Consider the following 144,179-nt stretch of genomic DNA (forward strand, 5'->3'; position numbering starts at 1 on the left):
TACGTTGCCGTTTCTTCGAAAATTATGTTTCATGATAATTTTCCTTTTTTATATTTTGCTTGAGCAACATTTGCTTAATGGACTGTGAGACTGTGACATTGAGCTTTTCATAATTATTTCCATTCTAGGACTCGGCGCAAAAAGTACAAAGATTCTAGAGCCGTTTCAACAAAGGTCAAACAGGTAATTAAGTAATTATATAATAATAAGATGAGTTGTGATAGCATTTGCTAGTGACCATTTAGCTCAAGACTACAACTCCATTCTAAGCCCATGGCCTACCGGTAGCAGAGGATCTAGCAGATAACACACACACACATATATATATTCTTTCAGATACTCTTGGTGCGGAGATTTGAACTATCAATCATTTATTTTGGAAAATTAAAAGGTACCACTACATTATAACTTTTAATAATCATTTATAAATAAATCGCTAGGAAAATACATAATATACTACCATCCCAACATCACTCTTTTGGCGGTTGATCATAAGTAGTCGATCCAATAGATCAAGATTGAAGAATACACCATATCATCCGGTGGATTGAAATCATATTTGTGAAGTTGCCTGTGAAGCCTTTGTCTTATTGGTGCAACATCAAGGCAAGGAAGATACCCCATACTGTGAAATTTGTGGTCTTCCTATTTGTTGTGTTCTCAGTTGATTGGATTATATACGGCTGTGTATGGTTGCTTCCAAAAGGAATGCTAGTGGATAAATTATTGCAAGTTTAGGTGTCCTCTCACTTTTGCAGCTAGGTTCAATTATCAACCATTCACTTTAAAATGAATGTGAGTGAAAATTGACATTTTCATAATCTCATTAATATTCAATACATCATGATGACATCAACCCTTGTAAAATTAATCCGATGTATTTGACTGTTGGACCCCTTATCATTACTACTTTAAAATACTTCTATCGTACTACGTGTGGTATATTATCACAAACTAATGTTTAGCAAAATACATTATGGAAGATTTGCAAATTTTGAAGTAGGGTAGTCCTATATATATATATATATATTTCTATGGTAAGAATTTTAGGGGCTAGTGGAGAGGAGAGGTGCGAAGGTTAGAAATAGGGATCTCAAAGACAACGAGGAGCAACTGTACCGTTTAGGCTACATTTGCAAAGTAAGGCAGTCCTATCTTACTTGACTCCCCTAAGTCCCCTTCATAGCCTGTATTTAGTTTGTAGAGTAGATTTAGTAAACAACTTTGTAGGCATTGAAATTAGCTTAGATTAAATGAAGGCTTGCGATAGTAGCCTCTCCAAGCCATCCCTCTAGTCAAGCCCGGACTCAGTTCAGGACCAATGGGGGCATCCCATTTTTTTTAAGTTTACATTATGACTTATAGTTTTAATTAAAATTTTAAAAATGCCCCCACTCAATTTTTTACACACCTTCAGGACCAATGGGGGCATCCCATTTTTTTTAAGTTTACATTATGACTTATAGTTTTAATTAAAATTTAAAAAATGCCCCCAATCAATTTTTTACACCTGCCCCCCTCCTTTCACATTTTTACCTCACTGATTTCTCCATTAAATTTTTTCTAATTTATATTATTACCTAAAATTTTAGTTAAAATTTAAAAAATGCCCCCACTCAATTTTTAAAATGGCCCACTTCACAAATTTTTTTTTCAAATTTATCCACAATTTTTTTTTTTTTTTATTCTTCCACAATTATTCCCATAAAAAAAATTCCTGGATCCGTCACTCCTCTAGTTCATTGTCAATGTGTCATTGGGGCTAAGGTTTACAAATATGATTTGCCAAAAACTAGTGTCAACAAGCATTTTCAAATCCAACCCTAGGAAGTGGGTGACAGTTATAAGAATTGCCTTATACACTCAACATTATTGTAGGACCCCCAAAACCATTGTCCAGAATGTGGATTCTATAGTCATAGTTAGGGATGGCAACGAGGCGGAGTTGGGGTGGAGTTGGCTAAACTCTACTCCACCCCGTTAAAAAATCCGTCATACCAACTCCGCTCCAACTCCGGGACGGGTTTATAATTGGTATACCATCCCCGCCCTTACTCCGGTAGACAAAATACCAACTCCGCCCCGCGTACTCAGTTTAATTGCGATAAAGTTGAAACTGTTGAATTAATTCTTGGACTTGGGATAGAATACTAAGGTCTTGAATCCTTGATTGATTCTTGATTGATTCTTAAAATTTTAGTAAGTAGTGATTCTAGCGAATATTTAATCAAAATATATTAATGGACACTTAACTTAAATATATATATATATATATATATAATCGGGGTCGGGGCAGGGGTCGGGTGGGGGCATCACTAAATCCGCCCCCACCCCAAACCTGCTTCGGGTTTTCAATTTTTTTACCATATCCGCCCCAAATCAATTTATGGAACTACCAAATCCACCCCATTAGGAGCGGAGTGGGGCGGAAACCCAACGGGTTGAAGGAAATTGCCATCCCTAGTCATAGTTGTCTATTTACTTTGTTTTAGGCTCTCTCTCTCTTCCTTCTTCTTCTTCTTCTTCTTCTTTTTTTTTTTTTTTTTTTTTTTTTTTTTTTTTTTTTGTAGTTCTCAAAAATTCCTTTTTTGGAGAGGGATATGAAATTGGAAGATGATAGAAATTTAAAAACTATTCTTAGCAAGTTTTCCCCTTTCCTCCTTCATTTCCTTCCTACCAAATCATGAATTTTTTTCCTTCACTCCTCCCAATCTTCCCTCCTACTAGGGTAGGAGAGAATATATATATATATATATATATATATATATATATATATATATGTTTTCAAAAAAGACAGAGATAAGAGAGGAAATACAGTTTTAACCACTTAAATAAATAATTCCAAAATTATCCGTGAACTATGTGTGTGTGTGTGAGAGAGAGAGAGAGACACACACACAGAGATATATATAGAGAGAGAGAGGGGAGGGGGGCTTCTCTTGCTCCTAGTCAATCAAACAGTTTTTCCAACACTAATAAGATATCTTTAGACAAAGAAGGTAAATAAAGAAAAAGGTGTTTGGTTCCCTAGGATTCACGCCAAGTCCCTATCTCAACAAAATTCACAGCAACACATCGAAATGAGCCACTACTACTCTATAAATTCTGATTCCTTCATATATATATATATATATATATATATATATATGTATGTATAGCAGAATCAAGATGGGCAACAAAAGCAAGAGAGGTAGGCCATCTGAGAGAGACCACATCAAAAGAAACGCTGATAAGAAGAGTATCACCTGTTGTCTCTTTGTGTTTCACCCCATTCCTATAGGGCTCCACCACTATTCTTTCTTTTTGACCAAAAACTTTCATTTTCTTGTTTTCCCATTCATTTTTTCCCCCCTCAAATGACAACATACCTTTTGTGTGTGTGTGTGTGTGTGTGTATATATATATATATATATATAGATAGTCATTGTAGTCCTCATATTGTTCATACCAATATGGTATATACATTAATTAAGCAATCATTCACACCTATCAACTACCAGTAAGCAAAAATAGAAGACCAAATTACACATTTTATGAATGTATATGACAAGGGACGAGTTTATATACAATTAATGTGAAAGAACAAGAAAATTGTTTTAATTAGGAAGTTGGACCGCTCTGTTTTTTTATTTATTTATTTATTTTTTTTTGAAGTGTGAATAACAGAGCTCAAAATACATGCTTATCAATCTAGTCAACCACTCTGAATAATGAGTTGGCAGAATTGACTAAAACGTAGAATACATTAAATACACAAATGGATACTCAGATCCTCTATTGTAATGATTCTAGTGTTATAATTTGTCAATGCATTATTCTATTTTTCTACGCATTTATTTTTACTTTTCAACATAAGATTTGGACTATTTGACAGAAGTAATAGCGATAAATTTAACCATAATGAACAGTTTACTTTGAATTTACAAAATAGGGATTTGTTTAATATATTATTAATAATTGAATGAATTAAAGTTAATTCTATATTTGACGGCACACGTATTTATAATAAAATAAAACCTAATACTAGAAAGAAATTAAAAAAATAAAAGAAACTTAATAGTAAAAGGAAAATAATACTAAAAATAAGTTTTTTAAAAAAATTTCTCTAAAAATTCTGAAAACATAGAATAAGAAACCTAGTAAATAAAATATACTAAATCTAAAATTTGAGAGCAATCCAACTTCATTTAGGCCTCGAACAAAAATTTAGAAATAATTAACCAGCTTCCTAACAGATAAGAAAACACCAATTCAGAGCTCTAAAAGAAGGTTTTCAGCAGAAAATTAGCATGATCCACAAACTGAAACTAATAAATTTTTCTCAATGAATTGTTTTCATAAAAAAAAATAATATTAATTTGTCAAAAATAAACTTGCCGAATTGTTCAAAATTCTATCATACATCACTCTTGCTGACGATGTCGATCAATATCACACTGGTTAATGGTCATTTTTACTTATACCATACTTACCAATACATTCATTAATATGAGTAAGATCTCAGTAAACAATGACTGCGTGAACATAACGCTTGTACGGTCCACAGTCAACCTCATTTGAACAAACGTACATTCTTACAAACTTTGCAATATCTTCAAATAAATTAACAAGCTTGAGCTCTTATTCCTCTTCACCTCATCTCCTTTTGTTGTTCTCTCTCCCTCTCACCATCAATAAATACTTCAATACAGCTTCATCAATTGCCCTTTCTTTCCATCTTCCTCATCTCTCTCTACGTACACACACACACACACACACATATATATATATATTACTATATGTGTATCACCCTAAGTTAAAGATGCTACGAAAAATGAGCAAACGAGTAGGTTTTAGTCCTGATGTCAATGAGAAGCCAACATGTTTACACAAGCACGGTGGTGGTCGTGGCAAAGTTGCCGTAAACAGGAAGAGGGTCATCGGAATATGGAGCTTCAGGTTGCCCAGAAGCTCGAGTTTTGCACCGGTGGGATTCCTAAAGCGTATTGCAGCTAAGGTGGCAAGAGCTCTACAGCTTGTGTCGACGAGGAAGAGGTCTTCGTGTAAGGTTTCTTCATCATCCATGAGTAGTAGTTTGGCAAGGTCAAGATCATATGCGGACCAGATTGATTCTCATCGAGCAGAGGCCATAGAGGACTGTATCGAGTTCTTGAACTCTTCTTCCTCTTTGCAGAGATCGAATTCCGTTTCTTCTTCTTGCTAGAAGTTTTTTCATAGTCGAAGGAAAGTATGTAAATGAAAGATTGAAAATGAAAACAAAGATTTTATGATTCGTTCATCACAAGAAGTTGATTGGTTGATGAGAAAATTCAACTACATGGCAGAAAAGTTGACTGTTGATGCAGTAAGTTACAAGAAGCAGTGAACACATTTTCTGGTCTTGCTCATGTAAGATATTCAGTAAAATTTTCTATAAAATTACATAGAGAATTGGGCATTCTAGATTGAATTCTTTACATCCTTTTCCCAATTTCATCATCTTTTCCCCAAGAATACCATATTTCAGTGTTGGGATTGAATTAGATTTAAGCCATCTTTATTAATTGGATATTTTCAGACTATTTGAAATAACTTGTCTATCAATTAACTCTCAAATGTGGTATTCTTGTTCAACCGTAATAAGAAAAAAATTGGCTCATCTTTCTCATGGCAAGAAACATGTTCTGTAGTTTTGATTATTTCATTTCGAAACAGATAGTATTTCAATATTTTTGAAGAATTTTAGCTTACGTCTCCCACAAGGATATTACATTTTTTTCTTAATAATTTTTTTTCCTTCAGATAATCATAAAATTAGAAGGCATTTTTATTGCTTTCATACATGTTCTTTTAACTCACAAAATCTTCTTCAACTTTTCTTTACTCATTTATGAAAAACTACTATCATTTTATTGTGATCAGATATTTTTTTAAAATTCATAAAATATGGAAGATACTGTGACGCGTAGCTGAGGATAGACAATATAGGTCTCATGCCCTAGTCCTAATCAAAAGCACTTGATTCAAGTTTGCCAACTCTGAAGAGAAAGCAGGTTTTCCAACGAACTATTTTTAAAATAATCATGAGATGACATCATGTTACCATTTCACATGAATGATTTCATTAATCATTTTGTCAAGCACCATTTGGTCCTCTTTGGTTGCTCGAGGTCACGTTTTCAAAACAATGAAACAAAATAGCCTCTCCCGTGAGAGGAGGTAAGGTTACATCCATCTAATCCTCCTCCCTAAACCCTGCAATGGCCGGACCTTATGCACTGGGAATCAAATTTAAGAAACAACTACTATGGTTCAGCCCCAAACCTAGAAAGATGCAAATTCATTTTGCTTTAGGCCGCTGCACCCATCCCCCAACAAAAAAAAGACTTAAGACAAAAAACCTCAATCCCATTATTTCTGCTATTATGACATTATAGAGTGTTCATAGTAAATTTAAATAGGACAGTTGGGGAGGAAAAAAAATGCAACAATAAAGAAATGAGTCAGAAACGCAGGATGAAAGAGAAAAAAAAATATCATAACATGTTGTATCAGATACTTGAGATGATGGTTCAAAATGCTTAGCAAATTACAGTTCACCAAATAACAAATCAAAGGAAATTATGAATCTCGAGTAAGGGGACCTGTTATCTTTGGCAGCAGTATGTAATAATTGTCATGAATGAGAACCCCCAAATGAAGGCATACAACAGGTTACCCTTTACCTATCGCTTAGCTCTTCATGCTTTAAAAACCAAACTCCAGCAAAAGCCTATGTTCAGCTTCCCGCGACAGGTGGAACTGCTGCTGGCTTTGAATCCTCGGCTTTTTCATGTTCTTTATTAAGCATCTAAAAGCAAAATTTGCAAAATCTCAGATATCATCTAAAAATGTGAATGCAATTACATTACCAGCACAATCTTTGAAGAAAAATTCCAGATTAGAACATCAAGAAAAGTCTTGAGTTTATGCATTCTCTTTAAGTATCCCCACCATAAACCCAATAGCAATATATACTACAGCAATGTCAGTAAATCCATTGTAATAAGTGTTGTCTTGTCTGTCATCATTTCCGTTCTGAGATGAAGGTTGGTTTTAACATAATGAGTCCATTCCATGAAAGAAAATGCCTAAAACACCACGTACATTATGTACAACTACAATTTTTGCCAGCATTTACCTGTACATTCAGCTTAAAACAAGTGCGTATAAGCATCAGCTTCTTTGTGAAAGTGATATATTTGTGTGAAAAGAGCAACTCACCTTGTTATTGATCAAGTTGTGGAGCGCTATGACACTTCGGATGAGGGAAGAAAGATATATAACCAACATCATATCATTTGTTTTCACTGCATATATAGAGGGAGAACCACATTAGATACAAGGAACAAAATAACATTTTACCTACCTTCTTCTTGTATATAATAACAATTTAATTACCTGCAAATGCCTTAATTAGCTCAGCCACGTTCAGATTTGGAAGAAGGTTGAATACGTCCTGAAATTTCAGTAGAAATCCAAACAGAAAATATGTATAAAAGATTAGATTGAATGATCAATGAGCCCAGGAGTAGATTAAGTAGAAAGAAAGATTTAGGAAAAAAAATAAGTAGAAAGAAAGATTTCTTGATGAAGGAAGCCTTAAAATAAAGAGAGAGTACTTGTAAATGATAAAGAATTTCATGATTTAAAGGAAGCTTTCCATCAACAACAAGATCAAGATAACCATGTATTTCTTGTAATCTTGCATCCAAACCCTTCAAGGCTGCAAGTTTTCCAGTGACCTGTGCAGGAAAATAGGGAAGTAACCTTCATTAAGTCTCCTTTCAGTCAGATGCAGCTGAAATGTTCACAAACTAACCTACCAAAGGGAATGAAAAAAGGGAAAAATCACAAATAAGAAGCGTAACTTCTTATTTACTACCAAATTAAAAGGAATGATCGCACTGAGGACTTAAAATTATCAAATAAGACAAACCTCGGTTGCAAGTGTGCTAATGGTTGTATCCTTCACGTCCCTCAGCAAATGCTCCACTCCTGGCGACATGTGCCATAGTATGAAGATCATATATCCACAATAAACTCGACTTGCATTCTCTAGCTTATTCAAATAGGTAAAAGACTCGGTGAACTGGAAAAATAGTTCATCTTATAGAATACCAATTTCCTCAACTTCATGAGCAGCAATTTCTGAAGGCACATGAACAAACACTTTCTGGCTTTTCTGAGTTGCATTCTGTAACAACAAGCAAACAATGAGCCATCATAACAAAATAAGTCCGATAATCAATCTTTCGTGATACTAAAATTCAATATCTGATCAACTAGGCACAACAGCTTGAACACACAGCTTCACAATGTTATTACCTCTTTAACCTCTTCAACAGCATAATAAGCCTTAGAGGGTATTCCAAGCTCCTTAGGTTGGACATCGATGATGACTAAGACAGGATTTGGAACATAACTGCAATAGAAAAAAGATTGACTGATGAAGTAGACAAACAGGATGAAAAGAAAAAGAAACCATAATAACAAAGAAAAAAGAAAAAAGAAGAGAGGTGATGCAAAAGAGAGGAATACAGAAGTTTTCAACACCAAGGTATAAACACGGGGAATGTTCTCTTCAAACTCCAGCTGCCCAGCATTGTACTTCAAATAAACATCAAATTTTATTTATTTATTTATTTTTTGTTATATTCTAACCCAGCAGCCATCTACAGGCTCATACTTTGTCTAAATAGCAACAGATGATTCCAGAGCAATGCCAGCATACTTTTTCACTTAAACTACTGCAGTATTTCACTAGCAAGCAATGCACTCTCCTAGAGGGTTCCATACTTCAGTTCAAGTAATTGAAGATAACTATTTACTCCAAACCTTTTTTTTTGTATAAGTAAATATGTATTACAAAGCGTTCAAGAGGGGAACGAATCCTGAAGACTTCACAAAGGCCGAAGCCAAAACAAGGAGCACCATCTCTGAATCTAAACTCAAAAGTATGTAGCAGTTTGTAGCAGTCATGAAGCAGTTTTCAGCAGTCCAGGCACCGCTAAACCAGTGAAGAAATCATCAATATCCTTAGGTTGTGCATGCTTTAGGCATGCTTTTCTTAAGTACTAATTAGAAAAACAATACAAAATTATGTCTTTAACCACAATAAGGCTAAACATGACTGCTATAGGCACACACACACACACAAAAAAAAAAAAAAAAAAAAAAAAAGAAAAAGAAAAGAAGGCTAGCCCAATGCACAACAGTCCCTCCATTGTGGGGTCTGGGAGGGTCAGATGTACGTAACCTTACCTCCGCATGGAGAGGCTGTTTCAAACCCATGACCTCTAGGTCATAATGAAGCAACCTTACTGTTGCACCAAGGGCCAAGGCCACCCTCGTAGTAGTAGGCACAACCAATATAATCAATTTCCCAGACTTCAATAGAAGTGCGAGGGTGACACATGGGGCATATTATATGTTTAGGTTCAGATTGCATCAGATATATGCACCGACTCATTGCCTAAAGTTAAGGGATCTGTTAAACAATCATAATACAATGACAATACAATTTCATTCAAACCCATCAGTCATTGACCAATTGTCGAAGTGAGATAATAGAACTATCAAACCCTCCATCCTTAAATCATTTAGGACTTCGCACCAGCTTAACAAATCATACTTCTATATTAAGTTTGTTCGGTAAAAAGGAACTTAATTTTCAAGATATATAATTTGTTGATCTTGATAAAAACAAAAAGACAAGATGTGGACTAGGTTCACTAGCAAATCTTCACCATCTTTTGTATTATACATGTCCAAATGGAAGGGGTCAAGCCACATGAATTCTTTTTTCCCATTCTTTCCTATTATACACTAAATCATAGAAATTCGACATAAATTTTATGACACCAACCCACCTCTTTTTCGCATCTGGTCTTGGGTACCGGCAATGAGAGAGTCAAATATGGAGTTTTTGAGATATCTACACCACTATATTAGTTTGTTTACAACTGTGTTTTATAATTATGCCCTCCCTATTAATCAACCAAGCTAAGGCTAAGTAAAACATGAAACACTAAAATATGAATAGAAAATGATAAGCTACAAGCAGTTAAAAAAGAGAGCAGAATACAGGAAAAGATGAGCATATGCAAAATCATTAGTCAAGTATGTATTAGATATGTGTATATGTTGCAGTAAATATATACCACAAGCAATTTATGTAATGACCTATGTGTGTGTGTGTGTGTATATATATATATATATGAAATACAGCAAGTTCAACGATTATCCCTAAAATACTCTCTATAAAAACTCAGATGAAATACCTGTGAATAGCAAAAGGATAATACCCAATATCTATTCTCTTATATATATATGTGTGTGTATGTATGCAATCTGTATAGAACTCACTATATATAACTATATTTATGTATATAACTAGCAATGGGGACACCCAAAATGCATAACTAGAAAGAGAGAGAGAGAGAGAGAGTAAACTTATCAACACAAAATTAATGGCATTGGCGGTGCTTTGGTGGTTTAGCCTGATAAATTGGTTTATCCCAAAATCTCTGATGATCCTCTTTTCTTTGTTCACTCTTGAGGAGTTCCAAAGGCAACTTAGGGTTTTGTGTATTAGGGTTTGTGACTTTTAGATTGGTTGTTCATGGCAAACCACTTGCTTTCCATGAAAAGCCAATCTAAAAGATGGTTTACTTGCAGAACAATCACATCAAGAGCTAAGTTCTAGGAGGAAATTAAACTTTAGAAGGGAGGGAGAGAAAACACAGCTGAATTAAATGAGACCTACCAAGAAAATCCTCACACGTATAAAATTGACAGGGTTTATAGTGAAAATAGGATCTCATCCAAACAACAATGAAAAAAGGGGATTGCCAAGCCAATAAACCATGGATCAATGATGTGTTCAAAGGCTGGATTAATCATAGAAAAGAAAATAGAAAAAAATAATTGCAAGGTAATGCAAAATAAATTTCATGAATGTTAAATAACAGTAGCAGCATCCTTAGTCAAGAATAAAGGTATGTGGTCTTACTCATTAAATAAACTATGAATATCTAGATCATTCTCCCGCAGCTTTGGGCCTGTACTATACCAACCAACGACATGCTCCTTTGCTGTGACAATTAACCCAAGTTCAATCAAACAATATTTACATTTTCACAAATTATAAAAGAGATGCTTCGTTATAGACACCAAGTTAAAAAAAGTTGTACCATTTATTCTCTTGAACATAGAAAACATTGATTCATGGTAGTTGTGGTCAAGAAACCATATGCTTGGATCCTTGTCATCTTCTTCAAAAGGCACTACAAATATATAATTAAACCACTTAGAAATACTAGTATTAAGGCACCATCAGAAGAAGAAATAGATTTTAAAAACAAAAGTACAAACATAAGAGTAAATAACTATAACTGGATTCTGTTGACAACCTCCTTTTTATCATATTTTTGAAATTTGAAATAATCCAAATAAAAGAAACATCGAAAGCTAGGATTCATGGAGGCTGCTGGATTGATGATGAGAAAATTTCCTGTCAAGAAGGTGACTATATAAATAAATTGAAAGTCCAATGTAATTCGTCCCAAGGCAAATTTTCCCTAGTCCCTTTCTTGATGGGGAAAAGGTTGGGGAGCCACTTTGATATCGAAGGTTATACCATTATTTGCTCTCATTTCTTAAGAGAACTAAGTGAACCCAAATTCTTAGGTTTGATCTAACAATACAATTAAACCGTCAGCATAGTGGGTATTAGCACCTAATCATATAAAATGTTAGTGTCATGGACACTAATTCTTGTTTCTATACTGAAATTTCATTATTAATGCTTTATCACGAAAGAAGAAGCCCATTTCTAATTATATCTTCTTTATATCTAGCTAAGATCTTAGACCCTTAATTCACTGTCGAGACTGTAATGCACAAACATTACAAATAAAGGTGCGACATACAATCTCTCTTTAAAATTCTTATGAAAGAAACCATTTTAAAAGATTCTGTTCTCTTCTTTGTCATTTATTTACACAATTTCCATCTCCTTCCTTCCTAAACTCAAAAAATACTAAATTTAAGTTTTACCGCCTATCATTTACAACATCCAGTAGCATTAATGTTAAATTTCTTCTCTCCATCCGAATTCCAATGATGCTTTATTATATAAAGTCAAAAGAACTATAATAGGTATTCTTAGTAATTCTTTTATACACATAAGATATAGAGAGGACAATTTGAATTACAATAATATATGAATGGTTCAATTGGAAGCATAAATCAGTAACGACAAGTTTAGATCTCAAGAATGGAGAGAAATTGAAGGACAAAAGGAGATGAGAAGGGAGGGGACGAACCTGCATAGCTGTTGGTGACATCGACGACGCCTTTGAAGGAACTGCCGAGGAGGACTCCGATGACACGCTTTCGAGTGTCTCTGGCGACTCTGTTGTAGTTGTCGACGATGCTGAGCAGAACCAGAGGGTGAACTATCACCTTCTCGATCGGCCTCGCCGATATTTGCTGCGATTTTATCACGTCCATCGCTGCTGATTTACCGATTCGAATCAATTTGTTGTCTTCTCTGCAAAACCCTATGTGATTCCTTCTTTTAATCTCCCCTCCCAGCTTAGAGTATTGTCCAAGAAAGGAGCCTTTCTTCTTATTATTATTATATATATATTTTTTTTATAAAAAAACAGGAGCAGTTTCACTTTAACTTTTTTTTTTAAAATAAAATTTTAAACAATACAATAATTATTAAAATAAGCGCTTCATAAATCCAGCATGGGGAATGAATTTAGTATAATTTTTGTTGTAATTTTAAAGGGTAAAGTGAAAATTTTATAGGTATATAATTGAATATAAGAAAAATTAGTGATATGTAACAATAACCCTTGTAAAGTGCCTCTTTCCTCAGTGTACGTGTTTTTTTTTTTTTTGGAAGTATTAGTAAATATATTGTACGTGTATATATATATAAAATAAAAAAATTGTCAATTGTCAACTCTCAAAATAAAAGATGAAGAATTTAGTGTTGAAGTCGTATGTATAATTTTTAATAAAATATCAAACCCACAATCTTAGATTATGTAATACGGAGTGGCTTTTGCATTGTTAAGGAAAAATAATATATCAGTCTTTTACTTAATTCTAGTCCGAACTAGAGGCTATTATGGGATATATTTGTCAATTTTTGAGGGATCGAGTTCGATCCTTGTGACCGAGTAAGAAACTAGACTTGACGTTGGTAGTGTGTTCTTAAGTTGATTTGATGTGATTTTGTTTTTTTTATTTTTTTTAGAAATAAAAAAATTGATTTTGTTAATTTGTGAAATAAACTGTTTTAATTTTATTATTTTTTTAAATACAAGAATTTTAAAATTACAAAAGAAAAAAATGCCAAGCATGCATTCACAAACCAAATGACGAAGACTAATATTACTTAGGTTCAACTCATTTAATAAATAATTTCATATTTTAAGCTTAGTTTGTAACACTTGTTCAATAAATGAGTAAGAAATTAGTCCTTATGTCTCAAACCCTTAATTGTTCATGAATAATTCAACTCAATTGCAACCTAATTGAATTCAATCACTTTATTATTGTTTTTTATTTCAAAAAAGGAAGAATATATTGTCACAACTCACAAATAACATTTAAGTGTAAGAAATTAAATTAAAACCTGCTAGAAAGGAAAAAATGTCTCTGCCTATTTAACAAAAGTGTTTTTAATGTTGAAAGCACCTACATTTAAATATAGGGTTAAATGCTCAAACACCCCCCTCAAAGTTTGAATTTATTGCCCTCATATTAAACCTCGGCCATTTTTGCTCTCATGCCCCTATAAAAATTAAGAAAAAAGTGATTTTTCTATAATACCTTTGCCTTTATTTAACTTTAAACTTATCTAAACGGGTAAAATGTGAAATGAGAATATTACCCTACACTCAATTCTCTCTCTCCTCCCTCCCTGAATTGCTATCACTGTTCCTTGTATTTCTCTCTATCCAAAAAAAAAAAAAAAAACACATGTAGAGGACGAAGGGGCAATGGCGGTCATGTAGGCACACCGTTATACACAACTGTGATGTTGGTTGTGCGGTGGATATGGTGGTGATGCCGTCGTAATGCCGGAATCAATGGACCAGAGACCCAGTTTACAGTACCACTACCAAATTATTGGTCGGATCAGAGAAGACAAGTTTTGATGAAGTTATGATGGAATTGTATCTCTGAAAAGCTTGCCAATATCTATGGTGACGCACACAACTGAGTTCGGTGGATCTGTGCTCATCGCTTGGTCATTCCAACTCGACTCATGCGGCAAGGGAAGAGGGAGGGCTATTTCTTAATTCCCATATATATATATATATAAATATATATTGGTAAATTATATAGGAATGACTTTGCAGAAATAGTGATGGCCATGGCTTCTATATATATATATATATTTTCCTCCCAGGTGGTTGTGGTGTGGTGGCGGTGGTTGGGGTGACTATGGTTTGTTTTCTGCTCTTCCAGTGGTACTGTGGTTGTGATGGTGTTTGGGTTCGCCATGGAAGAATTGTTAGGTTATTTTGGATCATTAAATTAGCATTATATTTACATAAAACCATGGAGGGTAATTTATGCATTATATTTTATCAATTTAAAAGAAAGGGGTGTCACGGCAAGATAAACCAAATCTTGTGAGGGTGTATTAACAAAATTGGCTGAAGTTTAATATGAAAACAATAAACTGAAACCTTAAAGGGTGTGAGAGCATTTAACCCTTTAATATAAATAAATAAATGTTGAGGCTTCCTAAATAATAAAAGTTATATTCACAAAAACCTATACTTTCCTAACCAAAAAAAAAAAAATCTATTTCATCATAATTGCCACAAAAATGACCAAATGTTTTATTTATTTATTATTTTTTAGTTTTTAGTTTTTTGAAAAGCAAGCTGTTTCAGTACTCAAAACAATCGTATACAAAAAGAAAGGGGGCATTCCTTCTTATTACATTATATAAAGCACAACCCATCCTCACAAAATATATATATATATATATATATATATATCAAGATAAACAATTATCACATCAATGCAAACCAATCAATACAGTACATAGATCAGTAAAATACAACAATTGAATTGCAACATCATAGACATTATGCAACATGTTGAATTGCAAAATACAACAACATACTTAATTATACAGCATATCCTCCCACATCTAGCCACAACAGCAGGAACACGGTGGGTTATCCTCGTAGGGCGGTTGAGCAGCAGAATGTTCATTCCGTTGCGCTTCCTCATCTTTTGGTGCTGATTCTCTATAAGGGTAGCACAATGCCACCAATATATACAACACCAGAAAGACACTACTTGAAACTGCCAGTGTCCAATAATATTTATCCAAACGACTCCTGTTTAAGGTGTCCTGGAACCAATTTTGTTTCCCTCCCTTCTCACTAACCTTACCTACTATATATGCAAAAAGAACACTAGCCATGATTCCAAGACCAAATAACCCCTGGGTAAAAAATTTCAGGTAGGTTGTCATGGACGGAGGAGCTTGATCTTTGAAGAATTTCTTAATGCTACTTTCAGATATTCCATCAACGGCGCCAAGAAGGACAAACTGTGGGAGCAGCCAAAATATGCTCATTGGGATTTTCTCGTCCGGCTTGTCAAGTAAACCATGGCTCCTAATCACATCGTGCCTTTGAGTTTCCACTTTTGCAGCAGTGATACAACATAGTATTGAAAATACCATAGCTATAGCAATTCCAGTTGGGGGACCATAACGTTTTGATCCCGATCCTCCAAAGAAGTATTCGATTTTCTTCAACTGTTCCTTTGAAAAGTCATAGAACATTAGAAATAGTGGAGGAGGGACGGTTAAGTGTCCCACCTTGCGGTTCATGTGGTTTGCTTGCTCAATAAAGTAGGTTTTTCCAATAGATATTACCACCCCAAAAATAATGAAGGTCATGCAGATTGGGACCATGAGAATGCCAATTTTGGTTTCTTCAACCTCTCTATCACTTTTAATGGCAGCCTTGTCTATGCACCTGCATTTCAACAGTGTTGTGTCAAGACCCTAAATAATAATAAAGATCCATCTTCTTATTTTCATAATAACATAACAATAGATCATTTAAGAGAAATAACTAATTGGGTACTTTGATTCTTCTACTTTAAGCTAAAGCAATTAAAGCATGGTAGTGTTGGTCTGATATCAAAAAAATAATGGTGGGTAAATTAAGGATTCAATTTTTACTATAGATATAAATGTTGGTGAAATCTAGAAAGAAAACTATTGGGTTATCTGATCTAGAAGGGAGGGGGAGAAAGTCAAAACCTGAACACAAAGACTCTGAACACAGTTGTGAGAGGGCTCCCTTGTGGCTTATCATGTTCGTATGAGCACGAGCCACTCACGAACAAAAGTGTTGCCACCACAGTGCATATTGATGGAATTCCAAACCGGATTGACCATGGCTTTATATATGGAAGTGCAATGCCTCCAATTATGGAAACAATGACCACAATAAAGAGGCCTGCACATTGCCATGGAACTTTCCTTCCATCCTCCTTTGTCTGGCCATTAGTCTGTTTCTTGAAGAATGCATCGAAAGAGACTGCGTGACCAGAAATCCCCACGGCTATCAAAGCTAAAGCGGTGTAATAGAGGATTTTTTGTGTGTGACCAATGCATTCTGGCTTGTATGCACTGCAGTTGCCTGTGGATTTAGAAAGAACTGGTGGTGTAGACATAGCCAAGAAGCCCAACCCCTGCATATAATCAAGTTCATTTGTTTGGGGTAAAGTGTTAATTCTTTAATATGCTGCAAACTATGTCACCAACAAAAATTGAGTTCTGAGGGAAAAGGAAAATCAGGAGAATCTAACGAAGAGTTGTTACTTACAATGCTATAGGCAATACTGGACACCAAGAGCATTGCATAGTTACCCATGAAGGTGTCTACAAGGAAAGCAAAGCCTATTTGCATTATGAACGCTAAGCCTCCCCAGATGTTTATAATTGAAGCAGCGTGCGTGAAATTAAGCTTCCAAACATTTGTTAAGTATGTCATCATCACCCACATGGCATACAATGCTAGTATGTCAGCCCACACTAGAACTGCCAATGAAAGGAAGCAATGAAGGAAACTACAGTAAAATAAGAGTTTTGCTATAAAGATCGAAATTATTAGTTGATAAAACTCTCCGAATTCAGCTGGCTTTTTAAGCAGAATTGGTCTAGTTAACATTTAAATTGCATACGAATTATTTTAAAAGTAGTCGATTAATTCACTCAGGCTACTAAGAGTCAGCAATTTTCAAAATAATATATAACAACTTGCTTCACACCAAACTAGTAATAAGAAAAATCGTCTTGCTCTTTCTTCATTGTGCATGATTTGGTCACAAATTAAACGTCTAAGAACTACATGTCATGAGACAGCTCTAATAAAAAAAAAAATTCCTCTGAATGGGTTCAGATGTCTTTTTTTTTCTATGGCGTTTAGTGGCCATTTGGGTAGGCAAGAAAAGGGGAATTCACACAGGAAAAGTGAAGCAAAGTAAAACATGGATCAATCAGATGAGATTATACAGGATAATTAATAGCAACGAATACATACATACATATACATACATACATATATATGATTGAGAAGAACAGACAGCTCAATTACCTGTAATCCTCACATAAGATGCCATTTTTCCGTTATCTTTATGAACCCCACTCTCTGCAGAAGCGGATTGCAAGAAATATATTAGTTCTACAAAACTACAGAGGCTACTAGAAAGTGTGGAAAATAAGGCAATAGAAAGTAAATTCTCAGTGAACTAAAGCAATTTAAAGAAAAATTAAATTAAATGAACCCATTCTTGTGAGTTTTTTTTAAGAAGGCCTACTGAAAATTATGATAAAATGCGAATTAGAGGGAGAGAGAGAAATACCTTTGGATATCAGAGTTCGGATCGCAATGTGAAGTATGAAAGAAGAAATTCCTTAGAGAGAATAAATGCTTTTGTCTTGCCAGCGTAAAATACGAATTTTTTTTTTTTTGGTTGCTAAATTAATCGAGTTTTATTACAAAGATACTATAATATGTCCACCGATCAAGGAATAACTGAAACTCCAATTTATTGATTTGTTTATTTATTTTCAGTTTTTCTGACAATGAAATTTACACCCTTTCATCTTCTATAAGATGAATAGACATCAAATTACGACCAAATTGAGATGTCAATAGTGAATGACGTAGTTGTAAGGGCTAGTAATTTTGTGGAAAAAATAAAATTCTTTGACCACAATGTTACTTAGAAAAACCTGAAAAGGCAAAAAGAAAAAGAAGGCAAACCTGAAAGAATAATGGAGCGTCAAAGCATCACAGTTTGTGGTAAATCAATATTGATATCTATTTTAGCTGTGCAAATAAATAAATATATTGATATACATATATGATTGGTATTTAACAAAGTCATAACACATGGAAATTGATTGTCTTGTTATAAATTTTGGTTATAATGCTCGATATGGCATATGGAGGCCTAACCTATCAGGTTCATTGATTAACTGGAAATCAACAATCAATCTTGCGATTAAGCTTGTTGATCTATAAATCCTTAGCAGATTTCAAAAAGAATATAAAATATATTATACAAAAGTTTTTAATTTAGGTCTGTACAAAAGAAAATTAAGCCGAGCGTCCAGATCTTCCAGTTCAGATTGCCTATAAGCATACCAAATTGCCACCACAAGCAGTCTAGTGTCCAATAATATTTATCAAGACGACTCTAATTGAGAGTACTCTGGAACCAACTTGGTTCTCCCCTTTCACTAATTTTACCCACTATATATATTGAAATGACACTGCCCATAATTCCTACACCAAATACACCAGTGGTGAAAAGAAGCATGTACCCAATCACCGTTGTAGGAACTCGATCGATGAAGAAAGAAGCAGTGCTATTTTCAAAAATTCCATCAAGTGCTGCAAGAAGAAAGTGTGGAAACAACCAAAACATGCTAATTGGGACCGTCTCATCGGGCTTGTTTACTAGACCATGGCTCTTAACCACATCTAGCCATCAAACCCCCACTTTCGCAGCAGTAATACAACATAGCATTGAGAACATCATTGACACTGCAATTCCAATCGCGGGTGCATACTGTCTTGATCCGGATTGGCCTAAGGCAATTTGCAATTTTGTAATACAAACTGGCAAACTGTGATTTTTTTTTTTTTTCGATAATTAAGGATTTGAAACTGTGATTTTCCTTTGTTGTAGAACCTTAGAAGGAGTGGTAGAGGAATCTTTAAGAGTCCAACCTTCTGTTCAGAAGATTTGCTTGTTCAACAAAGTAAGTGCCCCTGATAGATGATACGACGCCACAAAAGATGAAGGTCATCTACATTGGCATCATGCCCAAGGTGACTTTGGTTTCTTCAACTTCTCTAACCTTGCATAGTCTCCGTCAATTTCTCTGTTGTTGCTCTAAAGTTTGGGCTGGTACTATGATTGCACCCTTGTCCAAGCACCTGCATTTCAAATTCATTACAGTCATTGAAGTGTTCTTTCTTTCTTTCTTTCTTTCTTCTTTTCCTGAATACATATTAGTAAATTACTTAAGTTTGAACCCATTGTTGGTTGGCCTCATTGAGCTAATGGCACAATTATTTTACCACCATGGTCAATTTTGATAAAATGATATAACAATTAACCTATTTTGACTTTTCATGAAGTCTGACCCACAAAATATATTGAAGCCCTCCAAGATGGTTCGCTATAGATGGGTCCAATTAATGAGAACCTGAGGCCAGGGGTGTGAGGCACCAATTAGTGTAATGTTTCTCATAGAGCCGATTAGCATCTCTCGGGTGTCAATGGAAAATTTTGCAGGTAGAGGCCACAAAGACTAATCAGAGTTGTGATTGAACATGATCTGCTCAAGAACAGAAGGGTTGCCACCAGGCCCACCACCGTACATATGGCCGGTGTACTAAACCGAAGAGACCATGGTTTCATAAATGGAATTGCAATACAACCAATTAAGGGGAGAAGGACCACTGCAAATATGCCAGCAAACGTGCCAAAATTTGCACGAGCCCAACGAGGTCATATGATTGGACATTCCTATGGCTAACAATACAATTAAACCTAAACATATTAGCACCTTGTGGTATTAGTGCCTAAACACATAAAATGTTTGTGTCATGGACACTAATTCTTGTTTTATTACTGACATTCATTATTAATGCTTTATCACAAGCCAAAAAAAAAATACCATTTCTAATTATATCTCCTATATATATATATAGCTAATATCAGGGATAGAGCTTGGAATTTGTTTCGGAGGCCATATTAACACATGATTAAATATATATTTTTTTCAGCTGACAAACGGAAGTGTAGTATTGGTGCAGTCATAAAAAATCACGAAAAAAATTTGCTGTAAAATAAATCAGAAATATAAAATACGGACCTTAAGGGTCCTTTTGGCAACAAATTCTTATTTGCATTTTCGATTTCATATGAAGCAGCATCACTGAATTTTTTATTTATTATTATTTTTTTTTATGGTGTGAATTATCCAAAACAAAACATGTTTGGTAACTAATGTGTTGCACAATGCTTCATAAAAAAATAAAAAAATGAATTATTTAAAAAAAATGAAATTCACATTATATTGGTTGTTGTTCAATTACAATAGCAAAAACAAGTGAAAATGATTTTTTTTTTTTTTTTTTTTTCTTTTAGATTTGAGTCTTTTTCTAAAGATGTAATATTATGCAAACGCAACAACCGTTACCAAATGTGTTTTCGAGACTTTTTTTATCGTTTTCATCAATTTACCAACAAAAACACAAAACAGAAAATGATTTCCAACAAAAACACAAACAGAAAACGATTACCAAACAAGGCCTAAGTGTATAAAATTCCAGTACCAAAATTTAAAGAACAACAGAAAAAAAAAAATATAAAAAAAAATTGAAAAAAAAAAATGAATGAGGAGAGAAAAAAAGGTTACTGCACACATCATGGAATAATAAGAAAAAATTTAAGAAAATAAAAAGAAAGGAAATGCATGTTTGATGGAAAAAAAATAGGGTCTGATAAAAGAAAGGAAATGCATTTTTATTTTGAAGAGAATAAGAAGGAAAATAAAGAAAGAATTAGAGAGATTTTTTGAAAAAAATAATTGTAAGGGGGGACATTTTGTAAAATTTTATAAACTATATGCATAAAATGTAAAAAAATAAAAATAAATATTAATGGGCCAGCATGGGCCTGGGGCTGCAGCTCCCCCCTGGCCCCATTCTGGCTCCATATTTTTCATTGAAAATATATACTTAGATATCTTTCTATATATCATTAATTTTCTCAGAATTAATACACTTCTTTTTCTAACCTCAACCAAAGACTATAAGAAGGGACCAATGAAAAGTACAACTTGTAAATCCAGTGTGGGGTATGAAAGGTTTTGTACCGGGAGGAATCACTTGGCTGCTCCCCTCTTCTCTCTACTGAGATCAAACCTTTCCATGGAAGTTAAGACCAAAAAAAAAAAAAAAGAAAGAAAAAGAAATTGACCGTTCAAGTATTCAAAATTTGAAAGAAAGAGTTGTTTGATGGTCACGAACCACGGCCCTCCTTGTGACCAGGATTTAGTACCACATATCAGTCCATAGACCGAAAATGTTTCAAAAAAGGTAGGCATACGGCGTATGAAGAGGCCAAAAGATGGTAATTGGTTCAAGGATGTAAGGTGACCCTGCTTTTTTAGTGTAAGGGTAAAGAAAATGACTCGAGCCAATGTTTGAGTACTAGGCGCATGGGGACATGGGGACGTATAAAAGGAAAGAGACGGATGGGATTTTTCTTGCTTTTGGCATCGCAGCCCATAGTGGGCGGCCCGTATGGGACTAACAAGAATATTTGAGATAAAAAAACATCCATCTTAATCTCTCCTTATCCTTTATTTTCTGTTTCCACAAAATTGGGACACTTGAAATGTGCAAGCGTGCCAGAATCTCGGAAGATTCAGAGAGGTCAAACAAAAAGGAAGATCCTTTGGAATGATCAAGTGATTGTGAGGTTTCAGATTTGCCTTCGATGAAAGGACTTTAAGTTAAGACTACAATGCTATCTAGTGAATTGAAATGCAATACTGAAAGTAAGTGCATGAATGTAAAAGAATTGAAAAGACTTGTATTGAAATTGCTTGAATTGAAATACAAAAGTATTGAATGTTGATTGATGTCTTTGAGAGAGTTTGCAATATAGCCCTAAGCAAACTATTTATAGGCATTAAAGCCTTACAAGAAGGACCCATGTCCTTTTAAGCAACTGCCCACTCCTTCCTTACAAGAAACTTGTCTCATGCTCAACTGCCGAATTCCAACTTCCATACCCATGATCTATGAGTTTCTTCCGCTGTTGCCATGTGTCCCACGTTCTTCAAACTACTTATCTGAATATATATATATATATATATATATTACGTGTTTTAACTCCTTCAGTCTATTTCCTTTTGAAATAGATTCTGTATAACCCACGATCTCCTCAACCCTAATTTTTAGGAACTATCTTCTTAAGCCGTGTATTGATTGTATACTCCTCAAAGGTAGGGACTTCTAAACTGAACTGTCAGTTTATAGAAGTTTCATATATTACAAACTTCTTTAGCCCACGTCCTCCTTGTTTTCAGGAAATCATTCAGCCCACGTCTTGATAGCCAGCTGTCATTATCCTTCCATATTTGCCTTTCCTGATCTGCCAAATGTCTCCAGCGTGTTGGAATCTCTTTCCTTTCCAAGTTTGACATGTGTCAACTTATCATTCGGACCATGATTTAGTTCACTTGTACTCTTTTATTACACCATGTCATCATTAAAGTGGCCAACTATTGGCCTGCCACTTTTATGTGCCAACATTATGCCCCCCAATTTTGAAACTTTCTATCTTCCAGGATCAAGCCTGAAAAGATTTAAAATTTGAAATTTCCTAGATATCCGTAAAGGCCTTATCCAATCATCCAACCAAAATTCTTTCTCAACCGATTACTATTCCCGATTTGACAACCATCCACTCTTACTTAATGGCCTGCCACTTTTACAACCACCAACATTAAATGCATATTTTCCCTTGTCCCCTTTTTACCTAACCGACCTTCTATTATGCCATCTTCCTCCTTTAAAACAAAGTCTCTCCTTCCCTCTGTATCAAATCCTTCCTCTTCTCTTGAAGCTGTTCCTTCAATTCCTCATATGGCTCCCAAAGGCAAGTCTTCCTTCGACCTACCTCTACCGTCTGATCTACCAACGACCCATGAACATCAAGCAGCGAAAGCTATCTCTAGCCTTCCAGCTGATCAGGTTTTTCCAGAATCTTTCATCATCCTACCTGGCGACGTTAAATCTGTAGGTCCAGCTTTTCCTTCCAAAATTCCCTCTTCAATTACTTCCTTTTACCCTCAAGCAGAAGATTCCCTTCCTTTTTTGAAGAAATTTCCAAAAGCATCAAATGGCGACTTACCCATTTTTAACTTAAAAAATTGGGTTACGCCATTTGAAGGTTGGAGCGCTTGGGTTGATAGGATGACTCCATTGAAGGGAGAAAGCTGGAAGCAACTTGAAATTTACGATGCAATCCAGCTTAGCAAAGTACCCCCAATTCAAGATAAGTCTCTTCTTTGCTGCCCTATTCTTTTGGAGTTCTACCACAAATTCTTTACATCTAAACTGTGGCATGATGGCTCCTATCTCGAAAGATATCTGCCACTTGACTGGCTTAAAACCCATTGGTACTGAAGTAAATTGTCTTCTTTATGATCCTGACACTACTTTTAACTTTCCAACCAAAGAATCTGGTACAAAAACTTATGAAGCAGCTTGCCCTTTTCTTCAGGCCTGTATAAGGCATACCCCTCAAGCCGAAGATGCAGAACACATTGCCTTTCTACTTGTATGGCTTAATCGATTTGTGCTATGTGTTCCAGCCTTGCAAGTTACCAAAGATCTAGTGGAAATAGCCATTGCTTTGTTAAAAGGTTATTCTTTAGCATTGGCTCCCCTAGTTTTGGCTCATCTTTATAGGGGTCTTCATGATTTGATTACAACTGATTTTTCCAGAATGGGTGGTCCATTTTGGATCTTCCAACTCTGGCTTCAGATTTACTTCCCAAAGCTAGGGCCGAAAGTTAGACCTTCGGCCAATGATGCCTTAATTTCTTTCAGTTATGCTTCGGCCATGCCTAAACCTCAATCTTTCAAAGATTGCTTCACTTTTTTCTACCAAGGCTGCCAAACCAGAACTCCTTAACAATTCCTTCCATTTTCTTCCAATATTCAAACTCCATCCTGGCTCTCTCCTATCCTTATTTCCACCAAGAAACTATCAGAAGAACAAAAGTCCATATGGGCCAGCTTTTTGGTGGCCAGAGATATTCATTACAGTATCGCTCTGTATTCCAAAAATAACAGAGTTGGAGTAGAGTTCTACAACCCTGCTCAGCTTGCCCGGCAGTTTGGCTTACGACAGATGATTCCTCAGCCGCCGTGTCCCTCTTTCAACAGCACCTTCCATCTTCGTGTAAAATTCAATGATGAAGATTTTGTCAACACCGTGAGTAATAGATTCAAAGCTTTGAAGAAAATCTTCCAATTTAAGCCTTTCTTTGAAGATCCAACTTCTGATCCTGCCTTTGATAAATGGTGGTATTCCTATATTGTGAAAACTAGGGAAACAGATTGTTCTTCCCTCATTACCACTCAACTTGGTTCTTTCAAATTTGTAAATCCTGTCTTCCAAGGAACTGACCTTCTCAACAGTTCCAAAAGAGGTGGCAAGAAAAGGAAACAGATAGCTAAAACTAAAGCAACCCTTGCCTCTCCATTAAAGAAAACCAAAAGAAGCACAAGTTCCAAACAAGGTAATAACTCATTATTATAACCTCAATCATTCAAACTCAGGTATTTACCTTTTCATTCTTTTGTCAGCTCTTCCTGTTGACTCCGATGATGAACAAGATCCTTCCAATCTTCCAAAGGAAGTATCATCTCAGAGTCATAGTCAAACAGCCGAGACAACGCCTCCCAAAGGAAAGATTTCCTCAGCCAAAAAGGTATATACCTTGTAATTTCTTTCCTTCTTCCTAAGTTATATATTTATAAATTCAATTACTCACATTCTTTCCTACAATTAGACTCTTGCTAAACCAACCCGTCCAAAAGGTACCACAAGATTTGGACATCCCCTAGTTCGAAGACAACTTCCGATTCCTGAAGAAACTATTGATGAGAGAGAAAAAGTCCAAGTGCTAATCCGGAAGAAGAGAAAGATGAAATTGAAGAAGTAGGAACAAGTGAGAAAGAAGAAAACGAGGAAGAAGAGGAAGAAGAAGAAGAAAAAGAAAAAGAAGAAAAAATGGAAACAGAAGAAGAAGAAGAAAAAGAAAGAGAAGAGAATGATTATGAGGAAGATGAAGCTGCAGGAAAAGATGATAGTGAAGAAACTGCCCACTCTGAAAGAAAATCTTCTGCTAAGGTATTTCTTGATACTTTGTACTTCTTCTTCCTTCTCCTTTTACTGTTTATTAACAGCATTCTTTCAGGATTCTTCTTCATGTAACCCTCTTGATCCCAATCTACCAAGCCCTCCAAGATCACCATTGAAAAAACAGACATCTCTTACTGTCGTTCATCTAGATCCTCCTACTCCTCCAGTAGGGAAATCCGCCCAAATAGGAGCTTCTGGTACAGAGGAAGTAGCTGAATCTCCCTCTCTTTAGAAGAAGGTAACTCTTTATTTCTTTTCTTTGTTTTCTCATATTTCCTTAACCTCCTCTTTCTTGTGCAAGAAACTATTGCCCAAACTCAAACTTCCATGGTTGTCACTTCCATGGGATCATCCTCGACTTTCAGTGATTACTTTCAAGCCGTTGAGTCTTTGGTTGAGGAAAGCATGACTTCTTCCAGCAATGCTTTAGCCCTTGTTCCCAGTCCTTCCAACACTTTTGAAGAAGATAAAGAAACCTTATCCTTCTTCAACATGATTTTGCTGATCTTCCTTTCGTTGAAAACGAACTTTCGATGGCTCTAAATAAACTTAGCCAACACCAAGGTTTCTCAGTGAAGATTCAATCAACCATTTCTTCGTTCAAAGCTCATCTTCCAAGCTTATCCAAATCTATCCAGGAGTCCCTATCTGTCATTTCACAGGTGGAAGAGAAGAACAAGAAAAGAGATTTCCTTACTGATAAACTCAAGGGCTGTGTTGTTGCTTTCAAATCTCTCAAGCCAGAAATAAATAGGCTCCAAACTAAGGAACTTGAGTTTAGACAAGCCTTAGCTCAAGTTCAACTTGATCAACAAGCTCTCAGCTCCAAGCTAAATGGAATGAAGAAAGAGACTGAAGGTTATAGGGTGCAGTTTACCGAAGTTCAAAGTGTTCTTCCAAAGATGGAAGAGTCCAAACTGCAGGCTGTGGCTTCTTTGAATCAATCCAAACTTATCTGGACTGATTTCAAAAATAAATTTGTGGGTTTGTAATTTCTGAACAATATTTCCTTTTGCTTTTTTGTAGGCCAAACTTTTGGTCATGTGATGGACTTATAAAATCTGCTATAAATAATTGGCCTTTTGAATGACAATCTACCTTTTTATGTAACATGTTTACTCTAACTTCAATCAATCTAAAACAGCTAACTTATTTTGAACCATCTTCAAAAGATGGCTTTATTCCACCAGATCAGCCTTAGGAAGTGGACTGACCTTGGTTTTCCTTTTCTTCCAAAACTTCGTACATGGTTGGCCGATAACGTTTCAGATATCGGCCATTGATGGGTTTCTAATGCATTTTCCCATCTAAATCTTTCAACTGATATGCACCTTTTGATAACACCCTATGAACTAAAAATGGTCCCTTCCAATCATTTTCCATACTTTGGATCATTCTTCTCTATTGGAAGTTTAACCTTCCATACCAAGTCATCTTTCGCAAAGGTTTTAGGCCTTACCCTTTTATTATAAGCCTTCATAACCTTTTTCTTATGAGCAATTATATGGTCTAAAGCATGTAAACGTACCTCATCCAGATCTTCCAATTCTGCTAACATAGCTTCATCATAATCGGCCGGTATCAAGTCATTCTGAAAAGCAAGTCTGGCCGATCTTACATCCATCTCCATTGGCAGAACAGCATCATGCCCATATGTTAATTTGTAAGGAGTTATCTCGGTGCTTGCTCTTTTAGAATTTCTATCGGCCCATAAGGCCTCAGAAAGTGTTTCATGCCATATTCTAGGCTTCTCATCAATCATCTTCTCAATAATCCCTATAAGGATCTTATTGGAAGATTCTGCTTGGCCATTACCTTGCGCATAATAAGGGGTGGAAGTTAGCATTTGTACTCCTTCCCCAAATGCTAATACCTCATTTCCTCGAAAGACTGTTGCATTATCAGTAGTGATTGATTCTAGAATTCCAAAACGATGGAAAATATGTTTCTTTATAAAATCAATAACCGTTGCTTGATCAACAGATTTATAGGCCACTAACTCTACCCACTTAGTAAAATAATCAGTGGCCACAATAATCCAATGATGACCTTCAAAAGATGGCGGATTAATCATTCCAATTAGGTCCATAGCCCACCCTCTAAATGGCCATGGCTTAACAAAAAATTGCATTTCTTTAGCTGGAACCCATTGGATCGGCCCATGCTTCTGGCATGCTATGCAACCCTTTGCATAATCCATACAATCTCTTAGCATACCTAGCCAATGATATCCATATCTTCTTAGCAACCATCTCATCTTTATTCCAGCCTGATGTGCTCCACAAGTTCCTCCATGACTCTTGGCCATAACAGAGATAGCTTCATTTTTACTAAGGCATTTGAGCAAGAGACCATCTTCCACACTTTTCTTATAGAGTTCCTGGTCGAGCAAAATATACTGAAAAGCCTTTCTTCTAATTTTCCTACTTGTTTTCCTTTGTGGGTTTTTTTAGAAAGCTACAATTGAAATCCTCCAATCATCTTCTTCCATGTTGTGAATATCAACAGCAAATGACTCGGCCATGTTGGAACTTCTTAACTCGGCCGTTGGAAGGCTTATCTAGTAATCTTTACTAACTTTTCTTCCATCCCTTCTGGAACTCTAATTCCATAAGCTAATTGAGCTAAGTTATTAGCATCCTTATTATATTCTCTTGGCCGAAACTCAAGTTTAACCTCATCAAATTGTGCAGTTAACTGAGTGGCCAAAGAGTGGAATGGTCTCAACTACCAAATTAGACACCTAAACTCTTCCGATAACTGACTCAACACCAAATTTGAATCTCCAATGATATGTACACTTCTCACAACCATTTTAAGTAAAATTTCTAGACCTATAATCAATGCCTCATATTCCGTTTGATCATTGGAGCATTTAAAATCCAAGAAAAATGAGAAAGATACCCTTCTTTTGTTTGGGGCTATGATTACAATTCCAATTCCTGCTCCTTCACTTGTGCTAGAACCATCAAACATCAAAACCCATGGTACTTCAAATATTGTTGATGCCTCCAACTCATCACACATATGGGTCAATTTCAGTTGATGGGTGGTTGGCCAAAAAAATTGGCCTTGATAGCAGATACTTGATCAAGTCAGTTTAACAAATGACATACACCACAAACGGCAACATATATACTCTCAGCTTCATGGCAGAAAAATACAAGGCTAAACAAAGCTTTTCAATAGGTGTATATCTACACTCGACCGATGTCAATGTTCTACTTAAATAAAAAATAACCTATTCTTTCCCTATCTCATTGTCTTGAGCCAGCATACTGCCAATAGATTCTTCCGCCGCTGATAGATAAAGTTTCAGCGGCCATTTCTTCCGTGGTGGCATTACAACTGGTGGATTAACCAGATATTCCTTAATTTTGTCAAAGGCATATTGATGCCTTTCTTCCCATCTAAACTCTTCTTCTGGCTTCAATTTCAATAGTGGTGAAAAAACATGGATCTTTCCTGCCTGATAAATCTTCTAAGATACTGAACTTGGCCGATGAACCTCTGCAGCTGCTTCTTGCTAGTAGGTGCCATAGCATCCATAATGGCTTTGGTTTTATTCCGATCTACTTCAATCCCCCTACGATGAACCAAAAATCCTAGAAAATTTCCAGCAACCACCCCAAATGCACATTTAATCGGATTCATCTTAAGTTTGTGAGTTCGCATTCTTTCAAAAGCTGTCTTCAAATGGGCTAAGTGTTGCTCATTGGCCGATGACTTTACTACCACATCATCAATGTAGACTTCAAAAAAACGGCCGATCATATCATGGAAGATAGCATTCATTGCCCTTTGATAAGTTGCTCCTGCATTTTTTAAACCAAAGGGTACGACAATCCATTCAAACATTCCAATAGACCCTGGGCATCTAAATGCAGTCTTTGGAATATCTTCTTCAGCAATGTATATCTGGTTATAGCCCGAATGCCCATCTATGAAAGACATAATCTCATGTTTAGAGGCAGTATCTATCAATTGATCCGCAACTGGCATTGGATACTCATCTTTCGGCGTGGCAGTATTTAAATTTCTAAAATCCACGCAGACGCTTATCTTCCCATTCTTTTTTATAACTGGCACCACATTTGAAAGCCATTCAACATATCTGGCCGTTCTTATGAAGCCGACCTTCAACAGTCTTTCTATCTCCTCCTTCACTTTATGCACAACTTCCTGTGACATTCTTCTTGTAGGCTATTTGTACGGCCGATAACCTTCTTTAATCGGCAGTTCATGTTCTACCAACTCCCTTGATAGCCCTGGCATTTCTTCATAATTCCAGGCGAAGCAATCTTTATATTCCTTCAATAGGTCAATGATTTTTGCCTGATAACTAGGTTCCAGCAAACCACTAACATAAATCGGCTGATAGTTTTCTTCCGTGCCCAGATTGACCTCCAACAATGGATCCTGAACTTCTGCCTTGCTGTCATCCATTCTACATGGAGCTGATTCCAAATCTTCCAACTGTATTGCGTCCAGTTTTTCTTCCATATCTACTTTAACTTCGGCCATATTAGCCGAACATTCTGAAAATAATTGTTCATGCTTGGCCAATCTTTTCTCAGCCAAGTATGCTTTCAATCTAACACAAGCGGCCTGAAAAGCCTGCTTTTTTTCCCTCCTTTTACTGTGGTCCTTGTTCATCATTAAACACTTGAGTTTTTTCAGCAACTGACCTTAGGAATTCAATCCTCGGCCGGGACATCTCATTCGTTAATTCTTGTATGTCCCCCTCAGCCAACCTTCTTCTTGTGGTGGCCAATATTGGTCTTTCCATCTTATATGTACCTGTAAACTTAATTGGTACACAATTTTCATCATATAATATTGCTTCAGCCGAATATACCTTTGCCACAAAAGGTTTGTCACCGGCCTCCACTATTTTTACCTCGCTTCCATCCCAGAAGATCAGCATCTGATGCAGAGAAGAAGGTATACACATGTTGGGATGAATCCAATCCCGTCCTAAAAGCAGATTATATGCCGTTGTTGATTCTATCAAGAAGAATGCGGCAAATTAAGCTCTTCCCCCTATAGTAATTTCCAATGGTAAAATCGCTTTGGTATTAGTGGCTCCTCCATTAAACCCACTAATGGCCATTTCACTTCACTGGGGATAATATCTTCATTGCTTGTACCAAGTAACTTCAACGTAGTTACTGGAATAACATTCAAAACCGATCCATTGTCAACCAAAACTCTGTTGACCGGTTGTCCTTCTACCCATACCTTCACATAAAGCAGCCTTAACTGCTGGGTCATGGCCAGTGGTTTTTCAAATACCACCTTGTCAGCAGCACTTGTCACTTCCGTAGTAACCCATCCTTTCTTGGCCGTATTAGTATTCTTCATTGTTGACTCAGCAGCTACCACTTCTTCATTAGTGGACCTAAGTGGTTCTTCCTCCTTAAGGCTTTCCTCCACTTTCCTTCACGTAGTTACATGAAGTAGCCTTAAAGACTGTCAGTAGAACAAAAGCCATATTACAAGCCACTTCATCCAGAAAACTTCCAAAACGAATTCTATACTTAGGGGCATGCTTGGGATCTACATCTGTATCAGTTTCATGCCCCCCGAGTGTAGCTTCATCTTCAAAGACAATGGCTATGTCCATGTCTTCCGGTTTCTGCTCTGCTTTCCTATCTCTATTCTCGGCCGATTCAAAACCACCGTTTTGAGAATCTTCTTTCTTCCGCCCCTCAGCCCTTCTGCGCTGTAGCCTCCTCTTCTGAGTCCAAGTAAGGCCATACTTGGCTGGAGGCCTTTCTTTCTGGAATTTTGGATGTTCCAGCCTCTTCCGTCTTTCAAGCAGAATAATAGGTGGTCTCACCATTCGAAATTTGTGTGAAACATCTCCTTTTTGTACCCAAACCTCAGACTGAATCTGTGGTCTTCTTTTAAAAGTAGAAGAGTGTTGACCTGAACGTATCACCGTAACTTCTTTCCGCCGGTCATGAATCGGCCGTACATCCATCGGCCGATCATGAATATTTCTTCTGAAAGAATAAGAATCCCTTCTATGATCATGGTGTTGTCTTCTATTATCATGGCCCTGACGCTCTGGGCATCGGTCATCATAAATAAGAGCAATCTGAGCTTTTCTCAACTTCTTTTCCAAATCTGCTATTACCTTACTGCTGGACGATTCTGGTTCCGGCTTGAGTGGAACTTTCAGTATCTGCTTCTCACCTCCAATATCAATCTTCTTCCTTGGAATCTTTGGAGCAAGGCTGATCATATTACTAGTAACAGTAGTAGGAAATGGGTCACTATCTACTCCCATTACTTCCGGTTTCTTTTCTGGGAATTTCAACGTCCCTTCGTCTATGGCTTTTTGCAAAACGTTTCGGAATACAAAGCAATTATTAGTACTATGATTCCAAGAATTATGGTACTTACAGAATTCTTTTCCTTTCAACTCAATGGTCGTAGGAATGATATGTCCCTTAGGCAACGTTACTTGTTTATCGGCCATTAGGTGATCGAATATTTGTTCTGTTTTGGACAGATCAAAAGTATAAACTTTTCCAGAATCGGCCATTCTTTTCTTGGCAGAAGAGGTAGATGCTTGTCCACCACTTGTGGAAGATTTCGATTTGACCAAGACTTCACACACGTATGGCTTCTTGATATGGACATCTGCCATATTAATTTCTAAATCATCTTTTAATTCTGTTGAGAAGACTTCATAGTTAGGATCTTTGTAATAAGTCCCTTTGGAAGAATTCTTTCTATCTTTTTCTTCTTTGAGTATAGACTCAAATTTGCTGGCCTGTCAACCAACTCAAATAAGTCTCTGAACTCCATTCCTTCAAATCTCTTCCGGAGTTCAAAGTCTAGGCCATTAAGGGCTAGTCTAACATACTCCCTTTCTGGAAGAGATACACGACATTTCAATTTGGCCCTTCTGAACCTGGCAATAAACGTTTCCACAGATTCATTGGCAATCTGGCATAGCCGAGATATATCAGCCAAAGTTGCCTCTAATTCTGTCCGGTAGAACTGCGTATGGAAGAGCTCTTCCATCTGCTGCCAAGTATGAACAGAATCTGCTCTTCCATATTTGCCTTTCCTGATCTGCCAGCGTATTGGAATCTCTTTCCTTTTCAAGTTTAACATGTGTCAACTTATCATTCGAACCATGATTTAGTCCAATCGTACTCTTTTATTACACCATGTCATCATTGAAGTGGCCAACTATTGGCCTGCCACTTTTATGTGCCAACATTTTCTCTCCTCATTAGCAAACCAAACATAAATATCACTATCCCTCCCTTTTTTTTCTTTTCTTTTCCTTCCAATTCCATCAATCCAAAAGAAGCCTTAAATGACACTTTCATTATACCGAAAATGACCTTGACATTTTAAAGAAGAAAATTTAAAAGACATTTGGATCCCACCTTAGCATTAGGGCATGATAGTAAATTGGTTAAAATAGTTTATTTTCTTCTCTCTTCTTTACCTTTTCCAAACAAGAATTATATCATTTCCTTCATAATATATCCAGATAGGAATACAAGTTATTGTTATCTTTTCTTTTCTCTTTTTATTCTTTTTTTCCACTCATAACTAATGTTATCATTTCTTTTCTTTTCCCTCTTGTTTATCCAAATAAAGCTTAAGATCTTAAGGAAGTGAATCCCCTCGTGTTTGGCGGGATCCTATGCACCAAATGACAGCATTTTGGTGCACAGGCAATGAGCCCAATGCGAAACCGTGTTAGGGCTCTGTGCGACCTGCTTTGAGCACCATGGGGCGTTGTTTCGGTGCACAGGACCCCTCCAAACAGGAGGGAATCCAGGTTCAAATCCAAGGCTATGGTGAAATGAGAGAATATTGTTAATCACTTATGTTTGGTTGATTAATAAAGGAAAAGAAAGGAAATAAGAGTAATCATGCTTGGGTAAGAAGGAAAAGGAAACTATTTTAATGAATTTACTCCTACACCCTTTTCCATAGATTTTTTTTTATAAAAATAGGGCAAACTTGGCATTAACAAAATTTCATTAAAAAATTTAGCTTTTCATTCCCTTTCCTCCCATTTTTGGGAAGATAACAAAACCAACACATCATGCCTAATTTGTATCCTTCCGAATCCCTCCATTTCCTTTCTTTTCCTTTAAAAAACTATACCAAACATAATCTTTCATTTCCCTCCCTTACCTTCACCCAATCCCTCCGTTTCCTTTTGTTCCATTACCCTCCAACCAAACTGGGCCTTGGACAATCTTTCTTTTGAAATGCACAAATAAAGAGTACAGTATACAATCTTTCTTTAAAATTCTTATTAAAAAAAATAATAAAAAAAAGCGATTTCAAAAGATTCTATTATTTTCTTTGTTATTATTGACACTGCTTCTCTCTCCTTCCTTCCGAAACTCAAAAATCCCTAAATTTAAGTTTTAACCACAATAATACAAACCGGCACACCTGCTGGTATTAGTGCCTATCATGTACAAAATTCAGTAGCATTAACCCTAAATTTCTTATCTCCGTCCGAATTCCGTCAATGATGCTTTATTATATATTTTGTCAAAAGAATTATAATAGACATACTTCCTAATTCTTTTAAACACATAAGATGGAGAGAGAACAATCATTTGAAATACAATATGTGAATAGTTCAATTGGAAGCAGATATCAGTGAGTAAGTGACGGACAAGTTTAGATGCCAAGAGACTGAAGGACAAAAGGAGATCAGAAATTGAGGGGACGAACCTGCATATACATCGACGATGCCTTTGAAGGAACTCCCGAGGAGGACTCCGATGACACGCTTGCGGGTGTCTCTGGCGACTCTGTTGAAGTTGTCGACGATGCTGAGCAGAACCAGATGGGTGAACTATCACTTTCTCGACCGGCCTCGCCGGATATTTGCTGCGATTTTATCACGTACATTGCTGAAGATTTACCAATTCGAATCAACTTGTTGTATGTGGTGGCTTCTCTCTATCCCCTCCCAGTGTATCGTTCAAGAAAGGAGCCTTTTCTTTGGATATAGAAAATAATAATAAAATAAATTTACTACATAGTAAAACAAAAAAAATTAAATGCGCTCTTTTTATTAGTATATATTAGCCGTGTATACAACATACTATATTATAGTATATAAAATCGACGATTGTCACCTTCCAAATAAGAAATTCAGAGTTTTAAAGAATCAAATTAATATTAAGTTTGGTGAATATTTAGTAAATTTTTTTGAATTAATTTCTTTTCATTCCAAATTTAAGAAACTGATTCCATAGAATCTGTGTTCTTAAACATATAATAACAGAATTTATCATGGTATTTTGTCATTTTGGATAAATTGAGTTTGATTTTTTTATTGTAAGAAATTTTAAAATTACAAAAGAAAAAATATACATCAAGCATGCATTCACAATGTTCCAATCATTTAATAAATATGTTCATATTTTAAGCTTGAGTTCTTGACAATTAGTTCAATAAATGAACAAAAAGTTAGTATTTATGAGTCAAAATCAATTCAATACAATAACAGCCTAATTGAATTCATTCACTTTACATCTTCTTTCAAAAAAAAAGATATTCTCACAACTTGCAGGAAATATTTAAGTTTAGGAAATTAAAGTAAAACCCCTTGTGAGGAAACAATGTCTTTGCCTATCTCAGAGCTCATGTGCTTTACTTGCGCGACCAAGCGTTTTCAATGTTGAGAGCCCCTAACTACTGAAAGTCATCATAGTTCACAAAAAAAAACAGAATATACCATATGCAAATTCTCTGTCATCAGAATTGCCACCATTATTTTTATTTTTGAAAAGTAAGATGTTTTCATTACTCAAAACAAATTATGTACAGAAAGAAAGGAGGCATTCCTCCTTATTACATGATACAAAGCAGAACTCCATCCTCACAAAAAATACTAAAATACAATAGAGCAATACATACACATATACAGCACCACCACCTAAAAAAGAAACAAAGGAAGAAAAAGTTGAAAAACTGAAACTCCTATCCTTTCTGCAAACAGACCAGCTATCACTCACATGACAGTAACACACACAGCCCTTTCTTGAGCTCCAATAACAACTCAGACAAAAATCAGCACACCAATCAAGAAAGTACGTAAAATACAACAATTGAATTGCAACATCATACACATTATGTAACATGTTGAATTGCAAAATACTACAACATAAATCAACACTAAATAATACAGCATATCCACATCTAGCCACAACAGCAGCAACACTGTGGGTTATCCTCATAGGGTTGTTGCGCAGAATCTCCATTCGGTGGCACTTCCTCATCTTCTGGTGCTGATTCTCTATAAGGGTAGCACAATGCCACCAATATATACAACACCAGAATGACACTACTTAAAACTGCCAGTGTCCAATAATATTTATCCAAATGACTCTTATTTAAGGTCTCCTGGAACCAATTTTGTTTCCCTCTCTTCTCACTAACCTCACCTACTATATATGCAAAAAGAACACTAGCCATGATTCCTAGACCAAATAACACATGGGTAAAAAATGTCAGGTAGGTTGTCATGGAGGGAGGTGCTTGATCTTTGAAGAATTTAGCAATGCTACTTTCAGATATTCCATCAACGGCGCCAAGGAGGAGAAACTGTGGAAGCAGCCAAAATATGCTCATTGGGATTTTCTCGTCCGGCTTGTCAAGTAAACCATGGCTCCTAATCACATTGTGCCTTCGAGTTTCCACTTTTGCAGCAGTGATACAACATAGTACTGAAAATACCATTGCTACAGCAATTCCAGTTGGGGGACCATAACGTTTTGATCCCGATCCGCCAAAGCAGTACACCATGCTGAAATATATTATCGTGAACTGTGCCTTTGCAAAGTCATAGAACATTAGAAATAGCGGAAGAGGGACAGTTAAGTGTCCCACCTTGCGGTTCATGTGGTTTGCTTGCTCAATGAAGTAAGTTTTTCCAATAGATATTACCACCCCAAAAATAATGAAGGTCATGCACATTGGGACCATGCGAATACCAATTTTGGTTTCTTCAACCTCTGTAACACCACAAAGTCTCCATCTATTTTTCTCTTGTTCTTCTTTAGTTGGTGTTGGCAATACAATGGCAGCCTTGTTTAGGCACCTGCATTTAACAATGTTGCAATAGTGAATTTGAAACTGAGAACTGAAGACGATTTTAAGTTGTTAGTTCAGGACCCTATATAAGAATAAGCATGGATCTTCTTTTTATTTTATCAGTAACAGAACAATAGATCATTAGAGAAATAATTAATTGGTACTTTGATTCTTTTACTTTAAGCTAAAGAAAGTAAAGCATGGTAGTACTAGTATGATACCTTAAAGAATGGTGGGGCAACTAAGGATTCAATTCTTACTATATACATTAAAATGCGTGTGTGAGATTTAGAAAGAAAACTATTGGGTAATCTGGTGTAGAAGAGGGGTAGAGAGTCAAAACCTGAGGCCACCACTGCGAGGGACAGCCGGCTGTTTAAGGTTACATTTCTCATAGAGCTCACTAGCATTTTGTGGGCATTGATGGCTTATCTTGGAAGCAGAAGCCACAAAGACTCTGAACACAGTTGTGAGAGGGCTCCCTTGTGGCTTATCATGTTTGTATGACCATGAGCCACTCAAGAATAAAAGTGTTGCCACCACGGTGCATATTGCTGGAATTCCAAACCGGATTGACCATGGCTTTATATATGGAAGTGCAATACCTCCAATTATGGGGACAAGGAGCACAGTAAAGATGCCTACACATTGAAATGGAAGTTTCCATTCATCGTCCTCTGTCTGGTCAGTAGTTTGTTTATTGAAGAATGAAGTCAAAGAGACTGCGTGACCAGAAATCCCCACGGCTATCAAAGCTAAAGCAGTGTAATAGAGGATTTTTTGCGCGTCACCGATGCATTCTGGCTGGTATGCACTGCAGTTGCCTGTGGATTTAGAAAGAACTGGTGGTGTAGACATAGCCAAGAAGCCCAACCCCTGCATATAATCAAGTTCATTTGTTTGGGTTAAAGTGTTTTTTCTTTACTATGCTACAAACTTTATCGGCAACAAGAAATGAGCTCTGAAGCAAAAAGGAAAATCAGGAGAATCTAACAAAGATTTATTACTTACAATGCTATAGGCAATACTTGACACCAAGAGCATTGCATAGTGACCCATGAAGGTGTCTACAACGAAGGCAAAGCCAATTGGCATTATGGAGGCTAGACCCCCCCAAATGTTTATAATCGCAGCGGCGTGTGTCAAATTAAGTTTCCAAACATTTGTTAAGTATGTCATCATCACCCACATAGCATACGCTGCTAGTATGTCAGCCCACATCAGAACTGCCAGTGAAAGGAAACAAATTAACGAAACTGCATTAAAATAAGAGTGGTGATATAAAGATCGAAGTTATTGGTCAGTTAAGCACTGCAAATTCAACTGGCTTGTTAACATTTAAATTGCATAACAATTATTTTTTAACTAGTTGGTTAACTCACTCACACCAACGAGGGAGTGATTAGCAATTTTCAAAATAACACATAACCACTTGCTTCATAGCAGACTAGTAATAAGAAAAAGCCTCTTGCTCTTTTTTTTCATTATATGATTTGGTCGCACATTTACTTGTAAGAACTAGAAGTCAGACAGCTCTAATAAACAAATATTTTAGGCTAATGGGTTCTGGATATTAATTTCCCTATAGCTTTTAATTGTCATTTGGGTAGCAAGAAAAAGGGGGAATTAACAGAGGAAAAGTGAGGGAAAGTTTTCATATCGATTATGAATAGGTTAAACATGCATGACTATGATATGAGATATATAGAGTAATTAATAGCAACGAATATATATGATTGTGAACTATAGACAGCTCAATTACCTGTAATCCTCACAAAAGATGCCATTTTTCAATCAGCTTTATCAACTCCACTTTCTGCATGAGTAGATTCTTACAAGAATTAGGTTATTTGAAGAAAACTGTAGCACGCTAATTTCCCATTGAAAAAGACCAGAAAAAATAAATAAATAAATAAATAAAGCAATAGAAGGAAATTCTCAGTGAACTAAAGCAATCACGAGAAATATTAAATTAAATAAACTTATTTCTGTAAGTCTATAAAAAGAAGTCTTACTGAAATTATGGTGAGAAATAGAAGGTTGGGCAATCTTCTTCAACTTGATAACCTCCAAATCTAGAAATAATAGCTCTACCTCCAAAGGAGTTAACTGTTATGATTACTCAGAGAGAGACTAATACCTTTAGATATGAGCGGAATTCAGACCCAATGTGAAGTATGAAAGAAGAAATTCATTTTTGTGTGAGAGAGAGAGAGAGAGCGCAATGGAAAGAATAACACTGCGTTGACATGCCCGCGTCTTAAGTCTCCGCTAGCTGATATGGCGCTCTGGGCTGTAAACTCATTTCTTAAAAATCCCCCAATCAGTTGTTTTCAATTATTTCGTACAGTTTATAATATACATGAAACCATATACAGAAAGACCGTTGACTTTGAGTCAATGAACAAATTTAATACGGAGTACTATTATGTTTTTTCTTGTTGTAAAAAGGTAATATTATTATAATAAGGGTAAAGTGCCAAAAAAAAAAAAAAAAAAAAAAAAAAAAAAAAAAAAAAAAACACAACCCCAACTTTGTCCAAATTTACAAATAATCTCTCTGAACTATGTTTTGTGCATAAAATTCCCTGAATTATCACATTTAGTTACAAAATATCCCATTGTCTTACCTACTTTTCATTAAATGACCAAAATATCATTTTTTATTGAGTTTCACTTAATATATTTTTTTTGTTAAAATAAATTATTAAAAAATTCATACTAATTTGATGAAATATTCTTCATTAAATTTACATAAAAGTGCTTTTAATTTTTTAAATAAAAATCTTAAATAGAAATGTTTGAAACAATTTAAGTAATTCTTAATTTTCATGAATATATTGCATTAAAAAGAAGATATTTTTTATTTACATAATTTATTAATTTTTCATGAATATTGTTTGAAAAAGAAGATATTTTTTTATACTAAATTTTTTTAAAGTGAGTATAATAAGTTTTATTATAATAAGTTAATCATTTTAGAAAATGATAGCTACAAATTTATTTATTTTTTTTCATTTTTATAATCAATTGATACTAATTATAAAATTAAGGTAATGGTATAATTAATATTTAAATAAGAGAAAATATAATAAAAAATAATTTAATAAGAAATGACAAATTTAATAACAAAGGTGTAAAATAGTCTTTTGTGATGGGTTTGTCCTTAATTGTAACAAATCAATAGTTTAGGGGGGCAATCTTTAGTTCGGGGGATTAGTTCAAGGTTTGTCTTTTTTTTTTTTTTTTTTTTTTTTTGCACTTTACCCTTATAATAATGATATTTACACTCCATATGTCGATTATCAGAAATAACTCAATCATTTTCCTTTTTTGTTTCAGTTAATTTCATTAACACCCCCTTAGATTTAGTCATTTTTCACTTTCAAATATCTTTCGAAAATAACTATCAGTTAGGTCCATTCTCACTTTTCCGTCCCACTTCGTTAAAAATATGTAAAAAGACAATTTCCCATAATTTTTTAATCTCATTTATTTCTTCAATTCATTAATCTTTTGGGAAGAATAAAAATTTCGGCATCTGCTAATCCAAAAATCGTTTCTCGTTTAGTACCGGCCATGACAATTGGGTCTTGCAGATTCTGACGATAATTAGGTCTTACAGATTTCGACGATGAATGGGTCTTGTAAATTCTAGCAATGAGATTGGTGATGGGTTAAGACATTGGTGGTTGTGGTGGCGTCGGCGATTGGTGATGGGTTGGGATTGGGATTGTGTAGGTGGTTTTGGGGTTGATTTGCAGCGGTGATTGGTGACGACGTCTGTAATACCCCGATATTTTAAAGGATTTATTAATTGGCATTAATTACTATTATTTTATTTTTAAATGATTTGTTTGATTTAACTTTTTTTTATTTTTTTTAAATGATTTGTTTTATTTAAATAAGTGTGTAGATTAATAGTCTTGTTTTAATTAAATTATATTTTGTGATTATATATGATGATTGTTGGCATGTTGATTTTCTTGGTATGGTGTGACTTAGTTGTAAATTCATGTTTGTTAATGTGCTTCGTGTAATTAGTTTTCAATATTTTAAGTGTTTGATTCATTATTTTATTTAGTTAAATTAATTGGAATGGGCTTAAGGGAAATTGGAATAAAGAATGTGGTTTTGGGCTTAGATGAAACCTTGTTGGGTAATTAATTAGGGGCCCATGGTTATGAAGTTATTTAAAGGATGTTGTTGTGCATAAATATAAATATTATTATTATTTGAGGTTAATTAAATAATTATATAAATATAATTAATTAATAATTATTATGGAAGGATATATATAAATATAAATATAAATATATATATATATATATATATATATATATATATATATATTATATTTATGGATATATGTGCATATTATTTAATTATTTAAGAAATGAAGTATACGTATATATTATATATAATATATGTGTATATATATTTATATTTTTTGTTATTAAAGGATGATTATTACTTATTCAATAGTCATACTAGTAATAAGATTAGGGTTATGTATATAAATATACACATAAGGTTTTATTGTGAAAAGTTTCCACGTTAGAAAAATAAGAGAGACAGAGAGAGAAGAAAAATGATGTCGGATTTGGAATGAACAGGCAAGTTCTTTTCTAATTCTCCTATTAGGACTTATAAACCTATCACCTAATTATCGGAGTTATAGTTTTATTTCATATTTATTTTTTATTAAATTAATTTATTAATCAGATTATATGAACATGATTATTCTTTACAAAATTACAGATCGTTTTGATAATTTAAATCTTGTATGTGAGATTAGGTTATTTAAACTTTGTTTTTGAAATTTTTATAGTTTGCTTTAACTTTGTGTAGTATGATTAATTAAATTAAACAGATTTTAATTTAATTATATATGTTCATTTATGCACAAAATAATAAATAGAGCTTTTGGGATTTTTTGGAATTTTTTTGTATTTTTCAGAATATTTTTAAAATTTATTTTGTAATTTTTGTTATAGTCTGGAATTTATTTTAGAAGTATTTTTGTAAAGTTTAAATTAATTCTATGCATCACTGTATAAATCGGCGCATAAACTAAGAATTGATCCAGTGATTTGAGGCAGACAGCACTTCGGTGCGCCTCACATGAGGACCATATGATAATCCTGATGACTAGTGAATGATCTAGTGTGGTAATATGCATGGTAAGAGGTTACACCACTGATATGGGTCATTGTAATAGTTTAAATATAAGTTAGAATGATTCAGTGCATTGCAGTGTACACAAAAACGTGCGTATGTGCATATGGACCTTAGATTAGGTCTAGTCAACTTAGAAATTATCCAGTACGACGCAACTCATCAAAACTTAGAGTACCAGCCAACCAGAAGACGTCATGTCATCCAGAGGAGTCATTAGGCGTGTGTGCAGTGCATGAAAGCGCGTGAGGGCGCGTGATGACATGTGGCAGCTTGGGGCGGCGCGTGAAGGTGCGTGCAACATGTCTAGGCTCGTTTGGCGGCGCGTGAAAAGGTGTTTAGAGTCTTGGAAAGGTCCTGTGGGGTCCGGTTAATTTCCAGATTTGATTTTAAGCCTGTTAGGGTTGAAATCAACCACTAGTGGATATATTCTTAGGGTTTAGAGAGCCGTTAAGTGTTACTAAAATATTTAGTAGCATTTATTTGCGTAAAATAATTAATTAATAATTTTATTATGGAAGGAGGTATATATATATATATATATCTACAATTATTTATATATATATACATGTATATGGTTTAATTTAATTTATGATAAGCATGGAAGGTTGTAGATATAGATATATATATATATATATATATATATATATTTATTGATATATATGTATATATGTGATTTAAATAATTCAGGATTATTATGGAAGGTATCATACACATATATCTTATAAAATATATGTGTATATATATCATTTATAATTATTAAATATTATAAATCTTATTTGGTATATCTTGATTTGTATATGGTATGGTTGATTTAAAATATTAATAGAGTGGTTATTAAATTAAGGACATGCTTATAATACGCATGTGAAGTCTATGTAGGGTTAAGCTTATAGTTAAGTTAAAGTTAATACATGGTTGAATTGTAGATATGGATGAGTTGCCAAAGGTCTAAATATACTACCTTATTAGTTATAAATAAATTTCATATATGGGAAGCATGGTTGAGTTGCTAATTAAAGGTATAAGTAAATATATTTAAGGAAGCATGGTTGAATTGCTATCATACAAATAAATATATTTATAATGGCATGGTTGATTTGCCAATGCATAATTAAATTGTTATATGTTTAGATGATTAAAAGTTCATCTAAGGTTATTGTATGTATATGTTGGATTATGTTAGAGTGATCTAGTACTTACAGATTAGTGTATTATTTTATATAAATTAATAAAATAATATTGGTGGAGACACGGATGATTTGTCAAAGTTTAAATTTTGGATATGTAATTGAAATAATCAAAATTACTATTGTGTTTTAGATTTATTATATTATTCCTTTAATTGTAATTTGTTAGTTAATTGATTAAATTACTGTTTAGGATGGAATTAAGGTGAGTGGAGTTTCTTTTTAAAAGAAATATATATTGGTGGATTGGTTTAGGTATGATTATTTATTAATCATTGGTAATGGTTTTACAATTTAATGAACCTATTAATGGATAGGATTATGGTATATATACATATGTGTATCATCATACATTAAAGTTAAAACTTTATTAGGGTTGGTTTTGGTATAGATGATTTGTTTATTGGTTTTCAAAGGCTTGGTAGAGAGAGAGCTTGCTCGTAGGGTTTAACCTGCAATTTATTTTTCAGGTTAATAGAAGTTCAAGTCTCAAGGTTGAGAATCCGCAATTGGAAGACTTATCCATTCTTTTGGTTTATTTAAAAATATGATATTATTATTATTTCATTTGATATTAGTATTTATTTCTGAAATTCTGGATAGTAACTTTTGGTTAAGGGGTTCTTAAGTTACGAGATTCCCAAGTTGTAACCATTGGAGAGTTATTAATGAATTTACTATTTATTAGTTTTCTTCAACGTATTATTTTATTCTTTATTTCATTTTGTAATATGTACTTGTTTAAATATTTTAATTGTTTTGATATTATCTGTGATACCCCCGAATTTCCACGTGTAGGTTGGCAGGCCCACACCTGAAAATATAGGAATATTAAAATAATTTAGTATTTAAACAAACACAGAATACAAGAAGAATAAAAAGAATGAATAATTTACTGAATGAAATTCTATTAATAAAAATAAAACCTCCTTTACAAAAATAAATTCTATAAATTTAAAATTCTAAAATACAATTCGGGAATCTTATAAGTCAAGGACCCCTAAACCACAAACTATTAATTCACCAGATATTTAATAATAATTAACAATACTAAAAAGTAAACAAGATGAGAAGATAAATGACAGTCTCCCAGCTGCGGATCCTCAACCTCGAGATTAGAACTTCTAATAACCTGAAAAATAAATCGTGGGTTAGACCCACGAGCAAGTTTCCTCTACCAAGCCTCTGAAAACCAATAAATAAAATATCTCTAACCAAAATCATCCCAATTAAAGTTTTAACCTTTAATATAAGATGATACATATATATTATATATATAAATATATAAAGAATATGTTCATTAATATATTTCTTGAAATCTAAGACTATAAATAATGATAAGACTATCTCCATATTTAAACTAACCATCAAGTACATTCCACTTTTAAGAGAAAACTCTTTTAAACCTAAATTTTATATTTAAATAGTTATTTAACCATTTAAATAATAAATAATAATCCAAGAAATATTATCCTTCAATCCAAATTCCAACATCTTCTCTTATCTCTCTCATCAGTTTTTCTCTCTAACCAAGAAACAAAAAAATATGAACATTACCTGCCTTGCCATACATGGCAAGCCTTTAAAATATGAACCTATGGGGGCGTAATGAGGCGAACTCCACATAAGGATGGCAATGGGGCGGTTTGGGGTGGGGATTTCATTCCTTATCCCCATCCCGTTTAACTTTTTTTACCACTATAACCACCACAAAACTCGCCAGGTTTTTTAGAGCAGCCTTTATTCTCGTCCCCATTTACATAATCGATTCCCCAAAACAGCCCCAAATCGGGTGGCCCTTGCCAAAGTAGGAATTTTTGATAACCCAAACGTATACATATTTTACTTCTTTTAGTAATATATCGTAATATATAAGGGTAATTTAATAAATTTATAGTATATTCGGGGCGGGGCAACTATACCCCGAAACCACTCCAAAACGTGCAGTATTTTTCAAAGTAGTCTCCATCCCCGTCCCCATTTACATAATCAATTTCCCAAAAACTGCCCCCAAATGGGACGAGGCGGGACAGGCCCGCCGGGGTGGGGATTTTTTCCATCCCTAGCTCCACACTAAAAAGTTGAGCAATGGTAAGGTCAATTGCTCTTTCCATAGATCATGGAATTTGAAATTAATGGATTTATTAATTGTATGTGTCCTATTTTTATGCAACATATATACTTTTTGACAAAATTGCCCTTTTAATTCCTTATATACATATAATGTGTGTGTGTGTGTGTGTGTGTGTGTGTGTGTGTGTATATATATATATATATATATTTATTTAAACAACTACCTTCCTCTTTATTTAAGAAAAAAATTACTTTCATCTTTATTTACCTAAAGAAGGGAAAAAAAAAAAAAAAAACTACTCTACTTTTTTTTTTTTTTTTTTTCCTCTCCACATTTGATCCATATGACTGTGTATGCGTGTGTGTGTGTATATATATATATATATATATATCACTTGTTATCATCTAATTCTATTCTTTACTAACTAAGTCATCTTTATCTCTTATATAGAGACTCAATTCTTATTTCTCAATAATTATCTCTCATCTGTCAGGGTTAAAAGACAATTAAAATATATATATATATATATATATATATATATATATATATATACGTATGTAAACAAATGAAAAGACAAAGGGGTGGGAAGACAAAAATAATAATCCCCTATAATTTGTCATAATTACAGAGACTTCTCATGTGGTTTGAAAAAATACTCGCACCTTTTCTAAAAATAAAATTAACCTACATGAACCTCCACTTCTAGTGATAAACTGTTAAATACACTAACGGATCTGTCTAATTTACTAAAATACCCTCAAATTACTTTGATAAATTACTGAATTGCCCATATATATATATATATAATAGATATATATACAAAATATATATACTGTAACCAAAACCTACCCAAAATGATGTTCCAACTATTGCGACCAAAACCATTTGAAGCTCCGAGACAGAAAGGATAGGGATTTGAAAATTGACAGAGAGGAGAAGGATTTATGAGTTGAGTCGTCAAAAGTGTGAGGATTACGCATGATGTTCTCACTGAGGATTTAAGACTTTAGTCGTTAAAAGAGATGAACTGTTCTCGTCGGAGAGCTATTTCAGATTTGAGAGTTGAGTCGGCATTCATTGGAGTTCATGGAGGATTAAAGTTTTCACAGAAATGGGACTGTGACATCCGGCGCCGAGTAATCGAATGGCAACTACCCAAGACCCATCTTCACTATATGTTACTCATCTTCGTAACACACACTCTCTCTAAGAACCTCTACAATATTGGGTTTAAGACTAATTCTCTCCTGTGTATAATGTGTATGCTCTCAATGAAAAATCTCACAAATATGGATCTCAATTAAATCAAAATTTTATATGCAAAAAGTCGTAAATGAGAAAACATGTTTTTATAGACCTCTGAAAACCTAATTTAACTCGGAAAGTGTAATGTTTCTCATTTTCCTTATTTTCCATTTTCGGGGATTTTTCAGATTTGTTTTATTTTTATCTCCTTGTTTTACGTGTTGGGCACCGTGGGGTGTATCGGGTGAGTCCCGAGAGTTATTTGAGGCATTTTTTTCAAGTTCAGGACTCTTAGAAATGCATTATTTGTCATTTCGGTATTTTTCAATTATTTAGGTCGGGTCAAGGCGGGACCCGCAACCAGATTTGTCATGCACGGGATTAATTTTCAAGGCTGTTATATTTCTTATATCATCATTTAATGCATATTTAATATGGCTATGTGTTTAGATGTGTGGTTATAATGTGTTTAATGTGTGTGTATATATATATATATAGGTATATGCATATGAAGACAAAAGTGGATATTTTGACATTATGGGGCCCACTTCTCATATACATCTACCACATATGGGTGATTTTTTGGCCATTCTTTCTTCTCCAAACCGTGGCTAGCTTTCTCTCTCTACAAAGCAAACTTTTTCTTTCTAAAATTGTGTATTCAAGCTTCTGATTTTCTTCTTTCCGTTTAGATTTCGACTTTGCAATAGAAGGCAAAGTTGACGAGCACGACGAGAACTTCATTTTGATCGGAGCAGATCTTCGTTTGGGCCACCTTGGGATTTCAAATTTTGGGGCTAGCTTTGGGGTTTCTCTCAATCTTGAGGTAGGGTTTTCTAAACCTTTGAAATTTGTCCTTCAACGGGTAATTAGGCTATGAATGCCTCTATTGTTATTGTTTAATGTAAAGTTGTGAATAAGAAGGTATTGGCATGTTAATGTATGTGAAAGTAGGGTTATATGTGTTGAAAGGTTGCCAGTCCATGCTACATGCTAAACGTTAGTTTAATTGGGTTGATATGGTGTATACGATGAGTATGTTATTGTTTAAGTTGGGAAATGTTAGACTTGTAGTTAGTCCCTTTGATAAATGTCATGGTTGTAGTTAATTTGTAGAAAATGTCATGTGTATGCCATTATTGTAATATAGATGAACTTGAAATTAAATTGATAAAGTTGATGCATTTGCATGACATGGTGGGGAAGGGAAGTGAGAAAGAGTTTAAAGTGATTTTATAAAAAGGGAACCAGATTTTGCAAGTCCGGTGCTAACTCGACCTAGAGGGAGCACGTGCTGGTTTAGGACGTGAAAAAGTTGATACCAGGTCCCAAAAGGTTGCCAGATTTGGAACTAGGGCTAATTATCAATCTCACTTCGGTAAAGTCGGTTAGCGACTTTATAAGTGTGAATTAGGGTCGGTAGAGACCAAGCATGGGGACATGGTGCATTGCATTCCATATTATGCACGGTTTTGTTGAAATGTATTACGTGGTTGATGGAAATGCTAAATTATGTTATAAATAATGATATGGATTCTCAATGTATGATCTCGGCTTCCCCTCTATCACTTTATGTGTTTCGTGACTCAAGGGAGTCCAAAGTTGATGCCTTAGACAACTTCTACTGAACCTCCGTGCTCACTCCTTCCTTTATTATTTTTCAGGTCACGGTAAGGAGGTACTCGGCGATGTTCTCCACTTGTGTAGTCAGTGTTGAAGATTCCATTATTTTTGTAACATTAGTAATCGTGTATTATTTTTGTAACAATTGGAGCAAACTTTTATTATTTTGAAATTGTCTAATCTTTTGGATATATTTTGACGTATTTGGGGATGTAATTAAATTTAATCTTACTAAATCTTCTAGTTGTGTATTTTATAGAATGTGTTTGTGGATTATCCTAAATCATGTTAACATATGTTAACGTTGTCGTTGTTTTGTTGAGTATGTATGAGAAATAGAATTATTGGATGTTTTCACGTAAATGTAAAAGTGTGTGTATATATATATACACACACGTGCAATGGTGTTATGGAAATATTTTTAGTGGTCTTTTGGTGATTTTGGAGTGGTTTGTTACCATGTTGGAGTAATTAAAGAAAAAATTAATAATTTTTTTTTGGCAGGTTTCGATCAACGTGTGAGCATTACACGACCGGTATCTCACATTTTTTGGACATTAAGCATTTCCACTGTGGATAACCTAAACCGGTCGACGTGAAATTCTCACACGTCGACTGAATGACCTAAACCAGTCAACGTGTAGTGTTCACACGTCTGTTCTTGCCTTTTTTTAAGGTTGTGTTTTATTTCCCTCTTTTATCATTTATTATACATTTAATGTTGCTAGTATTTACTATATAGCCCAATAAAATACATTAATTATATTTTAACCACAAAAGTGACCATATCACCCCCAGGCTTCGTCATAATCATTGGATAACCTTGGTATTAATTTAATGGAAAATGACCATAGTACCTTTGCATGTCCTCGGGTTCGGGTAAGGACTCGATTAGCGATTCGGACCTCCAGATTCGGGTCGTTATAGATTTGGTATCAGAGCGATGGTTTGAAAACCATTAGGACGACGGGTAAAGGCCTACCTAAGGTTGTGTGAAGGTTGAATTGCATTGTTTATGTGTTTACGTATTAGTGTGTTTAATTATTCGAAAAGCATGTTTACCTGCTTACTTGTTTATGTGGCTACGTGCTTATATGTTTAAGTTTATGTATATTGTTAGTATGGCCATGTCTATTATTTGTTGGGTATTCCGAGAGTATGGGAAAGTGCTTAAGTGTTTACATTTTATATAGAGTCATTCGTGTGAAGATGTCGTTCTCGGGCCAACTTTAGTGTCCCGTTTTCTCTTCTTATAACGTTATGCCATCGTGAAGGGATTCCGGGGAAAGTTCTAGCTCCAATCCCATGGAGAAGGTTGAGGAGCAAGTTGAGGAAGACACACTATTGCGTGATTTGGTTCCGCCTAGAGGGGGACAGGTTAGAAGGAATGTTGAACCAGTTCAGGGTGGTTGGACTAATTCAAGTTGGCCAGACTTAAAAAAACACCAAAGAGTCTCAAAAGTTGAACTAGTTCAAGAGACTTGAACTAGTTCAAGTTGGGCAGAATGTAAAACTTCCCAAAAGCTTAATTTTAAACCTCCAAAGTGTCCTCACACTCTCTTACCTTCCTAAAGCGTTGTTCTTATCATCTCGGAGTATATTGAAGTATGAACATCTGAACTTATTCAATTCCACTTCCAATTTTGATTTTTGACAAATCGAACTGAAAATTTATAACTCGATCGGACAAGTTTTGAAAACGAAATATGCCAATTACAAATTTATATATCACAAAAAGCCTAATCCATGCACTCAGGAAAGCCAACATATTTGAAAAATTCACTGTCCTAGAGTCCATTTAACCAAAGTTTCAAGGTGATCTGAGCGCTGCACAAGTCTGGACCAAGCCAAAATACCATCTGAGTCTTGGCAGATTTGGTTTAGGCTCCCGATCAGTCAGGTTAAGTATGTCTTCATCACCCACATAGCATATGCTGCTATGTCAGCCCACATCAGAATTGCCAATGAAAATATACAAATTAAGGAAACTGCAGTAAATTAAGAGTGGTGATATAAAGATCGAAATTCTTGGTCGATTAAGCTCTCCAAATTCGAATCGCTTGCTAACATTTAAATTGCATAACAAATATTTTAAAACTAGTTTGTTTAACTCTTTGAGACCACCAAGGGAGTGATTAGCAATTTTCAAAATAACACATAACCACTTGCTCCACAGCAGACTAGTAGTAATCAGAAAAAGCCGCTTGCTCTTTTCTTCATTATATGTGTACAACAGAGAGAGTAATCATATATTTATATATACAGTCACCAGTTCATGGTGGAAATCTGGTAAGAGGAATTTTGGTGGTGGGCATGGCTGTGTGTATGTGTAAGGTTGTGTGCCTGAGAGAGGGAGAGGAATGGGTAGGTGAGAAATTAACTAGGGTAAAATAGTCAATTTAAATTGTTATATTTTGAAATATAAAGTATAAAAAAATTAGGGGCAAAATTATATTTTTGCACATTTTTAACGGTATTAGTAATGAAAAAGTAAGATTGGACTTATGTGATAGTAATTTTCGGAAGGTGCTTTACTGTGATATTTGACCAAACTTAAAGGGGTGTCAGTAAAATTAACCCTATTTATTTTAGACGGAGAAAAAGTCACAATATTCTTTGTTTGTGTTTTGATAAATTATTCTTTTTTGGAAAAGATAAAGAAGGAAAAAAAAATTATGTGGACTCAAATGTCTTTTCAATGTTGAGATAAATATTTTTTTATATACATATATTATGAAAGTTTCACTTAGGGCTAGTTTGGTCGGAAAAAAATGAAAGGAAAAAGGGTACAAAAAGAAAGGTAATGGAGGAAAAGAAACGACGGAAATGAATATGGTAGCAACATCAGCTTTTGTTATTCTCCCAAAATTGGAAGAAAAAAGAGGGAAAGGCCAACATTTTCTAATTTATTAAAAATATAAAAATTCCGTTCTTTCCCCAAATATGATTATAATCATTTCTTTTTTCTTTCTTCACTAATTAATCAAACACAACAAGAAGTCAAAACTATCATTTTCTTTCTATTTCTTCGTGACTTTAAGTTTTTATTCAAATCCTCTCACTTTTGGAAGTCTAATTTCTTCTCTCTTCCCATTAACAAACTAAACGAGGAGAGAGACGAAACAAAAGCTTCCCTTGCTTTTCCTTCCGTTGCTTTTCCTTCCAATTATTTCTATCCAAACAAAACCTTTAAGTTTTTCTGACAATAAATTTTGAAGCCCCTCTCATCTCCTACAGGCTGCAGCAGTATAATCCCCAAGTTATGACTATATTGGGATATCAATGGTGAATGTCTTTTGTATAATTGTTAAAATTCTACAAACATGCTTTTACTTGAAGAAACAATTGATTTTTTTTTTTTTTTACGGAAGGTGAGAAACAATTGAATTGCAAAATGATAGACATTATTCAATATTTGGAATTGCAAAAATACAACATAAATGAACACTAAATTACACGAGGAACCCACTTAAAAAATAAGTAGTCACAACAACAGCAAAATTGGATGTCGTCCTCGTTGGGTTGAGCAGACTCTTGATTCTGTGGCGCTTCCACGTCTTTTGATGCTGATTCTCTATAAGGATAACACAGTGCCACCAATATATACAACACAAGAATGACACAACTTAAAACTGTCAGTGTCCAATAATAGTTATCCAAACGACTCCTGTTTAAGGTGTCCTGGAACCAATTTGGTTTCTCTCCCTTCTCACTAACCTTACCCACCATATATACCAAAAGAACACTAGCCATGTTTCCTAGACCAAATAACACATGGGTAAAAAGTGTCAGGTATCTTTTCATGGGGGCAGGGGCTTGATTTTGGAAGAATTCATCAATGCAAGTTCTAGATATTCCATCAACCATGCCAAGAAGGAGAAACTGTGGAAGCAGCGAAAATACGCTCATTGGGATATTCTCATCCGGCTTGTCAAGTAAACTATGGCTCTTAATCACACTGTGCCTTTGAGTTTCCACTTTTGCAGCAGTGATACAACACAGTACTGAAACTACCATTGCTACGGCAATTCCAGTTGGGGGACCATATCGTTGTGATCCTGAACCGCTAAAGATTCTTCTCTCTATTTTGCAATATAATCTACTAAGCCGAACTTTTCCAAACTCATAGTTTATTAAGATATTAAAAGTTAAAAATATTGGAAGAGGGACGGTCCAGTGTCCCAACTTGCGGTTCATGTGGTTTGCTTGCTCAATAAAGTAAGTTTTACCAATAGATATTACCACCCCAAAAAAAATGAAAGTCATGCACATTGGAATCATGCGAATACCAATTTTGATATCTTTGACTGTCTCTATATTTTTCTCCTGTTCTTTTCTAGTTGGGCCGGTTGGCAATGCAGTGGGAGCCGACCTGCATTTCAACAATGTTGCAATAGTGAATTTGAAACTGAAAACTGAAGACAATCATAATAATAAGGGTCGATCTTCTTGTTATTTTCTCAATAACAGACCAATTGATCATTTAAGAGAAATAACTAATTGGGTACTTTGATTCTTTTACTTTAAGCTACAGCAATTAAAGAATGGTAGTGCTGGTGGTGTGATATTAAAAAAAATGGTGGGGTAATTAAAGGATTCAATTATTTATATATGGATTAAAATGTGAGTAAATTCAGAAAGAAAACTATTGGGGAATCTGATCTTGAAGGGGGGGAGAGTCAAAACCTGAGGCATTGGTGCCATATCTTTGAAGCAGAAGCCACAAAATCTCTGAACAAATTTGTGAGATGGCTCCCTCGTCGCTTATCATGTTTGTATGAGCCACTCAAGAATAGAAGTGTTGCCACCGCGGTGCATATTGCTTGAATTCCAAACAGGATTGACCATGGCTTTATATATGGAAGTGCAATACCTCCAATTATGGGCACGGCAAAGTTGCCTGCACAATGCCATGCAAGTTTCCGTCCAAAGTCCTTGTCCTTGTTCTCGTCCTCTGTCTGGACATTAACTTGTTTAGTGCGGAATGAAAACAAAGAGACTGCGTGACCAGAAATCCCCACGGCTATGAAAGCTAAAGCAGTGTAATAGAGGATTTTTTGTGCATGACCGATGCATTCTGGCTTGTATGCACTGCAGTTGCCTAAGGATTTAGAAAGAACTGGTGGTGTAGAAATAGCCAAGAAGCCCAACCCCTGCATATAATCAAGTTCATTTGTTTGGGGGTAAAGTGTTATTTCTGTAAATGCTGCAAACTTCATCACGAACAAAAATTGAGTTCTGAGCAGAAAGGAAAATCAGGAGAATCTAACAAAGAGTTATTACTTACAATGCTGTAGGAAATACTGGACATTAAGAGCATTGCAAAGTCACTCATAAAGGTGTCTACAAGTAAGGCAAAGCCTATTGGCATTACGAACTTTACACCTTCCCAAATGTTTATAATCGCAGCAGCATGCGTCAAATTAAACTTCCAAACATTTGTTAAGTACGTCATCATGGTCGACATAGAAAACACTGCTAATATGTCAGCCCAGAGAAGAGCTGCCAATGAAAGAAAACAAAGAAGGAAACCTTGGTAATATAAGAGTTGTGATATTGAAGATCAAAAGTACTGGTCCGTTAAACCTCTGAACTCAACTGTTGTTGTTAAGTAGCATCAGATCTACTTAACATTTAAATTGCATAACAATTTTTTAAAAAATAGTCCGTTAATTCTCCCAGACCAACAAGGGAGTAATTAGCAATTTTATAAACAACTCATAACCACTTGCTTCATTGCAGACTAGAAATGAAGAAAAAACCTCTTGCTCTTTTCTTCATTATATGATTTGGTCACACATTATATACTTCTAGGAACTTATTAACGCTAATTGGTTCGGGATACCAATTTTCCTATTGCTTTTAATTGCCATTTGGGTAGCAAGAAAGGGGGAATTTACAGAGGAAAAGTGGGGGGAAGTTTTCATATCGAGTATGAATATGCTAAACATGGACGACTATGATATGAGATTATACCAGGGTAATAAATAGCAACGAATATATGTGATTGTGAACTACACACAGCTCAATTACCTGTAATCCTCACAAAAGATGCCATTTTTCAATCAGCTTTATTAACTTTACTTTCTGCAGGAGTAGATTCAGACAAGAATTCGGTTAGTTCAAGAAAACTGTAAGATGCTACTTTCCCATTGAAAAAAAAAAAAAACAATCATGAGAAAAATTAAATAAAATAAAATTATTTCTGTGAATATAAAAAGTAGTAGTATTAATGAAATTATGGTGAGAAAAAGAAGAATGGGAGATCTTCTTCAACTCGATAACCTCCAAATCTTGAAATAGTAACTTTACCTCCAAAGCAGTTGACTGTTATAATTACTCAGAGAACCAATACATTTGAATATGAGCGGAGTTCAGACCCAATGTGAAGTGTGAAAGAAGAACTTCATTTTTGTCTATGGGGGAGAGAAATGGAAAGAATAACAGTGCGTTGACGTGCTAGCGTTTTAAGTCTCCGTCAGCTGATATGGTCACTTTTGGCTGTAACTCACTTTCTTTGTACATTCCTATCACATGAATACAGAAAGACCGTTGACTTTGAGTCAATGATTTATTATTATTAATTTGAATTAATTACCCTCACACTATACATAATTGACCAAATATCACATTAAAATATCTTTTAAAATTTATTATTTTGATCCGCTTACATATACTTTTTAGTGATACAAGAGCTTTTTGCATTTAAATGATATTTGATATCCTTTAACTATGTTGATTAACTTGTTCCACCGAGATAGTATATCTCCCATATATCAAAGTATTGAATAAATACTTATGTGTAGAGCGTACCAATGTTAACAAAATAAATTTTTTTATCTTCATCACTTAACTTGACATTAACATTAGATAAATCCCAAATAATTTTGTTAAACTCACCAAGATATTCTTGTAGGCTTACCCCTTATTTTCTCGTAAATGAATACAACTCTTGAACCGGTTGGTGAGATTCTTTCCCATATATAGATTCTCCAACTTCTTCTATGAGTTACGCGATGCAAAAGTTGTTAGTTGATTAATTGTGATTAACACTCTAAATGACCTAGATGAGGTGATTAGGTCAACTTGTCCAATTTTTTTTGACTTGTTAATTTACCCACAAATATGAACAATTAAACATCCACAATCACAAAACCAAATGATGAAAAGTAAAGCAAGGTTAGCGAGATGACACTAGAATTTTAGTGAGGAAACTAATTGAAAAAACTCGAGGATTTTTGCGCAGTCCCGAGCGTAAACGATCCACTATGTATTAAGCAAAGTATATTGAACTTTGACTCAGACTTACACCCTTTCACTCTACCAAGACCTAATCCGCTAAATGCCTCTGGCTTTGTGACCTCCTGTCCAACAGCTCTTGACTTCAGACTTATGTCTCGAACCTTGTAGAAGGATTACTAGTAGATCAACAACACTACGCAAGTGCATTGATCCCTTCAAAGTGTGATCTTCTTTTTCAAATTTGAATTTTATGTGAAGGTAAATAAATCATGCTCCTCGAAATTTTTGAATCTTCAATTAAGCTCCATTTCCAATGAGATAGAGAATAACACTCCTAAATCACTCTTGTGTTTTTGTGTGTGCTCTCAAAACAAAATCAGAAAAATCAAGTTTGATTTTGTAGAAAAATATCTCCCAAAAAGACTCTCTAAAAATAATGAATTTTTGTTCCAAAAAGCCGTACTTAATTTTGAGTAAAAAAAATATTATATAAAATTTTGGAAGACCTAAAAACTCTTGGAAAACAAGCCAATTTGGTGCATAATCAATATAGACAAAGTCTACCCAAAATAGGAATCAGAGTAAACCAGAAAACAAAGTTACTAAAAAGGTTTGAAGGACTTGAACCGGTTCAAGTCCTTCAAACCTTTTTAGTAACTTTGTTTTCTGGTTTACTCTGATTCCTATTTTGGGTAGACTTTGTCTATATTGATTATGCATTCAAGTTTCTAGGTCGATTTATAAAAATTTTGGCCAGACTTGAACATCTTGAAAAACCTTTAAAATTTGAACTGGTTCAAGTTTTGCTGAACCGGTTCACGTTAGGCAGAAAGTAAAACTTCTCTCAAAGCCTAATTTTGAACTCCCTAAGTGTCCTTACACACTCTCGCATACCGAACTAAGGTATTGTTCTCATCATCACGGAATATATCAAAGCACAAGCAGGATCACTTCTTAATTCCGCTTCCGTTCTTGAGTATTGACAAAGCGAACAAAATTCTACAACTCAATCGGACTTATTTTGAAAACGAAATTTGCTAAAATACAAATTTATATTTCACATCTCCGCAGTTGAATCTTCTTGTATCACATCATACACAATATCATCAACCAATGTCAATTGAATTGCGCTCATTGCCTTTGAGTTTACTTTCCCCAATCTACATCTTTCATCTTTTCTGGTTTCTTACCCAAAGTCTCTCCTAGCCCTTGTTGAACAAGTAAATCCAGCATTCAAACTTGCCAAAGACTGAAGTTCCTTTTTCCATCAAACTTCTTGACCACGTACTTTCCATCTGTAATAGTTGCCGTCATGGCTTTGATATCACTTGTTAGGATTTCACACACACAATTGGTAAAAGAACACACAAGCAAGGTGAAATTTACGTGGCTTGACAAATTGCCTACGTCCACGTGCGAAGAACGACTATCTCTACTTCAAAATGATTACACAATCTTTCTTTTTTCACAAACTCAACTCACTTTTTTTCTCTCTACAATCATCTCTTTATCTACCTACCTCTATCCAAACCCATATTTATTTATAGAGTCTTCAAAACTCAATTTCTTGTTGGATAAAAATTCCACAATTTGACCACAAGAAGTTATCATATCAGTCATAATGCTAAACTAGGAAGTATCCCAAGCGAAAATAGAAACTAATTTTAATTTCGATACACAAACCCAACAAGAACTTGATCAATGAAGAAAGAAACGGCGCTATTTTAAAAAATTCAATCAAGTGCTCCATGAAGCAGAAACTGTGGAAGCAACCAAAACATGCACATTGGGACCTTCTCATCGGGCTTGAGAATACCATTGACACTGAAATTCCAATCGTAGGGGTATACTGTCTTGATCCAGATTGGCTTAGGCAATCTGCAATTTTGTAATACAAACGCGCAAACTGTGATTTTCCTTTGTTGTAGAACCATAGAAGGATTGGTAGAGGAATTTTTAACCGCCCAACCTTTCTGTTCGTGTGGTTTGCTTGTTCAACAAAGTATGTGCTTCCGGTGGAGGATTCAACACCACTAAAGATGAAGGTCATACACATTGGGTTTATGCTTAAGGTGGCTTTGGTCTCTTCAACTTCTGTAACTCTGCATGGTCTCCATCTATTTCTCTGTTGTTGTTGCTCTAAAGTTTGGGTTGGTAATATGATTGCAGACTTGTCCAATTCAAGTACCTGCATTTCAAGGTCATTATAGTCATTGTTCTTTCTTTCTTCTTTTCCTGTGTATATATTACATAAGTTTGAACCCATTGTTGGTTGGCCTTATTGCTTTTAAGGCGCAATTACTTTACCACCATGGTTAATTTTCATAAAATGATACATACAATTAACCTATTTTAACTTTGCATAAAGTTTGACCAACAAAATATATTGAAGCCATCCGAGATGGTTAGCCATATATGAGTATTAGTTGAGAGAGAGAGAGTGAAAACCTGAGGCCAGGGGTACTGTGGCACCAAATATTCATTAGTATCAAATTAATAGTTACCGTCATGTCACTCAAAGAGCTGATTAGCATCTCTTGGGCGTTGATCAAATTTTGGAGGTAGAGGCCACAAAGACTCCAATCAGAGTAGTGGTAGGAACATGATCTGCTGAAGAACAGAAGCGTTGCCACCACATATGGCTGGTATACCAAACCGAAGGGACCGTGGTTCTATAAATGGACTGGCAATACAACCAATTAAGGGGACTAGAACAACCGCAAAAACATGTGCCAAAATTTGCGCCCATCAAGGCTTTCTATTGCGTTTGAAGTGAATGGCTCTGCCACAAATGAGCCCAATGAGGTCATATGACAGTACATTCCTATGGCGATTAAAGCTAATGCAGTGCAAAAGAGTATGCACTGTCTGTCACCTATGCATTTGGGGTCATATGCGCTGTAGCTGCCTGTAGCCTTGGCAAGGACTCATGGCGTTGCCATTTACAAAAAGCCTAATCCCCGCACTCATGATCAGGAAAGCCAACATATGTGAAAAATTCACTGTCCTAGAGACCATTTAACCAGAGTTTCAAGTCTAGTCCAATCTTAATCTCATTCCGCAAAAATTCATAGCATCAAGTTAAGAACAGGTTGAGAAGCATTTAAAAAATTCTGATTGGTTTGTAACTCTGATAATAGTATTTTGTTTTCAAAAAATTAAAAATATAAAACTGTACAAAAAATTTTGCTTGGTTCAATTTTTTGAAAACTGTTTTCTGAAAAGGCCTATTTTCAGATGACTATCTTTTATTGTTTTCTGAAAATTATTTTTTTTTATCTGAATTCTTAAAAATTGTTTTCAGAGTTACAAACCTAGCATTAGTAACTATTAGAGGGTTCAACAATTCTATGTTAGAGAAGTCTAAATGGGCCTCTTTCAATTACCTATCAGAAAAGGTGTCAATCAGTTTTAACGTTATTGCCGCCACATTGTATTCCATGAGGAAGGATTATTTTGTGGGCCATTTCGGGTGGCTGTTGAATATGGCTACTTTCTTCTTCGGGCAAATGTGCAACCCAATAGTAGTACAGGCCCGACCCTTACCTTGCGCTCGATAGTCTGAAGACAATTGCCCTTGTATCGATCGCTGTAATTGTGCCGCTCTCGAGTTTAGACTGCAATAGTCGTTGATTGGTCCATTTGGATTGTTCTGATCTTAATTAACGTGTTTTATAAATCAATAATTAATTATGTAAATTGTTAAGTAACAAGTCAAAATTTTATAAGTATAATACCGATAAGTAGTCCAAGAGTCCCACTGATATATGCGAATAAGAGATGACATCATCATAATGTCATTAAATATAATGATATCATCATTACGTTATCTCCTATTCATATAAATTTAATCCGATTGTCGAACTCTATGTCATTACTCATTTTGTAAATTACAATATATGTAAAATTTTGTAGCATACCGATACAAGTACGTAATTTGTATAACTTATATTTGTATAGCAGGATATTCATATATCTAGGCCCGGTTGTAACGGTAAGATTACACAAGTGTAATCCAATCAGATTTTAATTTAAACTCTGCCTAGTTAGTTCCTAAACAGATCCTTATGTCCAATTGGTTAACAATTGATGTTGCAAATTTAGTTTGTTCAATTAAAACACATGTTCAAGTTTTTTTTATTTATATACTTTCTCTATTCTAAATTAAATGTTACATTTGGAAATTGTGAAGTGACGTTTAATTTGAGTGAGAGAGAAAAAGAGGGGGGAGGGGGGTTGTATATGACACTCTTTGTGAGTTCACTTTAATTTGATTAGAGAGTTTGATTCAATTATATCACATAGTCCAACACCAACCCCGAAAAAACAAAGGAAGAAAGGGGAAGAAAAAAGTACACTAAAATCAAGGAAATTTCCCAAAAGCGCAACATAAAAATAAACCAAACAAGTCCATACACAAGGAAACAAAATAAAAATCCTTTATAAAAATATCACCCCACACGAAATGGTAAAGAAACGGGTCACCCCACCTAATATTATTATTATATGGCTTTTGTTACGCAGATCATCTAGAGAGCGTGAGCGTGGCTAATTGACTTTAAAGTCGTGTAACATAGAAGACTAGAATGACAGTCTATTTCTCGTTCTAAGCAGACGCGGTGCTTAAAAATGTGGGACAGATCCACGGAGAAATCATTACATCATCGTGAGAATGAAAACCACACTTTTGATAGAAATCATTAAATTTAATGTAACAGTCACACTTCAAATCCTAAATAGATTATATTAATTTATTATGTATTTAGAGAAGTGTATATTAAATTAAATTATAATTCATTAAATCACATATTATTTTGATAGATGAAAAATAGAGATTTTATTTTATTTTATTTTAGAGTTGATGTTTCACATGTCACTGGTTTAATTTTTTAGATGTGAATAGGTTGATGAAGTATGGTTAGGACTATGATTTGTCATGAAATTACTAAATATTGTTAAACTTAAGTGTTGTTTAAGAAAAGGGCGAATCGTAAAAGAATTTCATCTACTAGCAGAAAACCCTTATGAATTGTTTTAGTATGAAACTCTACTCAATTATTATGAAGGGATATTTTAACTGAAGTTTATTTAAGGGATTATGTTTTGGACGAAGGGGGTTTAAGGAATTATGTTTTGAACGAAAATTTCCCTTAAACAGTTTTACTTTACCTATAACCTCTCGATCTCCTCCATCCTACCATCGCCACCGCAACACACCTCCATCCATTATGGTACAAATTTTGCTTCTTAACCGATGGGCAATCGATTGGTTCACTTCTAATCCAAACACGCCTTTACCACCATCACCATCATCATCGTTGTCCTCTTCAATCATCCCTCTCCTTAAAACCCCATTTTTTGCAGACCCATTTGTGAGATACAGAAGCACATTTCTATACATAAACATATACATGCATACATGTAGATTATTTACAATAATCTATGTAACGTTTATATGGAAGACTGATAGTGCAAGAAATTGAACGTACCTCTGATGGAAACTCAGCGCATAGGCGCTCGCAGATGAAAATAGCGTTTCGATACAGCAAGTGAAGAAGACTATTCTGTACACAGTCGATGAGAATGGTCTCCATGAATTCGATTCAGATCGATATGTATGTGTTTGTGTGTGTGTCGAGAGATTTGAAAACTTTCGAGGGACAGATCAAAATTGAAACCCTCACAAGAAAATATGGGGGAGAAATAGAAAGTAAACACAGAGGAGAGAGAGAATGCGGCGGCGCTTCTGCGTCTGATTTTCTTAACCGACCAAAAGCTATAAAAGAGAGAAGGAATCAATATGATCTATTTTAGTCATTTTCTTAACCCAGTAGTTGGATTGAAAAATAAAACCCAAATCAAAGATCACAACCCATATTTAACACAATCTAATCAAATGATAAGAGAGAATATAGCGGTGGATTTGATACATTTTAATCACGATACATTTTAATCACAATACTGAATGGATTCATAGGTGGGTTAGATACAGGTAGCAATTGAGTTTCATGATTTCTGAGCTTCAGGCCCCAAAATACCATTCACAACAGAAGTAGCAACTACGACCCCAATAAACTCTGCCACCGCCACTGCAGCAGCTGTTGAGATTTGACCTCTTGTACTCCTGGATTATACAGCAGCTGTTGTAGGAATGAATTATATATTTCTTAATTTAGGAGTAATTAATAAGTAATTAATTTCAGGTATAATATTATTCTATAAATGGAATGTAACACTATCTTAATAATAATATAGAATTGAATTTTAATTTTTATATTCTTTTTTTATATTTTAATATGGTATCAGAGTCATCATTAAACCGTAATTTTTGAATCTCTTTGAATTTCGCTTAGATACACAGAGACCCATACACAGCCGATACATCAATAGGCAACTCATATCCATATACAAGCATCTCATTTCCATATACACATAAATTCACAAACCCAAAAATTCTCAACCATCAAATTCACAAGCCGCAGCCACTGCCGTCACAAGCCGTAGCCGTCACAAGTCGTATCGCCGTCACCGGATCAAAGTCACCGTCCATCGCCGTCGCCGGATCTGCTTCGCTGTCAACCGTCGCCAGATCTGCATCGCCGTCGCCAGATCTGCTTCGCTGTCAGCCGTCGCCGAATCTACAGCTCTTGACTCTCGAACCGCTGTCCATAGCGTCGCCGGTTCATCGTGTCGCATCACATCGCCGGATCTTGTCCACCATCACCACCGGATCCATCTCTCTGCTGCCGAATTGAACCAGCCGCCATCTCTGTCATCAGATCGCCAGCTGTTCTCCACGGCCATCGTTTTCCTTTGTCGGATCTACCATCTCAGCTCATCTTAGTTTTTTTTTTTTGTCTGTCTGTCTCTTAATAGAGACAAATTAGTCTGGTTGGAAATTTTGTTTTATTATAAATATATATATAGATAAAATAATAATAATAATAATAATAATAATAATAAACGAGTGAAAAAAATGTTGAATCATCTGGGACGAAATCAATTCCTATTTTTGTGCAATTTGAAGGTGTTTTTAATGCAGGGATTAGTCTTACTGAATTCAATTATGACGTTTGGTACCAATTGATGGAGATGCATATTGCTGAACGGGAAAAACTCTCCTATATTCATGACAAAACTAAGCCACCTGCTGAATCAAAAGATGGTTATGACAAGTGGTATGCTGAAAATCAGAAAGTGAAGCAGTGGCTATTAATGTCCATGACTCCAGAAATTATGAAGCGTTATTTACACTTACCCACTGCTCACGAAATCTCAAGTGCTCTCTTAAAGGCCTTTTATAATGGGAATGGTGAGTTGCAAGTTTTCGCCTTGAACCAAAAGGCCTTCACCGCCAAACAAAATGGAAAATCTCTCTCTGAATATTATGAAGAGCTAACTGAGGTTTTCCGCGAAATGGACCATTGTGATAAAGTGGTTATGAAAAATCCAGATGACATTGAAGCATATCGAAAGTCTATCAAGCGACTAAGGGTTCACATCTTTCTTGCTGGATTAGATGGTATTTTGAACAAGTTCGTGGAGAAATTCTACGCAATGATCCAGTTCCAGACTTGGAAGGCCGCTGCTCTTTGGTTCAACGAGAAGCGGTACGTCATGCAACTCTGAAAGGGGAGTTCGAAAACTCTGAAGCTTTAGTCATGATGGCTCACAACAGATCGAAGCAAAACTGGCAAAGACCGTATTAAACCCAACCAATCTAAAGTCACCAATAGTGCATACAAGTCTACCTACAAATGTACCCATTGCAATCAGACTAGTCATACCAAAAGTCGCTGTTTTGAACTTATGGGATATCCGGAATGGTGGGATCATAGCTATTAGAAGAAGAATTCGACGAAGACCTCCACTACAGCAGTTGTTAAAATCGAGGATGATTGTGCTGAAAAGGCCTTGGGGCTGGTAGTAACTGGAGATAATGGTGGTAAGTTTTTAAATATTTCTACACCAGTTATTAATAGTGCATGGATAATTGATTCTGGTGCTATCGATTATATGACATTTGATTCTAGACAAGTCTCACATCTTAATTCTTCCTCACAACAATTTGTTTCTACTGCCAATGGTACTTCGACCCCAGCTATTGGGAAAGGATATTTGACACTCCCTGATAATTTGCATTTAGATTCTGTTTTAGTTGTTCCATCTTTAGCTTGTAATCTTTTGTTAGTTTCCCAAATAACCATAGCTTTATCTTGTGTTGTAATTTTTTTGCCTGATATTTGTGTGTTTAAGGAGATCAAAACAAAGCAGACGATTGGTTGTGGTATTAGGCGAGGGAAGTTGTATTACTTGGACTTGACGTCAAAAAGTTCCGACAAGTTACGACAAAGACAAACATTGACAGTAGATGGTTACTTAGGGGGAGAAAAAGAAATCTGAAATCTGACTGTGGTATCGACGTCTGGGGCATGCTTCCTTTGGTTATCTGAAAAAATTATTTCCTAATTTATTTGAAAATTTTGCTGGTTCTAGTTTCCGCTGTGATGTTTGTGAACTAGCAAAGAGCCATCGTACTTCGTTTCCATTATGTTTAAATAAAAGTCCACTTTCTTTGAAGGTTATACATTTAATGCTTGGGGTCCATCTAAAGTCACTACTTTAGGTGGATTACGTTGGTTTGTTACGTTTATTGATGTCTGTACTTCGATGACCTGGCTGTGCTTGATGAAATCCAAAAGTGAAGTGAACTTATTGTTTTAAAAGTTTCATAAAATGGTTGAAACTCACTACAATGCACATGTTCAGGTTCTCCGTAGTGACAATGGTAGAGAATATCTGAGTTTTAAAATTCAACAATATTTGGAAGTATATGAAACTATTCATCAAACCACTTGTTCTAATACACCCCAGCAAAATGGGGTTGCAGAGTGAAAAAATCGTCACTTGTTGGAGGTTGTTCGTGCTTCATTGATAGAAGCTCATATGCCGTGTAATACCACTAATTTTAAAAGGATAGTCCTGCCATTTATTTAATTGTTTAATCCTTTATTTAATTGTTTAATTGCGTTTTATTTTATTTAATTGGTTATTTTAATTGTGTGTTTGTTCATGGTTATTTAAATTTGATTTTGTTTTACTTAATTGATTAATTGCTTAATTCTTTTATTTAATTGATGGATTATGTTAGTTAATTATTTTTGATTAATTATTTTAATTTTTCGTGGGTTGTTTTAGTTGGATTAAGTTAAAGGTTTTTTATTACATTAGGTTTTATTTGGTTCATTAAGTTATAGTGTTAACTGTATAATGGAGTTCGTGTGTAGCCGACACTGTGTTAAGACGTAGGTTTTGTTATGGGCCAACAAGGATTAGGATTAGGGCTCTGTCTCTACACCTACAGGGAATAGGGATTTATTTTACGTTTCTATATATATAGAACAATGTGTGGATTTAGGGTTTTGGGATTACGAGAGCTCTGTTTACGTCTCAAGTTTACAGAGTGAAAATAGAGAGGAGTTTTGTAAGAATAGAGCATTGTAGGGTCTGTCAAGGGAGGAATAGAGAGGACCAAGGAGGTGTGGTGGTGGACTAACTAGAAGCAGAGGAGGCTTGACGGTGGGTTGTATTGCCGGAACAAGCAAAGTTTGAACAGACAAGTTCTTTTCTTTCTTTTTCCCTTTGCCTGTGTTCTGTGCACCTAGCTAGCTTCTAGGATTTAATTAAAAATTTAATTGAGTTTCTTAGGTATAATAGATGTTATATCAATGTTCTGTATGTGTGAAAATTTATTCAGTTACAGTTTATGCATGTCTGTGATTTATATGTTTTTTGAAGCATGAAAAATCTGAAGAATCAGTAGCCTCTGTTTTTGTATTTAATTGCGATAAACACATCTTGGGATTTATTTTGGACACAGATAGGACTCTTAGGGTCAATTTAAAACCAACTATACAGGTTGTGAATGGTCGGAAACACTGCAGAAAGTCGTAGGAGCAATTGAGGTCGAAGGAGGCTCGAAGAGGAGGAGAGAGCCGGCTCTGGAATGAAAAGAGCCGGTTCCCCCATCAAAGAGCCGGCTCTAGGAGAGGTAGAGCCGGCTCTACCCTCTTAGGAGGTGGCTCCAGGTGTATTTAAAGCCTACTCCAAAATCTGGAGAAGGCTCTTTCTCACATATAGTTTCAGAACTTGGTTTTTATGATAAATTTTCAGACTGTAGGAATTAGGGACTGTTTGGATTGAGTTTGGGACTTCACTGTATGACTAAAAAGTTAATCCTAGGTATTATTAAGACCTTTAAAGGACTAAAAGCTTACATTTAGTCAATGGGACAAACGGTATAAAATTACTAAATTTCTATACGGCTAACGGAGGAAAGATGGATTAATTGCTTAACTAAATTTTGGCAATGTAATGGGATGTAGGATGGTTATAAAAACCTACTTTGAATGCATGATAGGGTCCTCTATATATTTATTTTTGATCTATACATGCTTTGGGATCTAAATTGTTGAAACAGTAAACTTTTCTACTATTACATATATTACTGTTGATTTTCAATTGCTAGTATAACAAAACCGTTAATGAAATTGTTTGGATACTAGTTGGGACTGTAAATTACTCAGTTATGATTTATATGTTGTAATTTTCATGGATATGGAGGATTGTATGCACCGGTATGGGACGGTGGCATACTGGGGACGGTTTAGCTCAAAACGCTAAGACCTAACCTACCGGATGGAAAGTGTGGATTGTAAAATATTGAATCCATTAATGTGTTTGAGTTGAATCAGCTGACTAGGTTAAATGACTCCCTGAGTTAATTGGTTGTGGTTAAGTCACTTCAACTGAATAAGTGATCGGTTGGTCAATTAACATCAACCTTCGCAATAGCACGAATCATTGTAAAATAGGGCTATTGGTCGGGTAAGTCGAACCACTGGGACTGCGCTAGTCTAAGGCAACCTAAGTGTCTAGAGTCATTCTTAGGATGATGAAGGGGTGTTCATAGAGGTTTTGTTTGTTGTCACTTAAATTAGGAATTCAAAGTGCATAAAACACTAATTTGCAAGGAATTTAGGATGAAAAGATTAAGAAGAGGAGACTAGGGAAGTGAATCCGCCTCCATCCCTATACATATGCTAGATTAGACCTAAATTGGGGGAAAAACAACATATGATGGTCAAAACTTACATAGCAACACATGGTTGCCATATAAGTAATCAAGAGGTACATTAGGTCTCAAACAAGTATAATCCATCAAAAGATAAACATGCTTAGACTATCTAACTAAGGTGTAGCTTATACACATTTACTTAAATGAGAGACTATCAAGTTCTTGACAAAATGATAAAGCACATGGAGTTAGAGATTAAGCATACACCATCAAAGGATTTCCTAAGCAATGGTCTATCAAAGTCACCTATCAACATGCCATGAAACCATTTCATAACCTTGCTTCCACTCTCACCATGAAAAACTCAAGCAATATGATTACTCTAAGACATCATCTAAGACAAGATAATCAACTTAAATAAATCATCCATACATGTATCAACATTCATTACAACAAATGAGGTGCTCTTGGTTATGAAAAGACCATAAAATATACATGGCAAATCCCCAAAATAGACTATCCTAGGACATGCTTACAAGGGAGGGACTTCATCACCTCCCTAGAGAAAGAGTTAGTTACCCATTGCTAAGCTAGAAGAAGGAAGAAGCTCCATCCAAGACTCCATTTTCGTGCTCCTACTGTAGCACTCAAGAACACCCTCCTCCTTGCTCTCTTCTCTCTCCTCTATCTTGCTAGAATATACGATAATGATATGTGTGGCCTTCCTTGCCTTATCTCCTTTAACAAAGCTCTCTCTCTCCTCCAAAAAACATCCCCAACCACCTCATAAAGAAGTAAGTAGAAAATGAGGAAACCAATGCACAAGTGGCTGCCAAAATGAGAATTCCCGAAGGCAATTCTGCCCCAAATTCGAGCACTCTAAGCAAGGCCTCGAGCACTCGAAAATGGAGCAGATTGCTCCATGCTTGCTTTGATTCGCCCGGACCTACTTTGGTAAAACATCCATAACTTTGCGCTCCGAACTCCGAATGACGAACCGTTTAAAGATTTGGAGAGCTAATTCAGAGCTTTAAAAACTTCATGTTTTGATGAAGACCCAAATCTCAAGTATGGTTGGTCAAAAATGGGGAGAAAGGCAGTACTTCAGTGCTGCCAGGCAGTTCTGCGCACCTCTAGTAACAAGGCCATAACTCTCTGCTCCGAGCTCCGAATGATGAACCGTTTGAAGATTTAGAAAGCTAATTCAGAGCTATAAATCTTTCATGTTATGATGGAAGTCCAGTTCTCGAGCTTTCTGGGTCAAAATGGCGAGCAAAGTCCTGACTCCACTGCTGATCTCGTGAAGCAATCTGCCCTAATTTCGAGCACTCGAAATTAGGCCTCGAGCACTCGAAAATTGGCCAGAATGCCCTATGCTTGGTTTGCTCATCCCGGACCTACTTTGGTAAAATGGCCATAACTTTGTGCTCTAAACTCCAAATGATGAACCGTTTAAAGATTTGGAAAGCTAATTCAGAGTTCTAAAAACTTTATGTTTTGGTGGAGATCCAATTCTCAAGGATGATTGGTCGAAAATGAAGATCAAGGCAGAATTTCATTGCTGCCAGGCAGTTCTGCGCACCTCTGGTAACAAGGCCATAACTCTCTGGTCCGAGCTCTGAATGACGAACTGCTTGAAGATTTGGAAAGCTGATTCGGAGCTCTAAATATGCCATTTTATAATGGAAGTCCAGTTCTTGAGTTTGCAAGGTCAAAATGGTGAGCAAAGTCCTGACTCCACTGTTGCCATAAATTCAGAATTGTGCCTTTTGATGGCCAAAACTCCACAAAGCCTTGATTTTGCTCCTTTTTTGGCAAATGGACCTGAAAATATATACATACACACAAATGAAGATAATCTACTTAAATAATCAAACGATGGACTTAACTAATGCAATTTAGGGCGCTTGAATATACAATATTCGGCGCTTATCAATAAGTTGAGTGCTTATCTGAACGGTATTTTGTATGTCTCCTCATTGAATAAGTGAATGACATACTATGGTTTCGGATGGACTTTAGATATATGATTATGGTATCACGATATGAGCGTGAGTCTCAGAGTTGTTGGTTAGGGTGCGTATATGCAGTAGATGAGTAGCTGGATATAGTAGGTAGGTGTACCCTGTTAGGTCTAGGTACTCATGCCCACCTTTGGGTGCGTTTTCGCATGTTGCCTTCTATTCAGGTTGAGACTTCTACTATAGTCCAGTAAATGTCCTTAGTGTGGATATATATGTATAGTTATGGATTACATAGTTATGTTAAGGGTATCTAGGGTGTATCTGCGTATCGGGTACTGTATGGACTACAGTTGGATTAGGACTTGCATGTGGGCCTGACCCACTTCTTTATTATTCTTTTCAGGTAACGGATGGTTCCAGTCTCAAGCTTGATTGTGCTAAGCAGGGACTCTCATTCATTCTACCGACGATGTAGGATTTCACTTCATGATTTAGTTTTGGAATATCTTTACTTTTAGTTATTCAGTTTCAGTTGGAGTTTTATTTCGGGGTTCACTAGTTGGATTCCCAAGTTGTAACCTTTGAGATTTTTGAGCTGGATTACTTAATCTTTATTATTTGAGGATTTTATTTTAGTTTCTATCAGTTTAAACTTTATTTCTTAACTTCATTTTGTTATCTGTGTTCACATTACATATTAATTGTTTGATATTCCTTCGGGTTTGGGCCTGGGCCTGATCAACCCGTGTCTCGGATCCGAGGGGTACCACAGTTGGTATCAGAGCACTCCAGGTTCAAGTGTCTCTAAGATGTTTCGTATTAAGACTTCCGCGTAGCATTTTCTTTTGAATAGAGCTTATGTTTAGGATTCGTTGAATTCTTTTACGGTTCGTTTAAACTCGTACTGATGTTTGTCTTTCTATATTTACAGCATGGTTAACACTGGAAGAGGACAGAACATGAACAGTCGACAGAGGAGAGCGGCGCGTAGACAGCAGGAACGTCTACAACGTCGGTAAATGGAGGAAGAGCAGCAAATGCCAGGGTTTCAGGAGGAGCAGGAGGATGTTCAACAGGCTCAGGGTCAGGTCAGAGATCTAGAGATTCCTCCACACCTCAATGACCATGTTGCTCGGGCTATAGAGGCTGGGGTAACAGTTGCACTCTGGAACTAACCACAGGTTCAGCAGGCACTAATACCAGCACCAGTGGTTCAGACAGATTCTTGGGCAAAGGCTAGGAGCTTTTTCACAAAGGGGAGTCCCCCTGAGTTCACAGGCTCCATCGATGCGAGAGCAGCTCACCGGTGGAAACAGGACATCGAGCGACATCGAGCTTGGTTCAGTGCACGGAGGTTCAGAAGCAGATGCTTGCTACATTCAAGCTAGTTGGGGATACACTGCAGTGGTGAGAGTCATTTACCACCATAGAGGAGAGAATGGCATTAACTTATGATGAGTTCAGTGCACGCTTTGAAGAAAAGTACTTCCCTTATGCAGTCAGGGCAGCCATGAAGACTGAGTTTCTTAATCTGCAACAGGGGACATGACAGTAGCGGAATATGAGCAGCAGTTCACACGCTTGTCTCTCTTTGCACCGGAGGTTGTGGATACAGAGGAGAAGAAGCGCAACAGTTTCGTCAAGGGGCTGATGTGGTCTATTAAGAAAGCTATTACAGGTAGTCCAGCCTATACTACCTATGCTCAGGTGGTAAACGCCGCGCTACAGCAGTTTCAGTTGACCGTGGATTTCAGACAGGCCAAGGGTGAGAAGCAGGGTGACAGAGACTCTGCTAATCAGTCAACTGAGAAAGGGAATGGGAATGGACATTGACAGAATGACAAGGGCAAGTTCCAGGGACAACAGCCTTGGAAGAAGCATAAGGGTGGATCAGATGCTCCCAGGGATGTGGTACCTATTCAGCAATAGCAGAATGGGGGACCACAGGCAGGACAGGGTCAGCCATAGGCTAACCGACAGAGGAGGCCATTTGGTACTTTCCAGGGTAGTTGTTATACTTGTGGAGAGTATGGTCATACTTCCAGGCAATGTTCTACAGTTAGACAGGGACAGGGACAGAGATAGGGGCAGGGACAGCATATGCAGCAGGGGCAGAGGGCACCAATGCCTCTACCAGCTCCACAAGTTCCACAGATTTAGGGACAGACTTATCTGGCTTTACCAGCGCCGCTGCAGCCTCAGAGACAGGCACCACAGCAGTTATATTATGGCAGGGTGTACAATCCCATGCCACAGGATATGCAGGCACCTCAGGCCGTTGAGGGTAAGTTTCCTATTCATGGTTTACTTGGACGCGTGTTGTTTGATACAGGTGCTACACACTCATTTGTAGCTAGGACTTTTGTTGTTTTATCTGGGATGAGGATGAGGACGAGGGTATGCACTAGATCTCAAGGTATTTTTACACCATTGGGCGATACAACTATTATACATGAGAGTGATGGGCCTGTGACACTAGATATTGGCAGACTCAGATTTCTAGCCAACTTATTGGTCCTGGACATGCACACTTATGATGTGATACTTGGGATGGATTGGTTATCTCACTACCATGCCCAAGTTAATTGCTTTGATAGGTCTATTTTGTTTACCATACCTGGTCAAGACATGTATGTCATCGCTATGCCACGTTCTAGCAAGGTCGGTAACACCTATTTGTTCCATGTGGAGGAGGAAACGGAGGAGGGGACTACTGTATCATTGGATAACATACCGATTGTACAGGATTTTTTGGATGTATTTCAGGAGATTCCAGGGTTGCCACCTAGTCGCGAGATCGATTTTGTGATAGACTTAGCTCCACGTACTGCGCCTATTGCTAGGGCACCCTATAGGATGGTACCAGTGGAGATGAGAGAGCTGAGGGATCAGATTCAGCAATTACTTAGCCATGGTTTTATTCGTAGAAGTACATCATTTTGGGGAGCACCGGTTCTGTTTATAAAGAAGAAAGATGGTTCGCTTCGCCTGTGTATCGATTACAGGGAATTGAACAAGGTTACTATTCGTAACAAGTATCCGCTACCTAGGATTGATGATTTGTTTGATCAGTTACGGGGAGCCACATACTTCTCCAAGATTGATCTGCGTTCTGGGTATCATTAGCTGAGGGTTAGGGAGCAGAATGTTCCTAAGACAGCGTTTCTCACGAGATATGGTTCTTAGGAGTTTCGTGTCATGCTGTTTGGGACGACTAATGCACCTGCAGTGTTCATGGATTTAATGAACAGAGTCTTTCAGGCTTATTTGGATCAGTTTGTCATTGTCTTTATTGATGATATCTTGATCTATTCTAGGTCTGAGGACGATCATGCTAGGCATCTACGGATAGTGTTTTAGACGTTTTGTGAGCACCAGCTGTATGCCAAATTCTAGAAGTGTGAATTTTGGCAGCGGGAAGTGAAGTTTCTGGGTCACGTGGTGTCAGAAAGGGGGATAGCAGTTGATCCAGCCAAGGTTTCAGCTATGGTAGAGTGGGGATAACCTACTTTACCTACCGAGATTCGGAGTTTTCTCGGTTTGGCAGGATATTATTATCGGTTCATCCAGAGGTTCTCCAAGATAACAGGACCACTCACTCATCTGACCAAGAAGGGTGTACAGTTCATGTGGGATGAGCACTGTCAGCGAGCTTTTGATGAGCTAAAAAGGAAGTTGACTTCTGCACCGATTCTGGCTACTCCACAGAGTGGGATAGAGTATCTTGTCTACATGGATGCTTCGTTACAGGGTCTTGGATGTGTTTTGATACAGGAGGAGCGACCGATTTCTTATGGATCTCGGAAGCTTAAGCCTCATGAACTTAATTATCTAACGCATGATTTGGAGTTGGCAGCTATGGTCTTTGCCTTATGTATTTGGAGGCATTATCTGTTGGGTGAGTCCCTCAGATTATTCAGTGATCACAAGAGTTTGCAGTATTTGTCACTCAGGGAGAGCTGAATATGAGACAACGCAGATGGTTGGAGTTTGTGAAAGACTATCACTTCTCTATACAGTACCATCCAGGAAAAGCGAATGTGGTGGCGGATGCACTCAGTCGCCGACTTGTTGGTAGTCTTTCTGCCTTATTCACCACTGAGTGGAATGCTTTGAAGAATGTAGATGAGTTGTCGGATGCTTTTATGGCTTGCATGGTGGTTACACCTTTTGTCATTCGTAAGGTTTTACAAGCATAACTCACCGATCAGCAGTGTATCGACAAGGTTACAGAGATAGCTTCCAGAGAGGTTCCATTCTACTATTTTGGGGCTGATGGAGGTTTACGGTATAAGAGATGGTTAGTGGTACCTTCTGCTGATGATTTAAGGAAGGATGTGATGACCGAGACTCACCACTCTGAGTTTTCTGTTCATCTAGGAGGTGACAGGATGTATCAGGATATGAAACGGCAGTTTTGGTGGGCAGGTATGAAAAGGGACATTGCTCTTTTTGTCTCGCGATGTAGTACTTGTCAAATGGTTAAGATTGATCATCAGAGGCCACCAGGAGCTTTACAGCCACTACCGATACCGGAGTGGAAATGGGAGAGCATTTCGATGGATTTTGTGGAAGGTTTGCCAAATTCCTTCAAGGATTATAATTCCATTTGGGTCATTGTGGATAGATTGACTAAATCGGCTCACTTCTTGCCTATTCGCACTGACTAGACTTCAGAGCAGTTGGCGAGGCTTTACATTTCAGAGATTGTGAAGTTTCATGGCATTCCATTGTCTATTATATCAGATAGGGATTCGAGCTTTGTGTCTGGATTCTGGAAGAGTTTCCAGTAGGCTTTGGGTACGAAGTTACACCTTAGTACTGCTTATCATCCTCAGACTGATGGACAGACTGAGAGGGTGAACCAGATTATGGAGGATATGCTTCGGTTTTATGTTCTTGACTTCAAAGGCCATTGGGAGGATTACTTACCGCTTATGGAGTTTGCTTATAACAGTAGTTTCCAGAAAACTATTGGGATGGCACCATTTGAGGCATTATACGGCCGACCGTGTCGATCGCCTGTTTGTTGGATGGAGGTAGGTGAGAGCTGATTCTTGGGTCCTGATTTCATCAAGGATACTTCTGAGAAGATAGCTCTTATTAAGGATTGCATGCGTACCGCTCAAAGTAGGCAGAAGAGTTATGCTGATCGGCGTACTCGTGCTTTGGAGTTTAAGGTTGGAGATCAGGTTCTACTCAAAGTGTCACATATGAAAGGTGTCATGCGCTTTGGGAAGAAAATGAAGTTGTCACCACGGTTTGTCGGTCTGTTCATGATTATGGATCATGTTGGATTGTTGTTGGTTTCCTTGATGGAGTCGCCACAACCAACAAAGCTTAAAAGTTGTGTGTGAATTTAGGAGTTGGCCAAGTTTTACATTTATAGAAAGTCACTACTACCTTTCTCTATATAAAATATAGATAGGGCGAGTAGGGATCGTCCCAAGGGATTTGATGGTGTATCGAATTGTGAAACTATGGCAATTAGGGTTAGTAGGTCGAGAGATCACACAATTGGTTGGTTGGTTGATTAAGCTAAATTGAATTCAACTAAATAAAATAATATGAGGTAAACAAGAGAGAGAGAGGTCTTGGGGTGTAGAGATCACCACCAAGCAATACTTTTCTATACTACTAACAAGTGATCAATTGAGGGTAATGGATGTGTTGCAATATGATATGGGTGTGTGTGCATTAGGTTGATTCAATTGGCAAGGATGACAAATCAAGCAAGTATTGTCTAAACATCATGTGAAGAGCACAATATATCTAAACAATAGAGCATATATTGTCTAAACAACATGGGGATAGCACAATAGATCAAAACAAGTCATTAATCCTTCATTAAGCTCACAATCCACATGCAACACAATGTTAGAGGAATATGCCATTTGGACTCACAAGCATGGAACATCAAACATCAAGAGTAGATTGTCCTCCCATCTAACATTACACTACCACTACACTAAATCTACACTACTAGTATGAAAATAAAGCTATCTAGACTAGGGAAGAGGCACAAACCATCAAGAATAGGCATAAACCATCAAATAGACCAAAATAACATTCATTAAGCATATCATCTTGATAATCTCTAGATCTATAGCATCAATACACGTAGACATGCATCAAAAACACTAAATCTAGAGATAAGCACATGAATATCCTACTCTAGCATACATAGACATATGGATAGAATAGAATAGTCAATTGGAAGCATTAAACCATACAAACCATGAAATAATCAAGATTTATATATACATGAATATCAAGATGTATCATACAACACTAATCCCTCAATAATACATAAGATTAGAGTATAGAAAGCATGCTTGGGGCTAACTCTAACCCCAAAAAGATGTCTAGCCACTCATGGTAGTGATGATCCAACCCTCAAGGGCTAACTCCATAGCTGCTCCTTGTTGGTGAAGATCTCCTCCAATGGTTGCTCTAGCTTCCTCCTTTCTTCCTCTCCAAGAATAGCCTCCAAGATGATTTTTAATGTGTGACAAGAGACTCTAGAGCCTTTTTCAAAAAGTGTATCATATTCCTTATATAGGTAGGTCAAATACACCCTATGATGAGCTGTGGTCGTGTAAGGCATATTCTCCAATGATTGGGTAAAGGACGGAATAAATGAGCTGGACTTTAACTTTTTCTCGCTGGAGGAAGTTCGATCGATCGAACCTTAACTTGGATCGATTGAAGATGGGTTCGATCGATCGAACTGCATCTTGGATCGATCGAAGTGGTCTGACTCCTCCGGATAAGGACAAGGCTAAGATATTTCGAAAATATTTATGGGGAAAAGGACAAAAGTGGTTGGTAGGCGTACAGCTGTGGATAAGATCAATCATTTGAATAGGACAAAATAGGGTTCGATCGATCGAAGGTGATGTTCGATCGATCGAACTTGGAATTTCAGCAAAGGCCAAGGTTGGATCTATCAAGAAGTACTGTGATCGATCATAGATGTTCGATCGATCGAACTCTAAGTTGGATCAATCGAACTTTTCAGCTGCACAACTTAATTCCTTTTTGCTCGTTTCTTTCTCCACTTTGCTCCCTCCTTTGGTTTATCTCAGGATTGCTTCAATTAAGCTCTTATTTGGCTGAGTTAGCTCAATTTTGGGATTAGTGCCTGAAAATATAAATAACACGTAATAAGTCTAAAACGGCAAAGTAAGATAGATAAAGGTACTAGAATGCTTAAGCTTAACGGGTTTAAATGCGCACTTTTCGGTGCTCATTACATCCCCAAACTTAAATATTGCTAGTCCCTAGCAATGAACTAAAAAGTAAAGGAATGAAATGAAGAACTAAACAAGTATAAACTGGAAAGCAAGTAAAATGATAACACCATTTTCGTAGGGAACACGATTGCATTTAGCATATGCAACAAGCCTTTTAAACCCCTAGTGGACGAGTAAAGTCTCGTGAGGGTTTCCAGAAATGATACCCACAAACATTAAGCTTATTCTTTCAAAAGAGGCACCAATATTGCAAACAAGTATTGGGAGAAAACTACCTCAAGTATGCAATTTTTCAACCGTTTCCAAGCAATCTCCCAAAATTTCAATATCAAGCAAGCAAGTATGGTCCTCCACATATTAAGAAAATGATCATGAAAATCGAAACAAGTCTAGAATCCATGTGAGAGGTCCGGCATCAAGTGTGTTGCTATCTTAGCCAACTAGAGAAGTAATTACATCCTTACCCTCAAACTAGCACACAAATCTAGTACCGATCATCAAGATAAGAGAGTGGACCTTTTATTAAAACTTTATTCTTCTAGGTGCGCTTATTTTTTTCACTCTATTTTTTTTTTTTTTTTTTTTTTGACCATGAAATTTGAAAAATCAAAGGAAATTAAATTAATGAGATGCAAATTTCGATCAATCGAAGAAAGATTTCGATCGATCGAAGAGGATAAAGAATGTACAAGTTTAAGCGTTCAAGAGTTGACACGTGTTGGAACCTTGGATCAATCGAACTTGGAACTCGATCGATCGAACATGAAAAATTTTGAAAAGTCCTGAGAGCATGCATTTTGGAATTTGGATGCAGGTCTAAAATTTTTCTAAGTGTTGGAACTCATGATCGATCGAACCACATGTTGGATCGATCGAAAGGCAGTTCGATCGATCGAAATGGTTTACGATCGATCGAACTTTTGAAAATTTGGAGATCCCGAGAGCATGCATTTTGGAATTTGGATGCAGGTCCAAAATTTTTCTCAGTGTTGGGTGCAAAATGAGAGCTGGATTGATCGAGTCCATAGTTGGATCGATCGAACCAAAGTTCGATCGATCGAACCAAAACTTGGATCGATCGAAATTATGCCTAAATGCTCAAAATGACTTGAATGCTCATGCAATCCCTTACTCAGTTCCTTCCAATGTATATGTACCACAAAAACAGTATCTAGACTTCGCAAGAATCAAAATGCAAGATAGAAATGAGGGAGGAATAGGGTTTTGACATCCTACGAATTTCGGTGCTAATCTTTAAGGTCTCTAGCAAGACCTAGGGTTCTTTTAACCCGGATCAAAGATCTTGCAATGCATCCCCTCCTTTTTGGGATGAGAGATGTTTCGAGTCACTCCCAACAAATGGTTCTTAGAAGAACTTGTTGGGGTAAACTCAAAAGACGTCTTGAGTTCCTTGTCAAAACTTTCCTTGGGCTTCCACGCTCTTTCACAACAATAGTTCGAAATCACTTTTCTTGCATGCAATGCTGAAGATGAAGATGAAGGCTTTGAAACATTGTTCATGCACAAAAGCTCATTCTTTTCACAAGCGAGATCATGATATTCCTCTACCACATTAACCTCTTCCTCATATTTGTCAAATGGATTGGGTGTGGGGTTAAAGATGTTTAACTTCACTCTCATGTGCCCAAAAGAAATCTTCATTATTCTCGTCCTACAATTTATGTTGGCATTTGAGGTTGCCAAGAAAGGACGGCCAAGGATAACCAGAATTTGGTTTTTTGGATTGGGCACCGATTCCGTGTCAATGACGACAAAGTCAACCGGGAAGAAGAACTTATCAATCTTAATCAACACATCCTCAATTATCCCCCTAGGCTTCTTAATGGATCGGTCGGCAAGTTGTAAAACCACCGACGTCGGTTTCAATTCACTTAGGCCCAATTTGATATAAACCGAATAGGGAAGAAGGTTAACACTAGCCCCTAAGTCAAGAAGTGCCCGGTTGATGACATGTTCACCAATGACACAAGATGTTGTAGGTGCACCGGGGTCCTTAAACTTTGGCAAAGTGTTGTATTGTAGAATGGAACTCACTTGTTCGGTTAAGACCACTTTTTTTGATGTTTGGCTCTTGTTCTTCCGCTTTTGGGTGCATAAGTCCTTCAAGAATTTGGCATAAGCCGGAATTTGCTTAATTGCATCCAAAAGTGGAAGATTGACTGTGACTTGCCTAAACATATCCATTATCTTATTGTTCTTGGTCTTTTGCCTTTCTTTTGAAATGGACCCTTTCAAGGCGTCCGGAAATGGAGCTTTTTCAAAAACTCTTCAGCATTTTCTTTCAAAGAATTTTCAGCATTGGACTTGTTCGATTCATTGGATTTCAAATCACTTTTCAAAGAAGAATCATGAATAACATTTTTCAAAGAACTTTTCTCAAACACATTTTTCAACACTGTTTTCAATGAATCTCTTTGGAAATCATCTTTCAACTCACAATTTAAGGGCTTCTCATTCTCAAGATCATGCACATGCAATGAAGGAGGAATAGTGTGTGGAACGGGATGGGTGACAACTTGAGGTTGTACCGGTTCACTCTCTTCATTAGGCATTCTAACTTGATTGTCTACTACCCTACCACTTCTCAAGGTTATTACTGCATTAACATGCTCAACATTATGCCCTTCCAATAAGAATTTGGTTTCTACAGCACATTGTTGTTTGATTGGGGCATTCATGTGCATCTTTCCCTTCTCTCTAGCATTAAGTGTTTCAGCTATTTGCCCTACTTGGGTTTCTAGCTTGGCAATTGATTGAGAATGAGAATGCAACAATTGAGTATTTGCTTCTAGAGTGCCCAAAGCATTTAAAACCTTTTCCTCAAAAGCGGAACCTCTAGAATTTCCTTGAGAATATGATTGGTTAGGAAAAAGAGAACTAGCAAATTGATTTCCTTGTGAGTTATATGGTCTTAAACCTTGGGATCCTTGGTTTTGAAGTGGAGGTGGAATGTATTTCCCTTGAAAACCGCCTTGGGAAGAGTTCGAGCCCTCCCCTTGGTTTTTCCAAGAAAAATTAGGATGATTCCTCCAACCGGGATTGTAATGGTTACCATAAGGATTGTTCCCTTGGTTCACAAATGTTGCATTAACTTGCTCAATGGGTTCATTTTGAATTTGTCCATGAGGACAATTAGAAGTAGAATGAAGAACACTAGAACAAGTCATACATGATTCATTTTGAGCTCTAGGAGAATGGTTAGGAAAGGAAGACACTTGATTCGCCAAGTTTTGATTGATCAATTGATCAAACTTTTGAGATAAAGACTTCATCTCGGCGGTTATATCATTTGAGTGGTCAACTTGATGCAAGCCAACACTCTTCCTACCTTGAGAATTTCTACCATTCCTAGATGACAATGTTCTATGCAAAGAGTTTTCACTCATGCTCTCATAAAGACGCCACACATCTTCCTCTTGCCGGTCTATATAAGAACCTCCCATTGAAGCATCAACCATGCCTTTATAATTGTCTGATAAGCTTTCAAAGAAGAATTGGACCAATTGCCATTTAGGCATGTCATGGTGAGGATACTTCCTAAGCAATTCATTGAAGCGTTCCCATGCCTCGTGGAAAGTTTCTCCCTCCCCATGTGTAAATTCCCTAATGGCGGTTCTCATAGCATTGGTCTTCGAAACCGGATAGTACTTTTTCAAAAATTCTTGTTGTATTTCTGCCCAAGAAGTTATAGAAAAAGGCCTAAGGTTGTTAAACCAATACTTCGCCTTATCTTTAAGGGTGAATGGAAAAAGTTTCAGCCTTAAAACTTCTTCCGGCATGTCCGTGTATCGAACGGTAGAACAAACTTCAAGAAACTCATCCAAATGCTTGTAAGGTTCTTCACTAGGAAGTCCATGAAAGTTAGGTAGCATTTGGATAGTTTGTGCTTTAATCTCATAATGGTGTGCTCTAAATGGTGGCAATTGAATGCAAGTGGGTGCATTATACTCATTAGGCACATAGTGATCTCTCAATGCGAGTGGTGGATTAGCAACTTGAGATGCAACATGGACACCTTGGTTATATTGAGCTTGATTAATGATGGGGGGTTGTGGTGCATACATTGGCCTTGGAATTCCTATTGGAATTTGGCCTTGTTGTTGAGGAGGTTGATGAATGTATGGCCTAGGCATGCCTAATGGAACTTGCATATTATCATTTTGCACATTAGGGTGAATGATGCCTTGTTGGTCTATGTGACAAAGGTCTTCAACATGATCATCATTGAGAGCGTCCATTGGTAGATTGGTTCTATGTGAACTTCCTCTTCCTCTTGGATTCCTAATAGTGGATTCTAAATGCAAATCAAGAGGGACAAGAGTAGGTCTCAATGAACGACGACCATGCATGCACAATGCAACACGAATAAGTAACTTTTTCAACAATGCAATTAAACTTCACAACCACAATTTTCAAATGCAATGTATGCCAAATAAATGCCTCCACGTGGGCCCCCGATTTAACTAAGGAGATTGAGTAAGAAGGTCTCACAATAGTCCTTTAGCACTTCAACTCCAAATTTAAAAGCTTAGCTTAGCAAAAACTCTTCATTTTTATCATTTTTTTTCTTTTTGCTTGCTTTGCTTCTTAGCTTTGAAGTTCTTTGTTAGCTCCTTGCTCAATGCACCTTGTTAATGAAGAATAAACTTAATAAGTAATCAAAAAAAGAAAATAAAAAGAAAGTAAAGACACGATCAAAAGAGTACTAATCCTAATTGAATTTCACAATTCGACGTTGCCAATTTAACATCCCCGGCAACGGCGCCAAAAACTTGTTGTTGGTTTCCTTGATGGAGTCGCCACAACCAACAAAGCTTGAAAGTTGTGTGTGAATTTAGGAGGTGGCCAAGTTTTACATTTATAGAAAGTCACTACTACCTTTCTCTATATAAAATATAGATAGGGCGAGTAGGGATCGTCCCAAGGGATTTGATGGTGTATCGAATTGTGAAACTATGGTAATTAGGGTTAGTAGGTCGAGTGATCACACAATTGGTTGGTTGGTTGATTAAACTAAATTGAATTCAACTAAATAAAATAATATGAGGTAAACAAGAGAGAGAGAGGTCTTGGGGTGTAGAGATCACCACCAAGCAATACTTTTCTATACTACTAACAAGTGATCAACTGAGGGTAATGGATGTGTTGCAATATGATAAGGGTGTGTGTGCATTAGGTTGATTCAATTGGCAAGGATGAAAAATCAAGCAAATATTGTCTAAACATCATGTGAAGAGCACAATATATCTAAACAATAGAGCATATATTGTCTAAACAACATGGGGATAGCACAATAGATCAAAACAAGTCATTAATCCTTCATTAAGCTCACAATCCACATGCAACACAATGTTAGAGGAATATGCCATTTGGACTCACAAGCATAGAACATCAAACATCAAGAGTAGATTGTCCTCCCATCTAACATTACACTACCACTACACTAAATCTACACTACTAGCATGAAAATAAAGCTATCTAGACTAGGGGAGAGGCACAAACCATCAAGAATAGGCATAAACCATCAAATGGACCAAAATAACATTCATTAAGCATATCATCTTGATAATCTCTAGATCTATAGCATCAATACACATAGACATACATCAAAAACACTAAATCTAGAGATAAGCACATGAATATCCTATTCTAGCATACATAGACATATGGATAGAATAGAATAGTCAATTGGAAGCATTAAACCATACAAACCATGAAATAATCAAGATTGATATATACATGAATATCAAGATGTATCATACAACACTAATCCCTCAATAATACACAAGATTAAAGTATAGAAAGCATGCTTGGGGCTAACTCTAGCCCCAAGAAGATGTCTAGCCACTCATGGTAGTGATGATCCAACCCTCAAGGGCTAACTCCATGGCTGCTCCTTGTTGGTGAAGATCTCCTCCAATGGTTGCTCTAGCTTCCTCCCTTCTTCCTCTCCAAGAATAGCCTCCAAGATGATTTTCAATGTATGACAAGAGGCTCTAGAGCCTTTTTCAAAAAGTGTATCATATTCCTTATATAGGTAGGTCAAATACACCCTATGATGAGCTGTGGTCGTGTAAGGCATATTCTCCAATAATTGGGTAAAGGACGAAATAAATGAGCTGGACTTTAACTTTTTCTCGCTAGAGGAAGTTCGATCGATCGAACCTTAACTTGGATCGATCGAAGATGGGTTCAATCGATCGAACTGCATCTTGGATCGATCGAAGTGGTCTGACTCCTCCAGATAAGGACAAGGCTGAGATATTTCGAAGATATTTATGGGGAAAAGGACAAAAGTGGTTGGTAGGCGTACAGCTGTGGATAAGATCAATCATTTGAATAGGACAAAATAAGGTTCGATCGATCAAAGGTGATGTTCGATCGATCGAACTTGGAATTTCAGCAAAGGCCAAGGTTGGATCTATCGAGAAGTACTGTGATCGATCATAGATGTTCGATTGATCGAACTCTAAGTTGGATCGATCGAACTTTTCAGCTGCATAACTTAATTCCTTTTTGCTCCTTTCTTTCTCCACTTTGCTCCCTCCTTTGGTTTATCTCAGGATTGCTTCAATTAAGCTCTTATTTGGCTGAGTTAGCTCAATTTTGGGATTAGTGCCTGAAAATATAAATAACACGTAATAAGTCTAAAACGGCAAAGTAAGATAGATAAAGGTACTAGAATGCTTAAGCTTAACGGGTTTAAATGTGCACTTTTCGGTGCTCATCATTGGAGCAGTTGCTTATAGGTTGGGACTTCTAGATAACTTGGATCGCGTCCATAATGTATTCCATGTTTCCATGTTCCGGAAATTTCTGCAAGATGAAGATCGGTATCAGCATATCGATGTTGGGGAGATTGAGTTGCAGCCGGATACAACTTATTTGGAGCCACCGTGTCGTATTGTCAACCGTCGGGATCAAATCCTTCGTAATAAGGTTATCCCTTTGGTGCGTGTTCAGTGGAGTCATCACAATGAGGCTGAGTCTACTTGGGAACGGGAGGATATCATTCGCTCGCAGTTTCCTGAAATATTTGCAGAAGGTAAGAGTGAATTCCGAGGACGGAATTCCTTTTGTTAGGGGGGGAGAATGTAATACCCCTAATTTTAAAAGGATAGTCCTGGCATTTATTTAATTGTTTAATCATTTATTTAATTATTTAATTGCGTTTTATTTTATTTTATTGGTTATTTTAATTGTGTGTTTGTTCATGGTTATTTAAATTTGATTTTGTTTTACTTAATTGATTAATTGCTTAATTCTTTTATTTAATTGATGGATTGTGTTAGTTAATTATTATTGATTAATTATTTTAATTTTTCGTGGGTTGTTTTAGTTGGATTAAGTTAAAGGTTTTTTATTACATTGGGTTTTATTTGGTTCATTAAGTTATAGTGTTAACTGTATAATGGACTTCGAGTGTAGCCGACACTGTTTTAAGACGTAGGTTTTGTTATGGGCCAACAAGGACTAGGATTAGGGCTCTGTCTCTACACCTATAAGGAATAGGGATTTATTTAGGGTTTTGGGATTACGAGAGCTCTGTTTACGTCTCAAGTTTACAGAGTGAAAATAGAGAGGAGTTTTGTAAGAATAGAGCATTGTAGGGTCTGTCAAGGGAGGAATAGAGAGGACCAAGGAGGTGTGGTGGTGGACTAACTAGAAGCAGAGGAGGCTTGACAGTGGGTTGTATTGCCGGAACAAGCAAAGTTTGAACAGGCAAGTTTTGTTCTTCCTTCTTCCCTTTGCCTGTGTTCTGTGCAGCTAGATAGCTTCTAGGATTTAATTAAACATTTAATTGAGTTTCTTAGGTATAATAGATGCTATATCAATGTTCTATATGTGTGAAAATTTATTCAGTTACAGTTTGTGCATGTCTGTGATTTATTTGTTTCTTGAAGAATGAAAAATCTGAAGAATCGGTAGCCTCTGTTTTTGTATTTAATTGCTATAAACACATCTTGGGATTTATTCTCGACATAGATAGGACTCTTACGGTTAGTTTAAAACCAACTATATAGGTTGTGAATGGCCGAAAACACTGTAGAAAGTCGTAGGAGCAACTGAGGTTGAAGGAGGCTCGAGGAGGAGGAGAGAGCCGGCTCTGGAATGCAAAGAGTCGGCTCACCCATCAAAGAGCCGGCTCTAGGAGAGGTAGAGCCGGCTTTACCCTCCTAGGAGGCAGCTCCAGGTGTATTTAGAGCCTGCTCCAAAATCTGGAGAAGGCTTTTTCTCACATATAGTTTCAGAACTTGGTTTTTACGATAATTTTGAGACTATAGGAAATGGGGACTGTTTGGACTGAGTTTGGGACTTCATTGTATGACTAAAAAGTTAATCCTAGGTATTATTAAGACCTTTAAAGGACTAAAAGCTTACATTTAGTCAATGGGACAAACTGTATAAAATTACTAAATTTCTATACGGCTAACGGAGGAAAGATGGATTAATTGCCTAACTAAATTTTGGCAATGTAATGGGATGTAGGATGGTTATAAAAACCTACTTTGAATGCATGATAGGGTCCTCTATATATTTATTTTTGATCTATACATGTTTTGGGATCTAAATTGTTGAAACAGTAAACTTTTCTACTATTACATAGATTACTGTTGATTTTCAATTGCTAGTATAACAAAACCATTTATGAAATTGTTTGGATACTAGTTGGGACTGTAAATTACTCAGTTATGATTTATATGTTGTAATTTTCATGGATATGGAAGATTGTATGCACCGGTATGGGATGGTGGCATACTGGGGACGGTTTAGCTCAAAACGCTAAGACCTAACCTACCGGATGAAAAATGTGGATTGTAAATTATTGAATCAATTAATGTGTTTGAGTTGAATCAACTGACTAGGTTGAATGACTCCCTGACTTAATTGGTTGTGGTTAAGTCACTTCAACTGAATAAGTTATGTGCTTATCTGGACGGTATTTTGTATGTCTCCTCATTGAATAAGTGAATGACATACTATGGTTTCGGACGGACTTTAGATATATGATTATGGTATCACGATATGAGCGTGAGTCTCAGAGTCATTGGTTAGGGTGCGTATATGCAGTGGATGCATAGCTGGATATAGTAGGTAGGTGTACCCTGTTAGGTCTTGGTACTCATGCCTACCTTTGGGTGCGTTTTTGCATGTTGCTTTCTATTCAGGTTGAGACCTCTACTATAGTCCAGTGAATGTCCTTAGTATGGATATATATGTATAGTTATGGGTTACGTAGTTATGTTGAGGGTATCTAGGGTGTATCTGCGTATTGGGCACTGTATGGACTACAGTTGGATTAGGACTTGCATGTAGGCCTGACCCACTCCTTTATTATTCGTTTCAGGTAACGGACTATTCCAGTCTCAAGCTTGATTGTGCTAAGCAGGGATTCTCATTCATTCTATTGACGATGTAGGATTTCACTTCATGATTTAGTTTTGGAATATCTTTACTTTTAGTTATTCAGTTTCAGTTGGAGTTTTATTTCGGGGTCCATTAGTTGGATTCTCAAGTTGTAACCTTGGAGGTTTTTGAGCTGGATTACTTATTCTTTGTTATTTGAGGATTTTATTTTAGTTTCTATCAGCTTAAACTTTATTTCTTAACTTCATTTTGTTATCTGTGTTCGCATTACATATTAATTGTTTGATATTCCCTCGGGTTTGGGCCTGGGCCTAATCAACCCGTGTCTCGGATCCGAGGGTTACCACATGCCGTTATCGTACTGGGGAGAAGCACTTACCTCTGCAGCATATCTAATCAATCGAGTACTTTCCAGCTCTATTGACTTCCAGACACCATTGCAGGCTCCCACTGACGTAGTTGTTACCCGAACAGTCCCAAATCTACCTCTTCATGTCTTTGGTTGTATAACATTTGTACATCTCCATAAGCATCAACGCAATAAGCTAACTTCTCGAGCATTGTGATGTGTTTTTCTCGGATATGCTACTCATAAAAAAGGGTATCGCTGCTGATACGGAAAAATAAACCTAACCTATCTTGACCTAACAATAGAGGCAACTAAATGTTGACCAGCCGCCAGATCTCTTCTACTTTCGAAAGATAATATTTCGTTATCAAGGATAACGATTTCCATTAGATAAGTTCCATGCGATAATGACAAATCTTATCAAGGATAAGATTTCCATAGGATAAGTTCTATGGGATAAGGATTATGATATTACCTTATCAAGAAAAAGGGAAGTGACGATAAATAGGAAGACGACTCGGGAATAAGGTATGACAAAAAAACTATTATTAAATCCCTGCCTTTCTTTTAGACCTCCGATGACTAACTTGATCATCAGAGAGCTCTTGGTAAGCACTACAGCGGTGCAGTCAAGATTCATCGATCTTCTACTTTCTTCTTTACAGGAAAAAGGTGTCTTATCGGACCGCGTGGATTTCACCCTCAATAGTTGGCACCGTCTGTGGGAACGACGATTCTTTTAAATAAATTACTCGGTTGGGTATATGCACTTGCGGTCCGGTATGGTAACTGGAATAGAAACATCGTTGCATGGATCCAGTCAAAGAGAAGGGTCGGGTTAGCACCCAGACATCCAGAATGACCAGGAACGATTTGAAACGTTAGGACTACAGATCCAAACTCTGCATCAAAGTATGGACCAGTTGATCCAACAAAATACAGAGATCCTGCAACATCTTATCCCAGTAGGACCACCACCTCAACAAGAATTATTCGACCCATGTCCTCCCAATCTGAATGATAGGGGATAACACGAGGAGGACCAAGAAAACAATCCTTCTTACAAGTTCGAGGCAGAACAAAACCAAGTCGAAAAATGATATAGAGAACCTCCTTCCCCGCCTCCGCAGAATCCCCAGTCTCAAACAGGCACAACCTTCTGTGTTAAGGAAAAGACAGAGAAAGTTACCTATTTTGACCTACAGATCGAGGATCTCAAGGCAAAAATGGAAGATGTAATGCAGGCTATGAAAGGGAAAGGTCCTGCCGCCATAGATGACCTGGTGCAGAGGACCAACTTGCCATTCAGCCCCGCCGTTATGAAATGCCCCCTAATTAGCAAGTTCAGGATGCCCTCATTCGAAAGCTTCGATGGGATCAAAAATTGCCTCGATCACCTGGAGACCTTTCAAGCTCTTATGCATTTGCAAGCCGTGCCAGATGCAATCATGTACCAAGCTTTTCCCACTATACTTAAGGGATCGGCAAGAGTTTGGTTCAACAAGCTGAATCCAGGAACCATCAACACCTTCGAAGAACTGAGTAAGCAATTTGTGAGCCACTTCATTGTAGGTTAGAGGCATAAGAGGCCGGCTACCTATCTACTTATCGTGAAGGAACAGAAAGGCGAGTCGATCTGGGAATACATCACCCGATTCAATACAGAGATGTTGCAGGCAGAAGAGTTAGACGACAAGGTGGCTTGACCGCTTTGATAGGAGGACTCCAAACCTCCAGATTCTTCTTCGCCATATCCAAAGAACCTCCCACTACCATGGTAGAGTTGTTGATCAGAGTGCAGAAACACATGAACGCTGAAGACACCATGAATGCACGGAAGGGAAAGGAAGGAGAGGACAAGAAGAAGTCAGCCCCTCTCACCAGGGATGAAAAAGATACCAGCTATAAGAGATCATTTTTCAGCCAAAACGATAGGGCATATAGTGAGGATGACTCAGATAAGTATACCGACTAACAATTGTCTCACAGCTGGAATTAGCCTTATCAAGTCATTCAAAATAAAGACTGGGGGCATCTCAGTTCATCATTACACGTGTTATTTTATTTTCCAATAAGGTCACCATCACGATTGAGATGGATGACCCTCAATTTTTACCCAATAAAATATTACGTTTTTAGTTACCTACCTATGTGGTAATATGTGATACCCCCGGATTTCCAGATGCGGGTTGGCCAGGCCCACGCTCGATTACTCGAGAATATCAAACCAATTAGTAATAAACGAATATAGAATACAATTAAGATAAACATGAATAAATAAAATTGCTAAAAAGAAACTAAAATGATAATCCAGAAACTGAAACCTCAGAATAAATTTTTATAAATAAGAAACTATTCTGATACATTCAACTTCTCCATTTCTAATACAACTCGAGAATCCATCTAATGGACTTCTAATAAAAATCCTACACTGAAACAACAACTGAAGAAAATCCATTGCTAAACCATGAAGAAAATTCCTACATCGTCGGAAGAATGAGTAGCCGTCTTTTCTCAGCACAAATAAGCTCTAAGACCTGGAACCGTTCGTTACCTGAAAAATAATAATGGGCCAGGCCTATGAACAAGTTATATCCTAGCTACAATCCAAACAGAGACCTGATATGCAGATACATCCTAGATGTCTCAACCATATCTATATAGTCCGTAAATATATATATATATATATATATATATATATATATATATATATATCTCCACACTACAGGACTCTCGCTGGACTATGATGAGGGTCTCAACCTGAATAAAAGGCAACATGCAAAACGCACCTGAGTGGGCATGACTACCTAAGCCTAACAGGGTATACCTCAACCAATATAGCCAGCTACGCATCCTACTGCATATACGCTCCCTAACCATCGACTATGAGACTCAAGCTTATATTGCGGTACCATAATTATATATATAAATTCCATCCAAATACAATGTAATGCCGGTTAACTGTTCGTCGCCAAAACACAACATATAATTAGAGTTTAAATGTCTTAATTAAATCCCTATTATTCCTAATACAGAAATATAAACAACCATCTAATATGTCGTTCAACTGTTTTAGTTGACAGGATATGAAACCATGTATGACTTAACTGTTTTAGTTAATCCATTCCGTATGTATGAATGGGTAGGAGTTAGCATTTTGATCTAATCCGTCCCTCCATATGCCACCGTCCCATACCGGTGCATATAATACATATGATCCGTAAATGATGCAACACTTTAAACAGTACATCAAATAAAATCCACATAATCCATATAGTTGATAAAAACAGAATTGAAACAGTTCATCAACTAAAAATCCATAATAATATCCATGTAATTGACGAGACAAGATTTAATAGTCCATCAATTCAAAATCTAGTATACATCCATGTAATTGATAGAATATAATTTACTAATTCTTCAATTAAAAACTAGACCAACATCCATATAATTGACAAAAAATAATTTATTAATTCTTTCATTAAAAACCAGACCAACATCCATGTAATTGACAGAAAATATGTAATTAATTCTTCAATTAAATCCAGGAGAAACATAACAAAATCTAATATGTATAACACCCTATTATACATCCAAAATAACTTTAAAAATCTTACTCCAGTTATCTAGGTTGCTAAAATAATTGTACGCATTAAATACTGTACATCTGTCAACCGTGTGCGATATCGCTTAAAACTTCCACACTGTGAATACCATTAGCATATAGAGATAAATTATGCACTGTGGGTTCAATTACAACATAATATCATGTTTAGGGTCCATGCTACAATCTGTTAAATTTTTAAACAAAATTACACAATTCAGTCATTCCTATCCGTTAAAGCGTGGAAGGTTGCTTATTTTTATACTGTTTATTCCATTTGCTCTACGGATCAAATTATGTAACTAGAGAGTTTAAAATCTCTTGAAATTACTTTTAAAATTCTCAGTCCAGTCCTTGAAGCAATTCAGAATCCCAAGCATGCCCAAAACAATGCCCAAACAGTTCCAGAACGCAACCAAACGAGGCCAAAACAAGATAGCCTGCTCTCAAAACAACAGACCAGGCTCTAAGCATCATGCAGCTGGCTCCCTAGCCCTGGATCCGGTTCTATGAAGAGAGCTGGCTCCCAACTTCCTAGAGCCGGCTTTCTCCCTCCTTGAGAGCACTACTCCGCTTCCTTCTCCGTTTCTGACCATCTACTTTGTCTCTGGCCTTTTATTATCATTATGTTATTCTTTAAAACTGATCTTAACAGTCTAGTATATATCCAGTAGCATCCCAATGATTTTTTTTGACAGTTGAAATTAATTACAGTGACTTAAAACTGCTATTGATTCATTACGCGTTAACATAAAACTTGAACTTCAATTTGCAAGCATAGTTACAGATTACACCAAAACTCATACAGTCGAGCATGCAAGATTTAGTTACCATTTAATTAAACCCTAGAGACTATCTAGGTATGCACAGAACACAGGCCAACGGGAGAGAGAAAGAAAAGAACTTGCCTCTTAAGGTTTCGGTGTGAAACCTTTAACCGTCTTCTTCCTAGATTTTCCGGCGACCTTAGTTGCCATTGAATCTCCTCTACCGCTCTTAGTTTAACCCACGAGCCAGCCCCTATTCCTCCTCGTCCTTGGTTTAGCCCTCTTGCCTGAACCTAGCTTTCCTTCGTCTCAGTTTCCCTCTGTTTCTTTCTCTGTTCCTCTATATAACAATGTACGTGCATAGGGTTTTTCCAACCCTTTTGAAGATGTAACAGTGTATTTATAGCACTACCCTAGGTCCAATTCTAATCAGAGATGGAAAACCTAATTAACTCCTAATCCAATCGGCATGAGACATAAAAGACTAAAACCCTGTTTTAACATTATAATTAAAAACACTAATAATTAAATCTAATTAACTGACTTAAATAACTAACCAACCATTTAAACAATTAAAACTAATTTAATTCAATTAAAGAAAATAAAAATACAATTAAATATCCAATTAAACAAACAATTCAATTTAATAAACAATTAGTCAATTAATGCAAATAAACAGGTAAACAAAATAATCAATTAAACAACCAATCCACGTAAATAAAACAATTAATCAATTCAACATAAACACATATCCACATAAGCACATCAAATACAATAACTAAATTCCAATTAAGTCTTTTTTAAAATTAGGGGTATTACATAATATTAAGCTCATAGTAATCTATTTTTCTCATTAAAGGAACCAAGGACCAACAACACATTCTTCCCTCATTAAAGGGACAAGAAACCGATTACTTCTTCTACACAAAAGAGTGAGATAATTAAAGCTTCCTTCATTTACTAGAGAGACGAGACGACTACCTCTCGTATTAAATGGGTCACCCTCCTTCAGACTACACATTTTTCCCCCATAAAGGAACGAAAGGTCAACTTCATCTTCTTCCCTCGATAAAGAGACGGAAGGTTCACTACTCCCTTATTAAAGGGTGAGCTCACAATGCTCGAGCAAATCTATTTCCCTTATTAAAAGGGACAAGAAAGTAATCATCAAGCATGCTTAGCTCAATAGGACTTAGTATTCCCGATGCTTGACAAAAATCTAATTCCCTCATTAAAGGGACGAGCTAAGCGAAGTTCGTAAAACCTAATTCCCTTACTAAAGGGACGAGCTGAGTGAAACTCGTAAAACCTAATTCCCTTACTAAAGGGACGAGCTGAAGGAAGCTTATAAAATTTAATTCTCTTACTAAAGGGACGACTTGAGTGAAGCTCGTTCCCTTATTATAGGAGTGACGAGCTAAGTAAAGCTCGTAAAATTTATTCCCTTGCCAAATGGATGGGCTGACTGAAACCCATGAAGTTTACAACTAGTATATTGGATTTTCAAATGAAAAATCCAGTTTTACATCACAAAGAGTCATTGACCATGGGTTTGAATCCACGCCCTTCCATAACATAACCTTGATTTGGTATCTGTGTTAATTTACTGTTTAATGAACAGTACTCGCGGGCACTGTTCCCGAGAACAGTGCCGGGGGTAAATATATATATATATATATATATATATATATATATATATATATATATATATATATATATATATATATATATATATAAGTCTACTGTTCAATGAACAGTACCCCGCGGGCACTGTTCCCGACAGTGCAAAAAAAAAAAAAATTACATTCCTAAAGCTAGACAAGCAAGCTTGGGAATGGGGGGCAATTGATAGGGAAAAATAAATATAACTTATTTTGACCTAACGATAGAGACAACTAAGTGTTTTTCAACCGCCAGATCTCTTCTACTTTCGAAGGATAATATTTCGTTATCAAGGATAACGATTTTTATTAGATAAGTTCCATGGGATAATGACAAATCTTATCAAGGATAAGATTTCCATGGGATAAGTTCCATGTGATAAGGATTATGATATTCCCTTATTAAGAATAAGGGAAGTGACAATAAATAGGAAAATGACTTGGGAATAAGGTACGACGAAAAAATTATTAATAAATCATTGCTTTCTTTTAGACCTCCGGTGACTAATTTGATCGTCGGAGAGCTTTTGGCACGTACCACACCGGTCCCGTCAAGATTTATCGATCTTCTACCTCTTCTTTGCAGGAAAACGGTGTCATATCGGACCGCGTGGATTTCACCCTCAACAGCTGTTATCACCCTCCAACTTAACGAATGTTTATCACAATGGATGTTGTCTTCTATGAAGAGTTGATGTATTTTTCCTCTGCGTCTGAACTTCAAGGGGAGTACCAGAAAGAAATTCAGACTCTAAATTATGATTATCGATCTAGATAATCATTATCACATTTTTAAGGACGGCGATTCTAGTGGTGATGACTCTCAAGTTGGACCAGCCAATCAGGAATCGGGCAAATTGGATTCGAGCGGTATAAGTTTGGATCAAAGTGGTGATATATGCCCAGAAATGGAAAGTATGGCGCCAACCCCACCGTTGTCCGAGTTTGAGTCCCTCACAACTGATATATCAAACCAATCGCTTACTGAGGATGTTCCTGCTTTAGTGTCTGAGCCACTCATAAAACAATTACCACAGTGTCACACTAGAGGTATTCCTAAACCCACATATGAACCCGAACTTTCTAGTAAAGTTAAGTATCCCATAAGTCATTATGTGTCAAACCATTGTTGGTCAGAATCAAATTTATTATTTGTAAATCAATTATCTACTGTATCTATTCCTAATAGTGTGCAGGAAACCTTAGCTGACCCTAGGTGGAAAGTAGCTATGAACGAGGAGATGAAATCCTTGTAGAAAAATGAAACTTGGGAACTCATTGATCCTCCACTAGGAAAGAAACCAGTTGGATGTTAATAGATTTACACTGTAAAGTATAAAGCCGATGACACAGTTAAACGGCTTTAAAGCAAGATTGGTGGCAAAAGGTTACACCCAAACCTATGGAATCGATTACACAGAAACATTCGCACTTGTGGCTAAAATCAACACAGTTCGGGTCTTGTTGTCTTTAGCTGCGAACTTAGATTGGCCATTGCAACAATTCGATGTAAAGAATGCCTTCTGCGTGGTGAATTATCTGAAGAAGTCTACATGGATCTCCCACCAGGATGCATGATACCTGAAAAATATAGTCAGAAGGTCTGCAGATTAAAGAAATCATTATATGGGTTGAAACAATCTCCGAGAGCATGGTTTGAAAGATTTATAAAGTTGATGCTAGACTTTGGCTACCTTCAGAGCAATTTAGACCACATATTATTCCTAAAGAAACAACAGGGTAAGATCACTGCACTCATTGTCTATGTAAATGACATGGTGGTTACAGGGAATGATCATGAAAAAATGAAGGCTCTCAAGAAGTACTTGTCCAAAGAATTCGAAATGAAATATCTAGGTACTTTGAGATATTTTCTTGGGATTGAATTATCTCGATCTAATAAATGAATTTTTCTATCTGAAAGAAAATATGCCTTAGATCTATTACAAGAAACTGGCATGACAGCATGTCAACCAGCTGAGACACTAGTGGAAGAAGGACTGAAGTTATGTGTTGAGTCCAACCAAGTACCTACTAATAAAGGAAGGTACCAAAAACTTGGAGGAAGATTGATGTACTTAGCACACAAGAGACTGGATTTGGCTTATACATTGAGCATTGTTAACCAGTTTATGCATGATCCTGAAGAGCAACATATGAATGCAGTTATGCGCATTTTGAGGTATCTGAAATCTGCTCTTGGAAAAGGAATTTTGTTCATTAAAAATACTGGTTATCAAAACATAGATGCATATGCTGATGCTGACTGGGCTGGAGCTATAAATGATAGGCGATCTACTTCTGGTTAGTTCACTTTTGTAGGAAGTAATCTTGTTACATGGAGAAGTAAGAAACAAAATGTTGTTACTCACTCGAGTGCAGAGCTGATTTCAGAGGTATAGCGCTTGGACTTTGTGAAACTTTGTGGTTAAGACTTCTCTTGCGGATTTAGGTTATCTACCTGGGCAACCAATTCGACTATATTATGACAATAGCAGCTTGTGATATTGCCCATAATCCAGTTCAACATGATCGTACGAAGTATATCGAAATAGACAGATTCTTCATTAAGGAGAAGTTAGATGGAAAATTGTGGAATTGCCTAAGATTCGATCTGAGGATCAACTAGTCAACATTCTCACCAAAGCAGTCTCAAATTAAGTGTTTTCAAAATTTTTAGACAAGTTGGGCATGTGTGACATCTATGCACTAATGTGTGGGGGAGTGTTGAGATTTGACCTCTTGTAATCCTAGATTATACAGATTGTACAGCTGTATGATTGAATTATATATTCCTTGATTTAGGGCTAATTGGTAGGTAATTAGTTTCCCGATTATTGTATAATTAGTTACCTATTTTAGCTAGGTATTATTCTATAAATTGATTATTCTATAAATTGAATGTAACACCATCATGAATAATATCGAATTGAGTTTTAATTCTCATATTCTTTCTCTAAATTTCAGGACCAGCCTGGGTCAACCCCCGGATTCGATCTCCTTCTCCGCCGTTTCGATCTCCTCATCCGCTATCTCGATTCCTTCCTTGAGCTTCTCCTCCATGGAGAAAGGCCATGGTGCACGCGACAGGGTGAGAGAGTGTGGAGTAGATGTGAGCTCATGCAAAGTATCTCAAGCGTAAGGCTGGTGGAAGCCTTTCAGATTCGAAGCCTTGCATGGTGTTAGAGAGAGAAAGTAAAACCGTTGAAGAGGATAACTGTTTAAGGGGCATTTTCGTCCAAAACATAACCCCTTATACAGACATCAATTAAAATACCCCCTTCATAATAGTTGAGGGGGTTTTTAGTTAAAATAATTCATAAGGGGTTTTCTGATGACAGGTAAAAGCCAAGGGGGGTTTTTTGCAATTCACCTTTAATAAAATTGAAAATTAAGTATTGAAAATTTTAAGAGCTAAATTTTAAGTGTTGAAGTTTTTAAGTGGTAATTAAAAATAATATTTTTTAAATTTTCAATGTAAATAAGTGATATCTTTGTCACTTACAATTTTACCATATTTTAAGTGACGCTTACCATTTTTAAATATATTCAAAATGCATTATCAAATGCACTTTATTAATTGGATAAACACTTAATACATTCAAAATTAAGTGCTGAATTGAGTAATCAAACGGTACCTTAGTGAATGGTGTATGACACTTTTGTAACAATCATAACATATAAAATTATGTTGGCATGGGCGTTTGCTCCAAAATTCGATTACATCAAAGATAAGAATGTGATCATCAATTTTCTTATAGTTGTTCGTTTGAGAGAGAATAGATTTCCAGACGTGAAAAGTTTTTTTTTATTTATTATTTTTTAGTAATTACATTTTATTATTATAATTAGTGGTATTGGTAAATATTAAATTTGAAAATTAGAAATAGAGATAATGGTTTGGTATTTTTTTTCCTTTAGTGGTTTCATATTAAAAGGAAAGAATATATGTAGGTTTGAAATGTGACCTTTAAATTAAATCTAATGATAGGGATAAATTATCTTATTCTTCTTGTTCAATGGAGAGCAAGAAATCACTACTTTTCACAAATGTTTAATGGGTAGTAATCAGAGGTCTTCAATTTTGAGGAAGGTTCATTTTAAGTGATGGAGTCAAAATTTGATATAAAAATTTACACTAGTAAAAGCAATATTTGATTTGGTGGAAGAACAATTTTACATCAAAATGTTCATACTACTATCTAGCTATTTTTTATTTTTCGAAAGTTCAAACAACTACGCAGATTAGTATAATTTTTGTCTTCATATTGATGAGTCTTGAACACTCAGTCTCTCAAAAGAGCCACTTAGTAGTATATAGGGTTGACAAAATGGTTCACAACCTATCTACCCGTTCATATCCGTCTATTTTTTAATAGTTTTGGGTGAATCATATTTAAAGTAGGTCAAAAATGAATTGGGTAATTTTTAACCACTTAATTTCATGGTCAAGATGGGTTGATATTTTGTCATTTTGGATAAATTGAGTTTGATTTTTTAATTATAAGAAATTTTAAAATTACAAAAGGAAAAATATATATATATCGCAAGCGTGCATTCACAAACCAAATGACACTAGCCTAATTTACTTAGCTAGGTTCCAATCATTTAATAAATATGTTCATATTTTAAGCTTAAGTTCTTGACAATTAGTTCAATAAATGAACAAAAAGTTAGTATTTATGACTCAAAATCAATTCAATACAATAACAGCCTAATTGAATTCATTCACTTTACATTTTTTTTTTTTTTTATAAAAAAAAGAAGATATTCTCACAACTTGCAAGTAACATTTAAGTTTAGGAAATTAAATTAAAACCCCCTTGTGAGGAAACAATGTCTTTGTCTATCTTACAGCTCATGTGCTTTGCTTGCGGATGACCAAGCGTTTTCAATGTTGAAAGTCCCTAAAAAAAGAAAGTCATAGTTCACAAAAAAAACAGAATATACCATATGCAAATTCTCTGTCATCAGAATTGCCACCATTATTTTTATTTTTGAAAAGTAAGATGTTTTCATTACTCAAAATGATCGAGTACAGAAAGAAAGGAGGCATTCCTCCTTATTACATGATACAAAGCGGAACTCAGACAAAAATCAGCACACCAATCAAGAAAGTACGTAAAATACAACAATTGAATTGCAACATCATAGACATTATGCAACATGTTGACTTGCAAAATACTACAACATAAATGAACACTAAATTATACAGCATACCACATCTAGCCACAACAGCAGCAACACTGTGGGTTATCCTCATTGGGTGGTTGAGCAGAATCTTCATTCGGTGGCGCGTCCTCATCTTCTGGTGCTGATTCTCTATAAGGGTAGCACAATGCCACCAATATATACAACACCAGAATGACACTACTTAAAACTGCCAGTGTCCAATAATATTTATCCAAATGACTCTTATTTAAGGTCTCCTGGAACCAATTTTGTTTCCCTCTCTTCTCACTAACCTCACCTACTATACATGCAAAAAGAACACTAGCCATGATTCCTAGACCTAATAACACATGGGTAAAAAATTCCCGGTAGGTTTTCATGGAGGGAGGAGCTTGATCTTTGAAGAATTTATCAATGCTAATTTCAGATATTCCATCAACGGCACCAAGGAGGAGAAACTGTGGGAGCAAACAAAATATGCTCATTGGGATTTTATCGTCAGGCTTGTCAAGTAAACCATGGCTCCTAATCACATTGTGCCTTCGAGTTTCCACTATTGCAGCAGTGATACAACATACTACTGAAAATACCATTGCTACAGCAATTCCAGTTGGGGGACCATAACGCTTTGATCCCCATCCGCCAGAGCAGCACGCCTTGCTGAAATCTACTTTCTTGAACAGATCCTTTGCAGAGTCATAGAACATTAGAAATAGTGGAGGAGGGACAGTTAAGTGTCCCACCTTGCGGTTCATGTGGTTTGCTTGCTCAATTAAGGAAGTTTTTCCAATAGAAATTACCACCCCAAAAATAAGGAAGGTCATGCAGATTGGGACCATGCGAATGCCAATTTTGGTTTCTTCAACCTCTGTAACACTACAAAGTCTCCATCTATTTTTCTCTTGTTCTTCTTTAGTTGGGGTTGGCAAAACAATGGCAGCCTTGTTTAGGCACCTGCATTTAACAATGTTGCAATAGGTAATTTGAAACCGAGAACTGAAGATGATCTTAAGTTGTTACGTTCAAGACCCTATATAAGAATAAGCATGGATCTTCTTTTTATTTTCTCAGTAACAGAACAATAGATCATTTAAGAGAAATAATTAATTGGGTACTTTGATTCTTTTACTTTAAGCTAAACAAATTAAAGCATGGTGGTACTAGTATGATATCTAAAAGAATGGTGGGGCAATTAAGGATTCAATTCTTACTATATACATTAAAATGTGTGTGTGAAATTTAGAAAGAAAACTATTGGGTAATCTGGTGTAGAAGAGAGGGGTAGAGAGTCAAAACCTGAGGCCACCACTGCGAGGAGCAGCTCGCTGATTAAGGTTACATTTCTCATAGAGCTCACTAGCATTTTGTGGGCATTTGTGGCTTATCTTGGAAGCAGAAGCCACAAAGACTCTGAACACAGTTGTGAGAGGGCTCCCTTGTGGCTTATCATGTTTGTATGACCACGAGCCACTCGAGAAAAAAAGAGTTGCCACCACGGTGCATATTGCTGGAACTCCAAACCGGATTGACCATGGCTTTATATATGGAAGTGCAATACCTCCAATTATGGGGACAAGGAGCACAAAAGATGCCTACACATTGAAATGGAAGTTTCCATTCATCATCCTCTGTCTGGTCAGTAGTTTGTTTATTTAAGAATGAAGTCAAAGAGACTGCGTGACCAGAAATCCCCACGGCTATCAAAGCTAAAGCAGTGTAATAGAGAATTTTTTGCACGTCACCGATGCATTCTGGCTGGTATGCACTGCAATTGCCTGTGGATTTAGAAAGAACTGGTGGTGTAGACATAGCCACCCCTGCATAGAATCAAGTTCATTTGTTTTGGGTAAACTATTATCACCAACAAAAAATGAGTTCTGAGCGAAAAGGAAAATCAGGAGAATCTAACGAAAAGTTGTTACTTACAATGCTATAGGCAATACTGGACACCAAGAGCATTGCATAGTGACCCATGAATGTGTCAACAAGGAAGGCAAAGCCTATTGGCATTATGAACGGTAGACCTCCCCAAATGTTTATAATCGCAGCAGCGTGTGTCAAATTAAGCTTCCAAACATTTGTTAAGTATGTCATCATCACCCACATAGCATACGCTGCTAGTATGTCAGCCCACATCAGAACTGCCAATGAAAGGAAACAAATTAACGAAACTGCAGTAAAATAAGAGTGGTGATATAAAGATGATATTATTGGCCAATTAAGCTCTCCAAATTCAATTGTCTTGTTAACATTTAAATTGCATAACAATTATTTTTAAACTAGTTGGTTAACTCACTCACACCAACGAGGGAGTGATTAGCAATTTTCAAAATAACACATAACCACTTGCTTCATAGCAGACTAGTAATAAGAAAAAGCCTCTTGCTCTTTTCTTCATTATATGATTTGGTCACACATTTACTTCTAAGAACTAGAAGTCAGCTCTAATAAACAAATATTTTACCTAATGGGTTCTGGATATTAATTTCTCTATAGCTTTTAATTTCCATTTGGGTAGCAAGAAAAAGGGGCGAATTAACAGAGGAAAAGTGAGGGGAAGTTTTTATATCGATTATGAATATGTTAAACATGGAAGACTATGACATGAGATTATACAGGGGTAATTAATAGCAACGAATATATATGATTGTGAACTACAGACAGCTCAATTACCTGTAATCCTCACAAAAGTTGCCATATTTCAATCAGCTTTATCAACTCTCCACTCTCTGCAGGAGTAGATTCTTACAAGAATTAGGTTATTTGAAGAAAACTGTAGGCTACTTTCTCATTGAAAAATATGAGGAAAGAAAAAAAACAATAGATGGAAATTGTCAGTGAACTAAAGCAATCATGAGAAAAAATTAATTAAATAAACTAATTTCTGTGGGTCTATAAAAAGAAGTCTTACTGAAATTATGGTGGGAAAAAGAAGAATGGTAAATCTTCTTCAACTTGATTACTCCAAAACTTGAAATAATAGCTTTACTTCCAAAGCAGTCAACTGTTATAATTACTCAGGGAGAGACTAATACCTTTGGATATGAGCGGAATTCAGACCCAATGTGAAGTTTAAAAGAAGAAATTCATTTCTCTGTGTGTGTGTGTGTGTGAAAGAGAGAGAGAGAGAGAAATGGAAAGAATAACAGTGCGTTGACATAACCGCGTTCCACGTCTCCGCTAGGTGATATATAAGGTCACTCTGAGCTGTAGACTTATACTTTAGAAACCCCCAATCAGTTGCTTTCAATTATTTCGTCCAGCTCATCATAGGCATAAAAACCATATATTGACAGACCGTTGACTTTGAGTCAATGAACAATTTCCTTTTATTTATTTATTAAATAGGTATTATAAACTAATAAACGATGTTCGCATGTCCAATGCACCAAAGGATTAACTCAAGTTTCAATTTTTTTTTTTTTCGGTTTTTTTGGTTAAAGAACATTAATAGAAAATGTTACAATAACCTTTCTTTATGCTTGAACACCTTCTTAAATTTGGTCAAATATTATATTAAAACACATTTTAAAAATTAGTATAGCTCACACTATAAATATATGGTCCATTTTTTACTCAAACTCTAAAATTTACTTTTCAGATGTATCAGACCACTTTTACATGTAAAAAAACATAGAATTAATTTCACTAAGGACCTCTCATGTTTGGCCAAATATCACATTAAAACACTTTCGAAATTACTATCACCCATGTTACAAATATTTGGTCCGTTTTTCACTCATACCCCAAAAGTTATTTTTCAATTGTGTAGATAATTTTTTTACTTATAAAAAGATATTATTACCTTTTGACTTTGTCAAAATTCAATTTAATTCTAAAGAATTGTTTAAAAGACAAAATAGGCATACCTTTCCCTAGGGCTGCAAATAAGCCGAGCGAGCTTTACCATGTTTGGGCTCGGCTTGCCTGTGCCAGGTTTGGGCTCGGCTTAGGCGAGCCTAGTCAAACCTGGCTCGAGCTCAGCTCGCTAGAATTTTGGTAAGCTCAGGCTCGGCTCGGCTCGAGTTCGCCTTAAAAAATAAAATAAAAAATAAAAAAAGCTCTAAATTGAATTGCTTTAGATCTGTAGCAACTGTTTTCAACTAATCATTTGGAATCCATGAATCCATCACTGCATTTCTTTAACTGAACATCATTCTACGCATCTTCCTCTGATTCCATTAACAATAAAATAAGATTAAGACCTCATAAGAGAAAAGAAACCCAAGAAAGAGATTTGAGAGACAGAGATCTGTGGATACCGTCACTGATGAGCGAGAGGAAGATGTGTTGAATTGAAAGGGATTAGAGAGCCGACCAGTAAGAGAGGAAGAAGGATGCACAGGAGAGGAAGAAGGATGCTTTGTTGAAACTGAAGGTCACTGGTCCACTAAGTTGAGGAAAAAGGATATCTGTTGCGGCGGGATGTGGGAACTCAAATAGTCAATTGTAATCAATGGTTGATCCATATATAATATACATGTGATGATGGGGTAAACATGTTAGTGGAGTTGGGCTAAGTTAAAAGAATTTGGGCTTAATGAAGAGTCAAGTTGGGTTTATGAACACACAGTTTGGACTGAATTTATATTATATGGGCTAATAAAATTGTATAGTAATTTTTTTAAAAATAAATAAATAAACCTTTTACTAAACGAGTCTGTTCACGAGCCTAACGAGTCGAGCTTGGCATTGCTCAAGTTCGGCAATGCCAAGCTCGGCTCGTTTACTAAACGATCCCTAAAAATGTGTTCAAACTCGGCTCGTTTACTAAACGAACGAACCCAAACCGAGTTTTTAACAAGCCAAGCTCGAACTGTTTATGAACAGCTCGGTTCATTTGTAGTCCTACCTTTCCTCAAATTGATTCATCATACCAACCAAAAGGATTTTTAAATATATATATATAGGTTTTCTAACATTCAAGTCGTCGCCTTGCCAGCCACCAACAATCTTGGACATCAAATTCCTCCAGGTTCATCAATCATCTAATTTTTTTTTTTTTCCTTTGTGCATCTTATTCTCATTCAAAACATCACAGGATTCATCTTCCACTCCTCTGCAATCCCTCTCTGGATTGAATTCTCTCACCACCACCATTGATACACCATCCCCGCCATCTTCTATATATATATATATATATATATATATGCATATCACTATAAATAGCTAAACCCACTACCCAAATCTAACGCAATTCAAATGTTTTTTTTTTGGGCTAAGAAATAGAGAAAGGGGAACAGTAACAACGCAAGACTATGCAGCCTCATTTGCCATTTCTAATTGCCTTTTTGTGTAAATACAAATATTACTTATTTATTGTGATGACTCGATTTTTTGAGATTTTAATTATTTTATTATTTTTTTGATTATCTAAATTAATTATTTATTAGGGTTGGTCGGCTTTGAAATTTAATTTAGATTTGTAATTTAATATATATATATATTTATATATATATATATATATTATTTATAATAAAGGAAGTGGGCAACATCGAAATGGAAGGGAAATAAGGAATTTGTTTTACGTGAGGTGCAGTAAAGAGAGATTAATGGGTTTTGATTTTTTTTATTTAATTTTGTTATATTATATATGTATATAGAGTAGGCTGAGAAATGGAAAAAGGAGAAAAGAAGAATTGTGGTGTTGGTGGGCTCCACTTAGTTATTAAATGAGTAAGACTTTTTGACTTTGTTTTTTTATTACGTGGCTTGGAATTGATTTGGATGTAAGATGAGTTTATATATATACATATATGTGATCTGATGGAGTTGGTGAATGGGTAATGGTATTGGTAATTCGCGGGTCCCACTTGTGATTTTAATGGGTAAATTTCTTTGACTTTGGTACAGTTCACGTGGGCTGTTTGGGTGCTTGTATGTGGGATTAAAGAAATGAAAAGAAAGGAGGAGCAGGTTGGTCACGTAGGCTATTTTGCTTGAAAGACATGATGTTGTCTGACATTTTACTTTTGAGTGTGTGGTGAGCCGATTGACGTGTGTATGGAGATGGAGTCGGTGGAGAGCAGTTGGTGAGTTGAGGTCGGTATATTTTGTCTATATATTGGGTGCGTTCTTGTGACTTGTGAGCATTCAATGACAGAAGTTTGAGAGAGAAAAATAGAGTGAAGACAGAGAGTTTTGAGACAGAAAGAGTGAGCCAAGAATGATAGTTAGCATAAAGACAGAGGTTCGATAGTTGCAGAGGAGGTCTTGGAGCTTGAAGCTTTGATGATTCAGTGAGGATAACTCTTTTTCAAAGTAGGGTTCTCTATACTTTGAATGGCATGGGGAGGTTTTGCTTTAATATTTTTATTAAATGTTTTTAATTAAATGCATATGTATTAAATGTATATGTTTATGTTATGAAGCTGTTTTATTAAATCTCCATGAAATTCTTGTTATGGTTTTGCGTATTGGGACTTTTTGTCTCACCATCCTCCAGTTTCAGGTACCGAAAATGAACGAGAATTGCTAGATTCGGGCTTAGGCTGAAGAGTCGGCGTTGCGAGTTTATTATTATTATTTGGATAATTTTTTTTTTTTTTTTGTATATTTGAGGAAAATGACTTTGTATAAAGGAGGCCATTTTTTTGTGATCCTAGGTGTATTTTGATGTATCTGATCTTATATAAATCGAGAATTTTATTAGAATTATCGGGGCGTGACATTTATATTGGATCACACACACTTTATCAACTTGAAGTTTATATCTCATATATATTAATAACGTCAATCAGTGAGTTTCTAAACCACACACCTATCAAATTATGCCTATATATGTCTTGTATATTATATAACTACTCATGTAATAAAGTAGTCATCACTCATCACATTTTCCTAATAACATCTCAGTTTTTATTTTGGTAAAGCAATGTATAAGTAATAATTTAATTAACAATTTAATATGTTTAATTGTGCTTAATCTGTAAGGTAAATTTGTTCAATTAAAAAATAATGTATTACAAGAAGGATATTTAAGTAATAAACTATCAAAGAGTCACTTGTTAACAATTAAGTTTTAAAATTGGTGATTATTTATCTTTTCTCAATTTTAAGGTCACTATATAGCAATTTTATTTCAATTTGGTAAGCAAAATCTAATTTTTCCAAATAATAATATAATATGAAGGTCAATTTGGTCATTTAACTCTCACTTAACTACTAATGGGGACACCATGATAGTTTTTGATACTTCAGGGGGTTGTTTTATAATTGAGGGGGTTATTTGACCTTTTTTTGAAAACAATATGAGGGTTTAATGATTTTAGCCCTAAAATAAATTTACTACATAGTAAAATATATATATATATATATATATATATCTATTAAATGCGCTCTTTTTATTAGTATATATTAGCCGTATATACAACATACTATGTTATAGTATATAAATTCAAGGATTGTCACCTTCCAAATAAGAAATTCAAAGTTTTAAACAATCAAATTAATATTATGTTTGGGGTACGGTGAAAATTTAGTAAATTTTTTTGAATTAAATTACTTTTTATTCCAAATTCAAGAAACTGATTCCATGGAATCTGTGTTCCTAAACATATAATAATTAAATTTGTCTTGGTATTTTGTCATTTTGGATAAATTGAGTTTGATTTTTTAATTATAAGAAATTTTAAAATTACAAAAGAAAACAATATATATCACGCATGCATTCACAAACCAAATGACACTAGACTAATATACTTAGGTTCCAATCATTTAATAAATATGTTCATATTTTAAGCTTGAGTCTTTGACAATTAGTTCAATAAATGAACAAAAAGTTTGTATTTATGACTCGAAATCAATTCAATACAATAACAGCCTAATTGAATTCGTTCACTTTACATTTTTCTTTGGTAAAAGAGTAAAAAATACTCCTAAACTATATCATTGTTGCATAATGTTCCTCTGAACTATTTTTTAGAGCAACTCAGCCTTTCAACTATAAAAACGTTGCATGTTACCCCTTGATAACATTTTCCGGCCACCAGAGGTTAATTTCCGACCAAGAGAGAAACACAATTACTAATTTACCTCTTACTTATTAATTTATTATAAAAATATAAAATATTATGGGTGTAAAATTCTGATAATGCCCTCAGATTTTTATGTTTCTTCATATTCCTCTTGGCAGATCCTCTCTTGAGCCAAAAACCATTTGCTACTGAGCAATGCTTGGATCCTGCCTTATCAGGACAAGTTTTGTCCTCCACCCTATGAAAACTTGACACCTGTCCAAAATATAAAAAATGAATCATACTGAATCAAATTGGGTTATCGGGTAGAATCCATCAGACAAACCCATTTTCTCTCCTTCAGTTCTTCATCTCTTTTCTTCTCTCCAAGCACCGCTGTAAGCCCACACCATCTTCGTCCTCACCGGTCTGCCATCGCCACTGCTGGTCAGATTATTCATGGTCAAGCTCTCCACATCCGAGTTGTCCTCAACCGAGCCATCCTTTCCACCGTCCAAAGTCAGCCCTTCACCGCCGTTGTTAGTCAGCCGCGCCTATCATAGCCGCCATCATCTGAAGCCGAGCCCTCCACCGGCAAGCTCACCGCTGACCGGCTCCATCACGGCCGAGCCTTAGATCTCAAAACCCTCTGCCGGATCTCTCTCGTCTCCACCTCGATTCACCGCCACAAACTCTCAGCTCCGGAGCCTTCGCTGCCAACTAATATATATCGGCCACCGTTGAAGGAACCATCAGAAAACCCCATCGTCTCTGGGATCTGGTTCCACCTTGGCCGGATTAGAGGGATTCAGAGCTTGTGTGGCCTTCGCGATTTGTCTCCATCTCCAACGACGATCTGTTCTCTCGCACCCTCGCCGCTTTAACTCTCTGCTCAGTTGGCGACCGGCCATCCAGTCACCTGATTTGTCCCGCTGGATTTATCTCAACCGCTATCTCCATCTTCACCGGCTCCAGAGATCATCACAGCCGGCGGAACCAGTGATATCCGCCGGATCCGTCGCCACTGCCGGATTTGTTACCTTCGTCAACTCCAGCATCGCCGAACTCTACCATTGACAGAATCACTGTCTCCTTCTTTAATAGTGACTTCACTGTCTCCGTCTTCAACGGCAACATCCCTGCCGTCGCTAAACTAAGGGGTCGGAGTCACCAGAGGGATCATCTCCACACTGCTAATTGACTTCATCGCCGACCCACATCGTTGGACTTTACTTCATTGCTAACCCGATCTCAGCCAGGGATCCTCTCAGAATCCGAAGATCTTGTCGCTGGCTCCGGCAACTATATCTCCTATATCGTCTAGGTTCTTCTTGTGATACCCCTCGATTCTAGAGCCACGGGTGATCAAGTCTGAGCACAGAATACAAGGGATAGCAAACAATTAATATTTAAACAAGCATTTAAATACAAAAAAATAATAATAATAAAATAAATAAATAATAAGCTGAAGAAAACTAAATAATAAATCCCTATTTTAAAATCCTCAACTAAATAATAATTAAAAATCCAATAATAAAATCCTCCAATCCTCTGATACCAGTAATTAATTAAAACCACAACTCGGGAATCCATATTGTAGACCCCTAATAATATCCTAACTGAAATAACTGAACTGAAATAAAACTAATAATTAAATCATGAAGAAGAGTCCTACGTAGAGTCGGAAGAGTGAATAACTGTCTCTGTTTGGTACGAACAATCTCTAAGACTGGAATTGACGAACACCTGAAAAATAATGGTGGGTCAGACCCACATATAAGTTTTAAATCTACTACATCCCAAACAGAGACCCAATACACATACACATCCTAATTAATTCAACAATAACTAAATAGTTCATATATAGATATACACACACTAAAGGAACCTCACTAGACTATAGAGTTGTCTCAACTTGATTAGTAGGCAATATGCAAAACGCACATATAGTAGGCATGAGTACCTAGACCTACCAGGGTACACAACTACATTATATCTAGCTACACATCCTTGGCAATATATGCACCCTAACCACTGATCCTGAGACTTAAGCTCATATCGTGGCGTATAATTTTATATGTAAAATCCGTCCTATCCAACCATCAAAATAACATATCCAATTATTATTTCAATAATATGTCATCCAACTATTCCGTTGACCTGACACGAATAAGTAGGACTTAACACTATGGTTAATCCGTTCCCTTATTTAAAATAAGTAGGACTTAACTCTTAAGTTAATCCGTCCCTAATATGCCCACATCCCATAATGGTGCATTAATCCATATCATAATCAAATAAAAGTTTCAAATCCAAGGATAATGTCAATAATGTTTACATATAACAATCCAAATAAATATGATATAAATCATATACACATCCTTTGCATTTACTTGAGCAAAAACATAAATTCCAAATAGCATGCATTTAATTTACACCACAAGAAATTAACATGCATCTCAACTAAATTGTACATCTCCATAATCTGATTAAATTAATTTAAATCTAAACAATTGATTAAAATAATTTAATCCAACCATATTTAATTAATTTATCCTTTTATAAAATTAATTAAATTTCTTACTTAGCATGAAAACTTAAATCATGCATTCCAATTCTTAATGAATCTATTTAAATTAAATAAATATTTAAATTCAGATTTATCAATCAAAAATAATAAATATCAGTTTAATATCCCAGCCTTCATAAAAAAAATATTTAAAAATAATAATTCATGTAAAAGAATAAATGAATAACTTCTGACTGATTTCAGGCATATACTCCAGATTCATGCAAATACTGATTCCCCTCATTCAGCGTGTATGTCTTAAGAAGGGAAAGAAAAAAAAAAAAAAAAAAAAATTCCATTAATAAAACTGATGCATCTTTGACTTTTGTTTACTCCTTCCTCGTTCGGCGTGCCTAAGGTGTAAAGAATAGCAGATTTTGATCTCGTACAGATGCTCAAATTGATTTATGTTGATGTATATAAAAGTAACTTCCTCGTTTGGCGCGCACTTTATGAACCAATTATGATTTCATCTATTAAATACAATACTGTTCATGAAATTAACAATTTATGTAAAGTTAAAATACAATAAATTAAAAATTAAGGCCACCTTATTAAAATACTGTAACGACCCACTCCACCACATGGTATGATATTGTCCGCTTTGGGCCTGAGCCCGCACGGTTTTGCTCTTGGGTTTCACCCCAAAAGGCCTCATACCAATTAGAGATGACACATTTACATATAAGCACTTTACCTTTCCTCTACCCAGACGATGTGGGACTTGTGCACCCTTAGCTTGCCAGTGTGGTAGCCTGATAGTGTCTCTCGCACCCGCCCACAGAGTCATCACAATTCACCCCCCTTGGAGGCCCGACGTCCCCGTCGGCATACTTCCGACGGGTCAGGCTCTGATACCATTTGTAACGACCCACTCCACCACATGGTATGATATTGTTCGCTTTGGGCCTGAGTGGGTAGTTACAAATGGTATCAGATCTTGACCCAGCCGGAAGTGTGCTGACGGGGATGTCGGGCCTCCAAGGGGGGTGGATTGTGATGACTCTGTAGGCGGGTGTGTCGTGGGCGGGTGCGAGAGACACTGTCAGGTTACCACACTGGTGAGCTACGGGTGCACAAGTCCCACATCCCCTGGGTAGAGGAAAGGTGAAGTACTTATATGTAAGTGCATCATCTCCAATTGGTATGAGGCCTTTTGGGGTGAAGCACAAGAGTAAAACCATGCGGGATCAGGCCCAAAGCGGACAATATCATACCATGTGGTGGAGTGGGTCGTTACGAATACAAACTAAAATTTCTAAATTAATCTATGTAATTTGATTTAATTAATTTATTCAATGAACCTATAATTAATCTAGCATGCATATAGTACAAATCAAAGGAAAAGAGAAAAATTAAAACTTGCCTTTAGGGATTTGATAAAAACCCTAGCCTCCTTCTTCCTTTTTCTCTTCCTTCCTCTTCCTTCTTTCTCTCTCTAAAATATAGTACGTGATATATTTTCTAACCTCTTTCACAACTCTATAGTTATATATTTATAGCCAACTAAAATAACCCTAATCCTTTTTCCATTCCAAGACAAACTAAAATAAAAATAAAAATAAAATAAAATAAAATTTAAATACTAAAAAGGTAACTTAAATATATGTTACGTATAATCTATGTGTACTCTTTTTATATATAATATATAAATATATATTAGATTATTATTAAAGGACTTTCCTTATCTATATATATATATATATATATATTAAATATACATATACATGGGTAATTATCCGTACCCATTAAACCCCTTATCCAAGTAGTCCATGGAGCCCAATTGATTGGTCAATTACTACTATCTATATCCAATTCCTTAAAAATATAAAAATAAAATAAAAATAATAAAAATAAATAAAAATAAAACAATTAAATTCCTAAATAAATACATATCATCACATACAATTCAATTTAAACAAATAATTAAATCAATTAAATAAGTAAACAATTAGCCAAGAAAATAACTAAATAATTAAATGCAATTAAAACTATTAAAATAATACCGAGACTATCCTTTTTAAATTATGGGTATTACACTTCTCGCCGTTATCTGACCCACATGCCTTCTCTCTCTTGAATGATCTAAGCCTTGAAGGAGAGAGAAAATGGGTTTCGTGATGGATTTTAATCCGAATAACTAATGGGTAACCAATTTGATTTTTTTTTTTTTTTTTGATAGGTGTCAAGTTTTTGTGGGTCACATAAGAGTGGAGGACAAAACTTGTCTTGATAAGGCAGGATCCAAGCATTGACATGCCCGCGTTTAAGTCTCCGCTAACTGATGTTACTCTGAGCTGTAAACTCATTTCTTAGAAATCCCCCAATCAGTTGTTTTCAATTATTTCGTACAGTTCACCATATGCATAAAAACAATATATTGACAGACCGTTGACTTTGAGTCAATGATCAATTTCCTTTTATTTATTAAAAAGGTATTATAACGATGTTATGTCTAATGCACCAAAGGATTAACTCAAGTTCCAATTTTTTATTTTAAGCTTCTTTTGGATAAATAACATTAATTAAGGACTTCGATATTGTAAGATTTAAAAATGACCTATGGTTGTTTTTTTTTTTTTTTTTGGTCTTGTAAATAAAATACTAAATAGATATCAATTCTTATGGGAAACCTCAGGTAGATCCATGCTATAAATGCACAATCTGTAAGTAATTTACAAACGAGAATGATGTCACTGTACTCCTCAGTAACATGTGTAAGTGGTGATATCAAGTATTGGATAATTATAATAACATATTGGTACCTCAACTAGGGATGGCAAATTCCTCATCCCCGCCGGGGGCCCGCCCCGTTTATAACGGGGATAGGAATCCTTTTAGCTAAACGGGGATGGGGATGGGGATAAATTATGAATCTCCACCGGAGCCGGGGATAGGGTAAACCTGCTCCGATTAAGTGTGAAGTTACTAATATACCCTTACATATAATAATTTATTACTAAATTAGATTTATTATATATAAGAAAATAAGAAAAAATATGGTTTTTTTTAAATAAGAAAAAATTATGAGGCCGGGGGCGGGGGCGGGGCGGGGAGGGGATGGGATAAGGTGTCGGGGGCGGGGGCAGGTATGGGGATTCTGGCAAAATTTTAAGCGGGGATGGGGGCAGGGATGAGGAATGAAAAATGCATCGGGGATGGGGATGGGGAATGGAATCCCTGCCCCGCCCCGCCCCGCCCCGTTGCCATCCCTAATCTCAACCAACAACTTCCTACTAAAATGGCCTTGAGAGTGAATTCTAAGGGGTTGTGTAAAAATTTTAAAAATAATAATAATAATAAATAAATAAAAATCTAAGGGCCCCATTATGAATACCATAAGGGCATACATTTTCATTAATGATAGATGTAAACAACAATAATAAGATGATCATCAAAATTTGGTAGCTGGGAACACTTGGTATAATTAATGCATGAAATGATGAGTTTATTTAGTCACCATAGTGAGTGAGTAATTTTTAAAACATTTTTTTGTCGGATTTTTCCTTTTTCTTTTCTTTTATTTTATTTTTATAATACAAGGTTCTTTAAGAATGTATTTATTTATTTATTTAGAAATTTCATATTTTCTTATGACAATACTTAGATCCTCACTAGTGGGGATTTACAACATACCGACTATTGATGTGGACCAATAATAAATAGGCATGTCATCTTTAATTACCAAATCAAAGATGGTGGGTAAATACTCACTTACCAAATCAGAAATTGTGATTTATTACCATCTATGATTTGGTAATTAAAATATGATGTGTTCATTTGTTATTGATCCACTTCAGTGGTCAGTATGTTGTGCATTCTCACTAGTGAGGACCTAAGTACTGTCGGCAAGTGCAATACTACAACTTAATTGAGGTGCTACTGCTTATTGAAACCTAAATCAAATGAGTGGACTTAGTTTAGATTTCTAATCTTTATAATTGGAGGATTAGACTAATGAAATAACCCAAAGGTAGCACCAACAATCCAATTTTGGTTATCTGGTGCATATGAAAAAGGAGGCAAGTGCAGGACCACAAGTTAAGGTGGTACCAGGGGCGGTTGGAGCCTTGGGTGAGTTAGGCGGTTACCTAAAGTCCCAGCCAATAAGAATGCCTCATAAATTTTTATTTCTTTATATATTATAATTTTTTAAAAATAATTATGTTAATTATTAAACATTGGCAAATAAAAGGATTTGACAGTAACTTAAAAGATTTTTATTGTTTATCACCTTCTTATTTCTTTTTTTCAGGCCTCCAAAATTTGTAAAAAATTTATTTTCTTCTATTATTAAACCTCAATCAATAGAGAAATTTAATATTAGGCCCAAAATATTTCTATATTTTTATTACTTTTTTTTCCCTATTTTTCTCTTCCTTATTACATGAGTATAAATATTATCCATGGTGGGACTTGTGAAACTTTCTATATATTTTTTAAGACACTTATTAACTTTATTTTATCTTTTTTTCTTATTCCTCACATATTTTTTCTCCTCTCATTATAATTTGTTATTTATTTATTTTTTTTCATCTTCTCCATTCCTATAATTTACAACCTCACTCCGTCACAAGACTTTGAATGAATTTTTATTCTATTAAAGAATTTTTTGGAGTATTGGACCAAATTCTTCAAAATCAGTTTCTATTGTTCTATAACTTCAATTAGTTTATAGTTTTATTATATTTTGTTATCATAAAATTATTTGTTTTGTTTGTGAACTAGAGATTGAAATTTTTTTAGTACTACACTTAAAAATCACAAAATAAATAATGAGCATATTACAGTTATTACTAGAATGAATATATAGGTACACTCTATTAAAAGACTAACTTTTTTTTTTTTTGGCCTAAAGCTTCAAATTATATTGAACCGCCTTGGGTGGTGTTGCCTATTAATGAAACGCAATTCATAAGCATCATATATAAATGACGAGTGTGTCTATTTAAATAAATTGATTGATGTATATAACTGATTATGATGTCACTGCCATCCTCACCAACATGTGTAAGTGGTGACTACGTTTTTTAAAATAGGATAGCAACGTAATTATTGATACTTAATGAATTGGGTTGTACTTTCAATTTGGTGGTCTAATTAGGAATATGATTTTATATTGTTGGAACGTGGTTTTTCAACTTATTTAGTATGATTTAATTCAAATTTAAAATTTATCAATGCTAATTTCAGACCCAACGTGAAGTATGAAAGAGGAAATTCATTTGTGTGTGTGTGTGTGGAGAGAGAGAGAGAGAAATGGAAAGAATAACATTGCATTGACATGCCCTCGTTCCAAGTCTCCGTTTGCTGATATGTTCAATTTGGGCTGTAAACTCATTTCTTATTAATACCCCAATCAGGTGTTTTTTTTTTTTTTTTCCCCTCCCAACAATTACGGAGTATTTCGTACAGGTCATCATATGCATGAAAAACCATGGACCAGGATCACCTCCAGTCCCACGGTAGCCCATTTCCTCCTTTTTTTGTTAATGAATAGTAATTACTAAGGTGGGTAAAAATGTTTATTTGTATATATATATGTATGTATATATATATATATATGTATGTCTGTATACATTGTTCACAAATACTATTTCTTCTTTCTTCTCTTATTTTCAACAACCCATTTCAGCAACTCAAATCCCGCCATTTTCTTCTCACCCAAAGTATTGATTTTGATTTCTTTTCAAAATCCCGCCATTTCAGCAACCTAGATTTTGATTTCTTTCCAAAATATTTCAGCAACCCAGATTTTGCAGTTTGCGTAGAGATTTGGAATGCTTTAATCAACCGAAATCCCGCCTTGCTTAGATTTGCCAAAGATTTCAGAGAGGTTTCAGAGAAAGAAAGTTAGAAAGAGAAATAGATCGTATTTTTAGTTATTTTCTTCTTCTTCTTTCAAATCTCAATAATTCTATTTGATTTGTTTCCAAAACGAATCACAAACAAATCACACATCTATTTATCAATTCCTTTGTTTTCATAAATTTCTCAGATCTATTTCACCATTCATTTCTTTCCATAAATTTTTACTTGAATGCTAGGTCATTTTATTCCAAATTAACATAGCAATATTGGAACATCTAGATTGGCATGGTTTTTTTTGTTAATCATTTGTGTACTGCATAACATCCCAAACAGTTTATAATTTAAGTCAATATAAGTTGTACACAACATCCCAAAATAATTCTAATAGATTATTTGTACATAACATCCCAACAGTTTATAATTTAAGTCAGTATAAATTATACATAACATCCCAACATAATCTTACTTAACATCCCAAGCAATACGTATTTTGTATCCCAAAGAGTACTAACTATATTTCATGCTTATGTTATACATAAAATTCCAACAAAATTCTACTAAAAAGAGTGCGAACCAGTAATGTTTGTGCTCTTTACTCAGATAAGAAAAAACAGATCAAAAATTGAGATTTATATGAATAAGCTTAAATCTATGGATGATACTCTGGAGTTTCTGCATAATACTCGCATAATACTTCAATGAAATTACATGGGTTTTTGGAGTGTGTTTGGGTTTTGAAGTGAAGTTTTGAATTTCAAAAATTACTGTGAGTCTTTGGAAAGTCCATTAATGGAAGCTGGTGAAGCTTTTAGAGAGAGAAAGGAAGAAGATGACATTTTGGAAAAAGACAAGTGTATTTTAGATACAATATTTAAATGTGTTTATATATATATGGAATACAATATTTAAAGCTTATATATATAAAATACAAGGGTGGTGAAAATTTAGTTATCCAAGATTTTTAATTAATGTAGCCAATTCTCCTCTACTTATTTCAAAATGGTAGAAATGACATAATGTGTGACTGGAGGTGATTTTCACCCGAAAAACCATATAAAGAAAGACAGTTAACTTTGAGCTGTTGGACATTGATGGAAAAATGTATTAGAATGATGTTCACACTTCATATCATTACTCTCTCATATTCTCTAGCAGTATGTACCGTTGCTTTTTAGAGCAGGCCCAACTGTTACAATTTTAGAGATTTTGGGCCCAAATTAGTGATTTCGGTAGTTTAGTGGAGTTTCCAAAGAGTGAGCCTCAGATTTTGGGTTGTCAAATGGGTCGCCAAAAATGACAACCCAGTTGGCGATCTCGTACACAGACCAGCCTGCTTCTTTTTTCTTTTCTTTTTTTTAAGCCCAAATCACTGTAGCCCTTAGCTCAAAATTGGGTTAAGGGCGTGTTTGCTGAAAAAAAAAAAAAAAATTCAGAAACCAATTTTTGGGAGTTTTTTTGGCCTTCATTTATTATTATTTTTTTTAATTCCCTCGACACAACTTAACCAAACAGTCATTAAGAAGGAGAAAAGTGCTTTTTTTTTTTTTATAAAAAAAAAAATTTCAAGATTCCTACTGACATTATAACCATTTTAGGCACTGTTTTGGCTAACCCATATGTTTATTTTTCCTAATTGATTTTAATAATGGTATTGTATTGTTTATTATTATTTTCTTAAAATTCATATTCGTATTGTTTAAGATTTTTCTAATTCATAATAAATATTGTATTGTTTATTTATTTATTTATTTATTTTTGTATGATATAACTGTTAGAATTATAGCCGTTAGGAAAAAGTTATAATATATATATATATATACATATATCTATATTAAATTTTATAAAAAAAATTAAAATATTTTAATATTCGGAGAGCGAAAACGCACTATTGGAGCACTTGCGATAACTAAAATTGAAAATTCTAAAATATGTCTCTTGAAAATGCTTACGTGACAAATCTAGAGACCCAAATTTTAGGTATGCTATTGGAGAGTGGATAGCTTGACATGACCTTTTATATGTGTCGTCATAAATGGACTAACTATTTTTATTCTATTTTCTCTCATCTCTCTTGTCACTTTCTCGCTTTAACTATCTTTCTCTTTACCTATTATCTATCCTTATTGAGACAAACATACAAAAAAGAAACAAAAAAACATAAACATGTAAAATACGTTACCACAAAATAAACCTGTGGAACCGATTATGTGACAAGCCAAAAAGGTTTAACTCGCTACGTAACCAAACCATTGCCACAAAATGCATCTTACCTTAAACCCATTGAGATATCAATAATGAATGTCTTAGTTATAAATCCTATTAATTTTGTTTAATTTTTAAAAATTAAAAAAAATTAAAAAAAAATGTAAACCCAAAAGAATGACAGGGCATGTGGTAAAATAAAATATTGAAATCTTTTATAAAAATGGAGAGCCGGACTAATATGAATTTTTATATGTGACGTCATAAATGGACTGACCATTTTTATTCTATTTTCTCTCATCTCTCTTGTCACTTTCTCGCTTTAACTATTGTAAGTGCAAAATTCTACTCAACCAATAACAATTGAGAAAAATAATACAACACACTTAAAAACAGTAAAAATAAATAAGAACAGTATCTAGAGAAGCGTAGAATTGCTTGGATCCCTTTATTGGAGGTCTGGGCCTCTATTTATATACAAAAGTTAGAAGAATTATGGTAGGAGTCGCATTGCTTGTCCTCTAATTCTTCCCATATAACAATTTCTTTACAAATAGAATTCTTTCCTCTTTATAATTCTTCCCTTTCCGGATTTTCCTTACACAGAACTTACTTCATTTGATGACTCATTTTCCTTATAGGACCGGTTCCTTCTTTAAATGGATTTGGGCCGCATCTAACTTGGTACACATGCCTGCTGGCGTCTTGATTCGAGCTTTAGTAAAGCCCGTAGTTAGATAGCGAGAGTTTTGGGCTTATGACCAACTCAACTTGGGCTTCTGATGAAATGGGCTTTGACCTTTATTGAAGATAAAGTTATATTTATGATGATGTGGATTACTCTTATTGGAGGGAGATTTTTCCCTCCACACTTTGCCCCCAATTCCCTCTTTAATTGGATTGCGGTTCCTATTAAAAAGGGAATTGAAGTTGCACGGTTGTCTTTTTACCAAAAAACGTTTCAAAGATTGCCCATTGCCATTCTGCCTTAAGAGATTCTATAATGGGTTACTTTTGCTCTCACTACGTTTCTTGCATTCTTCACTCCATCGTCTTATCAGGTTAGTTCTCCATCTTTTTCTCTTCGATCTTGCATTATGAGTACTTCGACTACTCCTGAACGTATAGATATCATAGATTCTGAGTCTACTCCCTCGTCTTCCCCTAATCTCATTAGGGTTCCCCTACCTAGGGTTTCGAACTTTCCTAAACCCGTAAGTGACTCGGCTAATCAGCCAGGTGCTTCTCCGATCCAGGCTGAAACATCCACTTCTGGGTCTGATAATATCCTCACTAAGGAAGAGAGGAGTGCAATTCTATCTATTCGCCGCATCCTGTTCTCCGTTGAATCCGTAATGGAAGAATTTGAGATTCCCGAGGGGATAGAAATCGCAGAGTACCCCAAAGGTGTTGATTTTTGCGCCGGCGAGGGTGTCGAAGAAGACGAGTTGCTCCTCTCTGTAGGGCATCTCAACCCTCTTAGGTTCCCCCTTCATCCCTTCTATCATTTAGTCTTCAACAAATTGGGGATTGCACCCCTGCAAGTAAACCCTAACTTCCTTCGAGTAATCTCAGCACTCCTCATTCGCCGGTGGCAGTAGAGTCTTGACTTGACTCTGGCTGACTTGCTGATTACTTATTTTATTTCTAAGCATGGAACCGAACCTTGTCGTTTCTTTTTCACTTCCCCCTTGCACCAAAGGATATGCACAGACCTTCCTACTTCTGAGAAGAAGTGGAAAGAGATGATGATAGTTGTTAAAGGGAAATGGGCCGTGCCCCAATCGAGCAAACTCCCAATCCCTCGCAAGTTTGGAAAATTAGGTATAGAACATCCCCTTTTTCTTCATGAAGAGTGCTCGGGCTGTTTCCCATGTCGAGTCTTACTATTTCGATATATTTATGAGTTTCTTGGTGTTTTTTTAGCAATATTTCCTTCTTCGGCTGCTAAGAAGAGGCTTTCCTTCCTGGAAAAATGGGTCTGGAGCAACCCTCCCTCGATCGAGAGCTTACTCACTTCTGCGAGTCTTAAAGCAGTTGCTTCCAGAGCTGTAGCCGCTGATCTCATGGACCTCTCACTTCTATCTTTTGACAGCTTCCCCATGACTGAGGAAGAAAAACAGAGGGCTGAAGCCTTGAAGAGGAAAGCTGCAGAGAATGCTCCGTTGACTATACTGCGCACAAATGAGCAGGAAAAGGAGATTGACGAAGTGCCTTTGAACAAAAGGGCAAGGCTGAACTTCTCTTTAGCCGCGAAAAACAAGGGTGCTTCCAACCCAAAAAGCAAAGGGAAGAAAACCGAAGAGGTTAACCCTGAGGATGAGGTCAGCGCTTATGTCCTTGCCGAGGCTGGAGCACCTTGGACTCCTTCCTTCTCGAGGGCTGACAAGTCCATCCTCCATGTTGGTGATTCTATGATCAATGACCCATCTGCAGCACTGGCTGTTGCTCGGTGAATGTGGCTCCCTAAGGATGAAGAAATTATCGGCAGAACGGGGCTGGAACAGCTACTCCCATCTGCCCCTGTTCGAGCCATAGAGGTTTGCCCTGTCTTTCATTTCCATTGTCATAATTGCCTTACACACTTTCTTACGTGTTATTATTTCACAATGCAGGGCTTGTATTATACTATGGCCCTCTGTGCTATTGCTGAGGCTCAGTCTCTTTCCCTTAAGAAGCTGGAGAATGACCTCAGTAATTCTGAGAAGAAGGCATCCCATGCCATTGCTAATGCACAAATTGCATACGAGGCTCGGGATGTTTACAAGAAGCGTTTGGCTGCCTCTGATGCCAAATTTGAGTCGCTGAAGGCTGAAGTCTAGCGTTTGAGTGATGCCCTTAGTACCTGCATCATTGCAGGGAGGCAGATGCAGGGTCGTTACACCAGTTTGGTGCGCTTATCTAGCGCCAAGGCATTCAGGTCCGGCTTCAATCAGGGTTCGGGGGAAAAGACAACAGATCCTAAAGCTTTTGATACCCAAATGGGAGTGTCGTTCCCTTATGATGAGGGTCCAAAAGCTCAAGAAGCTGAAGTTCTTTTTGCCGAGATGGTGAAAGCTCATCCTGAGGTCCCTACAGCTCCAAGTGTCTCTACTCTTGCAACTGGCCCATCAAATCCTCCACCTGCAAGTCCAGCTGTGCTAGATGCTTTTGAATCTACCATGTTTGATCCGAAGAGGAAGTAGGATCGAGTAATATATATTATTTTTATTTTTTTATTTTTTTGTAATGAAACAACATTGGGAATGAATGATATATCCATGTTTCTTTAAGCTGTGTCATTTTTATTCTGCTTTGACTTAGTATGCTTGTATGCTTTTAATATTACACACACTTTGTCAGATGAGGTTATTTCTAAGGAAAGTACCCTGCCTGAGAGTTCCTTATCTGTTCCCTTCCGAAGCAAAATAAATAAGATGTGAAGAAGAGATCTCCTCTAATGGTTTATCTGATAATAGAGGACTGTTTTTCCCTTTGGTGATTTAACCGTTAAGAGAACTCTTCTTGAAATGGATTTGTGTGAAGCAAGTATAATTATACTTGTTTCTTCTTGTAATTTTTCAATGTGGGACAATCTCGTGGCTTATATTACCGAACTTAGAATCAGTGAATATGAGCGTAAGAGTTAAGTTTGCCGAGCCGGACGCTTAGGGTCCGAGGCGAATGAATTACTCCCCGGCGCTGAGTCTAAGGGGAGGTTTGCCAAGCCGGATGCTTAGGGTTCGAGGCGAATGAATTACTCCCCGGCGCTGAGCCTGAGGGGAGGTTTGCCAAGCCGGATGCTTAGGGTCCGAGGCGAATGAATTACTCTCCGGCGCTGAGCCTGAGGGGAGGTTGGTTTTTCGAGCCGGACGCTTAGGGTCCGAGGCGAATGGATTACTCCCCGGCGCTGAGCCTGAGGGGAGGTTTGTTTGCCGAGTCGGACTCTTAGGGTCCGAGGTGAATGGATTACTCCCTGGCGCTGAGCCTGATGGGAGGTTTGCCGAGCCGGACGGTTAGGGTCCGAGGAGAATGGATTACTCCCCGGCGCTGAGCCTGAAGGGAGGTTTGTTTCCCGAGCCGGACGCTTAGGGTCTGAGGAGAATGGATTACTCCCAGGCGCTGAGCCTGAGGGGAGGTTTGCCAAGCCGGATGCTTAGGGTCCGAGGCGAATGGATTACTCCCTGGCGCTGAGCCTGAGGGGAGGTTGGTTTGCCGAGCCGGACGCTTAGGGTCTGAGGAGAATGGATTACTCCCTGGCACTGAGCCTGAGGGGAGGTTTTGTTTATATTTTTTCTCAAACAACTTATCATGAGGCCGAGGATTCAAAAATGATAATAGGCCAAGAAAGCGAGTAACAGTGGATGTGAAGTTTCCTATTTGTTGACTCTGGAGACTTTCCTCCTCCATTGATACTCCCTTCTTGGCATTCAAATATAGTGGACTACGCATATATTAATCGCATTTCTTTTCTAAATCTATCCGTTGTGGGACATAGACTAAATTTTGTCAAAAAGGTCGGTGTAAGGAATGCCTCTGGTATTGAGCTTGACAGCCTTAAATACCAGTGGGCCCTCCTTACACCGCAATTAACTATTTGAATATTCCCATATATAACAGAATGTAGTACATACTTTTTTGTCGATATGGGATAGAAAGTTTTAAACATAGGCCATAACTCATGTTTTGTTTTTTTCTTAAAAATCATTGTGATGAATGCCTTTTTTAACAGCCTGCTTCTAACATTGCTTTGCATAAAAATTGCATAGTGCGACTTGGCATGCATAAAAGTTACAAAATCATAGAGTAGTATGGCCCCCATTTTTATGGAAAGAAATAAATAGAGTAGAATTGTACTGAATATGATAGAAGTAAAAATAAAGAAAAGTTTGGCTGACTGTGGACTTCCTTAGCCTTATTTGTGAAGAATTTGTAGCAAAATTGACAAACTTATCTAATGGAAATACCTTTTAAGGTGTATTGTGTTCCAAGGACGCGTAATGGGACGCCCGTCAGCTTCAGCCAAACAATATGCTCCTTTCCCCACTACTTCGATAACCCTGTAGGGTCCAGTCCAATTAGGTTCCAGTTTCTTTACATGAGCTGTTTCTTGCTTCAAAACCCAATCGCCTACCACAAAGTTCCTGAATCTGACGCGTTTGTTATAACTGTTGCGCAGCTGTTGCTGATATGAAGCAAGCCTAATTGCTGCAGCATCCCTTTTTTCTTCTAGAAGATCGAGACTATGTTCGAGCTGCTGACTATTGTTTCCTTCAAGCAATAAGAATGTCTGAAGGGTCGGAACTGCCGCTTCAGTTGGGATCACAGCTTCAGATCCATAAGCCATGGCAAAGGGACTCTCTTCCGTAGGCCGCCGCAGTGTGGTTCGGTACGCCCAAAGCACCTGAGGGAGATTCTCGTACCATTTCGTTTTGAGTTTCTCTAATTTTTTCTTTAAACAACTGAAAATTATCCGATTAGTTATTTCAGCTTGTCCATTCCCTTGCGGATGACTAACCGCAGCTAACTTTTGTACAATTCCATGCTCAGCAAAGAATTTTCTTGTACTTCTATTATCGAGGTTCTTATCATTGTCCATCATAATGACTTTTGGGACCCCAAACCGATAAATGATGTTGTTCCAAAGGAAACTTTTTACCTGCTCATGGGTCACACTTGAGTAGGCCTCGGCTTCTACCCATTTAGTGAAATAATCTGTAGCCAGTAGCACGTATTCCTTTTGTTCCACAGTCTTGGGTAACGGGCCCACCATATCAATCCCCCATTGTGCGAATGGCCATGGATTTGCCATTGCGTGCAAATCTTCGGCAGACTGATGCTTCATAGGACCGTGATGTTGACATTTGTCACACCTTCGTGGATACTCTTCTGCATTCCGGGACAAGTACGGCAAGAAGTAACCTTGAGTCAGGACTTTATGCGCGAGGGATCTGCCCCCGGAATAGTTACCACAATCTCCGTCATGGATTTGTCTCAACACCACAAAAGCCTTAGTAGGGCTTAAACATTTCAGGTAAGGACCCGAAAATGACTTTCGGTATAACTGATTGTTAATGATGGCATATTTAGCTGTGGTGATACGGAGCTTCCGTGCTTCGGACTTCTGGTCTGGAAGAACCCCATGCTTGAGGTAAGCTTCCAATGGATCAATCCAGCATGGTTCTCGAGGAATAACTGGAATTACCATTACTTCCTGCGGTGGATTAATGTTGGGCTCATCCAGAACGTCAATCGGCACAATCCAAATCAGATCTTCATTTGAAGATGACGCTGATGTGGCCAATTGATCTGCTTCGGCATTCTCAACACGAGGTACCTGATAGAATTCAATCTGATCGAATCCCCGTTCAACGTTCTCTACAGCTTCTTTATATCCTTTCATTCTTTCCTCTTTGGGATGTTACTGACCTGTCATTTGATTTATAACAAGTTGTGAGTCACTAAAAACCTTTAAGCAACGTACCTGGAGACTGCTAGCCAACCGAAGACCAGCAAGTAATGCCTCGTACTCGGCCTCATTGTTCGTAGCTGGGAACTTCGAACAGATAGATTGTTGCAGCTTGGTGCCTTCGGGAGTTGACATTACAACGCCTACTCCTACACTTGCTTGATTCGAGGAACCATCGACTCGAAGTTCCCACTGTGGTTCTGGGTGTGCCGGCTCTTCGGGAGTATCTTCATACTCAAGAAGGAAATCCGCTACGGCTTGTCCTTTATGCGACACCTTTGGCTCATAGGTTATGTCGAAGGAACTAAGCTCGATAGCCCACTTGGTAATTCTCCTAGATAAATCAGGCTTAGAGAGTATACCCCGTATAGGATAGTTGGTGAGTACCACAATGCTGTGAGATTCAAAATAATGCCGAAGCTTCCTCTTGGCGTAGATTAAAGCTAAAATAACTTTTTCTGCTTTACTATATCGCATCTCTGCATCTGTCATGGTCTTACTTGTGTAGAAGATTGGATATTGCCTCTTTCCTTCATTTCTAATCAATGCTGCACTTGTCGATGTATTAGAAATTGCCAAGTACATAATAAGAACCTCCCCAGGTTTTGGAGCGGATAGAATGGGTGGTTCAGCCATGTAACCTTTCAACCGACTGAGGGCCTCCTACTTCTGAGATCCCCATATATCTTTATTCTTAGATCGTATAGCATCGAAGAATGGTTTGCACTTATCTGACAATCGGGATATAAATCGGCTGAGTGCTGCGATCCGACCAGTAAGTACATGCACCTCCTTGCGATTTTTTTGTTCCTGATTCTGGATGAGGGCTTTAGCCTGAGCCGGACTTACCCCTATCCCTCTTTTATTCACTATGTGGCGAAAGAATTGACCTGATGATACCGCGAAGGAGCACTTTGATGGATTCAACTTCATGTTGTACTTCTTCAAAGTATTGAAAACTTCCTGTAGATGCTTCGGATGATCTTCTTTCTTCACACTTTTAACCACCATGTCATCTATATATGCTTCAACTGTCTTTCCCAGCAGATTATTGAATATCTTGTTAACAAGGCATTGATAAGTAGCTCCAGCATTCTTCAGTTTGAAGGGCATGACCCTGTAACAATAAGTCCCATTTTCTGTAATAAAAGCCTTTTTTTCTCATCTTCGGGGTCCATAAGAATTTGATTGTATCCTAAGTATGCATCTAGGAATGTCAACCTCTCGTAGCCTGTGATACCCCTCGGATCCGAGACACGGGTTGATCAGGCCCAGGCCCAAACCCGAGGGAATATCTAACAATTAATATTTTATAATGAACACGGAATACAAAATAAATTAAGAAATGAAATTAAAGCTGGAAGGAACTAAAAATAGAATCCGCAAAATATTATAATTATTAAAATCCATCAAACCCAAACTCCAAAACTCCATCAGTTTACAACTTGGGAATCCATCTCTAGTGGACCCCTATTAAACATCCAAACGGAAGATAGAACAACTGTAATAAACGTCCAGAAATAAAATCATAGAGAGAGCCCTACATCGTCGGAAGAGTGAATAGAGACCTCTGCTCAGCACGAACACGTCTAAGCCTGGAACTGTCGTGTACCTGAAAAATAAAAGTGGGTCAGGCCCACGCGCAAGTTCTATACTACTACAATCCAAACAGAGGCCCGATACGCATGTACATCCTAAACAATTCAACAATAGCTAATAGTCCGTAAATATATATATAGTTACACTAAAGGACTTTCACGAGACTACAGGCCGGTCTCAACCTGAATAGAGGTAACATGCTAAAACGAACACGAAGTGGGCATATGTACTTATACCTAAACAGGGTACACCTCCAACCATTGTAGCCAACTACACATCCCGATGCATATACGCTCCCTAGCCATCGGTCCTGACGCTCAAGCTCATACCGAGGCACCATAACAGTACATATATAAAATCCATCCAAAATCCCTGGTATTGCCGCTTAACAAGTAGTTGCCATGACAATACAAATCCACAGGACTTAACTTTTAGTTAATCCCATCCTTATTCTAAGTAGGTGGGTAATGGTATTGTTTTAAAAACCAAACCCATCCTTAGTATGCCACCGTCCCATACCGGTGCCTACTTTCCAATCCTCCAGTAGTCAATAATACCAATAAATCAAGTATATATCAACTAAATTCCAACATCCAACATTCAATGTTAGCAGTGATAAAATAAGCATTGATAAATAGGGTCACAACAACAACTTATACATGCCCAATTTAAGTTGTTCTCTTTAGTCTGATATAAAAACAGAATTAATTAAAACTTCCATTTAACACCTTACAAATGACATACAGATATGTAGGGTATGTATCACAAAATCCTAACCTCCACAGTTGATACTAACTGTGATAATGTAAGCATCAAAATAATATTCACAGTATGTATGTAGACATGCCCAAATTATAGTGTTCCACAAAACCGATCTAGTGTTAAACTCAAATCCTCCTAGTATTAGTTGCTATTACAGAAGTTAAGATAGCTACCATCTAGACCCATCTTTCCAATAATTTATACTAGCAGTGGTAAGGAAAAACGTGAACCACAGAACCACAATGCATCCACAAACATGCTTAGTCTAGGTTGAACAAGCATACAACACTACTGTAACTACTAGTTTCATAGCAAAACAGATATCATTTTAGTTTGGTTTAATCTTCATTAATCCTGAAATCATTTAAGAGTGCAAAGAGTATGAAGCCTAAGGGAAAGAGTAAGGATAGAATCTTGCCTCAGAAACTTTTGTTCAAAGTTTCAACGTCGTCTTCTTAAAAATCCCGGCGAGTTCCAAAACCCAGTTACTGTTCACGGGTACGAAACACTATTCCTGAACTCAAAATCTGATCTCCACCGTTCAGATTGTGCGACACTAAGTTATGAACCTATCCTCCAAATTTTAGCTCAATCGGACCATGGATGAAGCGGGATCGGATGTTTGATGAAATCTGGGCAGAATGGAAAAAACTTGTGCGACCCAGTTACTGTTCACAAGTACGAATCACTGTTCCTGAGGTCAAACTTTGATCTCCACCGTTCAAATTGTGCGTCACTGAGTCATGAACCTCTCCTCCAAAATTCAGCTCGATCGGACCACGGACGATGTGGAACCGGATGTTTGATGAAATCTAGGCAGAATGGAAAAAACCTGTGCGACCCAGTTACTGTTCATGAGTATAAATCACTGTTCCCGAGGTCAAACTCTAATCTGCACCGTTCAGATTGTGCATCACTGAGTCATGAACCTCTCCTCCAAAATTCAGCTCGATCGGACCACGGACGAAGCGGGATCGGAGCTTTGATCAAACCTTGGCAGAATGTGAAAAACTGCGTTTTTCCTTCTCCACTTCCACAAAACGTGTGCTTTGTTTAAAAAACCCTACACAGATGTCTACCTTATACTTATAGAGTTTTCCTAAACCCTAGGTTCATTTAAGTCCAACTCACAATCCTAACCGGCCCATCCAATTAACGTAGAAACCTACGACGGCTATAATATAAAACCCTAATTTATACTGTAATTAAAACCCTAGTTAGATGTATTTACCTAATTACCCTATTCATCATTAAATACTTAACAAATAATCTAATTGAACAAAATAATAATTAGTAAACCCAATTAAACCAAATAAGACACACATAGAATAATTAAACCAATTACACTTAAACCATTAATGCCAATTAAATAATTAAAACACTAACAAGTAATTCCAATCAAATAACTAAACCAATTACACTTAAACCATTAATGCCAATTAAATAATTAAAATACTAACAAGTAATTCCAATCAAATAACTAAAAATAAATATCATTTAAATAAATTAAATCACCACAAAAGAAAACAATTAAGCACCTAATAAAAAAATAATAATAATGACACATAATCAAATAAAATGCACTTAAATAATAAATTAAATACCATTAAATACCAGGAATATCCTTTTTAAAATTAGAGGTATTACATAGCCGGTGGTAGCATCAACCATCCGGTCTATCTTGGGCAGAGGGTAACTATCTTTAGGGCAGGTTTTGTTGAGGTTGGTATAATCTACATAAACCCTCCACTTTCCATTCTTCTTTTGTACGACTACCACGTTCAACAACCACTGCGGATATTGTACTTCTCGAATGAAACCCGCTTGCAATAATTTGTTTACTTCTTCAGCTATAATGCGATTGCGTTCAGGGGCAAACCTTCGGTGTTTCTGCTTGACTGGTTTGAACTCCGGATCCACCTTCAGGCTATGGCAGGAAACTGTGGGATCGATCCCTACCATGTCCGAGTGATCCCATGCAAAAGCATCTGCATTGCTTCGGATGACATCAATTAATGCCTCCTTTTCTTCTGACGTGGAAGAAGAGCCTAGATAAGTAACCTTCTGAGGGTCGCCGAAGATAACTTCCACGGCTTCGAGGGTCTCCTCGGTAGGTTTCACAATTTCCTCTTCCTCCTTTCCCTTAAGATACTTGGGCAGTGGGCTCTGTAATTGCTATTTGGGTCCACTTTTGGAAGCCTCACCTGGGTGCTGTTGAGTCGACATCCTTTTCGCCTCAACCTGTGTCAGCATATAGCATTCCTTCGCTGCAACTTGATCACCCCACAGATTAATTACTTCTTTCCCATCCGGAGATAAGCACCGCTTCACCTAGTGGAGGGTGGACGGAACTCCTTTCATTCGATGTATCCAACCTCTTCCCATGATGAGATTGTAAGAAGGGTGGATCTCTGTTAAAACAAAGTTCTCCTTCAGAGTCCTCTTCGCCGTAGTTACGAACAAGTCTATTACTCCAAGGGGATCTACTCTTGTGCCATCGAATCCCATCAACGGGCTGGAGGTAGGTCGAATAGATGATGACGTGATCTTTAACTGATCAAAGACCGTCTTTGTGATTATGTTTGCGCTACTTCCTCGATCTACCAAAACCCTCCTGATCATACAATTGGCCACTAAAAGACTGATGACCAATGGGTCCTCGTGGGGGAGTTGCACTCTGGATAGGTCGTCATCTCCGAATCCAATACTAATGCTACCAGAATTGATAGCATTGACCGAGGATATCTTCCTGAGCTTATGGGATGCCCTCAATCTGGACCTGTACACCTCCTCGGACTCTTGATCATCTTCAGACCTACCATGTATTGCATGGATGACTTTTACTTGCGTACCCTCTACCTTGCGGGGATAGACCTCGCAGGGTTTTGCATGCTCCTTTGTCATGGGGTAATCCGTCAACTTACCTCTGGTGATCATATTCTCTACCTGTCGCCTGAGGGATCGACAGTCGTTGGTTGAATGCCCATAATCTCAATGATGAGCGCAATACTTGCTTTTGTCCTTTTGCTTCAGGGGTTGCTTTATTGGCTGCGGAGTTGTGAACTTCGTCTTATTCTCTTGGAAGAGCCGAGCTAAGGTAGTTCAGAAAGGTGTAAATCCTTCCTCTACCCTTTGCCTTTTTTCTGGTGCCTGTGTGACTGGCGTTGAGGAACGTTGTCTTTTTTGAATCTTTGGAGTTGGGATTCTTTCTCGAGGCTTGTTTTCCACTGTCACAAGGGTAGTGTGCTATGCTCGGTGGGCTATATTTTCCTCAAGCCGAATGTAAATCTGGGCTCTGGCATTTAGAGTCTGCATGTCGGGAGGAGAATACTTGACTAGGGAAGTGTGGAACTTCGTCCCCTGAATCATTGCAAGTTTAAATGTCTCTATAGCAGTTGCGGGATGACAATCCGCTATTTCTGATGCCATTATGTTGAATTTTGATAAGAAATCCTACAATGTTTCCCCCCTTTTCTGCCTTATGGTGAAGAGGCTGGCAATGCTCTTCTTTTGCTTTTTATTTCCGCAATACTATACCAGGAACATGGTGCATAGAGTTACGTAATCCGGGATGGATTTATGTAGTCTATTCCAGAACCACTCTAGTGCTGCTCCTGTCAAACTGGTAGGAAAAACTCTGCACATCCAAGGGTCATTACGATTATCCAAAGCCATCTTTTGAGCATAATGATCTAGGTGCCGAGAAGGATCCCCTGTTCCATCAAACTGGGTGAAAGAAGGCATGGTGAATTTCTTGGGCCTCTCTACCAGATACACATCGTCAGTGAAATGAGTTTTGATCAAAGAATTTTTGTGTTCTCTAGCCATCTCGGCAGGTGTTTGAATCTTCAGGAGTCTCTTCTCGTTAAAGGCATCCTGAACACCTGCACCATCTGGGATTCCATTGGACCACACCGTAAGCTTATGGCTAGATTCGACTTGCTCATCCTGCGTGCGACGAGGGACGTTATCTGAAGCCGCAGCCTCGGATCTTGCCTTCCGTTGCTGCTGAACCTCATTCGGCTGAACCTCATTGGGTCGTGCCCCATTAGGTGGAACCCCATCGGGCTGAAGTCCAGTAATCGGAGGAATATTCTGACTAGGGGGTGCTGCTCTGTCACCCACTGGTGGCGGTGGTGCCAACTGGGCCAGCGTCGTTTGCAGAGCGTTATTCTTCTGTTGAAGCAAGGCGATCTGAGCTACGCTTGCTTCATTCGCCTGACGAAGTACGTCAAATTGGTGCAGAAACTCTTCATGCATCTTTTGCATCAACTCCGTCTATTGATCTGCTGAAGATCCTCCGTTCGACATTCTGGACGGTTAGCTGCAGGATTCACTTGTGAAACAAAAATAAGAATGGGAATATATTTGCACACGATTCCCACAGACGGCGCCAAAGTGTAAGTTCAAAATTCTACTCAACCAATAACAATTGAGAAAAATAATACAACACATTCAAGAACAGTAAAAATAAATAAGAACAGTATCTAGAGAAGCGTAGAATTGCTTGGATCCCTTTATTGGAGGTCTGGGCCTCTATTTATATACAAAAGTTAGAAGAATTATGGTAGGACTCGCATTGCTTGTCCTCTAATTCTTCCCATATATCAATTTCTTTACAAATAGAATTCTTTCCTCTTTATAATTCTTTCCTTTCCGAATTTTCCTTACACAGAACTTACTTCATTTGATGACTCATTTTCCTTATAGGACCGGTTCCTTCTTTAAATGGATTTGGGTCGCATCTAACTTGGTACACATGCCTGCTGGCGTCTTGATTCGAGCTTTAGTAAAGCCCGTAGTTAGATAGCGGGAGTTTTAGGCTTATGACCAACTCAACTTGGGCTTCTGACGAAATGAGCTTTGACCTTTATTGAAGATAAAGTTATATTTATGATGACGTGGATTGCTCTTATTGGAGGGAGATTTTTTCCTCCACAACTATCTTTCTCTTTACCTATTATCTATCCTTCTTGAGACAAACATACAAAAAAGAAACAAAAAAACATGAACATGTAAAATCCATTACCACAAAATAAACATGTGGAACCGATCATGTAACGAGCCAAGAGGTTTAACTTGCTACATAGCCAAACCATTGCCACAAAATGCATCCTACCTGAAACCCCATGACAAAATTGAGATATCAATAATGAATGTCATAGTTGTAAACCCTATTAATTTTGTTTAATTTAAAAAAAAAAAAAAATGTAAACCCGAAAGAATGACAGGGCATGTGGTAAAATAAAATATTGATATCTTTGTTGGCTGTGCAAATAATAAATAATAAAAAAAGAATTGATTATTTATTTAAAAAAGTGATTCACATAATATTAATTCTTTTGTTATTCTTGAAATTAGGCTTGTTGATGTTTAAACATTTTGGAAATTTGAATAAGAACATCAAATATATTAGGAAATATTTTAATTTAGCTTTGTACAATAGGAAAGCCCAACTTTCACCCAAATCTAAGACAACAACAACATCAGTGCTTAGCATTATCTTCAAAAGGCTACTTTCTTCTTCTAGCAAGTGTCCAACCCAATAGTAGTACAAGCCCGGCCCATACCTTGCGCACGATAGTCTGTCGGTTACATTACATAGAAGACAAAATTGCCCTCGTAACCCACCGCTGCAATAGTGCTGCTCACAAGTTTACACTGCTTATTGCTGCTTCCACTGTGTAATCATAATGGCTTCTTGATTGGTCCATTTGGATCGTTCTGATTTTAATTAACGTGTTTTATAAATCAATAATTAATTATATAAGTTGTTAACTAACAAGTCAAAATTTCATAAGAATGATAATAATAAGTAGTGGGATGCATTTTACTAATTTATGTCAGTAAGAAATGATATTATCATGATATCATTAAATATAATAGTATCATCATTACGTTATTCTTTACTTGTATAAATTCTATGTCATTAGTCATTACTCATTTTATAAATTACAAAATATGTAAAATTTTGTAGTATATCTATATCTAGGCTAGTTATAATGGTAAGATTACACAAATGTATTTCAATCAGATTTCAATTTTGAACTCTGCTGAGTTAGTGCCTAAACAAATTCTTATGTCCAATTGGTTACCAACTGATGTTACAAATATAGAGTATATATATATATATAACACTCTTTGTGATTTCACTTTTATTTGATTAGAGAGTTTGATTCAATTATATCGCATTGCCCCAACACCAACCCCGAAAAAACAAAGGAAGAAAGGAGAAGAAAAAAGTACACTAAAATCAAGCAAATTTCCCAAAAGCGCAGAATAAAAGTAAACAAAAAAAGAAAAGAAAAGAAGAAGAAGAAGAAGTCAGAATCCTTTATAAAAATATCACCCCACACGAAATGGTAAAGAAACGGGTCACTCACGACAGTATATGCTTTTTTTTCGTCGATCATCTAGAGAGTGTCGTTGACTTTAAACTCGTGTAACACAGAGGAGACTACAATGACGTCTATTTCTTGTTTTAAGCGGACGTGGTGCGTAAAAAAAGTCAACGACATTGTATATATATATATTACGTATATATATATATTGACCTTGGTCCATCACTAATGTTTCGTTGACCTCAAGACCTAAACTTTTGTCCAATATTAAAAAAATAATTTACCTAAATATATATATATATATTACGTACAAACAAACCAAGGAACTTAAATAAATAAATTGAAATGATAATTGCCTGAGACTATTTGTCCCGGGATGTAATAATTTGTCCTTAAATGGGATAGTAGGTAGGTTATAACTGCAATAGTTAGGATTTTAATTTAGAAGAGGCACAGTTTAAAAAAAAAAAAAAATTCAATTAACATTGATATAACACACAAAAAGAAAAAATTTTAAAAAGAAAAAAGGAAAGAAAATTGAGATATATTTGAAAAGAAAAAATTAAAGTATGATTCAAAAAGGGAAATTGACTTTTTTAAAAAAAAATTAAAAAACTTAAAGAACAAAAGAAAGAAAAAATTAAAATAATTTTAGGAATTAAAAATTTAGGGACACGACATATAATTTTTCATATAAATTAATTATATATATTCTATTAATTGGGAGGGCACCTGCCCCCTAAACCTTAATTGGCTCCCTGGACTGCTAGCAAGCACAAACTGAGAATCCTGTCTTGTGAACACTCAAAATCAGCCTACCCACTTTTGTAGTTAGTTGTCTGTCGCGTTTTTCATGTACTGTGCGTGCGCTTGACCATTAAGCAATACTGTTTATCAGTTGTTAATGGCAGATACAATGAATAAAAAGCGATACTTTTGGTAGTCACCGTCCTTTTTTAAACTTCATTACATCGACGGATTCTTTCTCCATTGTCTTCGATTTAAGTCAGATTATATATAATAGGGATATTTCACTCGTAGAATAAAAAAATTCATTCACATTTTATAGCATTAGATTTAATCTAATAGGCACCTTCTAAACGTACTTATATATTTTCTTTTAATACCGAACCACTATCCATATTTCTAGTTTTCACATTTAATATTTATCAATACCACTAATTATAACAATAAGATGTAATTACTAAAAAATATATATAAAAAACTCAAAAAAAATTATGCGGGTGAAGTCTTCTGCAAATCACATTACTTTGAGTTGATAAAGTAGATAAAAAATAGAGATTTTATTTTATTTTATTTTTGAGTCCATGTTTCACATGTCATTGATTTAATTTTTTTGATGTGAATAGATTAATGGATGTATGATTAGGACTATGATTTGCCATGAAATTGCTAAATAGGCATATTGTTAAACTTAAGTGTTATTTGACAAAATTAAAAATTAAATATTGAAAATTTTAAGAGTTGAATTTTAAGTCATGAAGTTTTTAAGTGGTAATTAAAAAATAAAATTTTTTGATATTTTTTTTTTTTTAAATTTCAAGGTTTCGAATTCAATAAGTGATGTCTCTGTCACTTAAAATTTTACCACATTTTTAGAGGCGCTTACCATTTTCAACTATATTCAAAGTGCGTTATCATACGTACTTAATTGGATAAGTACTGAATACATTCGAAATTAAGTGCTGAATTGTAATAAAACGACACCTTAATGATGTAACAATCATAAATTATAAAATTATGTTGGCATGTGTGTTTGTTCCAAAGTTCGATTCCATCAAAGATAAGAATGTAATCATCAATTTTCTTCTAGTTTTTTGTTTGAGAGAGAGGAGACTACCAGATGTGAAGAGGTTTTTTTTAGTGATTAGTGGTATTAATAAATATTAAATTTGTAAACTAGAAATAGACATAGTGGTTTCGCTCTTTTTTTTTTTTTTTTGTTTTCTTAGTAGTTTCGTATTAAAATAAAAGAATATATGCGGGTTTGAAATGTGACTTTTAAATTAAATTTAATGATCATTATAAAAAATAAGGATAAATTTCCTTGTTTAGTGGAGATCTCTACTTTTTACAAGTGTAATAATTCCCTAAAATATTTAATCGGTGGTAATTAGAGGTCTTCAATTTTGAGGAAGGTACATTTTCAGTGATGGAGTCAAAACTTGATATAGAAATTTACACTAGTAAAAGCAATATTTGATTTGGTGGAAGAACAATCCTACAGAGTCAAAATTTGATATAGAAATTTTCACTAGTAAAAGCAATATTTGATTTGGTAGAAGAACAATCCTACATCAGAATGTTCATACTATCTCACTTGACTTTAGTATACTTTTCGTCTCGGTCTTGGTCTTGTGACCTAGTGATATCTTATCTACTTTGTAAAATATAGAGTGAGTTTAAATATCCAAATGAACAAAATGAATGTGTGAGTTTTTTGCCAATAACAAAAAAAATATATATATAAAACAAAAGGACACTCAAAACTTAAGTTAGAGCCTGTATTGACTAGTAGTAACTCACTATTTATTGTAACAAAGACTTCTAATTTTAGGAATTAATATTGGATTTGGGTCATGAGTTTGCGTGTTAAATGGTTAGAAATTCCAATGAGCTTAGATTTTTAAAATATATATTAGGCACAGTTTGAAGACATGCAAGAATCATGCAAAAAAAATTGAGCTGCATTTGTTTAGATATAAAATAATTCTCAGATTATATTTTTTTATTTTTTGGTATTTGGTTTGCAGTAAAATCTAGGTTGGTGCAATGGATTGTGGTCTCTATATCGAATTATCGAATCGATTCTCTTCATAATCTTGCAAAGATCAGAGGTTGTCAGGTCCATAGATGCGATGGAGTTTGAGTTTAGGTTTACCTATACACATATATTTATGTACACTTACGCAGTCAGTTTCGATCTCACGTTTTGACCCACCAGAAAATTGAGAAGCACCAATTTTGTGTTTTATCTATAGTTATTCATCGATTCAGGTTTATATATTTGTGGGCTTTCTCTAATTGGTGGGTAACTTCGATTTAGAGCCTAAGGCTTCGTTTGGATACAGAGGAGAGAAAAGAAAGGAAATGATAACAGTAGTAATGAGAGAAAAGAAAGGAAGGGAAATGAAATGAAAGGATAGCTATAATTTATATTCATGTTTGGATAGATAGGAGAGAAAAGAAAGGAATAGATAATATTCTTGTTTGGATAAAACAGATGAGAGAGAAGAAAGGAAAGGATAATAATCAAATTACTATCTTACCCTTTGTATCTAATTTAAATCCCCAATTCATTCTTTGAAAAATGGGAATTCCCCAATTCAATTCACAAAACATTCCCGTTAGAGCCGTGATTCTTGGACATTCTGTTTGAAACTGTCCTTGGTTGGTTACTGTTTTAAAAATATTCTTGATTGTGTATAGGAGGTGCAACAATTAAATATATGTCAAGCTTAGAGCCTCATTCAACTTCCAAGGCTTAAAGGTTCATCAAGTTACAGCAGTTAAATACAAATATGGCCAGTTTTCTCCAAGTTGTTGTGGGTTTAACTCCATTACAACCTTAAAATCAAGCTTCCATAGGCCCACCACTATGCATATGTAAGTGATTACTCAGCCACATGCCATTAATAAGCTATCTTCATCTTCTCTTCACGCTCGGTCTTCATCTATGCATATGTGGGTGAACTGGCCCAACCAACTCAATGCAAGACCTGCTCCATGCATTTCTTCATTGTCTCTATCTGACCTGATTTGCCCTAGATATTGTTTTATGTTATTAGGACCTAAATGTAATAAAAAAAAAATTATATTTAATTTTGAAGGCTATTTTTGTCATAATGAAAATTTCACTTAACTTAGTTTCCTTTCTCTCTAAATCTTGTCAATTTTTGGAGGGATACAATTTGAAGGATTTGGAGGGATGATTTGGAGGGATAGCTATCCCTCCAAATCCTTCCCAATCTTCTTCTTCTTCTTTTTTTTTTTTTTTTTTTTTTTTTTTTTTTTGAATTCCTCTCATCCAAACACAATTGCACTATCATCCAAACACAACATACACTATCTTTCCTTTTTTTTTTTTTGTCTAAATTTGTAATACCCTTAATTTTAAAATGATAGTCTTGGTATTATTTTAAATATTTTAATTACATTTTTATTTATTTACTTGATCATTTGGCTATTTGATTACGTATTTAATTGAATTGGTTAATTAAATATTTTATTTGCTTAAATGTTTTATTTGACTTAACTAATTAATTGAAAGTATGTGCTTGAATGTTATTTAAATTAGTTGATTTAATTGATGTGTTTGTTTATTTATAATTAATTGTAGATTAAATAATTAAATAATTATATTATTTTATTTTATTTTATGAATATGGTTAGTAGTAATGGACTAACCAATTGGGTCACATGTACTTACTTAGATAGGAGGTTTAATGGGTAAGGATAATTACCCATGAATAGTTATATATATATATATATATATATATATAAGAAAAATGATTTATTAATTAATATTATTGTGACTTAGTATTAATGATCTAATGTATATATTTTTATATATGTATAATAAGGATATATATAGATTATATACGTAACATATTTTTAGTTACCCATGAATAGTTTTATATATATAGATATATATAAAAAAGGAAAGTAATTAATTAATTAATATTATTGTAACTTAGTATTAATAATTTAATGTATATATTTTTATATTTGTATAATAAGGATATACATAAATTGTATACATAACATATTTTTAGTTACCCGTGGATAGTTTTATATATATATATATATATATATATATATATATATATATATATATATATATATATATATATATATATAAAAGGAAAGTAATTAATTAATTAATATTATTCTAATTTAGTATTAATAATCTGATGTATATATTTTTATATTTGTATAATAAGGATATACATAGACTATATACGTAACATATTTTTAGTTACCCATGGATATTTATATATATATTTTTATATATAAAGAAAGTAATTAACTAATTAATATTATTGTAACTTAGTATTAATAATCTCATGTATATATTTTATTTATATTTTTAATAAGGATATATATAGATTATGTACTTAATATATTTTTAGTTACATTTTTAATATTTTAATTTGATTATTTTCTTTTATTAAGTTGACTTGAATTGGGAAAAAGATTAGGTTATTTTATTTAGCCTATAAATATATAAATATAGGTTAGTAAAAGAGGGTTAGAAATTAAATTACGTAGTATATTTTGGAGGAAAAAGGTAAAGAGTTTAAAGAGAGAAAGAATGAAAAGAGGAAAAAGGAGGCTAGAGTTTTTATCAAAATCCTTAAGGCAAGTTCTTTTCTTCTCTTCTTTTTTGATTCAGATTATATACATGCTAGTTTAGTTTCAGGATTATTTAATTAAATTAATTGATCCTAATTGCATGATTAAAACTGAAATTGCAGTGTATGTATATATGTAATGGGTTTGTGTATATACTTGATAATTTGGACAAATTAATGCATGATGCATGTTTTACAATGTTTAAATAATATTTATGAACTGAGGTGGAATTATTGGGATGTTTTGGGAGGTTGAACTATTATTAAATCTGTTTTAATGATTTTAAATTGTTAAATTAGATTTATGGAGGATTTTAAAAACATGATTTAAGTACACATGTTAAGTATGAAATTTAATTAATTTAAAAAGTTAAATTAATTAAACATGGTTGGATTAAATTATTTTAATCAATTATTTGGTTTTAAATAAATTTGATCAGATTATGGAGGAGTACAATTATTTGAGATACATGTTAATTTTTATGAGATAAATTCAATGCATGTTACTTAGAATTGTTATATTTTGCTCAATTAAATGCAAAGGAATATCTGTATGATTTATATCATGATATGTATGGATGTATTTGATGTGATATCATAACTGTAGCATCATTTATGGATTGTATATATTATATGTACCAGTATGGGATGGTGGCATATTGGGATAGATTAACTAAAAACGTTAAGTCCTACATATTCATGTATAACGGAATGGATTAACTAAAATGTTAAATCTTACATATTTTCATGTTAGGTCAACTGAATCAATTAGATGACATACTGGATATTTATTTTATGTTTGAATAGGACAGATTATATATATATATATAGTTATAGTTATATGCCATGATATGAACTTGAGTCTTAGGATCATGGTTAGAGTGCGTATATTGCCAGGAATGTGTAACTAGATATAGTGTAGTTGTGTGCCCTGGTAGGTCTAGGTACTCATATCCACTATATGTGCGTTTTGCATGTTGCCTATTATTCAGATTGAGACAATCTTATAATCTAGTGAGGTTCATTTAGTGTGTGTGTGTGTGTATATATATATAGGGACTATTAGTTATTGTTGAATTAATTATGATGTATATGAGTTTTGAGTCTTTGTTTGGGATGTAGTAGATTAGAACTTGTTTGTGGGCCTGACCCACCATAATTTTTTAGATTCTCGTCAGTTTCAGGCTTAGGGATTGTTCGTGTTAAGTAGAGACGATCTATTCACTCATCCGTCTTAACGTAGGATTTTCTTATTATTATTTTAGTCAAATTTTAATTTATTTCAGTTGGATTTTGGATTAGGGGTCCACATAATGGAAATCTAAGTTGTAATTTTAATTAATTACTAGTATCAGACGATTTTGTTATTGGAGGTTTATTATTGGATTAATTATTAAATGATTTATTATTTTAGTTTCTTTCAACTTTATTCTTTATTCTTATTTCATTTTGTATTCTATGTTTGTTTGAATACTTTAATTGTTTGATATTCCCTCGAGTTTGGGCTTGGGCCTGATCAACCCATGTCTCGGAGTCGAGGGGTATCACAAAATCACTCAAAATCCCTCAATCCAAACAAAACTTAAGAGATCTGTAAATAGGAATTTGACTAATTGGGACTTGAAAAAGATAATGTATGGAGTGTAAGAACTAAGATAGGTTTCTTGTGTGATGTACTTGTTCTTTGATTTGGGATTTGTTAACTTAAACTATTTTTTTTTCAACCCAGATATTTAGTTTTCTGTACCTGGGATCCAATAATTGAGCCGTTGCTTCGGCGATGGTGCATCGCCGCCGGTGCCTCCGCGTCACTGCCTGTCCATGATTCTATTTTCAATCATTTTGCTGAGATTTGTTTATTACAAAAAGAAATTGGCCTGCATTATGATCGATCGTATGGGAGAAAGAAATACAAGACAGGAACTAGGAGTAGTGATTTCATTGAAGCAGCAGAGATGATGATGTTTAGTGATGGTGATGGTGGAGGAGATAGCAGAGGCGATAGTTGTAAGATATATATTTAGTAATTGACTAATTTTATTATTAAAAGAAGTCCAATTGAGTTGTTATTTTTCAGTTCAAAATTTCAAAGATTGAAGATCGGATGCGGATTTGAATAAGTTCAAGTGTTCATGATATACTACACTCTGAAATGATAAGAACAATGCTCTAAGAAGTTTTAAAAGGTAATGAGAACATTTAGGAAGGGTTTTGGAAGGTTCGGAAGGAGTTTATTCATTCTGGCCATCTTGAACTAGTTCAGCCCCGCTGAACTGGTTCAACTTTAGCAAAAAAGCCAAAACTTCAAATCTGTCCATCTTGAACGGGTTCAAGAGGGCTGAATCGGTTCAAAATTGTAAGTTGGCCACTTCAGAAACATTTTGGCCTTCTTGAACCGGTTCAGCCCCTCTGAACCGGTTCAAGGTATCCTGACATCAATGAAAAATTTCCTTTCTTACTCCGATTGTTTCCTAGTTGGTTTAGAATTCTTTCCAAGTCCTATGCACGAAATTTTTCATATTTCCAGAGAGATTAGGACATTCTAAACTCAGTATAAACCTTGTCATACTAGGTTTATTCATGGTTTTAGGAAAAATCAATTCTACAGTTTGAGAAAGCCTTTTAGAGAGAGAAAATTCAGAAAATCAAATCTGATTGTTCTGAATTTATTTATGAGAGCATACACATATATTCATTAGTGATTTAGTAGTGTTGTTTTCTATTTTATCAGAATTGGAGCTATATTGAAGATTCAAAGATTCTGAATGAAAAACAGGATTTAATTCTTCTACATCGAGTTCAGATCTTGAAGAACGAAAGTAAAAGCGATCATACTTTGAAAGGGTTGGAGCATTCGAGGAGTGTTGTTTGATTTACCTGCTACTCTTCTACAAAGATCAAGTATAAGCCTGCGATCAAGTTGCTGTTAACGGGAAGTCGCAAAGCCAAATGATTGTTAGCAATTGGTGTTTAGTAGAACGATAGGGTGTGAGCCAGAGTTAAAGTTCGGTATACTTTGTTTCAAACATAGTGGATCGATTTACTTTGGACTGAATTGTCCACGAGGTTTTTTCCATGCAAATAGTTGACGTATTTTATCAACTGGGGTTTCCTCGCTAAAAATCCTGGTGCAATCTCTCTAAACTTTTACTTGCTTTACTTTATAGTATTTATATTTGTGATTGTAGATGTTTAAATTGATCATATAAATTAACCAATTATAAATTGAGCAAGTTGACTTAATAATCAGATCTAGGTCATTAAATGAGTTAATCACAATTAAAATCAACTAACTGTTTCCGCACCCCACGTAACTTTATTTTCACAATTTGGTATCATAACGGGATACTCGATATACAGAGTAAATCTTATTAGTTGACTTATTGTTGATTTTTGCATCATGTCTGAAAATTCATCTTTTGTTGATGTGTTGCATTTACCTCTTGTAGTTGATTCTGTCACAAGCATGCAAATCGAGTGGTCCAAGTTTAAAAAGGATTTTGAAAATTTGTTAGAGAAATTGAAACTTGCAGAACTTAATAGAGATATTTATAAGTTAGAAGTTTTTGTCTCTAATAAGAATTTGGAAGAAATTGGGCATAAGAATTTGAATCTTCTTCATAAAAATGATTTTCTAGAAAAGGAGCTTAGGAAGGTAAATTTGTTTAATATATCACTGGAACTTAAAATTGATGATTTGAGTAGTGAATTTGTTAAATCAAAACAGTCTTTTCAGAAAGTTGATATTGACACTTGCAAAATTGATAAGTTGAAATGAGTGGTTGAGAATGTTATGAGTAACAAAGATTTGGCATCAATTTCAAAGGATTTGTATTTTCAGAAGTCTAAAGATATTTTTGTGAAAATTGAAACCAAACCTTGTGTTATTTATAATTCTCCTAAACTTATTTCAACATGTCATTTTTGTAGTGAAAAATGGTATATCAAGTATAAGTGTCAGAAAAGAAAAATTGAATTAGGAAAGAAATTGAAAAATCTATAGAGTTCAAATTTAAGGAAGAGGATTAGGATTATTGAGTCTTGTGACATTTTGCCTAGAACAATAGGGAAATCATTGCATAATGAATCAAAAATTGTTTGGGTAAAGAAAGAGAATTTTAAATGCCTTGCACTACACTTAGAGCACTTGGTTCATGTGGTTGGTACTTTGATAGTGGTTGCTCTAGGCATATGACAGGGGATAAAATATTGTTTACCATTTTTAAGGAATGCTCGGTTGGTACTGTTACTTTTGGTAATGGTAATGTATGATACCCCTCAATTTTAGTGCCATGGGTGATCAAGTCCAAGCACAGATTCGAGGGATACCAAACAATTAAGTATATAAACAAGCATGAGTACAAAAGAATTTAAAGAATAAGTAATTAAATAAGCTGAAAAAAACTAAATAATAATCCTTAAAAGTTATATAATCCAATATTGCCAAAACCTCCAATATTAATACAACTCGGGAATCCATCTAGTGGACTTCTAATAATATCCCAGCTGGAAAATAAATAACTGAACTAAAAAAAATAAAACCAAACTAAAATATAAGTTGGTGTGTTGTCAACCCAATCCAAAGTTTGTGCACCAAAAGATAGTGGTGTAGGGCTATGATAAATGTGGCCAAGTTTTACATTTAGAAATTGCCACTACTACCTTTCACTAAAAATATAGTTAAGGCGAGTAGGGATCGTCCCAAGGGATTGACGGGTCGTATTAGGTTGTGGAATCAAGATTAAGGTTAGCAGGTCGAGTGATCAAAAGATTGGTTGGTGTTTGAATTACACTAAGATGCAATTTAAACAAAAGTAAACGATTAAATATAATGGAGAGAAAATAAGAGAGAGATCTTAGGATTTAGAGATCACCACTAAACATAGCTTTTCTACACTCTTAATGAATGATTAATGAGAAGGAAAACATGTATTACAACATAGTGTGTGTATGTGGTTGTTTCAACAAGTATGGATGACAAATTAAACATATATTGTCTAAGCAACATGGTGGATAACACAATATATCAAACTAAGCCATTAACCATTTTTTTAAGCTCACAATCCAAACACTTCACAAGGTTAGAGATATATGCTACTTGCTTTCATAAGTATGGAACATCAAACAACAAGCATGGATTGACCTATGTATACATATATATACACATATATACATAGCTTCAAAGCTTCATCAATGGCAAGATTCATCATCAAGACATCATAGATCTAACATGGAAGGCATGGATTCATGAAAATAGAGCTTGAAATCAAAAGAGGGGTTTCAAATCTTACCTAAAACCGAGAGATGAGATGAGATGAAGATGAAATTGGAGATCCAAGATGAATGAGAGAGATTCAAGGTGAGATGGAGTCGCCGGAGGGTTCGCCGGAGGTGGGGAAGTGAGTTACAACGGTGAGGGACAAAGGAGAGGGTGTTAGATCGATCTGTGGTATCGATCTAACAACCCTAGATTTGATTTTTAAAAACATGTCATTATCAGTTCGATCGATCGAACTGAAATCTCAGATCGATCGAACTGTGATCGATCTCTCTTCACTAAAAGACAAAATTGTTTTGAAGCTTTTGAATTTTTTTTTTTTTTTTTGGATTTTTTTGAAAAAGAATAAAATTAAATAAAATAAAAATAAAAAAACTATTTTTGGAATATAAAACAAAATAAAATATATATAATTTAAATTTAAAATTCAAAACAAAAAAAATCAAACTTAAAATAGTAAATCAAAGAACAGAGATCGATCTCTTCAAGATCGATCTCAGATGAACTCCGATTAATCGAACATGTAAAAACCTGCAGACATGTTCGATCGATGGGACAAAGAGCCTTTTGATGCAGGTTCAAAAATTTTCGAAGTGTTGAGACTGCAGATCGATCCAAGATGAAGTTGGATCGATCGAAGAACTAAAGATCGATCTAGGAACAAGTTCAATTGATAGGACAGAGAGCTGAAATATGTAGGTTTGATTTGAACTATTGGACAGAGAGGTGATTGGATGCAGGTTTGATGCAGGTATGGAGTTTGATCGATCGAACCTCCTTGGAGATCGATCAAACTTATGCAAAATGCTCATTTTCAACATGAAAGTGCATGCAATCCTAATCACAGTTCCTAACAATGTATATGAACCTAAACCAAATATCTAGACTTCGCAAGAAATGAAATTTAAAATAGAAATGAGGGAGGAATAGGGTTGTGACACCCTACGAAATGTACTAGTGTTTAACGTCTCTAGCAAGACGTTGGGCTCTTTTAGCCCGGGTTAAACATCTTGTAGTGCATCCCCTCCTTGATAAGGTGATAAGTGTTTTGAACTCCACCTAACAAATGGTTCCCTAGAGAACTTGTTAGATTAGGCTCAAAAGAAATTTTTGGTCCTCGGTCAAAATGATCTTTGGGCTTCCATGCCCTTTCAAAACAAGATTTTAAAACAACTTTCTTGGAATTTAGGGTTGAAGTTGAACTTTTTGGAATTTTGGTTTCACACAAAAACTCTATTCCTTCACATTCATAGTCATGATATTTCTCTACAACATTCACTTCTTCATGCTTGTCAAATGAATTGGGGTCGGATTGAAGATATTCAACTTCAACTTCATGTGGCCAAATCAGATCTTCATTATCCCCGTCCTACAATTAATGTTGGCATTCGCGGTTACTAAGAAAGGACGGCCAATGATAACGGGAATTTGGCCCTTAGGGTTCGGGACCGGTTGTGTGTCAATGACAACGAAATCAACGGGGAAGAAGAATTTATCAATCTTAATCAATACGTCCTCAATGATACCCCTAGGCTTTTTGATGGATCGGTCGGCAAGTTGCAAAACCACCGACGTCGGTTTCAAGTTTCCTAAGCCTAATTTGACATATACCGAGTATGGAAGAAGGTTAACACTTGCTCCTAAGTCAAGAAAAGCCCGATTAATGATATGATCTCCAATGATGCATGAAGTGGTAGGTGAACCGGGGTCTTTGAACTTTGGAAGAGTGTTATGCTGCAAAATTGAGCTTACTTACTTGGTTAAGACCATTTTCCTAGGTGCTTGGCTTTTGTTCTTCCTCTTTTGGGTGCATAAGTCTTCCAAAAACTTAGCATAAGCTGAAATTTGCTTGATTGCATCCAAAAGTGGAAGATTAACTTTCACTTGCCAAAACACATCCATAATTTCATTTGTTTTGGCCTTTTGCTTGTCAATTGAAATGGATCATTTTAAGGCATCCAGAAATGGAACTCTTGGCTCAAAAACCTTTTCAGAAATTTTCTTTGAAATCTCTTCAACACAAGAAGTTTTGAAATCATTTTGCAAATTTTTCTTTTCAAAATCACTTTTCAAGATATTCTCATTTGAAAGATCATGCATATACAATGAAGGAGGAATATGATGAGAAACGGGACGGGTGTCAACTTGTGGTTGCACCGGTTCACTCTCTTCATTGGACATACCTACTTGGTTGTCCACAATCTTCCCACTTTTCAAGGTAGTCACCGCATTGACATCCTCTATTGTATGACCTTCTAATGAGGAATGAGTCTCCACAACACATTGTTACTTTTGTGGGGCATTCAAAGGCATTTTCCCTTTCTCTCTAGCATTTAAAGTACTAGCTATTTGCCCAACTTGGGTTTCTAGCTTAACAATGGATTGAGAATGAGAATGAAGCAATTGAGTGTTCGCTTCTAGAGTGCCTAGAGCGGTCAAAACTTTTTCTTCAAAAGCAGGACTCCTAGCATTTCCTTGAGAATATAATGGTTAATTAGGAAAATGAGAATTAGAAAATTGATTTCCTTGCGATTGAAATGGTCTATATCCTTGGGAACCCTGGCTTTGCATTGGAGGTGGAACATACTTCCCTTGGAAACCACCTTGGGGAGGGTTTGAGCATTCCCCTTGGTTTCTCCAAGAGAAATACGGGTGATTCCTCTAACTAGGATTATAGTGATTGCCATAAGATTGTTCCCTTGATTAACAAAAGTTGCATTGACTTGTTCATGATGTTCACTTTGCACATATCCATGGGGATAATTGGAAGTAGAATGTAAAACACTTGAACAAGTCATACATGTCTCATTGGATGCATGATAGGATTGGTTAGGGACAGAAGATACTTGATTTGCCGAGTTTTGGTTGATCAAACCTTTGAGATAAGGATTTCATCTTGGTGGCTATTTCATTGGAATGGTTAACTTGATGTAAGCCAACACTCTTCCTTCCACTTGAATTCCTACCATTCTTAGAAGATAGAGTTCGATGCAAAGAATTTTCACTCATGCTCTCATAAAGACGCCACACGTCATCCTCATGCCTATCAATGTAAGAGCCACCCATGGAAACATCAACCATGCCCTTGTAATTGTCCGATAAGCTCTCAAAGAAATATTGAACTAATTGCCATTTGGGCATGTCATGATGTGGATACTTCCTAAGCAATTCATTGTATCTTTTCCATGCCTCATGGAACATTTCCCCATCCCCGTGTGAAAACTCTCGAATTGAGGTTCTCATAGCATTGGTCTTAGAAATCGGATAGTACTTCTTTAAAAACTCTTGTTGCATTTCTGCCCAAGAAGTTATTGAAAAAGGCCTAAGATTGTTAAACTAATATTTTGCCTTATCTTTAAGGGTGAATGGAAAAAGGTTAAGCCTTAAGACCTC

At 35.9% G+C, this 144,179-nt stretch overlaps 6 protein-coding genes across 10 annotated transcripts; 1 reads left to right on the top strand and 5 right to left on the bottom strand.

Annotated features, from left to right (window-relative positions):
• Positions 1 to 4,533: 4,533 nt before the first annotated feature.
• Positions 4,534 to 5,631, top strand: LOC132293626 (josephin-like protein). Its single transcript, XM_059791171.1, has one exon. The coding sequence runs from the start codon at positions 4,802 to 4,804 to the stop codon at positions 5,201 to 5,203; it is 402 nt and encodes a 133-aa protein (XP_059647154.1). The 5' UTR covers positions 4,534 to 4,801; the 3' UTR covers positions 5,204 to 5,631.
• An 865-nt stretch (positions 5,632 to 6,496) lies between these two features.
• Positions 6,497 to 12,646, bottom strand: LOC132293625 (26S proteasome non-ATPase regulatory subunit 7 homolog A). The gene is made up of 10 exons (XM_059791170.1): positions 12,348 to 12,646; positions 11,214 to 11,306; positions 11,033 to 11,114; positions 8,347 to 8,443; positions 8,140 to 8,215; positions 7,958 to 8,016; positions 7,641 to 7,763; positions 7,420 to 7,477; positions 7,243 to 7,328; positions 6,497 to 6,829 (listed from the first exon to the last, which is right to left on the bottom strand). Exons 1-10 carry the CDS (start codon positions 12,532 to 12,534, stop codon positions 6,758 to 6,760), a joined length of 933 nt encoding a protein of 310 aa, XP_059647153.1. The 5' UTR covers positions 12,535 to 12,646; the 3' UTR covers positions 6,497 to 6,757.
• Positions 12,647 to 15,105: 2,459 nt separating this feature from the next.
• LOC132293628 (protein NRT1/ PTR FAMILY 5.5-like) lies at positions 15,106 to 34,567 on the bottom strand. Its single transcript, XM_059791172.1, has 5 exons — positions 34,285 to 34,567; positions 17,682 to 19,535; positions 16,911 to 17,125; positions 16,343 to 16,776; positions 15,106 to 16,052 (listed from the first exon to the last, which is right to left on the bottom strand). Exons 2-5 carry the CDS (start codon positions 17,704 to 17,706, stop codon positions 15,212 to 15,214), a joined length of 1,515 nt encoding a protein of 504 aa, XP_059647155.1. The 5' UTR covers positions 17,707 to 19,535; positions 34,285 to 34,567; the 3' UTR covers positions 15,106 to 15,211.
• Positions 26,927 to 28,078, bottom strand: LOC132295647 (uncharacterized). The gene is made up of 2 exons (XM_059793951.1): positions 28,016 to 28,078; positions 26,927 to 27,934 (listed from the first exon to the last, which is right to left on the bottom strand). The coding sequence occupies exons 1-2, from the start codon at positions 28,076 to 28,078 to the stop codon at positions 26,927 to 26,929; spliced, it is 1,071 nt and encodes a 356-aa protein (XP_059649934.1).
• A 1,085-nt stretch (positions 34,568 to 35,652) lies between the features above and the next one.
• Positions 35,653 to 38,977, bottom strand: LOC132293629 (protein NRT1/ PTR FAMILY 5.5-like). 2 transcript variants are annotated; one of them, XM_059791174.1, is made up of 5 exons: positions 38,795 to 38,977; positions 38,417 to 38,470; positions 37,666 to 37,880; positions 36,998 to 37,530; positions 35,653 to 36,661 (listed from the first exon to the last, which is right to left on the bottom strand). In XM_059791174.1, the coding sequence occupies exons 2-5, from the start codon at positions 38,439 to 38,441 to the stop codon at positions 35,761 to 35,763; spliced, it is 1,674 nt and encodes a 557-aa protein (XP_059647157.1). In that variant the 5' UTR covers positions 38,442 to 38,470; positions 38,795 to 38,977; the 3' UTR covers positions 35,653 to 35,760. The 2 variants fall into 2 exon arrangements, with proteins under 2 accessions (XP_059647157.1, XP_059647156.1); XM_059791173.1 differs by having other exon boundaries at positions 38,670 to 38,977.
• A 12,214-nt stretch (positions 38,978 to 51,191) lies between these two features.
• LOC132293630 (protein NRT1/ PTR FAMILY 5.5-like) lies at positions 51,192 to 99,640 on the bottom strand. 4 transcript variants are annotated; one of them, XM_059791177.1, is made up of 5 exons: positions 99,482 to 99,640; positions 99,120 to 99,175; positions 98,373 to 98,587; positions 52,651 to 53,117; positions 51,192 to 52,336 (listed from the first exon to the last, which is right to left on the bottom strand). In XM_059791177.1, the coding sequence occupies exons 2-5, from the start codon at positions 99,142 to 99,144 to the stop codon at positions 51,412 to 51,414; spliced, it is 1,632 nt and encodes a 543-aa protein (XP_059647160.1). In that variant the 5' UTR covers positions 99,145 to 99,175; positions 99,482 to 99,640; the 3' UTR covers positions 51,192 to 51,411. The 4 variants fall into 4 exon arrangements, with proteins under 4 accessions (XP_059647160.1, XP_059647159.1, XP_059647161.1 ...); XM_059791176.1 differs by having other exon boundaries at positions 99,358 to 99,640; XM_059791178.1 differs by lacking the exons at positions 98,373 to 98,587; positions 99,120 to 99,175; positions 99,482 to 99,640 and adding exons at positions 53,252 to 53,466; positions 53,998 to 54,051; positions 54,277 to 54,436.
• Positions 99,641 to 144,179: the final 44,539 nt, after the last annotated feature.

The sequence above is a fragment of the Cornus florida genome, unplaced genomic scaffold (assembly GCF_030987335.1).
Source record: "Cornus florida cultivar Cherokee Brave unplaced genomic scaffold, ASM3098733v1 CherokeeBrave_3.0.0_Hap2_Chr02, whole genome shotgun sequence".
NCBI lineage: Eukaryota > Viridiplantae > Streptophyta > Magnoliopsida > Cornales > Cornaceae > Cornus > Cornus florida.

What these genes read in the sequence shown, in the direction of transcription:
- LOC132293626 (XM_059791171.1), top strand. Translation starts at nt 4,802, where the DNA reads ATGCTACGAAAAATGAGCAAACGAGTAGGTTTTAGTCCTGATGTCAAT.
- LOC132293628 (XM_059791172.1), bottom strand. Translation starts at nt 17,706, where the DNA reads ATGGCATCTTATGTGAGGATTACAG. An exon ending in ATCTTATGTGAGGATTACAG is followed by an intron (nt 17,126 to 17,681) that starts GTAATTGAGCTG and finishes TTTCATTGGCAG; the next exon opens with TTCTAGTGTGGGCTGACATA. An exon ending in TTCAGAGTCTTTGTGTTCAG is followed by an intron (nt 16,053 to 16,342) that starts GTTTTGACTTTC and finishes GTTGAAATGCAG; the next exon opens with GTGCATAGACAAGGCTGCCA.
- LOC132293625 (XM_059791170.1), bottom strand. Translation starts at nt 12,534, where the DNA reads ATGGACGTGATAAAATCGCAGCAAATATCGGCGAGGCCGATCGAGAAG. An exon ending in TATGTTCAAGAGAATAAATG is followed by an intron (nt 11,115 to 11,213) that starts GTACAACTTTTT and finishes TAATTGTCACAG; the next exon opens with CAAAGGAGCATGTCGTTGGT. An exon ending in ATTCATAGTTTATTTAATGA is followed by an intron (nt 8,444 to 11,032) that starts GTAAGACCACAT and finishes TTTCTATTGCAG; the next exon opens with TTATGTTCCAAATCCTGTCT.
- LOC132293629 (XM_059791174.1), bottom strand. Translation starts at nt 38,441, where the DNA reads ATGGCATCTTTTGTGAGGATTACAG. An exon ending in ATCTTTTGTGAGGATTACAG is followed by an intron (nt 37,881 to 38,416) that starts GTAATTGAGCTG and finishes TTTCACTGGCAG; the next exon opens with TTCTGATGTGGGCTGACATA. An exon ending in CCTCGCAGTGGTGGCCTCAG is followed by an intron (nt 36,662 to 36,997) that starts GTTTTGACTCTC and finishes TGTTAAATGCAG; the next exon opens with GTGCCTAAACAAGGCTGCCA.
- LOC132293630 (XM_059791177.1), bottom strand. Translation starts at nt 99,144, where the DNA reads ATGGCAACTTTTGTGAGGATTACAG. An exon ending in AACTTTTGTGAGGATTACAG is followed by an intron (nt 98,588 to 99,119) that starts GTAATTGAGCTG and finishes TTTCATTGGCAG; the next exon opens with TTCTGATGTGGGCTGACATA. An exon ending in ATATGGCACCAATGCCTCAG is followed by an intron (nt 52,337 to 52,650) that starts GTTTTGACTCTC and finishes GTTGAAATGCAG; the next exon opens with GTCGGCTCCCACTGCATTGC.
- LOC132295647 (XM_059793951.1), bottom strand. Translation starts at nt 28,078, where the DNA reads ATGGCCGAGTCATTTGCTGTTGATATTCACAACATGGAAGAAGATGAT. An exon ending in ATGATTGGAGGATTTCAATT is followed by an intron (nt 27,935 to 28,015) that starts GTAGCTTTCTAA and finishes TTGCTCGACCAG; the next exon opens with GAACTCTATAAGAAAAGTGT.